The following is a 144,179-nucleotide window of genomic DNA, read 5'->3' on the forward strand; positions in this document are numbered from 1 at the left end:
TGCGCAGCATAATGATCTCGCACGACTGGGCTTTGGGATGTATTTAAGTGTAAGTGTAGATTTGACAAAATTACTGCACCTACCGGTGAGACATGGGTCAACCATCGATGATGATGCGTGATAGGACGCTGTTACCATGGCGACCGTTGAAGGCGACATAATAAATTATCAATTTATTTCAGTATACAATAATTTTACAAGCAATTCAAGACAACAACTAGAACAAATTAATGATTCAACAAACGTAAGAAATATAGGCAGAGTCACTGGTAAAAATATATTAAATACACTTTTTTATTTGTATTCAAATATAAGTACTTCGATAAACATAGTTTTATAAATATTACCTAATTATTGAGAGGGGTATAATCTACCATGTGGTAGACTTGTGGTGAAAAAATAAATAATGTACAGGAGTCATTTGGAACGTAATCGAACACAAACTTCACTGAGTATTTCCCGCCAAAGTCCATCCTCCTCAAGAGTCAAGACTGGATGAAAACAAGTTGTAGAGGAGGTCATTACAGCACGCGAAGTTTTAAGATATATTAATACGTGTTTCGTATATTTTGCTTATTGGCAATCCGGATAATCATATTGTCTCGTACTAAGTTGGGCCAATAAGGTGTTGTTTAATATGTATGTTAAAGTCCGTACAATGGATGGCAGCCAGTCTGCTGTTCTGACTATATCCAAATTAACGAATGTGGAAGCTTTTCGAGTTATGGTTGAAGAAAAATTTCAAGTAGAGCCAGATCGACAACGACTGTTCTATCGTGGGAAACAGGTATGACAAGTAGATATGTGACAATAATTGATTGTTATAATATATAGTATGCATTTAGAATTTGTATTTATTCGGGGTGGCACAAAAGTCACTGAGGGATTTTGATTATTAATATCTGACTAATTATTACAAGTACATGTATGGAATTTTAATACAGTACAGGAAGATTGTCTCAGTAACTGAATTGTGTCTCTCATGGTGTAAGAAGTTTTCCCATCTTGCTGGAACCATTCAACCACCTATCCAGACCCAATAATCATAATATAATTATTATATTATGATTATTGAATATTGGGTCTGGGACGAGGATTTATTGAAATTATCACATAACATATTACATACCCTTCAATGACTCGGGCCATCCTGTAGTAGCTCATTTTCCTCGCTCAGATGTACAGGTTAGTATGCCTCAGTTGAATATTTGAAGTTATGTCCATTATTTAATTTGTAATGAATGTTTATGAAACTTAAGCTATTGCACTATCATAGTGCAATTTTTGTGCGTTGCCGTATCTACATAGTGACTATGTAGATACGGCAACGCACAAAAACTAGTGCAGCGACACCGTCATGCTGGTACTGTTTACAACACCATATTTTGCAACCCGTTGGATTTTGTTTGGCTTAGTTCGAATACTTTGAGCATTCAGTGCATGCGCAGGATATTCAAATTATCTTGTGCAAGTGTATGCCCGATTCTTCAAAAGCAAATATTTACTGACAATTTATAGTTTCACCCAACCAACGATTTTGATATGTGGTTTGTGTGTTTCTGGTGATTAATGTTGTGATATGAACGATGGTGTACATAATTTCCGTCGCAAATGCGTACTTTTAAAGTAATTAATTATTAAATTATGCACTTATGCCTACATCTCCCCCCAATGATCTGGGGGGGGGGGGACTTGTGAGAAATCAGAGTTTTTGGGTGGGGAGCACTAATAAATCGAGTAATGCGCATTGCAAAACAGTTATAAAATGAACAAGAACACATAAAAAAAACAAGAATTTCACCTTTGAGGCTTTGGATTTTATTGATTATTTCTAAATTGACAACAGTTGACATGGCAACATGATAGGTGTTAGTAAGAATGGTATACATACTTGCAGTATACAGGCCTGGGGTTGCATCTAAGTCTATCTTAGCTTACCCAAGAAATGACTAAGCTTGTCTCTAGCCTAAAACCTGCTACAACCATGTGCTACACAGTTCTAAACTGTACTACATTACTTCATTCCAGACGGGAGTACTAGATCTGAATTAAAGGCTGAACTGATGGATATGGCTAGTTTCCAGGGGGCACTGGTCTCTTGTAATAGAAAAATGTGACAATAGATTGATTGCAGTGCTGATCCAGTATATAATCTCATTTTATATATTTACTTTTTGAAAGTTATTATTTATATATTTCCTTATTTTTCACTTTCAGATGGAGAATGGGCACAGCCTCTTTGACTATAACATAAATGTGAATGATGTTATACAGCTGATGATTAAAGCTCAGCCACAAGGATCAAATACAAAAGTAATACATCCAAAAAAATCAGTTAAAGAAACTAAAGTTAGAAGCAACAGTGACAAGGAAAATGTGCAATCAAATAGTCAAACAAAAGATGAAAGGACAAGTGCATTTTATCACATAGGTGACTTAGTTGATGCCAAAGACCTCTATGATGGCACATGGTGGGAAGCCAAAATTGTTGACATCACCTCTAACCCAGAAGTGAAGTTTGTGGATGCAGTTGAAGATGGAATGCTGTATCACGTTGTATATGAAAGGTAAGAGTAATACCATTTTTTTCTCTTATCTATGCGCATCATCTTGTCTTAAAAAATCTTACGTACATACATACATATACCAAGGCTTTTTCCCCCTTACAAGGGGGATAGCCAAAAAGAAAAAGGCATAAAATCATTCCCACCCATTCCATCCCTGAATACACTCCACACCCCTCCACCCTCCCTCTTATCTTAGCACCTCCTGAATGACGGGTCATCCCTGCACCTTGTCCACTGCCCTGGGTCAGAAGCAGTGTCGCAAGACACAGCACATCCACAGCAAGGCCACTTCATTAAATCGGCGACCCCCCCTCTCCGTCCCCCCATTGCATAAAATGAGAGGACGGGGAGAAATCCCTTCAGGCTGCGTCAAATTTTGCTCACACATACTACCTCACCCCCCATCCACCCGCCCATTCCACCTCATGCAATCACAACATCAACCATTCTCCATTCACCCGTCTTCTGTCCTCTCCCGTCCTTCCTCAACAGACATTCCCCTCTTCCCCAAAGCCCCCTTCACCCCATCCATCCACCTCATCCTAGGACGTCCCCTCATGTTCACTCCCTCCACATCTGCCTTCCATACCTCTTTTACTAGTCTTTCTTCACTCATTCTTTCCATGTGTCCAAACCATCCTAATATTCTTTCATTAACCCTATCTCCCAGCTCCTTTTCCACCCCTGTTCTCCTCCTCACCTCCTCATTTCTCACTCTATCTAGCCTAGTAACCCCCATCATACTTCTCAGACACCTCATCTCAAACACATTCAAACTCCTTCTCTCTTCTTCTCTTATGTTCCATGTTTTTGCCCCATACAGTGCTGTTGGCACAATCACTCCTTCATACAGTCTCCTCTTAGCATCCATTCCCAAATGTCTATTCCTCATTACACTTTTTAATCCACCAAGGCATTTACTCGCTTCTCTCAATCTACATTCTACCTCCACTTTCACTCCACCTTTCCCTGCCACATTTGCACCCAAGTATCTAAAACTATCCACTTCCTCCAGTCGCTCTCCCTTAACCCCTTCCATACGGTGCCGCACACGTAGGCATCATGAGGAGCAAGTGGATTCGCGACGCTGCCATAGCGTCTTGATTATATTTATTGTAGTCGCCCCTGTGTATTTACATTCTCCCTAATATGCTCTAAATCCCATTCTCTGTGGTTTTCAAAATTCACGGGTGAAAGAGAACGATCGATATAAGCCGTGACTATATTTTATGATGCGAGTATTATTACGACACGTCGTACGGCTGGCATTGGCTGCTGCCCGCGAGATTTAAGTCCCGTAGTGAAGTGGTTAATGCTCACTTCCAGTCTACTGCCACTTTCACCCCTTGTACATCTCATCACCTTACTTTTACCCACATTTATCTTTAGCTTTCTTCTATCACATACTCTCCCAAACTCTGCCTCCAACTTCCTCAATCCCTCCTCCGATCCTGCCACAAGCGCAGTGTCGTCTGCAAACAACAGCTGACTCGCCTCCCACTTTTCTCCATTTTCTTTAACCATCTCCAATCCCTTGCCCACTACCCTTGCATTTACCTCTCGCACCACCCCATCCATGTATAAGTTGAACAGCCAGGGCGACATAACGCATCCTTGACGAAGTCCCACCTTTACCTCGAACCACTCACTCTCTCCATTTCCAATCCTGACACAAGCTCTACTATTCTCATAAAAACTCTTGACAGCTCCCAGAAGCTTTCCTTGTATCCCGTATATCCTAAATATTACAGATGTTGGCAAGGGAAGTCAGGACTCAAAATCTTTTGGTCCCTGGTGACCTACTAGGGTCTGAACTTTGCATGGTTTTCAATCTTCCCATGACTACTGTGCATTGATAATTGCACAGTAGGCACCAAGCCTCTGGCACAAATTTTAGCCTTTACAGATTTCTATTTTGACCAGCTTGTAGATATCTCTTGAATAGTATGTATATGTAATAATTGTTCTCTATGTAGTAATTATTCTCCATATAGTAATTGTTCTATGTAGTAATTACATACGTAGTTAGACCTACACATTCCTGAGCACTTATGCTATAAAACCTTATGCCACTACCTCTACTTCATAGACACTACACCCATGTGTTGGTACCATATGTGTAGTAAGAAGTAATGTTTCTCAATGGGGTGAATTAAACGTAAATTTTCTTCTCCATTTCTTCTGAATAATATTACACTTCTACAACTTAGTACACCCGAGGACTCCCACCTGGGATCCCCAATTCACAAAGCCAAGTCTGCTCCAATGTCACTACATAATTCATCCAATAACTTTGACCACTACAAATAGATACCTCCCCTAAGGTCATGACTTTTCCTCCATGCACCAATAATTTCTCTCCACCCTTTTCTCCAATCAGAAAGACTGTTACACAGTCTCAATACTGCTTACACAAGCAATCTTGTCATGAAGCAGTCTGGCTTAGCATTTACATTTTGTCATATCAGCACCAATATCGATACCCTAGCTGGTTTTTACAAACTTTAGACGGTGAACAAGATTATGTAACTCTGTAACTCTGTCGAGGTTATTGTTTTCAAAACATCTAACTCGTAAAAATGAATTTCTCACCACCTACCCCTCTATCTACCTACTTGTCTACTAGTCTACCTTAATCTACCAGCCTCTTACAGTATTCCATAAGTATTTTGTGTATTTTGCATAGTGTCCCTTTGCAATTTTACATGCAGGTTCCTCAGGTACAAGTGTTTCCCATACATCACTTGTACCATTATTCCCATATATCCAATATTCTTATCTAAATTGTTACAACCACAATAAACCTGGCAATAAAAGGTGCCTCAGGTAGTCACTGCTAACCTCTTGTAGTGGCCAGTCATGGCTAGTTTGACAGAATAAAAATTCTACTACATACATGGTTTTTCACTTATCCATGCAAATTCCTTGCTACCACAGATATATACACATTCTAAGCAACTTCGATTTGCATGATACCAGCAATGCCATAAATATACTGTATCTAATGGATCTATACAGACGTTCAACCTCTACAATTTCTACACCTGGACACTCCTATGGTCTCCACATTGCTTACCCAGATATTCCTAGACATCCCATAGTATCATGTCTGAGAGTGACATCATGACTACCTCCACACATCAAGTCACCACGCCATCTTCACCACCAGCAGCAGCAGCAGTCTCCTTTTCCACCACACCGCTGCATTCAGCATTTACAGCACCCTTCCCTGTAGTAGCAGCTGTTACAGTACGTCCCCCACAACTTGACAAAGTGTCACCAACAAGGTGGTTTTTGTTGCAAAAGTTGCAATTCACTCTAGCCAACATCACTGTCCCTGCCACAAAGTTCCACCATGCACACACTCCCAACTATGATTAACCCAGGCACTGATTTCTGTCTTTACAAGGTTTCCACCAGAACTGTTTAACCTCCTCTCTCCGGGGCACACGCACGTCTGGCTCAGCCTTAGCTGCCCGACGTGCGATGTTGCGTCCTAATAATCGCATTATAAAAAATAGTCAGTGCTCAATCGTTCATTCTCTTTCACCCATGTATTTTGATAACCATAGAAAATTGATGAAGCCAGTTTAGAGAGAATGGAAATTACGTAGGTACGACTACAATAAATATAATCAAGATGCTGACGTCGGCATCATTGAGTACCCACTTGCTCCTCATGCCGCCTACGTAGGCGTCACCGTTTGGAAGTGGTTAATGCCCTGGTGCATCAAAACCACATCATGTATAGGCCGGCGACCTTCCTACATGAATTGAGTAGGATCAGTATGCAACTTGGAGTCGACAATGACTTCATGCATCTCAAATACCTTCACTTGGTGCAGAGTGACATTAGACCTCTTCTTGTGACATGGTGGTTACATAGATGAGTTGGCCTGTGTCACCGAGACACTGCTGGCTCAAGACATCTGCAACAGGAGTGTTAGTGTGTCAGTGGTGAAAAGTAGACCAGTGTTGAGTGCCCCCAAATGACAATAGTATGGTAGCATTTCATAGTGGTAACACACACACAATGGTTTTGCTTCTAACCTTCCCATAGGACTTGTACCATTTCTTGACAGTCGGCAGCAATAAATCTGCCAATACTATCTGTACTATTGTAGTCAAGCTAACTTAGATGGTGCTTGCTTTCTTCCACTTGGAGTGGTATTTTTCCTTATTCATGCCCCAGGTCCTCCATCTATGATGTTGGTAAACACAATGGGCAGTCTGTAGAAGTATCTTGTAACCACTGGACTGCCACTTCTTGTAAGTGCCTCTATAAGTTGCATACACATATATGTACCAAGGCTTTTTCCCCCTTACAAGGGAGGTAGCCAAAGAGAAAAAGGCATAATACCATTCCCACCCATTCCATCCCTAAATACACTCCTCCACCCTCCCTCTATCTTAGCACCTCCTGGATGACGGGTCATCCCTGCACCTTGTCCACTGCTCTGGGTCACAGGCAGTGTCGCAAGACACAGCAAGGCCACTTCATTAAATTGGCAACCCCCTCCCCCTGTCCCCCCATGCAAAAAAGGAGAAGACAGGCTACGTCAAATTTTTCTCACACATACTACCTCATCCCCCCCATCCCCCCACCCATTCCACCTCATGTATCACAGCATCATCCATATACAACCGTTCTCCATTCACCAGTCTTCTGTCCTCTCCCATCCTTTCTCAACAGACATTCCCCTCTTCCCCAAAGCCCCCTTAACCCCATCCATCCATCTCATCCTAGGACATCCCCTTATGTTCACTCCCTCCACACCTGCCTTCCATACCTCTTTTACTAGTCTTTCTTCACTCATTCTTTCCATGTGTCCAAACCATCCTAATACTCTTTCATCAACCCTATCTCCCAACTCCCTTACCACCCCTGTTCTCCTCCTTACCTCCTCATTTCTCACTCTATCCAGCCTAGTAACCCCCATCATACTTCTCAGACACCTCATCTCAAACACATTCAAGCTCCTTCTCTCTTCCTCTCTTATGTTCCATGTTTCTGCCCCATACAGTGCTGTTGGCACAATCACTCCTTCATACAGTCTCCTCTTAGCATCCATTCCCAAATGTCTATTCCTTATTACACTTTTTAATCCACCAAGTCATTTACTCGTTTCTCTCAATCTATATTCTACCTCCACTCCACCCTTTCCTGCCACATTCGCACCCAGGTATCTAAAACTATCCACTTCCTCCAGTCGCTCTCTTTAATGCTCACTTCCAGTCTGCTGCCGCTTTAACCCCTTGTACATCTCATCATGTTACTTTTACCCACATTTATCTTCAATTTTCTTCTTTCACACACACTCCCAAACTCTGTCACCAACTTCCTCAATCCCTCCTCTGATCCTGCTACAAGTGCAGTGTCATCCACAAACAACAGCTGGCTCACCTCCCACTTTTCTCCATTTTCTTTAACCATCTCCAATCCCTGACCCACTACCCTTGCATTTACCTCTCACACCACCCCATATATGTACAAGTTGAACAGCCAGGACATAACACATCCCTGACGAAGTCCCACCTTTACCTCAAACCACTCACTCTCTCCATTTCTAATCCTGACACATGCTCTACTACTATAAGTTGCAAGAACTACAAATTCCTTGTTGATACTGGTTCACAAGTATCCCAGTTACCTTATGACTCTGATCTCATCTTAGACTGATAGATGTATAGAAAAACAAAATTAATAAAACACCAGGGCCTGACAGTTGGCATCCAAGAATCTTGAAGGAAATGAAAAATCAAATTGTTGTTCCATTAGGTGGGGGGGGGGGGGTGTTGTATCCAGAGGTGTCCCAAGATAAAAAAAGGTGACAAAAAAAAACAGTGAACTACAGGCCTATAGGCTTAACTTCAATCATAGGAAAATTGATGGAAACTATCATCAGAGATGCTATCAAACCCCATTTACAAAATAACTTTAATAAATGATAGCCAGCATAGATTTAGAAGGAAACATTCTTGTGTGACTAACCTACTCAAATTCAACAACAGTCATATAAAATTATGACAAAAGAAATGGTATAGATTTAATATTTCTGGACTTAGAGAAAGATTTTGATACTGTCCTGCATGAAAGACTACTTGCTAAATTAATGGTAGCCTATTAAGCTGGACTGATAATTAGTTAAATAATTGTAAACATGTTTGTTCTAAATGACGAAACTTCTAGATGGAAAATTGTTATGAGTGGAGTTTCTCAAGGTTCTGTTCTTGGTCCACTTCTATTCATAGTATTTATAAATGATATAGATCACAGACTGAAATATATAGTTTTCAAATTTGGTGATGATACAAAAATGTGCAGATTGGCAAATGATCACTTAAACCAATTAGATATTCAAGAAGATTTAGGTAAACTAGAGCAGTGGTTTGAAAAGTGGCTAGTGAAATTTAACACAAGTAAATGTAAGGTTATGCACATGGGTAAAAATAACTACCGTATTTTACGGCTTACAAGACGCACTTTTTTGCCTAAAAAATAGCCTGAAAAATGCTAGTGTGTCTTCCAAGACGAATGTATTGTAAGGCAACACCCAGGCTCAAGTGAGCTTGGACACTTGACCGATAGCGACCTGGATTTGTATGTTGAGTCATTACACTATGATGTTAGCTTAAGTACTATTTAATTCAACCTTTTATATGATGTAAACTCAGTACTTAGCTGTTACAAGTATTTCCAATACCATAATCTTTCCTGGAGCCTACTCGGCGTGTGGAGAAAACAGGCCGTTCCCTCGTCTTATAGCAACACACATACACACGAACACACGCACTAGGCAGGTGCCTTTATCAGTTACCACCAGGCTATTACACATGTCACAAGATTTTTTGTCCTGGAAATTATCACCCATGGCTAGTTCATCAAAACGGTTTAGTTATACTATCGCATACAAGCTACAAGTTGCACGATATGCCAAAGAACACTGTAAAAGAGCAGCAGAAAGACACTTTGGACCACCGCCTACCGAAAAAATTATTCGGCAGTTGATTTTTATGTCTGCATGCATATTTAAAAATATATATATTTTTAAGAAAATAAAACCACCCTTGGACAATGAAAAATGTATAGTATATTTACTAATCACCAACTAGTATCATCGCCATACAAACAAAATCGGACAAGTGATTTCGCAATGTAAACAATACGTCCAATACGTGTTGTCATTGCTTCTCTTCTTATGTTTTTGTGTTCAGTGGTCGGGTATATGGTGAATGTGTTCTTGTATGAGAATGACCTTTTTTTTTTTTTTTTTTATTATATATATATATATATATATATATATATATATATATATATATATAGAAACAAGCCCATCGGCTACGCCGGGGGGCTTCGCCTTCGGCGCGGGCCTGGGCTGCGCCCCTTTTTAGGAAAATAGAATATCAAAATCATATTGCTTTTTATTTCTTGTCAACATCTAGCTGTTCTCGCAAGTCATCTATATAGGCAATTTGTGCTGGTGTTAAATTTCCGTTCAAAACACCCTTTATATATATATATATATATATATATATATATATATGTATTTCCTTTTTTTCCTTTAATAACTTTTTTTTTTACTTGCTTTTCTTGTTTCAAAACTTTGCGAATTGTTAAAGCTTTTGCTTTGGCCTCTCTCCGTTCCTTTCTAGCCTCCTTCTTCTTCATTCGTTCTTCTTCTTCTTCGAGTTCTTGTTCTTCGAGTTTTTCTTTGAGTTCTTCTTTTTCGAGTTCTTCTTCTTCGAGTTCTACTTCTTCTTCTTCGAGTTCTTCGAGTTCTTCTTCTTCGAGTTCTTCTTCTTCGAGTTCTTCTTCTTCACCGCAGTTGGCGGTGTAACCGATTTACCCCCAAACACCTCTCACCTCAGGAAAAAGAAATAATTGTAAAAAAAATTTATTTGTAATAATTTCTTTCAAATATTAGGGTGTGTCTTCCAAGATGCAGCGTCTTACAAGCCATAAAATACGGTAAGTTTGATTGCAAGTTATTTGGAAATTCATTAACAAAAGTGAATAGTGAAAAGGATCTTTTTGTAATTATCACTAATGATCTCAAAGCATCTAAGTAGTGTATTTCCACATCAGAGAAAGCAAATAAGATTCTAGGACTGAATGCATGATCTTTTGATTTAAAAGTCCATCTGACATTAACATACATATACCAAAAGCTTTTTCCCCCTACACGGGGGGTAGCCAAAAAGAAAAAGGCATAGAAATCACTCCCACCCATTCCATTTCCTATATATTCCATTCCCCTCCACCCTCCTCCCTCCCTCTTATCTTGGCACCTGGATGACGGGTCATCCCTGCATCCTGTCCACTGCCCTGGGTCAGAAGTAGTGTCGCAAGACACAGCACATCCACAGCAAAGCCGCTTCATAAATTCGGCGACCCCCCCCCATCTCCGTCCCCCCATGCAGAAAAGGAGAAGATGGGGAGAAATCCCTTCGGGCTGCATCAAATTTTTTCTCATACATACTTCCTCGCCCCCCATCCCCCACCCACTCCCCCTCATGCATCACAGCATCATCTATACACAACCCCTCTCCATTCACTCCTATCTTCTGTCCTCTCCTGTTTTTCCTCCACAGACATTCCTCTCTTTTGTAATGCCCCTTTCACCCCATCCATCCATCCATCTCATCCTAGGACACCCTATCAAATTCACTCCTTCCACCTCTGCCTTCCACACTTCTTTTACTAATCTTTCTTCTCTCATTCTTTCCATTTGTCCAAACCATCCTAATACTCTTTCATCAACCCTATCTCCCAGCTCCCTTTCCACCCCTGTTCTCCTCCTCACCTCATTTCTCACTCTATCCAGCCTAGTAACCCCTATTATACTTCTTAGACATTTCATCTCAAACACATTCAAACTCCTTTCTTCCTCTCTTATGTTCCATGTTTCTGCCCCGTACAGTGCTGTTGGTACACTCACTCCTTCATATAACCTCCTCTTAGCATCCATTCCCAGATGTCTATTTCTCATTACACTTTTTAATCCTCCAAGGCATTTACTCGCTTCTCTCAATCTACATTCTACCTCCACCCCATCCTCCCTTTCCTGCCACATTCGCACCCAAGTATCTAAAACTATCCTTTTCCTCCAGTCTTTCACCCTTAATGCTCACTTCCAGCCTGCTGTCACTGTCTCCCCTTGTACATCTCATCACCTTACTTTTGCCCACATTTATCTTCAGCTTCCTTCTTTCACACACCTCAAACTCTGTCATTAACTTCCTCAATCCCTCCTCTGATCCTGCTATAAGCGCAGTGTCGTCAGCAAACAATAACTGGCTCACCTCCCACTTTTCTCCATTTTCTCCTTTTCTTTAATCATCTCCAACCCGACCCACTACCCTTGCATTCACCTCTCGCACCACACCCATCCATGTAAAGATTGACATTAACAAGTTATATAAATCCTTAGTCGTCCACATTTGGAATAAGCTGTATCTGTATGGTCACAGAACCTCATTAAAGACATTGACAGATTGGAAATAGTACAATGGCAAGCCATAAAACTGATTCCAAAGGACTCCTTCAATAATTTGAAGCAAACCTTGCTGGACTACACCTCACTTATACCAACAGACTGTCAACTCGCAACTGATGGTTCAAACCTAGCCGTTAGTGCCACCCTGTATCAAGTCATAGACAGTGAGCCAATGCCCCTGGGTTTCTACTTGCTAAGAAAATCTTGGACACACAATGTACGTACTCTACCTGTGACCACGAACTGTTGGCTGCTTACCTCGCAGTTTTGCATTTTAAGTACCTCATTGATGGCCATACAGTTACCCTATTCATTGACCACAAACCTCTAGTTGCATCATTTCACTCCAATTTTCTTTCTAAATCTGACAGACAACAGCAACTCTGTCATCTTTGAATATGTTTCCTCGGCTGAGTACATCCATGGTGACAAAAATGTTGTTGCCGTTTGCTGATACCAATGTGCTGTTTCACTCGATGTCTGACATGAGTGGTATCACAGAAGGACAGGAAAATGACAATGAATTGGAAACTTTTGAGTCTAAACTATCCAAGTTCATCTTGCCCACTAACTCAACACTGGTGTGATACCTCTGCTAAGACTCCTCACCTTTCATTTCATTATCCTTACAGGATAATGTAATCTCTTCCCTGCATAACCTTTCCCATCCAGGTGTCCAGTCTACCTCTTAAGTTAGGGAAACAACATTTCTTTTGGACTTGTATTGACAAAGTTGTGAAGAAATTTGTCAAAGAATGTCTTTGATGTCAACAGGCTAATACTATGCACCACACCTCATCACCTGTTTCAATTATATCTTCTATTAACTGTTTCCAATTACACATTGATATCATTGGACCACAGCTACCTGCTTCTCTTCCTAACTATCCTTATCCACTTCCATACAAATACTTGTTGACTTGCATTGAGTAAGCAATCCCTCTCATTGACACCACTGTGATTTCAGTAGTAATTTCTTTCTTTAGTTGATGGATATGTCATTTCAGAGTCCTGCTTCACATCATCACAGATAGAAATTTCCAGTTCAAGAGCAAACTTTTATCAGCCTTTGCCTATCGTTGGTTTCCACCGTATGTAAACTACTAATTATCAATCCCAAGATAACGGAATGATTGAATATCACCACCATTCTCTGAAATCTGCTCTTCATGCTAGACAGGACAACTGGTTCTATTCCTTGGCCACCACTTGGTGCCTGATATTGTTGATTTTTCCCCATTTACCACGGTTACTGGCACTCATATGTGGTGCCCCTCAGTTGCCATCATTAAGGACCACACCGTCATGTCAGATGATGCGACCATCCTCCACCTTGTCAAAGAGATGCAGTCCATCAATTTCCATGACCTTGCATCAAGTGAATGTCGTACACTACCTTGACCATACCTGCTTCATGGCCTTCACTCATGCCCTAAAGTTTGGATGAGACTAGGGAGAATCCATAAGAGTAAAGGCTATGTACTCTGGTCCTTATGGCATCCTCCATCGCTAACCCAAGTACTTCATTCTTAGTCCCTCAGGACAACACCTCAGTTTCAATAGATTGAAATTGGCTTTTCTTCCTGTCACTAGATAAACTCTGTGTCACACAGCTGACATCCCTGAGACCAACACTCAACACATCACTGACTATGCCACTTAGCGCATGACTGCCATCACCCATTGAAGGGCTCTGCCACATGCAGCTGATGCCTCAGACATTGCCCTTGGTTCCTCTGTTACCTCTTCCCCTTCTTCCCTCTCCCCTCCTCTCCTCCAAATGCTTGAGTTTTGCAAAATTTAGGCAGTGACCTGATTAGTTGCAAGAAGTGGTGCAATCAGAATTGCGGAGTCATATTCGGAGGTTTTAGCTGGGAGTCGGAGTCGGATTTCTAACAGTACTAGGAGTCGGAGTCGGAGTCAGAATTTTTCATCCGACTCTGACCCCTTAAGTCCAAAATAAAATTATTTTTTTAACATGGTTTCCCAGTTTGGTTTTACCAGTTGCACAATTTAGCATTTTTTGTATGGTTTTGTTTTTATTTTTGGAGGCAATAGTGTGTGTGTGCAGTGTATATGTGGTCTCTCCAGATGGAAACAAAAAACAATCCATCAATAATAATAAAAAAAAAAATACACAATACTGACAAGCTATTGTTGTCAGTCTGGGTAAAAGCATCTGTGGTCATGTATTTGTAGTTGTTTCCTGTAAGGAGAGTGAAACTATTACTGTATATATATATATATCATATTTTGTACTATGCTGCAATGCTTCTACTTCAACATAAATAAACATCAATTCGTGCTGCCACCATGCGACAGCATTGTGTACTACTAGTACTAACTAATGTAAACAAACAACAGCTGCAGATTCTAGAACTCCATCATGTACACACATACATGACAGTGTAGACAATAGTAAATATCCACTACGTATGCACTATGCACGTACGTCTTCATGTATGTAAAAGTCAATGGAAGTGTTTTTGTGTGGTTTACTGTTTTGTAGGAGCTATGTCATGCTGGGATAATGCCCTGAGATAAACTTTGACCAGTCTCAAGAGGCCAGATAGGAATGACATTAGAGCATATGTCACAGCATTTGATAATGACTGAAAAGGGGAGGAACAACAGCAGCTATGAACAGTGTGCACAGGGGAAGGTTGTTTCTCTCTTTCCTGAACTGATTCCTGGTTTTTATTATAACATGGTGAAATTAATGCTGCAGTAAGTACTAGGTAGGGCATCCTCCATTAACCTTTCCTCATCATGATTTGTCACATTTTTTCCTGATATTGTGATAGAAGGTTTATGAGAATGGACAAATGAAATATCATAATTTTTGGGGGGGGGGAGGGGAGGGGCACAAAGGAAAAGGAAAATATATAGCTTGAAGTGGCAACTCTGCCATGACAGATTTGAAAGTGCTCATAAGCTGGTAGATGATCATGAGCATAAATAATACCATTATATGTTTGATATATGAATGTTTATACGAATATACGTGCTTGTGTGCATATATAGGTACTCCTCGTTTAACGACGACAATTGGGACCAGCGCGCCGTCGTTAACCGAATTGGTCGTTAAGCAAAAGTGTATACATATACGTACATGTACTGTATGTACAATGTCCAGCAATACATGTATCTTTATTTTCGTGTATTTTCCCTCTTTTATACAGTACATTAAAGGTTTATTTACGGTGGTTAGGTTCCTAAAATTACCGTATATGACCAAATCCGCGTATGCTGACATTCCATATTGAATATCGGGGTATTTTTTTAGTTTCGACCATGGGCGCAATATAACAATAGAAATTTAATTATTAATCTTGTAAATTAAAATGTATCAACATAATATGCAATTTTGTGGGTGGAAATGAAAGTAAAAAATACCATGCTACAAGAAAATATGCTAATGAACGAAGTCATCTGCCAACGTCTCTCACGACGACGACAACTAGGACGAGCCGGATGACATTTAATTTGCAGGTAATGATTTATCAAACACAGGTCAGGTTAGACGAATTTATCATCCTTTCATTTCTTCGACATCGGCATCTATCATAACAAACATGGTGTACCATTCGTCCGACATGACTTCGTTACTTACGAAATTTGTTTTAGCACCTTTTTTTTTCCGCTCACAAAATTGCATATTACGTTGATACATTATAATTTACAAAATTAATAATTAATTTTCTAATGCTATATTGCGCCCTTGGTCGAAACAAAAAATTTACCACTACCGGTATATACTGTACCCCAGGTAGTTTTTTCAGCTTGCAGGAAGGTAATGTAGACCTAAGCTTCAGAACACTTTACCTCACAGGTAATATCCACCGTACAAGTTCATTTATAACATCATACAAATTTGCCTCAGCCAACTTAATTATCGTACACAACGTCGTAACTTCGGGAGATTTACGTTAAACGAATGTCATAAAGCCCGTCGTTACTCCGAGTTGTCGTTAAACGAGGAGTACCTGTATATATATAAAGCTGGGTGAGTGTATATGTGAGTATATTTATCATACAAGTGAATGTTTCACGTAAAAAATAATATACAGATGCTTCTCTACTTACGTTCATTCATTTTACATTTTTTCGATTTTACGTTTGAACTGACTAGAATTTTTTTTTTTTTTTTTAAGTGAATCTTTGAGTTTGGCGCGTTCTCCGTAGTACGAGACATTCAAACGATACTTACACATGACGCTGGGTCCATTGTTTACATGGCACAAACGACAGACTGAAGTGCCTTGCCTCCTCCTCCTCCTTCTCCTCCACCATCTCACTTTATGTTGCTTGAATTTAATTTATTTGAAATTAATGTTATTATTTTTCAATATTATGTTTATAATTAATGATTTAGGGGTGTTTTATAAGATACGGTAATAGAACTTATGGATGTATAGTACAGTATGAACGGTCATACATTACTGGAACGTACAGTAACAACTTACGTTAATTTTCACGTTACGTTTGGCCCTTCGGAACGTAACTAAAACATAAGTTGAGGAGCGTCTGTACATGAAAAATATTTATAAAATGCTTGTTGAATAGGTGTGGGAGGCTGGTATATGGATCTGCAGAATAGATTTCCACATAGGGGTCAAGGAGTTAAGGAATCGGGAGTCGGAGAAATCAAAGGAGTCGGAGTTGGTATCCTAGGAATTCTAGGAGTTGGAGTCGAAGTCGGACCGTATACCATCCGACTCCTCAACCCTGGGTGCAACATTGAGATAAATAGCTAATATATCAGGAGAGACCAACTGATGAGAAGTTATTTTTCTAGAATCTAGCTGAGAAGTTGTTGATCAAAGGTAGACACATTTTTAAAATGGACATAATTTTGATAAGACACGTCAGAAAAATATAGAAACATAGGCATGAAATAGGGAAAAAAAAATAGAAAATTCAAACTTACACCCATTAAAAAAATGCTAATTACATAATCAAAAATATATATAGGATGTGATGTTGCACATTTTTAAGAAAGCAGAAGCTCATGATGTCAGTCATTGCTTATACCTGGTCACCTCCAGGCTATGAAACCTACACACCACAATGGAAATAAAGTTTCCTTTTCATGCATATTCTTATAACATGAAATTTGTATGGAATATGACACCACCACCCCTTAAAAACTGATGCATTGGGACAGATTATGTGCTGTATCATGGTCTTTTCTTCTGGCGTGATGTGTTTGTAAATTATAAGCTCGTAACATAAGACTCCATTGAGTCGGGTGTTGGTTAGATTTGCCAGCTGTAACCAGATGATGAACCACCAGTGGGTTGGTCTCTGTGGAGATATAATTCCATAGAAGGATGAATGTATGGTTCAAAATGTTTGATACCCTCTATTACTGCTAAACATTCCATCTTGATTACAGAGAAGTTTCATGGAGATTTACTTAACATCATGCTGAAATACACAACATATAATAGTCTATCAGTGATCTGCATCAGAGCAGTTCTTATGATACATTACTTGCATTGGTGAATAGTTGGAAGGGTTTGGAACAATCTAGAGCTTGCAGGACAGGATTATGCATCAACAAGAGTTTTAGGTTTTGAAATTCATTTTGACATATAGATGGCCATACAAATTTTTTATCTATTTGTAATACAGTGGCCACAAAAAGATTATGCACTAAGGATTCTTGGACAATAAAGCTCAAAAGTACAACTTGTATGTGTTTTATTTTCACTTTAGAGCTACACTTAGTATTTAGTCATGTTTCCATCGAAGGAGTGAGGTTGACAAAGTAGGTGCTGCCCATAGTGACCCAGAGCTTCTTCACTGCCTCCTCCAGGTCTGAGATATTGGTGGGTTACTATTTCTCTAGGTTCTTCATCACATTCCAGGTATTTTCCATTGGGTTGAGGACAGGGGAATTGCCTGGCCACCCTAAATACTACTTTTAGAATGTTTCTTGCCAATCCATTGTCCTCTTTATCTCTCAGGAACCATACATACATATACCAAGGCTTTTTCCCCCTTACAAGGGAGGTAGCCAAAAAGGAAAAAGCATAAAATCATTCCCACCCATTCCATCCCTGAATACACTCCACACCCCTCCACCCTCCCTCTTATCTTAGCACCTCCTGGATGACGGGTCATCCCTGCACCTTGTCCACTGCCCTGGGTCAGAAGCAGTGTTGCCAGACACAGCACATCCACAGCAAGACCGCTTCATTAAATCGGCGACCCCCTCTCTCCGTCCCCCCATGCATAAAAGGAGAAGACGGGGAGAAATCCCTTCGGGCTGCGTCAAATTTTGCTCTCACATACTACCTCACCCCCCCCATCCCCCCACACATTACACCTCATGCATCACAACATCATCCATATACAACCATTCTCCATTCACCCTGTCTTCTGTCCTCTCTCGTCCTTCCTCAACAGACATTCCCCTCTTCCCCAAAGCCCCCTTCGCCCCATCCATCCACCTCATCCTAGGAGGTCCCCTCATGTTCACTCCCTCCACATCTGCCTTCCATACCTCTTTTACTAGTCTTTCTTCACTCATTCTTTCCATGTGTCCAAACCATCCTAATACTCTTTCATCAACCCTATCTCCCAACTCCCTTTCCACCCCCGTTCTTCTCCTCACCTCCTCATTTCTCACTCTGTCTAGCCTAGTAACCTCCATCATACTTCTCAGACACCTCATCTCAAACACATTCAAACTCCTTCTCTCTTCCTCTCTTATGTTCCATGTTTCTGCCCCATATAGTGCTGTTGGCACAATCACTCCTTCATACAGTCTCCTCTTAGCATCCATTCCCAAATGTCTATTCCTCATTACACTCTTCAATCCACCAAGGCATTTACTCGCTTCTCTCAATCTACATTCTACCTCCACTTTCACTCCACCTTTTCCTGCCACATTTGCACCCAAGTATCTAAAACTATCCACTTCCTCCAGTCGCTCTCCATTAATGCTCACTTCCAGTCTACTGCCACTTTCACCCCTTGTACATCTCATCACCTTACTTTTACCCACATTTATCTTTAGCTTTCTTCTATCACATACTCTCCCAAACTCTGTCACCAACTTCCTCAATCCCTCCTCCAATCCTGCCACACGCGCAGTGTCGTCAGCAAACAACAGCTGGCTCACCTCCCACTTTTCTCCATTTTCTTTAACCATTTCCAATCCCTGACCCACTACCCTTGCATTTACCTCTCGCACTACCCCATCCATGTATAAGTTGAACAGCCCGGGCTACAGGAACCAGCTGGGTTATATTTTTCCGTTAGAGTATATATTACTACACACTTTTTGTCTACTGTATATCTTACTAAGTTCTTTTTCCTTAATTACCATAATGACAGCATCTTTGGCCTTCTGCATTTGCTGATGAACTATTTCTTTAAAAGTTATTTTGTTTTTCTTTTTCCTGCTTCAATGGCCATTGCTTGTATCTGTTCGTCCACCTCTTTCCTTATGGTCTCGTTGTGTTTTCATTATTTTTTAACCTCTCAGTTTCACTTTTTAACTCGGCCAGTTCTTTTTTTAGTGCACTTAACTCTTCTTTTATTTCCACATTTACTTTTTAAATCACTCTTTATTTAAGTCTTCATTTGTCTTCCATAGATCTTCAGTTTTCCACCTTGGCTATTGTGTGGGTGGGTACTAATTGGCTCTGTATCTGAGTGATAGCTTTGTCCTTGTCGAAGAATTTCCTGGAGTGTTTGCCTAGTGCGATACCTGGTGTGAAGGGAATTGTACTAGCATTTTGGAGAGTAATTGAAAGTATGCCATGAGTGAGAATATATGTTCCAATGAAATTTTGTCTGATGCCCAGTGAGTTGAAGCTATTTGACCGTGTTTTCTTTTGTATTTACAGTCATCCCTCGTTATTCACGGGTTTTTTACCTGTGGTTTTGACTATTCACGGATTTTAATTGAAAAAAAATGAAAAAAAATAGATTTTGACCCATTGTAAAGCCACTAATGCATCCTGCGGCCCATGCTGCCCGCATGGGCCGCGGGCAGCATGACCTGCCACTCAGTTCACACATGTTCTTTAAGGTGAATAATCGCAGAATAATTATTTTTTCCATAGCTGTTCATTCATCAGTTTCCTGTTGATCAGTACCAAATATTCCCCAATATCAGCAATAGCTTCTCCAAAAATAGCAAAAATCTAGACCTATGTTCAATTGTATCATTCAGAGCGCCAGTGCATCAACACAGTGGGCATAGCCTATCGACCAGTCATTGGCCGCGGTTGACTGTCAACTGTGCGCACCGAGAAGTCGAGAACAACAGCAGTGGTGAAGTAGTCAGCTGGAGTGATGCAATTATTTATTGGTTAATAAATGTGTTGTTGATATTTGTCTTTGAAGTATTTCCTTTTATGCCATGCATTAAAAGTTGGATTTTAGCAATGAAGGAGGGTAAGAAATACAAGATATGAAGTCAGTGAGTGAATGGCCCTATTATGGGCCATATTATATTATTCTTAGTTTATTGTTGTTAGATTATATTTGTTGACCGCTGATATATGAGAAGTGAATTTATTATAAGTGGAAGGCATTTAAAGCATGTTTCAACTGTTAGAGAAGTGTGGCTAGAATGAAGTACAAGAGTGCGAGTTTTGGCAGTGATATTCCGTAGATTTTCAATCATTTTATCAAAAAGTGTATTTGTGGTTTTAGCCATTCATGGGGGTTTTGAGAATGTATCCCCCGCGAATAACGAGGGATGACTGTACCTAGTAGTTGTATCTTACAGGAAGGGAACTACGCTCGTGATGTCTCACTTTGTGTGGGCCATGATTGTAAGTTTTTGCCAAAGAGTATAGTGGGAAAGTGCTCCAAGTTGCTTGAATGCAGCAAAGGACTTATTTAAGTGTTCTACAAATTCCTGATAGTTGTAGGTTTCCTCAAATCAGACTGAATTATATCACCAGCTAATGTATTATTCTTATCTATTCTGGATGTTAAGATGCTTATTTTGCCCTTGTCTGTAATGTTTCTTTGTGTTATCTCTGATTCAAGCTCAGAGAGGAAATTCTGTACAGGAATGTTCTTGCTGTTGAAGAGAGGTAGTGCTGTCTCATCCTTGACTAAGGTGATAATGTTTTGTGTTGTCATGGTGTTTTGAGTAGGAGGTAAATGTTCTAAAGAGTTGCTAGAAGGGACATGTTTGGTGTATTTGAATTGAGCGTAGAGCAGCTTCGAATGCAGGGTCAGTATGTCAAGTCAGAGGGCTTTGGACACATTTACTAACAGAGAAAAAAAAATCAAAAAGGCTCTTGCTCCTAGGTGATAATGAGAACTGAAAAATATCTACTTACTCAAAATTATATGGTGGGGGGGGGGCTCCACGTTTGGATTTAATTGTATTTACTTAGTATCTTACAGGAAGGGGAGCTATTCTCACGGTGTCCAGTCTTTGTATCTCAGTGTTTAGTTTGCTCTTAAATTCGTGTATAGTTTTTGCACACACTATTGTTTTATCCAGTTTGTTCTAGATATCCACCACTGTGTGGAAAACTGTTTTTTCTCTCACTCCAGGTCTCTTCTATAGATATTCTTCTTGAGTTTCTTTTCATGTTCCCTTGTATTTCTCTTATCCCAGTTTAGTAAGTGCTCTCTATCAAGGACTTCTGTGCCTTTCATGATTCTGTAAATGGTCAGTTGGTTGCCTCTTTCTGCTCTTTGTTCCAAAGTCGGTAATTTCAGTTAAGCCAGGCTCTCTTTATATGACAGGTTTGAAAGTGTTGAGGCCATTTTCATGGCTGCTCTCTGGATTCGTTCAATTTTCTTTATATATTTTTTTTGTACTGGGTGACCATAGTGTTGCAGCATACTCTAGTCTAGGCCTTATTAGTGTGACTAGAATTTTTTTTAACCCGTTGTCTAAATAGGTAAAAGCCAGCCTTATTGATCTTAGCAAGTTGTAAGACTCTACGACAATTTTTTTTTATCTTTTTATCAGGGGACATGTCATTTGAAATAATTTACTCCCAGATCTTTTTCAGATCCCACTTTCTTTACTTCCTTGTTTCAATTTTATATTGTCCTGATATATATATATATATATATATACAGACGCTCCTCAACTTACATTCCGAACGGCCGAACGTAAGTTGAAAATGAACGTAAGTTGTTACTGTACTATACATCCGTAAATTCTATTACCGTATCTTATAAAACACCCCTAAATCATTAATTATACACATAACATTGTAAAATGATAACATTAATTTCAAATAAATTAAATTCAAGCAACATTAATTGAGATGGAGGAGGAGGCAAGGCATGTTCAGTCTGTCGTTTGTGCCATGTAAACAACGGACGCAGTGTCATGTGTAAGTATCATTTGAACTACGGAGAGTGCACTAAACTAAAAGATTTTTTAGTCAGTTCAAACGTAAAAACGAATGAACGTAAGTAGAGGAGCGTCTGTATATATATATATATATATATATATATATATATATATATATATATTTTCCAAACTGTATTATGCTACATTTCTTAATGTTGAAGTCTACTTCCCACTTTTGGCTCCATTTCCAAACCTTGTTTAGGTCTCTAGTAGTGATTCACAATCTGTTTCAGTATTCACTTTCCCCAGCAATTTAGCATCATCTGCAAAGAAGCTCATGTAACAATCCACATCTTCATCCATATCATTCACATAAATAGCAAACATTATTGGAGCTAATATTGATCCCTGTGGAACTCCACTAATCACCTCATCCCAAGCTGAACTCTTCTCTGAGCACTACTCTCATTTTTCTACCATGCAAGAATTCCTCCATCCAGTTTAGTAAAATATCTTGTATCCCTCCTCTTTTTTTTCTCTCCTCTCTCTCTCCCTCCTTCCCTCCCTCCTTCCCTCCCTCCTTCCCTCCCTCCCTCCCTCCCTCTCTCCTTCCCTCCCTCCCTCCCTCCTTCCCTCTCTCTCTCTCCACAATATCTTGTGTTCAAGAAAGTTTTTTTTATGTTGATGCCATCACTGTTAAATTGTAAGATGTGGATGTTGCTTTACAGGTTGGGGTACAGGTGGGGAAGGTAGGAAGGTGGGAGTGAGATTATGGGTGGGCATGAGGAAGAGGTCCAGATGTTTGTGTGGTGTTTTATGTCAACAAGTGAGGTGGGCCCAGGTTTTGCATAGATTCCATTGAACTGAGCCCTTTGTTTGGCAGCTCAAGGTGATGGGTTTGGAACATATTGGACAGGTGTAGTTTGTGATGGGTGCAGGGTTGCTCTCTAAATCTTTGGCTAGTAGAAGAAGGATGATTGCCAGAGAATCACCCTTTGAAGTAGATTTTCTTCTTCTTCTTCTTCTTCCTAATTCTTCCTCTTCTTCTTATTCTTCCTCTTTTTCCTAATTCTTCCTCTTCTTCTTTGTAATTGAAGTTGCTCCCAAGGATCTGTGCCACCCACAGGGGTGACAAGGTCTTCTTGAAGTGGTTTGACCCTAACTCCTTCCATGCTGGGGGTTAACGGTGGTGCCAGGACATACACACCACCACACACCAGGACCTGCCCATGGAGTTGTAGCTCATGGTCTCCATCTATCATAATGTATTTTAATTTCACAAGTGATTTTAACTGTATATATTCTGTATTTCTCCCTGTCTCTATACTTTGCCTTTTTTCTTTTAAACAGGTATGAAGATGAAGCTCCATCAGCAATCAGGTTGAAGCATATTCGCCCAAGAGCTCACACAATTTTTAAATTAAATGAGCTCAGACCAGGAATGCTTGCTCTTGTCAATTACAACTTAGAAAACCCAGAGGAAAGAGGATTCTGGTATGATTGTGAGGTTTGTATTCATTATTATCAGTGTTAGATAAAAAAAATATTGGCATTTAAAAAAAAAAAATATAGGATTTTTATTATATATTATAATATATTATAATAGCTTCTTTACCCCTAGGTAAAAAAAGTACCCAATTCCAAAGAGAAAAAAAAGTTGGTTGTTACCATATTTGTTGGAGCTGAGGAAACACCCATGGAGGATTGCCATATAAAATTTGTAAATGAAATAATGAAAATTGAAAAGAATGTCAAATTGACAGAACGGGAAGACATTCACTTGGAAACACAAGGTTCACCAGTGAAAAGTATGATCTTTTTCTCTTTTCTTATTCTAATACATTGGTTTCCTATAGTACCATCAAATTGTTATATATTTACATTGGTTTCTGGTGTTTGGTAAGAAATGTTTAATGCTCTTGATTGGGACAGGGAAGAATGCCCCAAACTGCAGTCATTGCAAAGACCTCCCACAACGTAGATGCAAGGAATGTGGCTGCTATGAGTGTGGTAAGAAGGATTCTCCAGACAAACAAATCATGTGTGATGAGTGTGACATGGCCTTTCATATTTATTGCCTCTCTCCTCCATTAGAAAGCATCCCTGATGTAGAAGAATGGTAAGACATTTGTAGGATTCACTGTATGGCACAGAATATCAGGTATAGACAGCATATATTTCCAGTGTCATCGGTTTCTTTCCTTAGCTTGCCATTTTGAGGGCATTTCTTTTACTATGAGATGTAAATACTTAAGTTTATGTTAAGCACTTCTCTGCAGGTACTGTCCCCATTGTAAGAATGATGACTCAGAAATTGTGAAAGCTGGGGAGAAATTGAAAACAAGCAAGAAAAAGGCAAAAATGCCTTCTGCCAAGGGTACTTCAAGGGATTGGGGCAAAGGTTTTGCCTGTGCAGGTAGACAGAAAGTTTGCACCATTGTACCTAATGACCACTGTGGACCCATACCTGGTGTGGAAGTGGGAATGCTCTGGAAGTTTCGGATGCAGGTAAGACTATTGTGTACTTTTTTGTGCTGAGGTATTGACTACACAGTTATGTGCTGTCAGTATGAAAGATGCACTCATAAGCAAATTGGATAGTTCCTGATTAATCCACCATACCTAATTGGCTTATACCAATTAACTAACCAAATATATGGAGTCAGAAGTGGGAAGTGAACTTCAATATTAAGAAATGTATAATGGAATTTGGAAAAAGTAAAAAAGAATATCAGAACAATATAAAATATTTGCAAAGTAAAAAAAGTTGGTTCCAGAAAGGACCTAGGAGTAATCATCACCAAAGACATGTCCCCAGACAAGCATACATACATATACCAAGGCTTTTTCCCCCTTTCAAGGGAGGTAGCCAAAAAGGGAAAGGCACAAAAACACCCCCACCCATCTCATCTCCAAATACACTCCACACCCCTCCCACCCTCCCTCTCATCTGAGCACCTCCTGGATGCAGATAAACAAAATAGAGAAACCTACAATTTATTAAGATCAATAAAGGTGCCATTTAATTACTTGGATGAGATAGTAAAGAAAATACTAATCACACTGATAAGACCAAAATTGGAGTACAATAAACCCTCAATATAATGGATCTTGATATACCAGATAGCTGATATAACAGACAAAAAAAATCTGACCAGACAAACCCTCACTCCAACAGATTTTCATCCATTATAGCAAGGGACCCTCAGTTATAACGGATCTTCAGATATAACGACAGACCCGTCCCCATATCATCCGTTATATCAAGGGTTTGCTGTAATTTCCAATCCCACTAATTTCTAATACAGGACAGACTTTGGGATAAAAGATCTGTTCGGTATTTCCATTGGATATAACAACAGACCCCTGTCTCCATATCATCTGTTATATCAAGGGTTTACTGGACACTGCGACACAATGGACACCCAGTACAAAAAAGAATATAAGGAAAATAGAAAGAATCCAAAGAGCAATGACAAAGATGGCCTCAACACTTTCAAAATTGACATATGAGCAAGATTGTCTAAACTGGAACTGCCAACCCTGGAACAAAGAAGAGACAGAGGTGATCTATTGGCCATTTACAGAATCATAAAAGGTGCAAAGCCCTTGACAGAGAAGACTTATTAAAATGGGAGAAAAGAAAAACAAGGGAACATGAAAAAAAAATCAAAGGACAGTTATAGAAGAGATCTTAAAGTTTTCCACACAGAGCTGTGGAAGTCAGGAACAAATTGGATGAAACAATAGTTTGTGCAAACACCATACAAGAATTTAAGAAGAAACTAGATGTTGCAAGATACAAAGATGGGTCACCAGGAGCATTGCTCCCCTTCCTGTGTAATACAACTAGGTAAATACATATATACATGTGTGTATTTACCCTAGTTGTATTATATGAGAAGAGAGCTATGCTCATAGTGACCCATCTTTGTATCTTTCAGCATCTAGTTTGTTCTTAAATTCTTGTATAGTTTTTGCACACACTGTTGCCTCATCCAATTTGTTCCAGATATCTACCACTCTGTGTGGGAAACTATTCTTTTTCAGATCTCTTCTATAAATATCCTTTTTGAGTTTTTCATGTCCTCTTGTTTTTCTTTTATTCCACTTTAATAAATCATCTGTCAAGGACTCCCATCCCTTTCATAATTCTGTAAATGGTCAGTAGATCTCCTCTTTCTCTTCTTTGTTCCAGTGTTGGTAGTTCCAGTTTGGACAATCTTTGTTCATATGTCAATTTAGAGAGTGTTGGTGCCATCTTTGATGTTGCTCTTTGGATTCTTTCAAATTTCTTTATATTCTTTTTAGTACTGAGTGTCCATAGTGTTGCAGCATACTCCAATCTTGTTCGTATCAGTGTGACTAATATTTTCTTTATCATTTCCTCATCCAAGTAGTCAAAGGCCACTTTCATTGATCTTAGTAAATTGAAGGTTTCTCAGACAATTTTGTGTATATGCTTATCGGGTGACATGTATTTGCTGATAATTACTCCTAGGCCCCTTTCCAAGCTAACTTTTTTAACTTTGTAACAATTTTGTATTGTCTTGATATTCTATTTTTACCTTTTCCAAACTCATTATACTACATTTTTTTATGTTGAAGTTTACTTCCTACTTTTGACTCCATTCCCAGACTTTATCCAAGTCTTTCTGTAGTGATTCACAGTCTTCCTCTGTACTTACTTTCTTTAGTAGTTTTGCATCATCTGCAAAGAAGATATAACATTCCACATCTTCATCCATGTCATATATATGGCAAACATCAGAGCCAATATAGAACCTTGTGGGACTTCACTTGTCATTTCTTCCCAGGTTGAGTTTTTGTCTCTAAGTACCACCCTCATTTTTCTCCTTGTTAAGAAATCTTTATTTTGTGTGGTACTTTATCAAATGGTTTTTGTAGATCTAGGAAAGCACAATCCACCCATCCATCCCTTTCTTGCATTATTTCTATTAGCCATGAGTAAAAGGAAATCAAGTTAGTGACACTTAATCTTCCCTGTCTAAATCCAAATTGTTTTAGATTCAGTATATTATTTCCTTCCAGATGTTTAATCCATCTAATTTTAATAACTTTTTCATATATTTTTGCTATTGCGCTTGTAAGGGAGACTGGTCTATAGTTAGTTGGAATTTTCATTGTCCCCTCCTTTATATATTGCTACAATATTTGCATTTTTCCAATCTTGTGGAACCTTTCCTTCCTTGAGTGAGTAATCATTTATCTTTTATATTTTATCTGTTGGTTCATCTGTACATTCTTTTAATATCCAATTTGCAATTCCATCCAGACCGTGTGATTTTCTGACATCAAGGTTCTCTATTTGGTCCCTTATTTCTTTCTGTGTCAGCTATTTCTTTCATTGAGGGGGATCTTTCTGTTCTTCCTCCCAATTTTGTTTAATCAACACTTCCAAATCTTTCTCATATTTTGCCCTTGTAATGGGTTCACTTCTCAAGGAATAGCTTAAAGATGGCCTTTTGCCACTCTTGCCCATTTCCAGTACTTAGATTTTTATTATTATAATTATTATTATTGAACTTCATTTCCCATTCTTGAATCCAGGCAAAAATAGTGTCTAGATATTTTCGAAATAGTTTACCATCCTCCTCAATTTTCACTCCTCATGAGTTTTGTGTCATCTTCAAACATGATGGCATAGCTTCTTCTTTTCATCATGTCATTGACTTAGACAAGAAACATTATTGGTACAAGCACTGAACCTTGTGGAACTCAGCTCATTCCTGCTCTCCATATGGACTTCCTTTACTACTGTCTCATTTATATTTCCTTCAAAAAAATCTTTCATCCATTCTAGTAGTTTGTCACTCAGTCCTCCAATAGGGTTCAATTTCCACATAAGTTGACTGTGAAGTAATTTTTTTCTTCTGATATATAGCTCATAAATACCTGCCAAATTCTTGTGCACAGTATCGGATGCCTAATGTACAATCCATCAAATTACATACATACATACATATACCAAGGCTCTTTCCCCCTTCCAAGGGAGGTAGCCAAAAAGGGAAAGGCATAAAAACACTCCCACCCATTTCATCCCTAGATACACTCCACACCCCTCCCACCCTCCCTCTCATCTGAGCACCTCCTGGATGACGGGTCATCCCTGCACCCTGCCCACCGCCCTGGGTCAGAAGCAGTGTCGCAAGACACAGCACATCCACAGCAAGGCCGCTTCATTTAATCGGCGACCCCCCCTCTCCGTCCCCCCTTGCATATAAGGAGAGGACGGGGAGAAATCCCTTCGGGCTGCGTCAAAATTTACTCACACATACTACCTCACCCGCCCATTCCTCCTCATGCAATCACAACATCATCCATATACAACCATTCTCCACTCACCTCTGTCTTCCGTCCTCTCCCTTCCATCAAATTACTTGCATTATTAAATATAAAGTCACTGCTGTATTAGTTGTTCTATTTCACTCTGATTAATAATAAACACAGACGTGATCAAACCCATTCACAGAATTCGGGGGTCACTCAACTACAACTATAAAATATAATCAAAATGCCAACACTGGTATTCTTGTATACCTACTCATGCCTCATGACGTTTATGTAGGCACCATCATATTGGCTTAACCGAAAAAAGGGTATTATAAATGGATATTTATGGTAGTTTAGGTATTGCATTGTTGCTGTGGTGATAATTTGTTCAAGAATTGTATGATTTTGTGTGTGAATGCAGTGAAACAATGTACATAATGAATAGGAGTCATCATTCTTCACTTTTTAATATCTTTCTAAGGGTTATATTGTATGAAGTTCTACAGGTGAAACTTGTATGATTTTATAGCTGAGTAAAACTGTAATAGAAATTGTTAGTCGTGCATATAAGTAGAATTTGCCAGTAGATGGCAACTGCACAATGGTGATTATTGATTTAGAACAATAAAACTTCAAAGTGATTCCTTCAGGTTTCAGAAGCAGGGGTACATAGGCCACCAGTAGGAGGAATCCATGGTCGAGACAACTGTGGTGCTTACAGTATTGTACTATCAGGTGGTTATGAGGATGATGAAGACTTTGGTGACTCATTTACATATACAGGATCTGGAGGTCGTGACTTGTCTGGTAACAAGCGCACAGCAGAACAATCATGTGATCAATTGCTGACCCGTATGAACAGGTATGTATCTAAAAACAGGGTAATGCTTGTGGGCTCTGGCAATCTTTTACTCTCCAATTTATTATATCTGACTACATTTACATACAATTCCAATTATTCTCCAATATATGGCTATATTTGATTGGCTGGTGAGCTTGTGTGTGCCACAGGAATGGAATACTTGTATAGTTTCATTTCACCAAGGAAAATGGAACAACTAATGTACTTTTAGAAGAATCGGTTTGTTGAGTGTAGTTAGGAAGGCATGTCGGAGGGTGTTAAGGGAGCGCTGGAGGTGCTTATAGGCGAGCGTGTTATAAAAGTTGTTCAATTTCTCTGGTGAACTTATGTATATTTACCCTTTACAATAGAGAATTATTGCATACTAAATTGTTTTAGTAATATGGATATGTTACTTGTAATTAATAATAATATATATATATATATATATATATTTTTTTTTTTTTTTTTTTTTTTTTTATAGTATTTGTGATCATGGAAGTATCCATAGGCATAGGTAATCAGCCTACTATGTAGGAAATGAAAGATTAGAGTCTTGGGAACAACTTCCATAAAGCAAATTTCCTCTTTTTTTTTTAAGTACTCAAAACTTTAGTGAAAATCTGCTTGGATAAATGAAACAAAAAAGAGTAAGTTACAGTTTCCTTTATTTTTGCTATGGAAATTAAAGAATGACTTTCTCATAAATTTGAAAGAATGAATAAAATCGGACAAATAGAAACAGAGATATGTCTATCTAAATAACAAAAAAGTTGACTTTTCAGGAGAGACATTGAAAGTTTAAAGGGAATGCACTAACATTAAATTACAGTTTCCTTTATTTATTTATTTATTTTTGCCAAATTAAAGAATAACCATTTCTCTTCAGAAATTTGAAAGAATGAATAAAATGGGACAAAAAGAAACAGAGATAGGCTATCTAAATAACAAAAACATACTTGTTAGGAGAGGCATTTAAATGCCGCACGGACATTTAAAGGGATACACGGACATTAAGTTATATTTTCCTTTATTCTTTTATTATTGATGTGCAAGAGTGAAATACTTGCCAGATGTCGCCAGTAAGTTATCTATTTTATTTTATAAGAACAGAAACGGAATTGAGATGTAATTTTTGGTCGAAGTGTTACCACTATTGTAGAGAATCTTTTGAAATGCTTATCTGTTGGAAGAATAAAAAAAAAAAAATGATACGATCGCGTGCATGAATAGCATGAGAATATGACGTCACCCTGCTTTTACATTTCGACAGCTACTAAAGTCTCTCCTTTTAGCATCGTTCTGTGAGTTTAGTCAAACTGCCAGATACCTCCATATCAAGCTGCCAGATATCTCCATAGATATTAATTGCAGTAAAAAAAAAAAAAAAATGGCTATTGAAATTTTGATTTATTTCAAACGTTTCTTATGCAATGAGGTTGCCAGAGGTTGCCAAAAATTTATCTATTTTATTTTATATATAAGAAAAGAAACGGAACTGAGCTCTAGTATTTGGTTTGAGTGTTACCACCATCATAGAGAACCTATTGAAATGTTTACCAAAATTCGTTCATTTTCCAGAATTTTTCGTGTTTTCGCGTCCAGGGCTCCCTTAATTGAGAGGATCAGTTGACCAATCCATTGCCCCAGGTCTCTTGGAGAAGAGCCATGGCCTCCAGGAAACCAGTAACAAAGTCCAGTCAGGACCACAATTCAGAGAAAATATTGTATTGTCTGAGGATAATCAGTGTGGGGCATTGTAGGATAAAGTTTTCTCTACTGTGTGGTGGTTATATCTGAGGCAGTTCGAATCTGTGGCCAGGCTTATTTTGTGTTGGTACACTCCCATTAGATGGGTGTCACGCAGTGTCCAAAAAAGGAAGGTACAGTGATGGTGGACTGGCTGGTGAGGTTGTATAATGTTTGTCTGAAAGAGGGTAGAGTGCCACTGGAGGTGCCTGTATAATTTCACTTTACAAGGGAAAAGTGGACAAATGAGAGTAGTAGTTTCAGAGGGATCAGTTTGTTCGAGTGTAGTTGGGAAGGCTTACGGAAGGGTTTTGATTGAAAAGATTAGGAGAGGAACAGGGAGTACTTGGTGAGGAACATAGTGGGCTTGGGAAAGGTAGTGGTTGTGTGGCTCAGATTTTTGTGGTAAAACAGACATGTGATAAGGCTTTAGCAAAGGGTAAGGATGTTTTTGGGCCATTATGGATTTGAAAAAGGCTTATGACAGGGTAGACAGAAATGCCCTGTGGGAGGTATTGCAAATATATTGGATAGGAGGAAAACTTAAGAGTTTTTATGAGAGTAGTATAGCCTGTGTTTGAATTATAAATGGTAAGAGTAAATGGTTTGAGGTAAAGGTGGGACTTGGATTAGATGGTACAGGAGGTAAATGCAAGGGTAATGGGCTGGGGATTGGAGATGATTAAAGAAAATGGGAGATATGCCAGTTGTTGTTTACTATGCACTGAATGGCCTACTAGCTCCGGCACTTGGCCTTCAAGTCAAAAATTTCATAAATCAATCAAACAGTCAGTCAGTTGTTTACTGATAACACTGCTTGTAGCAGGATCAGAGAAGGGATTAACCTCTTCAATGTGAGTCAAATTCTCGCAGGCAGCATTAGCTGCCTGATGTACAGTGATGCATCACAATACTGGTACTATAAAATATAAAGTTACAGCTTATTACTCATTCTCTTTCACTGAATTTTAATAACCACAAAATATGAAGAGGCCAGTTCACAGAATATGGGGGTCAATCAGCTACAACTCCAAAATATAAGATGCTGATGTCAGCATCATCATATACCCATTTGCTCCCCATGACATCTACGTAGGCATTGTTGTATTGAAGAGGGTTAAGGATGTTAGTGATGGAGTTTGGGAATGTGTACAAAAATAGGAAGTTGGTAAATGTGGGTAAAAGTAAGGTGATGAGATGTACAAGGGGAGAGGATGGCAGCAAATTGAAAGTGAATATTAAGGAGAGAGACTGGAAGAAGTGGTAGCTTAAGATATTTGGGTGCGCATGTGATAGGAAAGGGAGGAGTGGAGGTGGAGGTAGAATGTAGATTGAGAGAAGATTTAAAAGTATGATGAGAAATAGTTGTGGGATAGAACACCATGGGATTTATGTAGTTATTTACATAGTTGTATCTTACAGGAAGGGGAGCAATGCTTATGGTGTCCCGTCTCTATACCCCCGCTGTGTCTAAATTGTTCCATACATCCACCACTCTGAGGAAAGCTGTTCTTTTTCAGGTCTCGTTTATAACTCCTTTTTGAGCTTCCTTCCATGTCCCCTTGTGTTTCTCATATTCCAATTTAGTAATTCTTCTCTCTCAAGGACTTCCATACCTCATGATTCTAAAGATGGTCAACAAGTCTCCTCTTTCTCTTCTTTGTTCTAGGGTCGGCAACTCTAGTTTTGACAATTTCTCTTCATATGACAGTTCTGAAAGTGTGGGGGCCTCTTCATAGTTACTCCTTGGATTCCTTCAATTTTCCTTGTATTCTTTTTAGTACTGAGTAACCATAATGTTGCTGTGTACTCCAGTCTTGGCCTCATCAGTATGACTAGTATTTTCTTCACCATCTCTTCATCCAAGTAAGTAAATGCCACTTTTATTGACCTCAGCAAGTTGTACATTTCTCTGACAGTTTTGTTTATCTGTTTATCAGGGGACATGTCCTTTGTGATTATTACTCCCAGGTTTTTTTCAAATCCCACTTTCTTTACTGCCTTTTCACCACTTTTACATTGTCCTGATATCCTGTTTTTACTTTTTCCAAATTCCACTATACTACATTTCTTAATGTTGAAGTCTACTTCCCACTTCTGACTCTATTCCCAAAGTTTGTTCAGATCTCTTTGCAGCGACTCAGTCTATTTCAGTGCTCACTTTTCTCAGCTTTGCATCATCAGCAAAGAAGCTCGTGTAATTCTCCACACCCTCATCCGTGTCATTCACATAAATAGCAAACATTATTGGAGCCAGTACTGATCCCTGTGGAACTCCACTAATCACCTCTTCCCAAGTAGAACTCATATATCTGAGCACTACTCTCATTTTTCTTCCATGCAAGAAATCCTCCACCCATTCCACCTTGTACCTCTCCCATGGTTTTCAGTTTTCTTAGTAGTTCTCTATGTGGCACTTTATGAAAAGCTTTTTGTATGTCTAGAAAAGCACAATCAGCCCATTCATTCCTTTCCTGTATTATATCTAATAGTTGTGATAAATACAGATCAGAGTTGTGGCACATGCTCTTCCATGTCTGAATCCAAACTGTCTCAAATTTAGTATGTTGTTCTCCTCCAGATGTTTTGTCCATCTATTTTGATAACTTTTTCACAATTTTTGTCTACAGTACTTGTAAGGAAAACTGATCTATAATTTGTTGGGTAGACATTGTTTCCTCCTATATACATTGGTACAATGTTGGCCTTTTTCCAGTCTTCTGGTATTTTTCCTTCCTTAGGTGAGATATAGGTTGTTTTCTTTGTGTTTAGACTGATTGTTTCAGTTATGGTGTCTGATTGTCAGGTATCTTGTTTTGTTGGAGAAGAGTATGATATGTATTTGTAATACAAGTCCACCTTTGAGTTATCTCCTCTTATTGTTGTGTAATTGTGAAGGAGGGTATTTTTTGTGGTGTCAGTTTTGTATTTTGCATACATGCTGCATGTTGTATTTGTATAGGAAGTGGAGCAGTTCTGAGTGAGTCCAGTGATGTTCATCTGTAGTATGTGGTGGTGTATTTTGAGAATGGTATGATGTTGTGTTCTTGTGTTATGAGTCCACCTTTGTGGTTTGTGTTATGGTCTCAAATTGTGTAATTTGTGAAGGAGGGTATATATATATATGAAGATAAATGTGGGTAAAAGTAAGGTGATGAGATGTACAAGGGGTGAAAGTAGCAGTAGTCTGGAAGTGAGCATTAAGGGAGGAAGTGGATAGTTTTAGATACTTGGGTGCAAATGTGGCAGGAAAAGGTGGAGTGAAGGTGGAGGTAGAATAGATTGAGAGAAGCGAGTAAATGCCTTGGTGGGTTAGAAAGTGTAATGAGGAATAGACATTTGGGAATGGATGCTAAGAGGAGACTATATGAAGGAGTGATTGTGCCAACAGCACTGTATGGGGCAGAAACATGGAACATAAGAGAGAAGGAATTTGAATGTATTTACCTAGTTGTAATATACGGGAGGGTAACTATGCTCATTGACCCGTCTTTGTATCTCTCCGCATCAAGTTTTATCTTAACCACTTCGGTACGGGACTTAAATCTCACGGGCAGCAGCCAATGCCAGCCGTATGACGTGTCGTAATAATACTCGCATCATAAAATATAGTCACCGCTTATATCGATCGTTCTCTCTTTCACCCGCGAATTTTGAAAACCACAGAGAATGGGATTCAGGGCGCATTTGGGAGAATGTAAAAACACAGGGGCGACTACAATAAATATAATCAAGACGCCGATATGGCAGCGTCGCGAATCCACTTGCTCCTCATGACGCCTACGTGTGCGGCACCGTATGGAAGGGGTTAAAATCATGTATAGTGCTTGCACATACCGTTTTATTGTCTAATTTGTTCCATGTGTTTATCGCTCTGTGTGGGAAACTGTTCCTTTTCAAGTTTTTTCTATAACTATCTTTTTTCATGTCCTCTCGTTTTACCGCTGTCCCACACTAACAGGTCGTTCCTGTCTAAAACTTCCATTCCTTTCATTATTCTGTAGATAGTCAGCAAATCTCCTCTTTCTCTTCTTTGTTCCAGAGTTGGTAGGTTCAATTTGGATAGTCTTTGCTCATATGTTAGTTCGGCAAGAGTTGGTGCTAGTTTGGTTGTCACTCTTTGTAATCTTTCTAGTTTCTTAATATTCTTTTTGGTACTGGGTGCTCAAGGTGATGCTGCGTACTCAAGTTTTGGTCTTATTAGTATAGTTAGTATTTTCTTTATCATTTCTTTATCCATATAAGCAAATACCACTTTGATTGAACTCAATAAGTTGTAGGCTTCTCCGAATATTTTATTTATATGCTTATCTGGTTTCATGTCCTTTCCAATCATCACTCCAAGATCTTTTTCAGAGTTTGCTTTTTTTATTTTTTCTTCCCCAATTCTGTAATCTTTTGATATTCTGTTTTTACTCTTTCCAAATTCCATTATACTGCATTTCTTTATATTAAATTTTACTTCCCTGTTTGAGATGAGGTGTCTGAGAAGTATGATGGGGGTTACTAGGCGGGATAGAGTGAGAAATGAGGAGGTGAGGAGGAGAACAGGGGTGGAAAGGGGGTTGGGAGATAGGGTTGATGAAAGAGTATTAGGATGGTTTGGACACATGGAAAGAATGAGTGAAGAAAGACTAGTAAAAGAGGTATGGAAGGCAGATGTGGAGGGAGTGAACATGAAGGGGCGTCCTAGGATGAGGTGGATGGATGGGGTGAAGGGGGCTTTGGGGAAGAGGGGAATGTCTGTTGAAGAAGGACGGGAGAAGACAGAAGATAGGGGTGAATGGAGAATGGTTGTATATGGATGATGTGATGCATGAGGTGAAATGGGTGGGGGGGATGGTGGGTGAGGTAGTATGTGTGAGCAAATTTTGACGCAGTCCGAAGGGATTTCTCCCCGTTTTCTCCTTTATGCATGGGGGGACGGAGAGGGGGGGTCGCCGATTTAATGAAACGGCCTTGCTGTGGATGTGCTGTGTCTTGCAACACTGCTTCTAACCCAGGGCAGTGGACAAGGTGCAGGGATGACCCGTCATCCAAGAGGTGCTAAGATAAGAGGGAGGGTGGAGGGGTGTGGAGTGTATTCAGGGATGGAATGGGTGAGATTGATTTTATGCCTTTTCCTTTTTGGCTACCTCCCTTGTAAGGGGGAAAAAGCCTTTGGTACATGTATGTATGTATATATTTAAGTATATTTTGGCAGTGAATTGTCTTGTAGGCATGTGTTGTTAAAGACCAGTGCTAAGTCAGTTTCTACAGTCTTCTTAGTTGTTTTCTCTTATATGTTTCTTGTATTCTGGGGGAAGATTAAACACGAGTCTACTGAGATCCATGGTATATTGACACTAATTATATAAATACATTGGTGAGCTTTCGGTTGTTACATACAACCATCATCAGGCAAGTAAATTGAGAGGAAAAGGTCCATGTCAAATATGCAAGAGGGGTTATGAGTTGGCAGGGCTTTTATGGTTAAAATTGGGGGAATTAGGAGAGGTTCGTGTCAGATCAGAAGGACTTGTTAGGGGAGGGGGGCTGGGCAAGGTTAGAGTCAGTTGATGTTGTGTCCTATTGTCCAGGTGTGATGGATTCTTTGTTTAGGAATAGTGTGTCTAATGTGTTTGTTTATATGTTAACCCCTTCAATACAGGCCAAAATCTCGCGGGCAGCATTAGCTGCCAGACATGCGATGTTGCGTCATAATACTCGCATTATAAAAAATAAAGTTACCGCTGTATTGCTTGTTCTCTTTCACCTGTGAATTTTGATAACCATAGAAAATATGTATGGGGGTCGCGCAGGTACAACTACAATATACATACTGTATTTTCCGGCGTATAGTGCGCGACTTTTTTCCGTTGGAAGGGCCTAAAAATGGGGGGTGCGCGTTATCCGGTGGTGCGCATTATCTACGGCCTACGATAAAAATTCTGTGGCTGTGTGTGTAATTTTTTTCACAACAACGTGACGATGTTGGCCGTCACAAAGTCGGGACGGCACACTTCTCCATGACGTTCCGTGAGAACAAGAAGAACAGCCATGGTGACATGAAAGAATACGCCAGCATGGGCTATATAAATATTTGGTATAGGTAGGTATCTATCGAATCTTATTTTTCATGTTTAAATAGGCCTAAACACCATGAAACATGATCAATATTCATGATATTTGCCCATGTTCACAGCATCCTAGTTTGAATTTTTATGTTGGTTTTGTTGCTTCACTTTAGGTACGGTACAAATTCCGTTGCGGCCATTCATAAACTCGTGTCAAACACTTGACTACAACACCCTCTTTCGGGAGTCATATTAACTAAACGTCACCTCGATGAGAGACTGTCCTATTTCACCACTGTCATTGTAGGTTCAAAGCTAAAACGAAACAGTCTGTAGTTTGTTTCAGTATTAAATAAAAAATGGTAAAGACGAATTATTTCCTCAAGATATAAAATGAAAATTTTCTGTAAAAAATCCCGAAATTTTTCTGTATATTTTACTTTCAATAAACTTTTTTTAGATCATATTTTCAACAAACTATTTAAGCTACAAAGTAATAAGGGACCAACGCACAACATGAGTCATATACCGGTACATGTAGTTCCGACTTTTTCTTAGTTGTGTATTGATTGATGCCTAAACTGACACTTAATTTAGTGACAAATCAACAGTTTTCCCAGCGGTGGCTCTAGCCAATGAAAAATACTTCTCCATGTAACCTCGTTCACTTGATACTAAGTAATTAATTGCCGTTATTTCATTTGTTTATTTTTACTAACATTAATTATCGTAGTCTATGCAAATATTTGGGATCCGTAAAACAGCACTGGTACCAACATCATGAACGTTGGCCGTTTTAGCTCACCCGGAATACGCGAGATCAGGGCCAAGATTGACAGTTCTATTGCCAATCTAGCCTACACTAAACACCCTCTTGCGAGAGTTTGTTAAACTAAACGTCACTTCAGTAAAGACACTTATGAACCGAAACATAGTTGCTGCATGGCGATAAAAACTTGTACACGGTGATAAAAACTTGTAAGATGAATTATTCCCTCAGGATAGTAAATTACAATTTTTCTGTAAAAATCCGAAATTTTTCATATACATTTTGTATTCAATAAACTTTTCATGGCTCATATTTCCCACAAAACAATGGACCAACGCAAGCAGGAGTCGCATACATGCAGTTCACGAGCTTTAGCCACCAGTGACTTTTCCTGGCATGCGCGTTATACGTCGGTGCGCGCTATCTGTGTACTGAGATAACGAAGTGCATGGGTGCGCATTATAACCCGATGCGCATTTTAAGCCGGAAAATACGGTAATCAAGATGCCGACATCGGCATCCTCGCATACCCACTTGCTCCTCATGACACCTACGTAGGCGTCATCTTATCGAAGGGGTTAATGATTGATGCGTGTTGTGAAATGTAAACTTTCTCAAGAATGTGTAACTTTTTGTGATTGTTACAGCATTTGAGTATTTTGCTATTAACTAAGTCTTGTCTTGTGGGATTTCTGTTGTGATATTGATTCATGTGTTTTTGTGTGCATTGTGAGCCTCCTGCTAAGTGAAGTAGTGGTGACACCAATGTAATTCAGGTTGGGTAGAAGTTTATAACTTTCTTCAGGACAGGAGTATTGTCATACCATATTCGCTTACTTTCAGGGTGTTGCTATCATTACACCTGGACAAAAACCCCTGGACAATAGGACACATAACGTCAACTGACGCTAACCTTGCCCAGCCCCCTTCCCCCAAAAAGTCCTTCTGATCTGACACAAACCTCTCCTAATTTCCCTCAGTTTCAACCATACAAGCCCTGTCAACTCATAACCCTTCTAGCATATTAAAATGGAACAGAAGAGAAACAAGAGGACATGAAAAGAAACTAAAGAAAGACAGTTACAGAAGAGACCTGAAAAAAAATAGCTTCCCACATAGTGATCAATGTCTGGAACAAACTGAATGGAGAAACAGTGAATGCCAGAACTATACACGATTTTAAGAACAAACTGGATGTGGAGAGATATGAAAAAGGGGCACTACGAGTATAGCTCTCGTCCTGTAAAATGCATACATACATACATATACCAAGGCTTTTTCCCCCTTACAAGGGAGGTAGCCAAAAAGGGAAAGGCATAAAATTATTTCCACCCATTCCCGAAAACACCCAGACCCTCTTATGCCTTCTCTTTTTTTTGTAGGAATGTCCCCTGTGGGGCTACAAGGAGAAAGATGCCTAGTCCCAATCCGTAAAATGCAACTAGGTAAATATTTGACATGGAGCTTTTCCTGTCAATTTATCTGACTTAGGAGGAGAACAGGTGTGGTAAGGGAGTTGGGAGATAGGGTGGATGAAAGAGTATTGAGATGGTTTGGACACCTGGAAAGAATGAGTGAAGAAAGACTAGTAAAAGAGGTATGGAAGGCAGATGTGGAGGGAGTGAACATGAGGGGGCAACCTAGGATGAGATGGATGGGGTGAAAGGAGCTTTGGGGAAGAGGGGAATGTCTGTTGAGGAAGGATGAGAGAGGACAGAAGACGGGTGAATGGAGAATGGTTGTATATGGATGATGTGATGCATGAGGTGGAATGGGTGGGGAAATGGGGGTGAGGTAGTATGTGTGAGAAAAATTTGATGCAGCCCAAAAGGATTTCTCCCCATCTCCTTTTCTGCATAAGGGGACGGAGAGAGGGGGTCACCGATTTAATGAAGCGGCCTTGCTGTGGATGTGCTGTGTCTTGCGACACTGCCTCTGACCCAGGGCAGTGGACAAGGTGCAGGGATGGCCAGTCATCCAGGAGGTGCCAAGATAAGAGGGAGGGTGGAGGGGAGTGGAGTGTATTAGGGATGGAATGGGTGGGAATGGTTTTTATGCATTTTCTTTTTGGCTACCTCCCTTGTAAGGGGGGAAAAAGCCTTTGGTATATGTATGTATGTTTAGGATGTGCTTACGTGTTTGTGGGTGGAGTGTTGTCATGTATTGGTCATAGGTCAATTTTGTTGTGTATTCATTTGTGTTGGCAAATGTTTTATATGTTAAGTGGCACCAATAGTAGCATGTGGTGGTGCATTTGATGAATGTTTGTGCATAGTTTATAGGTTTAGAGCACGTGGACTAAGTGTAAGGGTGGTTTCAATGTAGCTGGCTATTAGAAGAAGTGGGAGGACAGGTTGTAGTGTACCGACATCTTTATGTGAAAAATGGGAATGTAGGAAATAGAGATAGTTGGGAGTTGTGTGGGAGAGTAAACAAGTGACTCAGGCCTGGTCAGGAGGCCAGGTGTGGCCTTCGGAGCTGTACCTCCTTGAGGTCATGGTGGAGTGTTGTGTCCATTTGGTATTGGCTGCAGTACTTGGATGTCTACATTCCATCTTCTTAGGGTGGTGTCATCCTCTTTTTGCCTTCTTGATGCATGGTGTAAATGCTTGAAAGATGGACACTTCAGCACCACACAAAATCTTCACACAAAAACACACACATACACAGAATTTGAGTCTAGATATGTTAGAAAATTAAAGAATAGGAGACAGGACCCAATGAGCATTGCTCCTTTCCAATATACTACAATTAGGTAAATACACACACTTGGATCACTAAACTCAATGAAGCGGCCTTCCTGTGGATGTGCTGTGTCTTGCGACACTGCTTCTGACCCAGGGCAGTGGACAAAGTGCAGGGGTGACCTGTCATCCAGGAGGTGCTCAGATAAGGGGGAGGGTGGAGGGGTGTGGAGTGTGTTCAGGGATGGAATGGATGGAAATGATTTTATGCCTTTCCCTTTTTGGCTACCTCCCTTGTAAGGGGGAAAAAGCCTTGGTATATGTATGTATGTATGTATGTATGTACTAAACTCAATACTACACCAAAATCCTCACACATCTAGGAAGAACCACACTGGCACACGTGTTCAGGATACCATCTAGCACACAGAGGATACAGAACATCTTGTACTACAATGCACCACATTACTATTCCCCAGAGAACAATACACTTTGTCTTCCCTGAGATACTTCTAAACCTGCCCAAAAGTCAATATTGTTACTTGAAGGCCGCAGATCTTTGGCAAGAGAGACCAGGGATAACAGATTGTTTGATTGATCTTAAAGGGCTTGCTTAGTGATCCGAGTGTGAATATATTGTGTGGTACAAGTCATAGGTTGTTGTAAATGTTTGAGTAGTATGCTGCTGGTGCATTTTCAAGCTGCATTCTGTTCTCGGTGCTTGAGAGATGTAGTGTGATGGGTGTATGGTGTTGACAGTTCTGTCTTGGAACTGTTCCTGTTATTTTCATGTGGTGTTTTATGGGGGAAGATTTTAGTTTCTGTATGCAGGTGCCTAATCAGGGTAGATTTAGTGCTCCATTATGTAATATTTTTATAAGTTGCATTCATTGTCCCATTTGTTATTTTTGAGCAATTTTTCTAGTTTATGAAGATTTGGGTGCTCATTGTTACAATATTTTATTTACTCTATATCTATTAAAGCATGTTTTCCCATTTTGCAGAGCTCTTGCACTCAACTGCAATGTTCCATTGAATGAGGAAGGAGGTGAAGCAAGTGAATGGAAAAATGGCAAACCTGTACGTGTAGTAAGGAACTTCAAGGGACACAAACATTCTAAATATGCACCAGAAGATGGCAATAGGTGAGGAAGGTTTTTTCTTCAATTTCATTATTCATGTAGGAAAGTGTTACCAACAAGGTGCCAACAGATATGACAACAGTGGTAGGAATTATATATAGATAAAACATTTGACAGTCTCGAGTGTTGTTTCATCAAAAATTATGATAGAGACAGACATTCACATCAAGGAATTGCTGACTGTATCCTTTTACAGCAACCATATATTGGGACCAAAAATTGTACAATGGAGTCCCAAACCCTACCCTGAAAAAACACACACATGTATAGATATATATACATATACCAAAGGCTTTTTCCCCCTTACATGGGTGGTAGCCAAAAAGAAAAAGGTATAGAAACCACTCCCACCCATTCCATTTCCTATATATTCCACTCCCCTCCATCCTCCTCCCTCCCTCTTATCTTGGCACCTCCTGGATGACAGGTCATCCCTGCACCCTGTCCACTGCCCTGGGTCAGAAGCAGTGTCGCAAGACACAGCACATCCACAGCAAGGCCGCTTCATAAATTCGGCAACCCCACCCCCCTCTGTCCCCTCATACATAAAAGGAGAAGATGGGGGAGAAATCCCTTCGGGCTGCACCAAATTTTTCTCGTACATACTTCCTCACCCCCCATCCCCCACCCACTCCCCCTCATGCATCACAGCATCATCCATTCACAATGGGAAGCACTAAGAAAATGAGAGTGAGGAGTGAGAAAAATGGAGGAGAAATAGGGAAAGATGAAGTGAAAGCAGCTACTAAGATGATGAGAGCAGGTAAGGCACCTGGGTTGGATGGATGCCATGTAAAAAAAATAAAAAAAAAAAGGTACAATGATGGTGAACTGGTTGGTGAGGTTATTTAATGTTTGCTGGAGAGAGGGGAGAGTGCCAGAGGACTGGAGGAGTGCCTGTATCATTCTGCTTTACAAGGGAAAGGGGGACAAGTGTGAGTACAGTAATTTCAGAGGGATCAGCTTGTTCAGTGTAGTTGGGAAGGCTTATGGGAGGGACTTGATTGAGAGGATTAGGAGAGGAACAGAGGGAGTAATTTGTGAGGAACAGTGTGGGTTTAGGAGAGGTAGGGGTTTTGTAGATCAGATTTTTGTGGTAAGACATGTGAGAAAGCTATAGGAAAAGATAAGGTAGTTTTTTGCTTTTATGGATTTGGAAAAGGCTTATGACAGGGTAGACAGAAAGGCACTGGGAAGTATTGCAGATATATGGGATAGGAGGAAAGCTGTTAAGAGCAGTCAAGAGTTTTTACGAGAGTAGTAGAGCTTGTTTTAGGATTAGAAATGGAGAGTTAATGGTTTGAGGTAAAGGTGGGACTTCGTCAGGGATGTGTTATGTCACCCTGGCTGTTCAATCTGTACATGGATGGGGTGGTGCGAGAGGTGAATGCAAGGGTGGTGGGTCAGGGGATGGAGATGGTTAAAGAAAATAGAAAAAAGTGGGAAATAAGCCAGTTGTTGTTTGCTGATAACACTGTGCTTGTAGTAGGATCAGAGGAGGGATTGAGAAAGTTAGTGCCAGAGTTTGAGGTGTGTGAAAGAAGGAAGCTGAAGATAAATGTGGGTAAAAGTAAGGTGATGAGATGTACAAGGGGAGAGAGTGGTAGCAGGCTGGAAGTGGGCATTAAGGGAGAGAGACTGGAGGAAGTGGATAGTTTCAGATACTTGGGTGCGAATGTGGCAGGAAAGGGAGAAGTGGGGGTGGAGGTAGAATGTAGATTGAGAGAAGCGAGTAAATGCCTTGGTGGATTAAAAAGTGTAATGAGAAATAGACATCTGGGAATGGATGCTAAAAGGAGGTTATATGAAGGAGTGATTGTGCCAACAGCACTGTATGGGGCAGAAACATGGAACATAAGAGAGAAGGAGTTTGAATGTGTTTGAGATGAAATGTCTGAGAAAGTATGATAGGGGTTACTAGGCTAGATAGAGAGAGGAGGTGAGGAGGATAACAAGGGTGGAAAGGGAGCTGGGAGATAGGGTTGATGAAAGAATATTAGGATGGTTTGGACACAAGGAAAGAATGAGTGAAGAAAGATTAGTAAAAGAGGTGTGGAAGGAGTGAATATGAGGGGGGTGTCCTAGGGTGAGATGGATGGATGGGGTAAAAGGGGCCTTACGAAAGAGAGGAATGTCTGTTGATGAAGGACGGGAGAGGACAGAAGATAGGGGTGAATAGAGAAGGGTTGTGTATGGATGATGCTTTGATGCATGAGGGGAGTGGGTGGGGGGTGAGGAAGTATGTATGAGAGGTAGTTTGACGAAGCCCAAATGGATTTCTACCCATCTCCTTTTCTGCATGGGGGACGGAGAGGGGGGGGTCACTGAATTTATGAAGCGGCCTTGCTGTGGATGTCCTGTGTCTTGCGACACTGCTTCTGACCCAGGGCAGTGGACAGGATGCAGGGATGACCCATCATCCAGGAGGTGCCAAGATAGGAGGGTGGAGGGAAGTGGAATGTATGGGAAATGGAATGGATGGGAGTGGTTTCTATGCCTTTCTCTTTTTGGCTACCCCCCATGTAAGGGGGAAAAAGCCTTAGGTATATATATGTAGATATTTCCAAGTATTTGAAGGAAGGGATATTCAGTTGCCATTTCCTGCTGTTAAGTTAAATTTTGGAATTACAGATATGATGGTATATACAAGGTGGTGAAATACTGGAAAGAAAAAGGAAAAAGTGGCTTCAGTGTGTGGCGTTACTTACTTCGACGGGATGATCCAACACCTGCCCCCTGGACAAAGAAAGGCAAAGAAAGAATTGCAGAACTTGGTCTTTGCATGCAGGTATTTATGAATTGTATCTAATCAGTACTTACAATAAGGTGGCAAATATTTCATTGCGATTTGAATTTTAAGAAGGATCTAATATTTGTCTATAACCATATAAGACATCTGGGAATGGATGCTAAGAGGAGGTTATATGAAGGAGTGATTGTGCCAACAGCAATGTACGGGGCAGAAACATGGAACATGAGAGAGGAAGAGAGAAGGAGTTTGAATGTGTTTGAGATGAAATGTCTGAGAAGTATAGGGGTTACTAGGATAGATAGAGTGAGAAATGAGGAGGTGAGGAGGAGAACAGGGGTGGAAAGGGAGCTGGGAGATAGGGTTGATGAAAAAGTATTAGGATAGTTTGGACACATGGAAAGAATGATTGAAGAAAGATTAGTAAAAGAAGTGTGGAAGGCGGAGATGGAAGGAGTGAATATGAGGGGCCGTCCTAGGATGAGATGGATGGATAGGGTGAAAGGGGCTTTACAAAAGAGAGGAATGTCTGTAGAGGAAGGACAGGAGAGGACAGAAGATAGGGGTGAATGGAGAAGGGTTGTGTATAGATGAGGCTGTGATGTATGAGGGGGAGTGGGTGGGGGATGGGGAGTGAGGAAGTATGTATGAAAAAAAAATTGACGCAGCCCGAAAGGATTTCTCCCCATCTTCTCCTTTTCTGCATGAGGGGATGGAGAGGGGGGTCGCCGAATTTAAGAAGTGGCCTTGCTGTGTCTTGCGACACTGCTTCTGACCCATGGCAGTGGACAGGATGCAGGGATGACCCATCATCCAGGAGGTGCCAAGATAGGAGGGAGGGTGGAGGGGAGTGGAATATATGGGAAATGAAATGGGTGGGAGTGATATCTATGCCTTTCTTTTGGGCTACCCCCCGTGTAAGGGGGAAAATCTTTTGGTATATGTATGTAGGTACCTACTAGGACTAGGTATAATGAAATGACTAGACTGGTTAAAAAGAACATGGGCAGAGCAAAATATAACTGAAATTAAGGTTGCCAGTCAATCAAAGGCATCTTTCATCTATACAGAACTAAAAGTAAGGTAAAGGTAGGCCCACTTAAATCTGATAAGGAGATTTTGATAGATAAAAAGTAAAATGAGTGAGGCATAAATATTTTCTCTCAGTATTTACAAGAGAGGTTAGATATGGCACATGATTACAAAATGATCTTTAGTAGAGAAGAGATACAATAACTTGCATAAGCATTTGCAAGGAATATAGTCAAACAGATAAATAGACTTAAAGGTCAACTGAGAAGATTTTCAAAGAGGTGCTGAATATTTGCTAGATTTATGGCTTAGTCACTTTTTGATAAAATATGCAAAAATAAATCCTAATTATTACATACATATACCAAGGCTTTTTTCCCCCTTACAAGGGAGGTAGCCAAAAAGGAAAAGTCATAAAATCATTTCCACCCATTCCATCCCTGAATACACTCCACACCCCTCCACCCTCACTCCCATCTTAGCACCTCCTGGATGACAGGTCATCCCTGCACCTTGTCCACTGCCCTGGGTCAGAAGCAGTGTCACAAGACACACCACATCCACAGCAAGGCCGCTTCATTAAATCGGCGACCCCCCCTCTCCATCCCCCCATTGCATAGAAGGAGAAGACGGGGAGAAATCCCTTCAGGCTGCGTCAAATTTTGCTCACACATACTACCTCACCCCCCATTCCACCACCCATTCCACCACATGCAATCACAACATCATCCATACACAACCATTCTCCATTCACCCCTATCTTCTGTCCTCTCCCGTCCTTCCTCAACAGACATTCCCCTCTTCCCCAAAGCCCCCTTCACCCCATCCATCCACCTCATCCTAGGACGTCCCCTCATGTTCACTCCCTCTACATCTGCCTTCCATACCTCTTTTACTAGTCTTTCTTCACTCATTCTTTCCATGTGTCCAAACCATCCTAATACTCTTTCATCAACCCTATCTCCCAGCTCCCTTTCCACCCCTGATCTCCTCCTCACCTCCTCATTTCTCACTCTATCTAGCCTAGTAACCCCCATCATACTTCTCAGACACCTCATCTCAAACACCTTCAAACTCCTTCTCTCTTCTTCTCTTATGTTCCATGTTTCTGCCCCATACAGTGCTGTTGGCACAATCACTTCTTCATACAGTCTCCTCTTAGCATCCATTCCCAAATGTCTATTCCTCATTACACTCTTTAATCCACCAAGGCATTTACTCGCTTCTCTCAATCTACATTCTACCTCCACCCCCACTCCACCTTTTCCTGCCACATTTGCACCCAAGTATCTAAAACTATCCACTTCCTCCAGTCGCTCTCCCTTAATGCTCACTTCCAGTCTACTGCCACTTTCACCCCTTGTACATCTCATCACCTTACTTTTACCCACATTTATCTTTAGCTTTCTTCTATCAGAACCTTCCCAAACTCTGCCACCAACTTCCTCCATCCCTCCTCCAATCCTGCAACAAGCGCAGTGTCGTCCGCAAACAACAGCTGGCTCACCTCTCACTTTTCTCCATTTTCTTTAACCATCTCCAATCCCTGACCCACTACCCTTGCATTTACCTCTCGCACCACCCCATCCATGTATAAGTTGAACAGCCAGGGTGACATAACGCATCCTTGATGAAGTCCCACCTTTACCTCGAACCACTCACTCTCTCCATTTCTAATCCTGACACAAGCTCTACTACTCTCATAAAAACTCTTGACAGCTCCCAGAAGCTTTCCTCCTATCCTGTATATCTGCATAACCTCCCACAGTGCCTTTCTGTCTACCCTATCATAAGCCTTTTCCAGATCCATAAAAGCCCAAAAAACATCCTTCCCCTTTCCTATAGCTTTCTCACATATCTGTCTTACCACAAAGATCTGATCTACACAACCTCTACCTGTCCTAAAACCACACTGTTCCTCACCAATAACTCCTTCTGTTCCTCTCCTAATCCTCTCAATCAAGATCCTCCCATAAGCCTTCCCAACTACACTTAACAAGCTAATCCCTCTGAAACTACTACATACACACTTGTCCCCTTTTCCCTTGTAAAGAGGAACTATACAGGCACTCCTCCAGTCCTCTGGCACTCTACCCTCTCTCCAGCAAACATTAAATAACCTCACCAGCCAGTCCACCATCACTGTACCTCCTTTTTTCAGACATTCTGCATGGCATCCATCCAGACCAGGTGCCTTACCTGCTTTCATCATCTTAACAACTGCCTTCACCTCATCCTTTTTTATTTCTCCTCCATTCTCCTCACTCATCACTCTCATTTTCTTAGCATTTCCCACTGCAGCTATCTTTCCCTCCCTATGCTCCTTCACATTTAGCAACTCCCTAAAATATTCTGCCCATTATTACACAATGTCATAAAAAGGCCTATCAAAATATCAGTAGTAGAGAAACTTTTCCTTCACCAATCTTCAGCAGTTCTCGTAAGGCTCGATTGGCTGTGGCGTCACTCATGCTGTTTACATTCTGATGCATGTACTATAAAATCCCATGCTGTGCTGTCAGCTTAACCACTTCACTCCGGGCCAAAATCTCGCAGGCAGCATTAGCTGCCAGACATATGATGTTGCATCATAATAGATAGATAGACTTTATTTGGCAGTGAATCAATGTACATGAAGTGCAAATAATGACAAGAACACATAGTTCGGAATAATAAATGCAAAATTGCCAAGTATAGCACAAAAAGCATGTACGCTTATTTCCATTGTGGTCCTCATCAGATTGTTATTCTACACTAAGTCACACAGACAACATATGTAGGGGGTTAAGGGGACCAGAGACAATCATGGGTAATACCAGATAGTACACATATGAGATATAAACATTGTTATAGTTTTGCTAATACTACTAAAATGTTTGTACACAGGAATATTGAGACCAATAATTTGAGCACCATCACAAAAAGGAACATTGCATTAAGCAAAGGAACAACAAAATAATGTTAAATTGTAACAAAACAGTATGAGTGAGTACTATATCGGAGTAGTACCATTAATGATATACTGCATTATTCTACAGCTGTATCAACATGTATGAGTGAGTACTATATCAGAGTAGTACCATTAATGATATACTACAAAGAGAAGTAAAGCAAAAGGTAAAGGTTGCAAAGAGGAGAGCAGATGTGAAATGGGGTAAGAGTTTGACAGAAAATTTTGAAAGTAATAAAAAGATGTTTTGGAAAGAAATTAAGAGAGGAAGAGGAGGCGAATCAAGTAGAGAAGAAAAGGTAAAAGGTGCAGATGGAGAGATGATAATGGAAGAGAAGGCAGTAAGGGGAAGATGGGCAGAATATTTTAGGGAGTTGCTTAATGTGAAGGAGGATAGGGAAGGAAAGATTGCTGCAGTGGGAAGTGCGAAGAAAATGAGAGTGATGAATGAGGAGAATGGAGGAGAAATAAGGAAGGATGAGGTGAAGGCAGTTGTTAAGATGATGAAAGCAGGTAAGGCACCTGGTCTGGATGGATGCCATGCGGAATGTCTGAAAAAGGGAGGTACAGTGATGGACCGGTTGGTGAGGTTATTTAATGTTTGTTGAAGAGAGGGTAGAGTGCCAGAGGACTGGATGAGTGCCTGTATAGTTCCTCTTTACAAGGGAAAAGGGGACAAGTGTGAATGTAGTAGTTTCAGAGGGATTAGCTTGTTGAGTGTAGTTGGGAAGGCTTATGGGAGGATCTTGATTGAGAGGATTAGGAGAGGAACAGAAGGAGTAATTGGTGAGGAACAGTGTGGATTTAGGACAGGTAGAGGTTGTGTAGATCAGATCTTTGTGGTAAGACAGATATGTGAGAAAGCTATAGGAAAGGGGAAGGATGTTTTTTTGGCTTTTATGGATCTAGAAAAGGCTTATGATAGGGTAGACAGAAAGGCACTGTGGGAGGTTATGAAGATATACGGGATAGGAGGAAAGCTTCTGGGAGCTGTCAAGAGTTTTTATGAGAATAGTAGAGCTTGTGTCAGGATTGGAAATGGAGAGAGTGAATGGTTCGAGGTATAGGTGGGACTTCGTCAAGTATGCGTTATGTCACCCTGGCTGTTCAACTTATACATGGATGGGGTGGTGCGAGAGGTAAATGCAAGGGTAGTGGGCAAGGGATTGGAGATGGTTAAAGAAAATGGAGAAAAGTGAGAGGTGAGCCAGTTGTTGTTTGTGGACGACACTGCGCTTGTGGCAGGATCGGAGGAGGGATTGAGGAAGTTGGTGGCAGAGTTTGGGAAGGTTCTGATAGAAGAAAGCTAAAGATAAATGTGGGTAAAAGTAAGGTGATGAGATGTACAAGGGGTGAAAGTGGCAGTAGACTGGAAGTGAGCATTAAGGGAGAGCGACTGGAGGAAGTGGATAGTTTTATATACTTGGGTGCAAATGTGGCAGGGAAAGGTGGAGTGAAAGTGGAGGTAGAATGTAGATTGAGAGAAGCGAGTAAATGCCTTGGTGGATTAAAGAGTGTAATGAGGAATAGACATTTGGGAATGGATGCTAAGAGGAGACTGTATGAAGGAGTGATTGTGCCAACAGCACTGTATGGGGCAGAAACATGGAACATAAGAGAAGAAGAGAGAAGGAGTTTGAATGTGTTTGAGATGAGGTGTCTGAGAAGTATGATGGGGGTTACTAGGCTAGATAGAGTGAGAAATGAGGAGGTGAGGAGGAGAACGGGGGTGGAAAGGGAGCTGGGATATAGGGTTGATGAAAGAGTATTAGGATGGTTTGGACACATGGAAAGAATGAGTGAAGAAAGACTAGTAGAGGACGGGTGAATGGAGAATGGTTGTATATGGATGATGTTGTGATAGCATGAGGTGGAATGGGCGGTTGGATGGGGGGTGAGGTAGTATGTGTGAGCAAAATTTGACGCAGCTCGAAGGGATTTCTCCCCGTCCTCTCATTTTATGCAATGGGGGGACGGAGAGGGGGGGTCGCCGATTTAATGAAGTGGCCTTGCTGTGGATGTGCTGTGTCTTGCGACACTGCTTCTGACCCAGGGCAGTGGACAAGGTGCAGGGATGACCCGTCATTCAGGAGGTGCTAAGATAAGAGGGAGGGTGGAGGGGTGTGGAGTGTATTCAGGGATGGAATGGGTGGAAATGATTTTATGCCTTTTTCTTTTTGGCTACCCCCCTTGTACATACATATACCAAGGATTTTTCCCCCTTCCAAGGGAGGTAGCCAAAAAGGGAAAGGCATAAAAACACTCCCACCCATTTCATCCCTAAATACACTCCACACCCCTCCCACCCTCCCTCTCATCTGAGCACCTCCTGGATGACGGGTCATCCCTGCACCCTGCCCACCGACCTGGGTCAGAGGCAGTGTCGCAAGACACAGCACATCCACAGCAAGGCCGCTTCATTAAATCGGCGACCCCCCCTTTCCGTCCCCCCTTGCATATAAGGAGAGGATGGGGAGAAATCCCTTCGGGCTGCGTCAAAATATACTCACACATCCTCCCCCACCCCCCACCCCCCTGCCCATTCCTCCTCATGCAATCACAACATCATCCATATACAACCATTCTCCACTCACCTCTGTCTTCCGTCCTCTCCCTTCCTTCCTCAACAGACATTCCCCTCTTCCCCAAAGCCCCCTTCACCCCATCCATCCACCTCATCCTAGGATGTCCCCTCATGTTCACTCCCTCCACATCTGCCTTCCATACCTCTTTTACCAATCTTTCTTCACTCATTCTTTCCATGTGTCCAAACCATCCTAATATTCTTTCATCAACCCTATCTCCCAAATCCTTTTTCACCCCTGTTCTCCTCCTCACCTCCTCATTTCTCACTCTATCCAGCCTAGTAACCCCCACCATACTTCTCAGACACCTCATCTCAAACACATTCAAACTCCTTCTCTCTTCTTCTCTTATGTTCCACGTTTCTGCCCCATACAGTGCTGTTGGCACAATCACTCCTTCATACAGTCTCCTCTTCGCATCCATTCCCAAATGTCTATTCCTCATTACACTCTTTAATCCACCAAGGCATTTACTCACTTCTCTCAATCTACATTCTACCTCCACCTTCACTCCACCTTTTCCTGCTACACTTGCACCCAAGTATCTAAAACTATCCATTTCCTCCAGTCGCTCTCCCTTAATGCTCACTTCCAGTCTACTGCCACTTTCACCCCTTGTACATCTCATCACCTTACTTTTACCCACATTTATCTTTAGCTTTCTTCTATCACATACTCTCCCAAACTCTGCCACCAGCTTCCTCAATCCCTCCTCTGACCCTGCCACAAGCGCAGTGTCGTCCGCAAACAACAGCTGGCTCACCTCCCACTTTTCTCCATTTTCTTTAACCATCTCCAATCCCTGACCCACTACCCTAGCATTCACCTCTCGCACCACCCCATCCATGTATAAGTTGAACAGCCAGGGCGACATAACGCATCCTTGACGAAGTCCCACCTTTACTTCAAACCACTCTAATCCTGACACCCCCCTTGTAAGGGGGAAAAAGCCTTGGTATATGTATGTATGTATGTACAATATTCTACATCTGTAACAGCATGTAGTTATAGTGAATGCTACACTGCAGCTAGGGTCAGCTATTAATTAAATCTAACATTTAACCTGGATCTCAGGACGGAGTGGGCAGTTAGTATGAGCACTAGGGAGTAGTACATTATAACCTGAAGCACCAGAGGTAGGGTACAGGGGACCAGTACTCGAATGAGTAAAACAACAAGGAGAACGAGGAAAAAGGTCAGATCATAACTGTTCTCGGACCCTACCTGAGACATATACCATATTATGACTGGCAAAACAAAGGTGGAAACCAATTTGTAACCATCAATCATTGTTATACTAAACTAAACTTCTGAAGAACAAAAAAGGGGGGGAGGTCAGAACAGTTATGAGTGAACGCAGATTTGGATGGTATTACTCATGGAATCAGGTATCCCTCACTAAGCTAGTAGTACACAAAATCAAGGCTCTCTGTCCATAGCCGAGACATATAGTAACCCTTGACTTTTTTCTTGAAGGTAACCTTGCTATTTGACTTCTTAATGGACACAGGTAGTGAGTTCCATAATTGAGCACCTGTGAAGTGAAAACTGTTTTTGGTTAAGGGACCTGCATGAGGTACAATAAGAGACTTTTGACTGTTCCGGGTTCGGTTCTCAGCCGATAATGTGAAATTACAGCTTGCATATGAGGGAGCAGAATTATGAACGGCATTGTAAACCTGGTTTAGTTTCAGCTGCTGGACATGATATTTTACAGGTAACATTCCTACCTTGCTAAATTCTTTAATACCAATATGACTATGTTGAGGTAAATTTAGTATGAATCTAATTATCTTATTTTGTGTAACCTGTAGCCGGGACTGGTTTTCCTGCTCAGACTACTGTACCAAGAGCTACAAGCGTAATCAAAGTGATGTAACAAGGCTGAGACCAGAACACTTGGATATAATCTTATCCGTTATGGCATTCCCTGAGAGGGACTAATCTAAAGGTATTCCAAGATAGGTTACCTCTTGTTTAGACTCAGAGACATTAACCCCACATCTGACCTGTACATCGCTATGCTTCCTGAGGTTGGGTTTTGATGCGAAGACAATACTTTCCGTTTTACCAAGGTGTAAAGACAGCCTACTATGAGCCAGTCCTGGACCGATGACAGTTCGACACTGTTTCTCCTCTACTTCAACAATTAGAGCGAAGTCGTCTGCAAATAGCAGTAACTTACAGTTCACCGCACCTGACATGTCGTTAACCACTTCTCTCCGGGCCAAAATCTCGCGGGCAGCATTAGCTACCAGACGTACGATGTTGCGTCATAATACTCGCATTATAAAAAATAGTCACCGCTTATATCGATCGTTCTCTTTTTCACCCGTGAATTTTGATAACCATAGAAAATGTGATGAAGCCAGTTTAGAGAGTATGTCAGTTACGCAGGGACAACTACAATATAATCAAGACGCCGATATGGCAGCCTCGCGTATCCACTTGCTCCCCATGCCGCCTACGTAGGCGGCACCGTATGGAAGGGGTTAATATAGACCAGGAACAGTAGCGGTCCTAGAATTTAACCTTGTGGTACACCACAAGTTATCTCTCTGTCATCTGAGCAGGCTTCATTTACCTGTACTAGTTGTTTGCGACCTGTAAGGTAGGACTTGAACCAGCCAATATTTGCCACTCCTAATGTCTGAAGTTTTTTTAATAAAATATCATGGTCCACTGTATCAAATGCCTTTTGTAGATCCAACAAGACTAAACCCGTGTAATTACCTCTATCGCATTCCTGTTTTATCAGATCGTAAAGGTATATTAACCCCTTCCATACGGTGCCGCACACGTAGGCGTCATGAGGAGCAAGTGGATATGCGAGGCTGCCATATCGGCGTCGTGATTATATTTATTGTAGTCGCCCCTGCGTTTTGACATTCTCTATAAACTGCCCTTAATCACATTCTCTATGGTTTTCAAAATTCACGGGTGAAAGAGAGAACGATCGATAGAAGCGGTGACTATATTTTATGATGCGAGTATTATTACGACACGTCGTACGGCTGGCATTGGCTGCTGCCTGCGAGATTTAAGGCCCGTACTGAAGAGGTTAAGCTGGTGTCTGTTGAGTAAGTCGTTCTAAAACCAGATTGCATACCGTATAGTAGATTACATTCCCTGAGGTAGGTATCTAACTGATTGTATACGATACGTTCCAAAACCTTGCATTATAAAAGATAAAGTCACAGCTGTATCGATCGTTCTCTCTTTCACCCATGAATTTTGATAACCATAGAAAATATGATGAAGCCAGTTTACAGAGTATGGGGGTCACGCAGGTACGACTACAATAAACATAATCAAGACGCCGACATCGGCATCCTCGTGTACCCACTTGCTCCTCATGACGCCTACGTAGGCGTCACCATATGGAAGGGGTTAATCAGTAATTTGTTGTATTTCGTGTGTTAGCAAGGTTTTATCAAATATTCAGATCGAAAATGGTTTATTGTGTTGCCGCAAATTGCAACAGTGATTCGACAAAACTTTCTGCTGAGGATGGACTTCATTTTCATTCTTTTCCCAAAGATCCTGTTTGCAAAAATGACTGGATCATTTAGTGCAGATGGCATGAGTCATGGAAGCCTGAATTGAAAGTGAAACTCTGAAATATATATATATATATCAATAATATAATTTTTAAACCTTGACCCGTTTTTGATTCGTTTCCCGTTTCGGTCGCGCACACTACGAAAAGCGGGACACCCCGCTATAGGTGTTTTTCGTATATGTTTTTCTCTAATCACCCGTCAAGAAGAACACGGAATTGGCGAAGCTCCTACAACAGACCGAGCTGATCGTCTGGGACGAAGTCGTAATGGCGAACAAGAACATGCTGACTGCTGTGGATATCACTCTTAGAGACATCATGGACAACGACGAATTCATGGGGGGCAAAGTGTTTGTGTGCGCAGGAGACTTTCGTCAGATCTTGCCGGTGATAAGAAACGGAGGGAAGGAGCAGGAACTAGCCCACTGCATCAAATCGAGCTACATGTGGGAAGGGCTCGCGAAGATGCAGCTTACGGAGAACGTCCGTCTCAAAAAGGACGACGTCAAGAACAGCAAGTTCGCGAAGCAGCTGTTGACGATCGGGTCTCGCGAAAGCGGCGAGATCTACTTCGGAAGGGGTTTCGGTGTGCGAGCGACTTCGAGAGAGGAGTTGGGCTACAAAGTTTACGACGACTTCGGAGCGAACCACTTGAACCTTTCCTACTTCGAAAAGCGGTCGATAGTCTCGCCGACCAACGACGACGTCGACTCTGTGAACAAGATGATCTACGATCTCAACCAGGAAAAGGAGGTCGTGTACTACAGCGCGGACACGCCGTTGGATCAGGAAACGGATATCCAGGTTTCAGTGTTCAACTCCATGACCAGCCCGTCTGTGCCGTTGCACGATCTGAGGCTGAAGATCGGCTGTATCGTGATGGTGATGAGGAACATCTGTCCTCCTATGATATGCAACGGAACACGTGTGATGGTCACTAACCTCAAGAAACACATTGTGGTGGGGAAAATCTTAGGGGGTGCTTATCGGGGTGAACAGGTATTGATCCCGCGAATTGCTCTGGAGTCGCAGGACACTCCCGTGCCCTTCAGGCGAAAGCAGTTCCCGATAAAGTTGAGTTACGCTATGACGATCAACAAGAGCCAGGGACAGACTTTTGATCGCTGTGGGTTACTGCTGGATTCTGTACATTGCTTCGCGCACGGTCAACTGTATGTAGCCTGTTCTAGAGTAACGAACTGGGACTCTTTGGTGTACTATACGGGCTGGCGAAGGGCTGGAAAAAGTGTTGCCCCCCGGCCTGCTGTTAACGTGGTGTACAGAGAGTTGTTCGAGGATTATTTAGAGGGAGAAGAGGAGGAAAAGGGGCCCACAAAAGCGTCTTTAGTTGCGGCTACCCGCATTCCCGAGGAAGTGGACGAGTCCGACAGGACAAACAACATCCCGGAAGACATACACAAAATCTCAGAGGAGGAATGGCGGAATATGTTAGCGCCCGACTGTTCTCGAAAATAGAAAAGCTGGAGGAAAAGCTGAAGAAGGAGATCGAGGCTGTGATGGTGGCTTTAAAACCGCTCTAGCGATGACGAAAGTAGCTCCGATGGCTTCCCGAAGAGAAGCCGTGAATCCGAAGAAGACAAAGAAGAGGGGCACTCTTCAGGGGGTTATGTTACTTCTCCGCCTTTTCCTAAGAAGGTTAAAACAGGGGCGAAGCCCTAGGGCGCGAAGCGCCCGCGAGCGAAGCGAGCTTGCGCGAAGCGCAAAAGCCCCCTGCGGAGCAGGGCCGGCGAAGCCGGTGGGCTTGTACATATATATATAAAACAGAACACTCGGGACCCTGGCCTTGTCAACAAGCATGAAGGCCAGGGTGAAATATATCCAACATGTCTGCACAAGCCCATTGACAATAAGGAATGGCTGAAAGAAAGTAATAAACCCAATTTGCACAGTCAAAAATTTTATGAAATTTTCATCCTCCTGTACAATGTAATAAAATTTAAGTCTTTGACAGTGTGAACCTGGCATTTCTTGTAAATTATGATATAAAATGTAGTTAAGTGTTTGACAAGGAACTGGTTGACGTAAAATAGTAGCTACTACCGACACAGCACCATGTTTTTAACTTTGCACTTGCCTCATAGATGTACATATGCTTAGCAATCGTGCATCATGCAACAGCCTGCTTATCATCTTGCTTTCAGGTGCAAAAGCACACAAAGAGTTTGAGCTCATAGTAACACAGAATGCTCTCAAGGATATTGGTCAGCTCTCACCTTGTCAACAAACATCATTGCTGGAATCATAAGGTTGTGTGCTTCGTTGCTCCCAAGTCCCAGTATTACTATTATTATTATTATTTTTTTTTTTTTTTTTTTTTTTTTTTTTTTTTTTTTTTCTCTCAATGAAAGGAAGGCAAGTGCATATGTGACATCAAACATCTCTTGATGTGATTTCACTACAGTAATTCAGGCACAATGGGGCTGAATTCATATTGAGGATAAAATGCATGCATGGTGATTGAAAATTATCATTAAAAAGTAGAAAATTGAAAAAATGGAGAGGTGCAACAAGTTATATTTTATCCCAAAGCCAAAGCAGGTGTTCAAATGGCGAAGGAGAAGGTTGATCTAATATATGGTGAATGTATGAAGTATTGTGGTACATATTGCATCCAAACTGTGAAACTGCAAAGAACTTCCTACTGGAGCAATGTGATAAATCCAAAATTAATAATTGCCTAAGAAATTCTGTTCTGATATGACAAACTAAACAATAAAATGTACATACATATACCAAAGGCTTTTCCCCCTTATAAGGGAGGGAGGGAAGAGGGTGGAGTGGAGGGGAGTATGATAGGGATAGAATGGATGGGAGTGGTTTTTATGCCTTTGTTTTTTGGCTACCTCCCTTATAAGGGGGGAAAAAAGCCTCTGGTACATGTATATATAAGGGAGGTAGCTAAAAAATAAAGGCATAAAAGCCACCCCAACCCATTCCATCCCTAACATCACTCCCCTCTACCCTCTTCCCTCCCTCATATCTTGGCACCTGGATGACAGGTCATCCCAACATCTTGCCCACTGCCCTGGGTCAGAAGCAATGTTGCAAGACACAACACATCCACAGCAAGGCTTCATTAAATTGGCCAAAAAAAAAAAAAAAAAAAAAAAAAAAATTTATTTACCCACAAGCAGAAAAAAAAAAAAAAGGGAGAAATCCCTTCGGGCTGTATCAATTTATTTCTCATATTCCCTCACCCCCCATCCCCCACTCATTCCACCTCATGCATCACAGCATCATCCATACACAACCAGTTTCCATTCACCCCTATCTTCTGCCCTCTCCCATCCTTCCTCAACTGACATTCCCCTTTTTCTCAATGCTCCTTTTACCCCATCCATTCATCTCATCCTGTTCGCACAATCACTCCTTCATACAATCTTCTCTTAGCATCCATTCCCAAATGTCTATTTCTCATTACACTTTTTAATCCCACAAGGCATTTATTCGCTTCTCTCAATCTACATTCTACCTCCACCCCCACTCCTCCCTTTCCTGCCACATTCACACCCAAGTATCTAAAACTCCACTTTCTCCAGTCTCTCCCATAATACTTTCTCCCCTTGTACATATCATCACCTTACGTTTACAGACATATACCAAAGGCTTTTTCCCCCTTATAAGGGAGGTAGCAAAAAAAAAGCAAGGCATAAAAAATCACTCCCACCCATTCTATCCCTATCACACACTCCACTCCCCTCCACCCTCTTCCCTTCATGCCCCTCCACCCTCCTTCCCAACCTGTCACTAGCTTCCTCAATCCTTCCTCTAATCCTGTCACAAGCAGTGTTGTCAGCAAACAACAACTGGCTTATCTCCCACTTTTCTCCATTTTCTTTAACCATCTCTAATCCCTGACCCACTACCCTTGCGTTCACCTTTCACACCACTCCATCCATGTATAAATTGTACAGCCAGGACAACATAACACATCCCTGACAAAGTCCCACCTTACCTCAAACCACTCACTCTCTCCATTTGTAATCCTAACACAAGTTCTACTACTCTCATAAAAACTATTGACAGCTCTTAACAGCTTTCCTCCTATCCCATATATCTGCAAAACCTCCCACATTGCCTTCCTATCTACCATGTCATAAGCCTTTTCCAAATCCATAAAAGCCCAAAAAACATCCTTACCTTTTCCTATAGCTTTCTCACATATGTCTTACCACAAAAATCTGATCTCCATAACCTCTACCTGTCCTAAACCCACACTGTTCCTCACCATTTTCTCCCTCTGTTCCTCTTCTAATCCTCTCAATCAAGACACTCCCATAAGCCTTCCCAACTACACTGAAGCTGATCCCTCTGAAACTACTACACTCGCACTTGTCCCCTTTTCCCTTGTAAAGTGGAACTATACAGGCACTCCTCCAGTCCAGTGGCACTCTACCCTCTCTCCAACAAACATTAGATATCCTTACCAGCCAGTCCACCATAACTGTACTGTTTTTTTTTTTTTTTTTTTTTTTCCGGCCATTCTGCATGGCATCCATCCAACCCAGTTGTCTTGCCTGCTCTCATCATCTTAACAATTGCTTTCACTTCATCTTTCCTTATTTCTCCATTTTCCTCTCTCATCACAGTCATTTTCTTAGCACTTTTCACTGCAACTACCTTTCCCTCCCTATCCTCCTTCACATTTAGCAACTCCCTAAAATACTCTGCCCACCTTCCTCCCACTGCCTTCTCTTCCATTATCATTTCTCCATCTGTACCTTTTACCTTTTCCTCTCTACTTGATTCACCTCCTCTTCCTCTTTTAATTTCTTTCCAAATAATTTTTTATTACTTTCAAAATTTTCTGTCATACTCTTACCCCATTTCACATCTGCTCTCCTCTTTACCTCCTTTATCTCGTGCTTTACTTCTCTTTTCTTTACTTTGTACCTCTCATATGATTCCCTCATCCTAATTTGTAACCAATCTTTGAAAGCCTGCTTCTTCTCTTCTATAACCTTCTTTGCTTCCTTGTCCCACCGCTCACTACCCCTCCTTCCATTTTCTCCCGTCCTATATTTTTCCACACACCATCTCTGCACACCTTATGACTCCCTCCTTGAACCATCCCCATTCCTCCTCCACTCCTAGTTATACTCTATCCCTCACTCCCTACCACTCCTCTCTCAGCTTCTTCTTATACTCCTCCTTTTCTTTCTCATTTAAGTTCACTCGAAGTACCCCCCCTACCTTCTGCCCTTTTCCTCTTTCTCCACCTATTCTCCACTCTCAGCTTACCTTCCACCAAAAAATGAGCCACTCTCTCCCCTTAGAACAGTACAGAAAAAGACTGAATCACCTTAGACCTGGACAAAGTCTGGGAATGGAGCCAAAAGTGGAAAGTGAACTTCAACATCAAGAAAGGGAGTTTAGAAAAAGTAAAAATAGAATAACAGAGTAATTATTAACAAAGACATGTCACCAGACAAACATATTAACAAAACAGTCGGGGAAACCTACAATTTACTAAGGTCAATGACAAAGATGGCACCAACACTTTCAAAATTGACATATGAACAAAGATTGTCCAAACTGGATCTACCAACCCTGGAACAAAGAAGAGAAAGAGGAGATCTACTGGCCATTTACAGAATCATGAAAGGCAAGGAAATCCTTGACAGAAAATTTATTAAAGTGGAATAAAAGAAAAACGAGGACATGAAAAGAAACTCGAAAAGGATAGTTATAGAAGAGATCGGGGGGGGGGGGGGGGAGGGATAGATTTCCACACAGAGTGGTGGATGTCTGGAACAAACTGGATGAAACCATAGTATGTGCAAAAGCCATACAAGAATTGAAGAACAAGCTAGATGCTGAAAGATACAAAGACAGCATTATGAGCATAGCTCCATTCCTATATAATACAACTAGGTAAAACTAGTTAAATACTCGCACAGAAAAACCTGGAGACTAGACACTGAAGCAACAGACTTTAACTATGGACAAATTCTAGCGGAAATGTGGCAATACTGGACGGTTCTGGTACTTCAGTTTAGTCTGGTTCACATGCTCATAAATGCACTTAGGGCTACATTGCTCAACATTCTTTTAGATAATACCAATATTATATTAATAATGTACCAAGGTTGGCATGGTTGTATAATGTGTTTACTTGTGGGCATACTAATTACAGACAACTCCGATAATATATATATATATATATATATATATATTTTTTTTTTTTGACATAAATTGTGACAGTTTATAATTTCTGTAATTAAAAAAAAAAAATGGCCGCATCCTTATTGAGATAATCAAGGTGTGATATATTACTACCAACAACTCAACACAATATTTTAGATGCCATGAGCTGCCTCGTAACTTGTGTTGTTGGTCAAGTCAGCATATCAGAAATCTTAATATCTCAATATTGACGTGGCATCATGCTTTCAAAGTGGCAGGTATGATATGGTACAATTATTAACTTGGGAAAAAAAAAAAAAGACAAGATGGGAGTTGACCATAGTAACAGAACTGTCTCCTAGCACTAAGATTAAGATGTATTAGCCCTAGTCCTGCTACTCAACATTCAGGATAGGTGTGCCCTCAGACTTCCATTAGTTTGTCTTCCACAACAGGGAATGCTTATTACCGTCCGGTACCATCAGGACACAGTGTTACCGTTTAAATAGGTCATAGTAAAGACTGACAAATAACTCAAAATAACCTACAAGCAGCATATGAATTAACATAATGCTTGTTTTGTGGTGAAATTTATAACTGCTACATCTTGTATGTAGACACCATAGTGGAGATGGGTTGAACGCAAATTTTTGTGTACGTGTATTACTCCAGTCAAAATACAAAAAAAAAAAAAAAAAAAACTTTACTCTGAACAAATTCCAAGAAAGCGTTTTTTAGTATTACATGTAGGGAAAAACATACTAAAAATTTACCAAAATAGTATTACCACAAAGGGTCCAAATGTGACGTCAAAGAATATGGCCGCCAAAGCTATAAAATGTTAAAGGCGACTCGCATTTCAGTGTCTGTCATATTTTTGTTTATAAGGCGACTCGCCTTTCAGCGTCCATCATATTTTGCCATTCCCACCGACCAGCTTGACTAACACTGTAACATCTATCCCCAATTTGATAATAATAATAAGTTCGATAATAATATCTTATATAAATATTGTAGCGGATGTAAGGGAATACCATTTCGCAAAACACTCGCCGAAACATAAAATTCAAGCCCTTGCCATTTCTCGACGCCATTGACCATCGGGTTGATGTATTGTGGGAGATGTCTTTACGCTTCAGACAGCCTGCACCGAGCTGGAATGGAATGATGCACATGCTACATAAAGACTGATCATCCGGGGTCGTCTTCGGTAATCTTCCTGCCCATTATTGACATGTATTCCGGAGACAAGTCATGCATCTTCTCCACTCTTGAGTATCTGTGTAACCTTGCTGATAAACACCGGTCCGCTGCAGTTATTACATTCGATCAGCCACTCTACTGGAAAGCGTCAAAAATCAAACACGAGGTGCCTGAAAACAGCCCGGTTCAAGATGTTGTCCTGATGCTCGGGAGCTTCCACACATTGATGAATCTCATGGGTGCCATAGGAACGTTGATGGATGGGAGTGGAATCAAAGAGTTCTTCTTGGGAACAATTTACGGTGACAATGCTGTGTAACACATCATGACTGGAAAGGCAGTTCAGCGTGCAGTTCATGGCCATCTCCTCCTTGATCAGTGTCTTACACAACAAGTTGCAGACAAAGTACTTTGCGACCATCCCAGATTTGCAGACCTGTTGCAAGAACTTGAGCAGTTGTATGCTCGGACACTGACGGGACAGTGACTTGAATTCGGTCATCACTTCTACCTGCCTTAGTGAAATTGTCCACCAAAAGAAATGAATTATCCGCTCACTCTTGCACCAGTAAACTATGGCTGAATTACCAACAGATGGTAGGAATTGCAAGGGAGCTTATGGAGGCCGATCATACAGGATCCTGGCTGATGCACCTTCATGCTGTAGCCAAATGTTTGCCCATTTTTGCAGCTGCTGGGCATGGGAACTATGTGAAGTCCGCCTACCTTTACCTCCAGTCAATGACCACTCTGGAACATGATATGCTGTCAGTGTTCCATAGACTTATGAATGGTTTGCATGTTGTGAGGCATACTGATCAGTACTGGGCAGGCCTGGGTTGCGACCTAGTCACCGAGCAAGCTCTGATGCGCTCCTTAAAAACTGCAGGAGGACTCACCAGAGGAAGTGGAATGTCCGAACATCAGAGGGCCTTGTGGACTCTGTGCCAGTGTCCTCTTCCTACAGTGATGCAATACAGGGTTTCACTCGCCAGAGCTTTGTCACCAGTGAACAACACAAGGAGGCAAGAGCGTCAAGGACGAGAAGAGATCGTGAAGACCTGGAGAAAATTGCAGATAAACTCAAGACCTTTTCACCTTTCTCTGATGAAGGTCTCTTCACAACATTATCACCGGTGTCAATGCAAATAAGGATGTGAATGTCCATGACCTGTTTACCATTGGCAGAGAAAGAGTGGCAATAATGGAGGGTTAATCACTGTTTTCCGTTTCGTACAAGCGGTCTATGAAAGCCAAGACCCTGGCATCTAGTGTGGCAGTTGACGTTGCTAAGGACAAAACAATAGACCTCGCTCTTTTGTTCCAAAGATTTTTTGTGGTGTCTCAAACTGCTGATCTTTCCCTTGATGAGGTGATGGCCTATGAACTTTCACCATACCCACCATCCCTCTTTGAGGCAAAACATGTTACGCAAACCAAACAAAGCATAACTGATGGCTGCTATAAAAGAACAGAGTTCAGATGACGCAGTACTTAAGGATGTACCATAAGTGGAATATAACGTTCTTGACGGAGGTTCTCTTCTCCATCGACTGAAGTGGTCAGAAGGAAAGACATATTGTTCAATCACTGACGACTATGCATCTTTCACAGTAAAGCACTATGGTAAGGCTACGATAGTATTTGATGATTACATTGGAGGACCAAACACTAAGGACATTACCCATCAGAGACGCCGCCAAAATCGAACAAGTAACAAAGTGAACATTGCTGAAGGAACAAAATTTTTCGGAAAAAAGGATGATTTCCTTTCGAATGTGGAAAACAAATAGTCTTATCAATCTCATTTCACAACACATGAAGGACAGAGGTTGCCACGTAATACAATCAAAGGGGGATGCAGATGTGGAGATTGTTAAGGCAGCAGTGTCAATCTCATCCAACAAAAGTACTAGTGTCATTGGCAAAGATACAGATCTATTGGTGTTGTTACTTCATCACGCGTCAACCAGCGATGATGACAAGCTTTATTTCTACTCGGATAAAGGGAGTCCTGCAACAGTATACGACATTAAGGTCATGAAGAAGTTGCTTGGATACGATGTCTGCAGCAGTCTTCTGTTCCTGCATGCATTCACAGGATGCGATACCACTTCTGCGGTTTTTGGAATGGAAAAAAAATCCGCTCTACACAAGGTTTTGAAGGGATTGAAGACGCTGGGTGTAAAGCAATGGTGGCATTGTTCGGGGACAAACCTGGAGACAATATGTCTGCAATGAGGTATTCTAGTCTCTGCTAAAAAGTTGGTTCAGCCAAAAGCTTTGTTACACCTGAACGACTGCCACCGACCTCCTCTGCAACGAAGTATCATGCCCTTCGGAGTTACCTCCAAGTGATGCTTTGGATGGACAATGGTGAGGCCATGGACACTACTGAATGGGGATGGGAATTGCAGAACAACAGTCTAGTTCCAGTGATGATGGATACTTCACCTGCACTAGAAACACTTCTGAAAATAATTCACTGCAACTGTTCTGGTGGTTGTAGTACACTTCGGTGCACTTGCAAAAGACACGGACTTATCTGTTCACAGGTATGCGGACCATGTCAAGAAGGGCATTGTGACAATATGAGTGAGGAAGCAGTGTCTGATGATGAAAATAGTGACTATTGAACTGACACTGTTATTCAGTGATGAGGTATGTCTTAAAATGCAGTGTATTCAATAATCTTTAGAAATGTACATGTATGTCATGACCTCGCCTGTCCATGTAGTTAGTATAAAACTTTGTATAAAAATTATATCAAAATATATAGTATAAAAAATGCAAAATACAAATTATATCAAAATATATAGTATAAAAAATGCAAACTCTTCTGTAAGCAACAGCTACAGCTTTGAAATATGGAAATATTGGTTATTTTTAGTGCGATGGCTGTCATCGTTTTATGACGTCATAGTTAGGACCTTTGTGGAGATCAATTTTTGGTAAACTTTTAGTATGTTGTTCTCCACATATAATAGTAATAAATAAAATCATAAAACGCTTTCTTGGAATTTCTTCAGGGTCAAACCGTATTTTGACTAGACTATATGTAACTCGAGCATACAAATATATAAGAAAAGTTGCACTGAACTTATACTCTTGATGGAGCAATCGGTAAAGTCATCGCTTGTCACGCGCTAGCACAGGTTTGAGTCCTTGGCTGTACCACATTTCAGTTTCTGCATGTTGGCCTCCTCAAGTCTCTCGATGTTGATGGCTTAGAATTAAAGTGAATTGTGGTTGATAAAAATTTATCTGTTCACTGGGACCCATTCAATGTTGTAAAAATACTTTCCTGCATTCAAATATTTACCAGTTGTACTATCATAGTGGAGATGGGTTGAACTAAATTTTGTGTACACGTAACTTGAGCACACAAATGTACAAAAAGAGTTGTGCTCAACTGGTATTTCTCTTGATGGAGCAATCAGTTAGTCACTATCACTTGTCATGTGCTAGCACAGGTTTGAGTTATTGGCTGTACCACATTTCAATTTCTGCATGTTGGCCTCCTTGAGTCTCGATGTTGATGGCTTAGAATTAAAGTGAATTGTGGTTGATTATATATATATATTACCATATCTTTAAGCTTGAAAGTATGTGGCCATGTCAATATCGAGATAGATTTCAGATACGCCTTGGATATGATGATCCGACAGATAATGTGAGCTACAAGGCAGTTCATGGCATCTCAAAGCTCTCACTGAGTTGTCAGTAGTATATCTTATCTTTGATTATAGACCCCAAGTTCATATAGAAGCGTGTGGGACAAACTAAACTTAAGCTCCGAAAATGTCCCATTGTTGCCACATTTCCGCAGGTATTTTCATAGTTTGGTCAAAATCTGTTCTCCAGAATTTGTCTGTGTATAATAATAATGATGATAATTTTTTGTCAAATTATTTGAATCTCCATCATGTTTTATTTTCCATATAACCCCTACCATGCTTCTCGTACATTTTATCTCGCATTTAAACTTTTCCTCTCTGCTTCTCTTGAAATTCGAAGTCTACACTCAGCTTTGTTTCTGTTTAGCTGCCTATTTCTCATTAAGCATGAACTTTTACCTTCCACTCTTTTTGCTAGTCTTACTTCACTAAGGTCTTTCATAATGCCTAGATCACTCTGTATTCTTTGATCAACTTGATCTGGTAGCTTCCTTTACATCCCTGCTCACCCATGTAAATGCCACCATTCTTCAGAGACCCATTGAAATTTCTCCTTATATTCCAAGTTTGCCCTGTACAGTGTCATAGGCACAACCACCCTTTCACTAATTTTCTATTTGCATTCATCCCCAGATACCTTTTTTCTCATGAACCTTTCACACACATACACCCATTCCTCTATTACCTGCTGCATGGTACCTTAATTACCCAAGACTGTCCACTTACTCTAGTTTTTTTCCCCTTAAACTTGCCTTGAAGTCATTGCCACCCTCACCCTTTACATTTACTTTTCAACCTCAGTCATCAACTAACAACTGGCTTACCTCCACTTTCACTGACCAAGTGTGATCATATACTACTTCCTTGGAAATGCTGAACAACCCTGGTGCAGCCCAGTCACCACTCCCAACCCCAGTACAAGCTCCAAGACTCATGGCAAAGCTTCAGGCTGTCTTTGCAAATTTCCCCTCATCTATCTGTAACACCTACAATATATATATCTTTTCTAGAACCATAATGTTACTTCTCATGCCTTGATTCCAAATGTTTGATATACACCCTTTAAATTTCCCAAACCAGCACAGAATAGGCCACTAAATCAAACTTCGTATATACACAACCACCAGATGACACCAAGCATTTCATTCTACACTATTCCTAAACAACCAATGGGCTAATCCAGCTGTTGCTCAATATCTAGTAATTGTAGGTCTACAAGTGACCTGGGGCAACAGATTCTATCCTTTCTTGTTTATCTTTCTCAAGCACTTGAAAATATGTTCACCTCACTTAAGAAATGTTGCATACATCACAGTAGGATCCTTTTCTGTCATTCCAAAGTATGTGTACACTTCATTCTGTTTTTAATTACTTCCAATAATTCACCTCATCACTTCCACTTGCCTTCAGCAACTTACCAAAACTATTCCTACTATGGCAAGACTTGTTTTGATTAGTAACTTTTATTATTTAGTATCCAGATGGCTACCTGGAGGCAATGCAAGAGAAGCAGGGAAGTGGGTCCGACAATGAGGATTCCAAGAAAAGGAAGAAAAATGCCTATTCCAAGGAAAAGGAAGAAAATCAGGTAATTATGTTTATATCTGAATGTTATAGATGCACAGTTAATTTGAGCACTTGTCCAGGCAAGAATAAGTAGTTTAGTAATGCAGGATATTTTCTCCTCAAGATTGCGGGAGGTCCTCCAAAGAAGAAAAAGAAGGGTTCATACACAATTGAAGACGACATAATGGCAGCCATTGAGAAGGATAACCAGAATGCCAAAATGTGGAACGAGTGCTTGGAGTTTGTTGACCTGGGAAAATCGGTAGGTTTGGAAACACTTAAGGACCTATGTTTTGTTTTATTTCAAAAGTAAGTCTGCAAATTTTGCTTCATGTATGATCATGAATGAATCAGGTGTACAAAAGCCAATCATATGTAAGTATACAACAAAATAAAAACTGACAAGCTTGATAAATAAGTGAGATTTGTCTAGTCTTGGTGTGAACAGTAAATACAAATGAAAATTACTACTTTGGAAGCTTGGTATACATAGTTCTTCAATACAAACTGAAAAGTAAAGATTGCATCCTCAGAACAGGATAGAAAGGAATTGGTCAATTCCAGTGATTTGGAATGCAACCAAACTTTAATTTTAATGCACCTTTAATTCAGGTAAATTTTAGTAATAATAATAAACATTTCATTTACAGCAGTTCCTCAGCCAAGTGGAAGACAGATTTTTATGTATATGTTGTCAGGAAGTGGTATGCAAGCCAGTGACCACATCTTGCCTACACAACGTTTGCTACGCATGTCTTCTCAGATCTTTCAAGGCTGAAGTCTACTTTTGCCCTGCATGCCGTCATGAATTGGGGAATTCTTACGAGATGAAGGTCAATACAAGTCTTTCTAAAGCACTGCTGCTTTTGTTTCCTGGCTATGATGCAGGCCGGTAATTGTGTGGTAATTCATTTTTCACTTTATCAGTTTTACGGCTTTATTTTAGGAAGTTAATTAAATCACAATTTGCTTCACTTTCTCTTTTATGTAAATTGTCTTTGATTAACCTGCATCGTACATGTGCCCACACTCCCATAAGTAGCTTCCCTATACTTAAATTTTATTTAAGTTTGCCAGATTCACAAGTGTTCATCGAAAGCACTTTTTACACACCGAAGATGCCTCAATATACCCCTAGATTTGTACAATGTGTTGATTAGACAGACCAAACTGTACATCATTTGTAAATTGGACAATAAAATTACAAAAGTCCAGTTGGTTTTTCTCTATTGTGTTGAGTACAAAAAAGTGGCAAGCCTTTGTCAGAATAGGCCATGACAAGCATGAGAACAAGTATCACACCTAGCAGACAAAACCGGTTGACATATGTACACAGTAACATTGCCATGTCTACTCTGCCAACCACATTAAACAATTTCAAACAGATATTTACAAACAGAAGTTGCTTTGGGTAACACAAGAAAAATTACGTGTTATCAAGTTCATAAACTGAAAACAAGTACTAGCAGAGCTTTGACAGATAGCAACAGAGAGAGAGAAGGGGGGGGGGTTTCTTGTCTATGTCCTAGTGTCAAATGGTGTTATTTCAAAGATCTAGCCACTAGGTCGAGATACTAGATCCATCACTGCCTTTGCACAAGAAACATAGGCTCTGTATTTTGCAACGTTTAGAGGAAATGTATGCAAGATTGGAACAACGGAGAACTCTTAGGCATAGGGGAACCCAACCGCATCACAGCCGGGCTGGGATCCTGTTCTGAATATGCTGCTGCCTTCACCAGACTGGTCTCTTGTGGCAAGCAGCAGATCGAGCAAAACTCGTTTTTACCCAAGGCTTGGGAAATCACGCTCATCATCCATCTTAGGAGCTTCCTGCCTGCCGCCACCACCCTGCCTACCTCGCCCGGCAGGACGACCTTCGCCACGCTCTCCACCACGCTCACCACGCTCCCCACGGCCTTCCCCACGGCCTTCACCCCGACCAACAGGTCTGCCCTCGCCCCGCTCACCTCTTTCCCCACCACCAGGCCCACCTCTTCCACCACGGCCTCGTCCTCCTGGTCCACCACGACCTCGACCTCGACCCCTTCCCCGGGCAGGAGAATCTGTAAACTGGAAGTCTATATCAAGTAACACCTTCCGCCTTCCATGTTGCACTTCTTCTTCCTCTTCGTCATCCTCATCATCTTCCTCCTCTATTTTCTTCTTGAGTACGTAGGTTTTTTTCCATTGGGTCTGGTTCTCTCCTTCACCTGGTTTACGCAAGTTGAAAGTGGGTTTTGACCTCTGTCCCTGCAGCGCTTTCCACTCATCGAGGGTCATTTCCTTTGGGCCTTCCTCTTCCTTTGGGGCAGCTTCTTCTTCCCCATGGCTCTCTTCAGTCTGTGGAGGAGAGACCTACACAATAATTTTTATTGAAATACAAGTCCCTTACAACAAATGATAATGTAATTTTAGATTATGTCCCTCATTCAGGTTTCACTACATGAAAAACCTGCAATCCCCACAAGCAGCTGGCAATGGTACTTGGGACCTCCAAGGATCTTTCTGGTGAGGTAATTTGGACCATTATCAGTGTTCGATTGGTGTGGGAGTTTCTATACATCAGGAGAGGGATAGGGCTGTTGCTCCCCTACAGAGTGAAGAGCTGTAATAATGAAAGTTTGGGGGATCAAGTTTTGAAAATTGCCTGCTGGGCACAAACTTCATCCTGTCATTAGTCCCCAGTACATACATACCTTCATACTTTTCACCCACCCCACCCCTTAAGCTCTATTCCCTTCAAGCACAAGAATTGTTTAACAATCTTCCATCTCAAATATTTCATGTAACAAGGCATAACTGAAAATCAAAGCTATTAACCATGAAATTACCAACACTGGCTTCAAATACTTAACCACTTCCATACGGTGATGCCTACATAGGCAGCATGAGGAGCAAGTGCCGACGTTGGCATCTTGATTATATTTATTGGAGTCGTACCAGGCTTCATCAATTTTCTATGGTTACCAAAATATACGGGTGAAAGAGAACGAACGATTGAGCACTGACTATTTTTTATAATGCGATTATTATGATGCAACATCACACGTCGGGCAGCTAATGCTGCCAGACGTGCGATGTGAAGAGGTTAACAATATCTTAACCACTTCAGTACGGGACTTAAATCTCGCGGGCAGCAGCCAATGCCAGCCGTATGACGTGTCGTAATAATACTCGCATCATAAAATATAGTCACCGCTTATATCGATCGTTCTCTCTTTCACCCGCAAATTTTGAAAACCACAGAGAATGGGATTCAGGGCGCATTTGGGAGAATGTAAAAACACAGGGGCAACTACAATAAATATAATCAAGACGCCGATATGGCAGCGTTGCGAATCCACTTGCTCCTCATGACGCCTACGTGTGCGGCAAGTGGATTCGCGACGCTGCCATATCAGCGTCTTGATTATATTTATTGTAGTCGCCCCTGTGTTTTTACATTCTTCCAAATGTGCCCTGAATCCCATTCTCTGTGGTTTTCAAAATTCGCAGGTGAAAGAGAGAACGATCGATATAAGCGGTGACTATATTCTATGATGCGAGTATTATTACGACACGTCGTACGGCTGGCATTGGCTGCTGCCCGCGAGATTTAAGTCCGGAGTGAAGTGGTTAAAGTATAATGGGAAGTAGTTTCTCAAGGTGGAGACAACTTCTTATGTTCCTTGACAGGTGACAGAACATTTCTTAAAACCCAGCTTCCTGGATACTGCAGTTTCCAATGTACCATTTGCCTCTCTTGTGGGATAACCACAACTCCCAGTTAACCAGTAACTAGGTTGACCCACAAGTAACTAAGTAAATGTTGCCTGGGTACTGAGAAGCAAGCAGTGTAAGATGACATGTAGTGATTGCATGCAATGCATTATCTATGGCCATTCCAGGTTTGTACTATTTCAATGTTAGGGGAAGACCTGAACAATCAGATGTGGGTCTTGAATTCCAAGTAGGAACTAAAACAACTCCAGATCTTGCTGATAAATTTATATTTCTATGCTTGCTAGATGAGTGGGCTAGAGTATCACTACTTGCAAGATTGGAACAACGGAGAACTCTTAGGCATAGGGGTACCCAACCGCATCACAGCCGGGCTGGGAGGTGACAGCAGAGCTGAACCAAAGGCCTCTATCATTAAATTCTACAGTACAAAGTCAAAAGATAAGGGGGAGTGATGAATGGTTGTGTATAGATCAGTGGTTCTTAACCTGTGGGGAATGGCAGAGTTGCCAAGTGGGGAATGACCGGTTGGACAGAAGAACCCCTCTTTTTTTTTTAATCGATGTGTGTTTGTTTCTGGTGTCTTCTTCTTGTCACATTTCGTGAATTTGTTTCCACCCACAAAATTTAATACATTACATCCAAATGTTGTCTTACTTTACAAATCACAACCATTTACAGACTGTTTTAATAACAAAAACAACCAATATATGAGGTTTTGTAAGTCATGTTTGGGTAAAAGTGACAACACTGTATACTTACGTACTAAACACTGCATGGGTTAAAATCGAATTTGTCAAAGACCGATGCTGTGGTGGGAAATGGAGAGTTGGCTCGCTAAAAAGTGGGGAATTGGAGAAAAAAGGTTAAGAACCCCTGGTATAGATGATGCTGCAATGCATGAGGGTTAATGTGTGAATGATGTCTTGACAGCCTACAGGGATTTCTCCCCATCATCTCGCTGCATGAGGGGATGGAGAGTTTATGCTCAAGATGAAATGTCTGAAGCATTGTAGGGATTACTAGACTGGATAGTGAGAGCAGTAGTGGAAAAGGAGTTGGAATATAGAGTTTATGAAAGAGTATTGGGATGGTTTGGACACTGAAAGAATAAAAATTGTGGAAGGCAGAGGTGGATGAAGTTGAACAGGTGGGGGTGACCAAGGATGAGATGGATAGTTGAGGTAAAAGGGTATATCCTGTAATTGATTTCAGTGCATTAATTCCAGGTGGATGTATTGTATGCAATGCAAGAATCTTTAGTGTGTGTGTGTGTATTTACCTAGTATTATACAGGAAGGGTAGCTATGCTCGTGGTGACCCGTTTTTGTATCTCGCAAGATCAAGTTTGTTCTTAAATTCTTGTATTGTGTTTGCACACACTATTTCTTCATCCAATTTATTCCATATATCTATCACTGTGTGGGAAGATGTTCTTTTTCTGGTCTCTTCTGTAGTTATCCTTTTTGAGTTTCATTGCATGTCCTCTTGTTTTTCCTCCGTCCCACTATTAGTGCTGTTGATATAGAGGCATGGTATGTATTTGTGAACAGATGCCCAGTTGGTCAAAAGTGTGGCTGTAGATTGGTTGGGGCTATTTATAAGTCTATTTGTAGTAAACCAGGCGTTGAGTGTGTTTAGGTATGGTTGTAGTATTTCTACACCTATGTATTTCAGTTGTTAGTTGTGGGTATATTGTGCAAGTATTATCTCTTCCATACAATGATGCCAACGTGGGTGTCATGAGGCACAAGTGGGTATATGTAGATGCTAGCGTCAGCGTCTTGATTACATTTATTTTGTCATAGTTGAGTGACCCCTGAATTGTGTGAACTGCTTTGATTATGTTTTCAGTGTTATTATATACTCGGTGAAAGAACAAGTAATACAGCAGTGACTATTTTTAACATAGTACTGTGTTGTACATCAATCATTGTACCTAAGGCAACCAATACTGCACACGAGGGGTTAAAGAATGGGGGACAGCACTGAGCTCTGTGGTACTAAGTTCTTAAAATTTCTGGTGTGCGATGATTGGCAATTACACAATACACAGGTATTTCTGCCTGGAAAATAACTGGCCACCCATATTTTGATATTAATGTACACATGTTAAATATTTTTTTGTGAGATTGTGCCTAAAGTGATGCTGACAAACTTTTAATGCTGTCAAGGAGTGATGAAAGATTAGTAAGAGGTATGGAAGGAGCAAACATGAGGGGGCGACCTAGGTTGAAATGGATGGATGGGGTAAAAGCTTTGGGGAAGAGGGAATGTCTGTTGAGGAAGGAGAGAAGACAGGTGAATGGAGGATGTTATGATGCATGAGGTGGAATGGGTGGAGGAGAGGTTGTGTGAGAAAAAATTGATGCAACCCGAAAGGATCTCTTCCTTTTCTACATGGGGGGACAGAGAGGGGGAGTCGTTGATTTAACCCCTTCCATACGGTGCCGCACACGTAGGCGTCATGGACTTAGATCTCGGTGGCAGCAGCCAATGCCAGCCGTACGACGTGTCGTAATAATACTCGCATCATAAAATATAGTCACCGCTTATATCGATCGTTCTCTCTTCACCCGTGAATTTTGATAACCATAGAAAATGCGATTACAAAAGAATTAGAAAGAATGTCATTATGGAGGGGCGACTACAATAAATATAATCAAGACGCCGATATGGCAGCCTCGCGAATACACTCGCTCCCCATGACGCCTACGTGTGCAGCACCGTATGGAAGGGGTTAATGAAGTGGCCTTGCTCTGGATGTGCTGTGTCTTGCGACACTGCTTCTGACCCAGGGCAGTGGACAAGATGCAGGGATGACCCGTCATCCAGGAGGTGCCAAGATAAGAGGGAGGGTAGAGGTGGAGGGGAGTGGAGTGTATTGGGGATGGAATGGATGGGATTGTTTTTTGGCTACCTCCCTGACCTAGATATGGAACAAAACGTCTCCTGTCGGGATGTTCTGCCTTTGTAAAAGATTATACGACTTACCCACGGACATCCTATGTTGTGAGTCTCAAATCAAATTAGGTCCCTCAATGTGATCTCCCATTGTATTAGCTAGTATAGATTCATATGTTTTACCTATAACTGATGTCAAACCGATTTGTCTGTAGTTGTTGTTGTCGTTCCCTAGACTGTCTGTCCAAGCAGTCCCGTCTCCCCAAGGAATGCCACAGCCGAAACTGGGTTTTCCCACAAATCCTTTATAGAGTGTATGTTGTGTTGTTTGCATGCATGATTGTGTATAATGTAGTCTTCCATTATGTGTTGTATGGTATGGGGTGAAGTGTTACATCCTGGGCAGCTGTTCACTATGCGGTCATCCAGCCTCTTCTGGTAGCTTAGAAGTGCTGGGTGGTGGCCGCACATCAGTCTGGTCAGGTGGACTCACAATGCGGTCATCCAGCCTCTTCTAGTAGCTTAGAAGTGCTGGGTGGTGGCCACACATCAGTCTGGTCAGGTGGACTCTGTCCTTTCGTGGGAGAGAGGATTCAGAAGGGTGGATATCAGGGGGTCTGGCATGCTGCAGTGTGTTGTCTTTCAGTGTGTTAACCTCTCCAGTACGGGCCTTAAATCTCGCGGGCAGCAGCCGCTGCCAGCCATACGACGTGTCGTAATAATACTCGCATCATAAAATATAGTCACCGCTTATATCGATCGTTCTCTCTTTCACCCGTGAATTTTGATAACCATAGAAAATGTGATTAGACAGTTTAGAGCTAGTATGTAAAAACACAGGGGCAACTACAATAAATATAATCAAGACGCCAATATGGCAGCCTCGCGTATCCACTTGCTCCTCATGCCGCCTACGTATGCGGCACCGTATGGAAGGGGTTAATGGAGCAGTGAGTGATATGATTATGAATATGTTTCTGGAGGTGGTATTTGGTGGTTGTGAAGGAAGAGAAGAGAGTATCTGTGTGTGATACAGGTCTTTGGGTGTTGTTTTATTGTTTCTTGGTGTGTGTGGGTGTTCTGCTATGTAGTGTAGCGGGTGTGATGTGTTTGTGGTGGCTGCGGCAAGTGTTTGTGTGCCTCTCATGTCGAGGTGGTCCTCGACTTTGAGGACTTTTGTTTCATGGTGTAAATGGTCTGTAGGTGTTGTATTTGTGCAGCCTGTAATTGTTTTTAGGGCTTTGTTTTGTATGATTTGAAGGGTGTGGTGTGTCTCACTGAGATTAGGAGCCTGTAGTTGAATATGATGGTTTAACATCACACACACACCCCTATCGGCTAGGATGGTACCCCTCACAGAGGGCTTAGTAGCATGGAATTTAATAAACCATGCCCTTGGTTCAACTTCACCGGTGGCAGGATTCAAACCCCCCTCACCTCGACCTTTGCCAAAAGTAACAACACCCTAACCCATTTCTGAGAACATTTGCTTATCCCTGGCAACAGGCACAAAACCAATACCTACAGACTAAATTCTGTTAACTACTTGCTGTTATCTTAACCCCTTCACTCCGAGCCAAAATCTCACGGGCAGCATTAGCTGCCAGATGTGTGATGTTGCATCATAATACTCGCATTATAAAAAAATAAAGTTACCACAGTATTGCTCGTTCTCTTTCACCCGTAAATTTTGATAACCATAGAAAATATGATGAAGCCAGTTTACAGAGTATGGGGGTCATGCAGGTACAACTACAATACTGGAGTCCCTCAAATAACGCAGGGGTTAGGTTCCTGAAATTACAGCGTATGACCAAATCCGCATATGCTGACTTTCCATATTAAATACCGAGAACCGTACGTGTGTGTGCGTGCGCGTGTATGTGTGTGTTTGTGCGTATATACGTGTATGTGGCGTATATGCATGTGTATGTGGTGTATATACATATGTGTGTGTATGTGGCGTATGTATGTGTGTGTGGCATGTGTGTATGTGTGTGTTCACATGTACAAGTAAACATGTATGTGCGTGTCTGCATTCATATTTGTGTGTACACGCACACGCATTCACAACATACACTGGTTGTCTAACACGTGTCTACGTGTATATGTCTGTTTTTGATCAACCAAACCACCACCGCCAGTAACAACAAGAACCTCATAAGAGAAATTAAGACACGACAAGCCCAGTCATTATCAGACTTATTAGTTGTGTTCCAAACGAAAGCAACATTACACTTCAACAGATTAGGGCGGTACAATTTCATGACAGCACGGCGCAGGTGGTGGAAGCGACAAGCTAAACTTTGTTGGCTACCCCCCTACTCCCCCTCTCTTCCTTCCTGCATCAGTACCCGGAGGTTGACACGTAACCGCAGGCAGCCACCCACGGCTATTCCCTCGCCCCACACCCTTGTTTGAGCAGTTCCCAGTGTACATAATGACCGCGTTATATGAGGACCGACTGTATATGGTAAAATAGAAAGCAGTCACCACAAATGTTTGCGATGTTGCTGCGTGTGTGCGTATGCGTGCCCGACTCGGCGCAAATTTTAAAATGGTTCTCTACATTTGAGATGGTTTTGAAATAAAATCGGCGTATGATTGAGTCCGCGTTATTCAAATCCTTGTTATTTGAGGGACTCCAGTATATTTAATCAAGACGCCGACATCGGCATCCTCGCGTACCCACTTGCTCCTCACGACGCCTACGTAGGCGTCATCGTATCGAAGGGTTAAGTAGAAAAAGATGAATACCATCATGCTTTTTTTGCCTATCCTCCTAAGTAGTTGTCCTACCTCCCCTGTAAAAGTAACAGCTCTACCCTTTCACGATACCCTTAAAGCCAGGATCTTTTCAGCTCCCCCCTCATAATCCATAACCTCAAGCACTTGTATGCTTGTGGTCCGGGACAATATTGTAATGTCTACTCAAGATAACTGAACAGTTAACAGAATTCATTAAGTCTGTAGATACTGGTTTTGTGCCCGTTGCCAGGGATAAGCAAATGTTATTCTGGTTCTCAAAAACGGGTTAGGGCGTCGTTACTTGTGGTGAAGGTCGAGATGAGCGCGGTTCGAATCCTGCCATCAGCAAAGTTGAACCAAGGGCATGGTTCATTAATTTCCACACTACAAAGCCCTCAGTGAGGGACACCATCCTAGCCTCCCAATAGGGTGTGTGTGTGTGATGTTGAACCATATCATATTCAACTACAGGCAAATCGGTTTGACATCAGTTATAGGTAAAATATATGAATCTATACGAGCTAATACAATGGGAGATCACATTGAGGGACTTAATTTGACTTGAGACTCACAAAATGGGTTGTCCATGGGTATGTCTTTTAATCTCTTTTTACAAAGGATTACAAAGGCAGAGCATCCCGACAGGAGACGTTTTGGGCTGTTGTAATAAGTGTGAATCTGAGAGGGGAATGTTGAATAAAATCATAATTAACTGATCTTCCTGTATTTTCTTTTACCCAAAAGCCAGGAACTTTTCAGCACCCCCTCGTACTTCATCTGGCTGTCCATGAAGTGTGCATAGTCCAAGTCTATGGAAAGTCTTACGTTGGATAATGTCAGGGATTGTCTATGCAAAATTATTTACAAGTGCTAACTTATTTATTTGAGGGTAAGGTGACTTGTAGTGATTTTAATGTTTGTGTTGACAAATGTTTGCCAATTCAGTGTTTGTGTTCATGTATTGTTGATCTCAGTGTTAAAGGTCATTTGGTCTTATGTTAGAGATTGGAGTGAGGATGGTGCGTTTGAGTGTGTTGCGGTGTTTGTAGGCCCTGAATTTCTGGTGTGAAGTTTGTGTTGTGTGATTCTGTTGCCTCTGGGGATGTATTTCTTGTCTGCATTTTGTATGGTTGTACTGCAGGTGTGCACAGCAGTGTACGTCTGTGATTGGTGTGCCAAGTGTCTTGAAGTAATAGTGTTTTGGTGGTGTAGAATGGAAGATGACCAGACCCAAGAGCTCCACCTAAAATAAGGTTACTTGTTAAACAACATGTGGAAATAAAGGCGATGTCAGGAGAGGAGGGGGTGGAGAGGATTGATGGGGACAAGTGTGCGTATTTATGGATGTTGTTCATGTCTGTGACTGGGATTGTGGATATACCAGGCTGACAACTTGGTTTTAAAGTTGCCATCCAGAATAAGGTTGGGGATGAGGGCAAGTTGCTTGATAGTCTTGAAGTTGTCGGGAAGGGCAATTACTGGGGGTGGGAGTGTACAGGCTGACTATTGTGATTGTGGATTTGTTACCCATTAGGACTTTGATCGATTGCATTTTGTCAGTGGGAGGGAGGAAAGTTTTGGTAGTGGAGCTTGAGCCCACTTCCTCCAGTCTCTCTCCCTTAATGCTCACTTCCAGCCTGCTGTCACTCTCTCCCCTTATACATCTCATCACCTTACCTTTGCCTACATTTATCTTCAGCTTCCTTCTTTCACACACCTCAAAGTGTCACTAACTTCCTCAATCCTGCCTCTGATTCTGCTACAAGCACAGTGTCATCAGCAAACAACAACTGGCTTATTACCCCACTTTTCTCCATTTTCTCTAACCATCTCCAACCGCCTACCCTTCCATTCACCTCTTGCATCACCCCATCCATGCAGTACCTCCCACAGTGCCTTCCTGTCTACCCTGTCATAAGCCTTTTTCAAATCCATAAAAGCCCAAAAAAACATCCTTACCTTTTCCTCTAGCTTTCTCACATACGTCTTACCACAAAAATCTGATCTACACAACCCCACCTGTCCTAAAACCACACTGTTCCTCTACTAATCCTCTCAAGATCCTCCCATAAGCCTTCCCAACTACACTCAAGAAGCTGATCCTTCTGAAACTACTACACTCAGTATGAACATAGTAGTTTTTAAAGAAGTCTTCATGAAATAAGGAAGGTGTATGGTTGTTAGGATAATAAGGGGGAGTAATTGAGGTGGAATAGTGTAGGTTTTGGAATGTACAAATTTGAAGTTTCGTTCAATTAAAGCAATTGGGAGACTAATCAAGTAACTATGTAGAAATACACATTACCAAAAGACTAATGCAAGGTGTAAAATACTATATACTTTAGTTACCTTCTCAACATTTTCTGCTGACGTGTCCAATTCAGTCGACTGTTCAGCATTCAACTGCTGCTCAATTTGATCCTTGTCTGATCCCCAGTTGTATGATCCTGATCCTTCTCGCTTGTCCACAGGCTTCACTCCACTGGTCACCATTCCACTTTGCCTATCGTATTCTCTTTTCCCTCTACCGTCAGGTCCTCCAATACCACCACTGCCACCACGTCCTCTTCCACCGCGACCTCTACCACGACCCATGCCACGTCCTCGGCCTCTGCCACCTTCACCTTCAAATCTGCAAGATTAATGTGCTATTAAGTATCCAATAAATTCTACAAAGTACATAAAAAATCTGGACATAATTTTTCATTACACACACAATTTAAGGGGGCCGTCGCGCTCGAAAACAAACTTCGTCAATTATGATCGGAATTTCGCGAATTTTTAATGTTATATATACATATACCGAGATGTTCACCACCAATTTTCATATCATTTGGTTAAAAAACAATGAAGTTATTAAAAAAATATATAGTTTTTTGACCAATTACAAATTTTCTATCTCATTTATCCATTGACTGAGCATGCTGAAAAAATACCACAAATGCTCTATAGCAATACCTAAAAAATCATCGTAAGGTTTTTAGAATTTCCTCTTAGTTTAGGAGAAAGAATTTTTTTAAAGTGTCGTGTTTTTTTAATGCAATATATCGACTTCTATAAAAAAAAAAATAATAATAAATAAATAAAATAAAAAGTTTGCAAATTTATTCAGATTTCAAATTATCCAACCCCCATTAAAATCGGACCAGTAGTTACAAAGGAGATAGAAAAAATGTAGAGAAAAGGGTAGTTTTGAGATATTGAGCTTTGAAGTTCAAAATACCTTTCCCTGCATTTTTTTATATATTTCATTTAGATTTTTTTCTCTGCGACAATCTTCATGCATTCTATATCATTCACATGTTATTATAAAGTATAGCTGGTACCTGGTCCCCCTTTTTACGAGGTATTAGGAGTTGAGAAGCTGAGAGTTTCAGGAGGAGGCGCCACCTCCCTCATTGTCGCCAGGTTCGCTTACTAGAAAGCTCTCGGCTGGAAATCGGAGCTGAACGAAAGTTCTCTCTTCCTCTTTCTGGTCTTTGGTTCCCTTTCCGTTCTGTGTCTTTGTCTTGTTCCTCAAGTGCTTTTGTAATGATGGGATTGACTCCAACCAAGTGAGAAAGAAGATGATGGGATTGACTCCAAGTGAGAAAGAAGATTATGTGGCCTTCCAAAGTTATGATCAATGACGAAATGCACTTTGAGCGTTTTATTTGAGGAGGCACGTGATGGTACGTCACGCATGCTCAATGTTTGCCGGGACGTCATTTGAGAAACGAGGATAGGAAGGGTACAGGAGTGGGATAAACGCGCAATCAGCTTTAGCGAGCACATGTGCGCCCAGCCACACTGCTATGAGTCATCTCCAGTAATAACCGAGGCAGAAATACACTCTTTCTCCATAATTTGATTCAGTTTCTTAGCTTTCATGAAACACACGTTTCTTCTTCGATTGTTTAGGCATTCTTGAAATGATTATAGCTTCAAATAAAATTAAATAAAAGTTCTCCAAGGAGCGACAATTCGCTTTCTCCCCCTACTCACAATAATTCGCTCATTTCACTAACGAGCGAACTGATCCCTGTGTAGGACATGTTTCCAGCTAGTCTATACTAGTGAATAACAAAATACATAGCATTTGTGCCATTTTTATTGCGATGAAACTTAGTCGAACATATGTGCAGCGGTGTACTGGGAAGGGGGGGGGGTCAGAAAAATAGCCATAACTCCTTTATTTTTTTGTATTTTGCTGAAATATTTCAGAACTGGCTTGCCAAAGGCCACTAGATGACGGAATTTTCTTTCTCGAATATTTGGATTTTTTTCGGAAATTTATTGCGACGGCCCCCTTAACCACTTCACTCCGGACTTAAATCTCGCGGGCAGCAGCCAATGCCAGCCGTACGACGTGTCGTAATAATACTCGCATCATAAAATATAGTCACCGCTTATATCGATCGTTCTCTTTCACCTGCGAATTTTGAAAACCACAGAGAATGGGATTCAGGGCACATTTGGAAGAATGTAAAAACACAGGGGCGACTACAATAAATATAATCAAGACGCCGATATGGCAGCGTCGCGAATCCACTTGCTCCTCATGACGCCTACGGGTGCGGCACCGTATGGAAGGGGTTAAAAGGAGACTGAACACCTAGAATCATGAAATTTTAATCCAAAAATCGACTTTTACATATGGGCATAAAATCATCCTTAAAGCAAAATATGAACTTTTTCTTCCCCAGTGTAATGGGAGTTTGAGTTTACAGGGCCCGGGAGGAGTGTCACTTTAAATGGCTCACGCAAGAATAGGCCCTAAATAAGGAAGTGATAAGAAAATGACCTTGGTGAGTGAGGAAAATGGAGGAGAAATAAGGAAGGATGAAGTGAAGGCAGTTGTTAAGATGATGAGAGCAGGTATGGCACCTGATCTGGATTGATGCCATGCAGAATGTCTAAAAAATGGAGGTACAGTGATGGTGGACTGGCTGGTGAGGTTATCTAATGTTTGCTGGAGAGTGTGTAGAGTGCCGGAGGACTGAAGGAGTGCCTGTATAGTTCCACTCTACAAGGGAAAAGGGGACAAGTGAGTGTAGTAGTTTCAGAGGGATTATCTTATTTCAGAGAATTAGGAGAGGAACAAAGGGAGTAATTGGTGAGGAACAGTGTGGATTTAGGACAGGTAGAGATTGCGAGGATCACATTTTTGTGGTAAGATATGCAAGAAAGCTATAGGAAAGGGTAAGGATGTTTTTTAGGCTTTTATGGATCTGGAAAAGGCTTATGACGAGGTAGACAGGTAGGCACTGTGGGAGGTTTTGCAGATATATGGGATAGGAGGAAATCTTTTAGGAGCTGTCAAGAGTTTTTATGCGAGTTGTAGAGCGTGTATCAGAATTAGAAATGGAGAGAGCGAGTGGTTCGAGGTAAAGGTGGGACTTCATCTGGGATGTGTTATGTCACCCTGGCTGTTCAACTTATATATGGATGGGGTGGTGCAAGAGGTAAATGTAAGGATTGTGGGTCAGGGATTGGAGATGTTTAAAGAAAATGGAGAAAAGTGGTAACCTTAATAACAGCATGCTGTAGTGTTATTTCCCTAGAGACACTCCTGAAAAGTGGGCACCATCAGTGTGGCTCTCATTACTGATCTAGCTACTGCCTGGTCTTTTCATTGGAGTAAGATTATTCCAGGCATACACTAATCCCTCCAGAGGCTTACCTTAGGCTTGGCTAGATGTGCTTGTGTTCCATTTGCAACCCAACCCCCAGCATAGTGGTCTTGCTGAATTCTCACCCCACAAAACGCGCCACTTATGATTGCAATACACTCGTGCATAATTTGCTCTTCCATGCCCCTGCCCACCATGAAGCCCAGGGAGGGTATACATTTGTGGATACACATTAACCCTATAGCCCCAGGGGTCATGGGAGTATACAAGTACCCACCACCTTCACACCTGGGGTAATACAGTTGCAGACTGCATGGCATCCATGCAGTAGTTGCTCGACTCAGGGTGGCCTAATCCATAGATTCATGTCGTGCAGCCCAGGCAATTTGCCTCCGAGCCAAGAGGGGCCACCTCGTCTGGCCTGAATAATAGGACCAAACAGGCATGTTGCTTGTCCAAGGGTGACTCCTCATTGCAATCACCACACTGGGACATTGTTCAACTTCCAGGACTCCAGGACTCCCATTTCCAGTCCCTGCAAGGATGCTACCCATGGCAAATATGTGGGTTTCTGATCCATAATGGAGTTGGATGGGCATTGGTTCAAGAGTTCCTCTGCCTTTCCGATCTATTTTCTATTCAATCTATTTATTATTATTATTCCCCCACCATCTGAACAACCAACATGCATTTCTATCTCATGGGTGACCAGTGGGGGAACCAATTTAATTGCCAACAATCCTACCATGTTGATGGTGACACTGGGTTACATTGTACTAATAGGACAGTTGCCTAACCTGACACACAATTAATATACTAAAACAGCTTCTTTCCCTTCAAATGGGAGGTTACCAGTCAATGCAAACACCCACCCTCCATCTATTTGTTTCTTTTAAAAAATCTCTTAGCTTCTTGTGGATGAAGGGCCACTGTACCCCATGTATTGCCTGGGTCAGAAGCAATCCAGCAAGATATTCCTATACCTTACCAGTAGAGCATGAAAACAAACAGGATGTGACTTGCACTGCAAAGGATTGATTTATGGGGGCCTGCTATGGTTAAAACGTGGGTCTGCACTCCTCAGTGAGTGAAGAAGTATCAGAGGTTTTGTGTGACTGTAACAGTTCAAACGGTCTTACCGCGCTGGCGGACCACCATCCTTGGGACCCTCTCCTTCTGGCCGGTTACGTCTGTTGTTTCGTTCTTCACGGTCTGAGAAACGAGTCCTTCCTTCAGTGCTGCGAGGAGTACGTGTCTGGACACCTAGATTAGAAAAAAATTTAAATGTAGTATTAGTACACATTTCCTATAGCCTCTTTGCCCCCTTTTCTGAGGCTTCCAAAGTCAATGCACACATAATATCAGCTTTGCAACTTGAGGATAAAGGGTCATTCCTATCCCCATGGTACACTTGGGCTGAGGTAATACAGACAAGCAGTGCTGCCACAGCATGACCCCAAGCAAATTTATTTACTCTGCCATTACATCCCCCCCCCACATCAAAGAGTCCTTCATATATTCACAATCTACAGTTTAGAGAACATCCAGCAAGTAGTTCTGTATGGTCAATACATCTCTTCATAAATTTGAGGTCATTCCAATCATCAATCAACCCATTGCCCCAGTCCTCTAGCAGAACAAGTTTTCCAGGTAATTGGCAATAGAAACTGGGAAGGCCACAAGTCATTAACCACTAGAGTATGAGTCAAATTCCCATACTGCCTATCTCTTCCCTTTTACTCTCATCTGTACCACATCCATGCAAGACCCAAAGCAAATTGATTTACTCTACCATGACATCCGCCCCCCTCCCCCATCAAAAGAGTCCTTCATATATTCACAATCTATAGTTTAGAGAACATCCAGCGAGTAGTCCTGTATGGTCAATACATCTCTTCATAAATCTGAGGTCATTCCAATCATCAATCAACCCATTGCCCCAGTCCTCTAGCAGAACAAGTTTTCCAGGTAATTGGCAATAGAAACTGGGAAGGCCACAAGTCATTATCCATTGACTGAGCATTCAGAAAAAAATACCACAAATGCTCTATGGCAATACCTAAATAATTATCGTACAGTTTTTGGAATTCCCTCTTAGTTTAGGAATTTTTTTACATAAAATACAATATATAGACTTCTATCACTAAAAATGAAAAAACATGATAAAAAAATTACAAATCTATTCAGCTTTCAAATGATCCAAACCCCATTAAAATTGGCCAAGTTGTTATGGAGAAGATAGAAAAAATGTAGAGAAAAGTGTAGTTTTGAGATATTGAGCTTTGAAGTTCAAAATACATTTCCCTGAATTTTTTATATATTTCATTTAGATTTTTTTTCTCTGCGCCATCTTCATGCATTCTAATGTTATAAAGTGTAGCTGGTACCTGGTCCCCCCTTTTAGGAGGTATTAGCAGCTCAGAAGGCGAGGGTTTCAGGAGGCACCACCTCCCTCATTGTCGCCAGGTTCGCTTACTAGAAAGCTCCTGGGTGGAAATCGGAGCTGAACGATAGTTTTCTCTTCTTCTTTCTGGTCTTTGGTGTCCCTTTCCGTTCTGTGTCTTTGTCTTGTTCCTCAAGTGCACTTGTAATGATGGGATTGACTCCAACCAAGTGAGAAAGATTATGTGTCCTTCCAAAGTTATGATCAATGACAGTCGCTCGTGACAAAAAGCACTCCGAGCGTTTCAGTTAAAGAGGCACGTGATGGTACGTCACACATGCTCAATGTGTCAAGAGGTGCCAAGATAAGAGGGTAGTTAGAGGGTGGAGGGGAGTGGAGTGTATTTAGGGATGGTATGGGTGGGAATGGTTTTTATGCCTTTTTCTTTTTGGCTACCTCCCTTACAAGGGGGAAAAAGCCTTTGGTATGGTATATTTAAAATCAACTGAAATGGACATATTTTGAAAACTGCCCTGAATCATACAAACACCCATAACAGCATTTTCTTGGTGTTTTAGGTAACAACTCAGGTATTTTGAACGTTTCAACAGATCCACTCAAAATACAGGCAATTCCTGCTCAGCCTGGGATATTTTAATTGTGCAAACCTATGCAATATACCATTAAAATATTAAATATTAATTTTGTAAATTATAATATATTAACATAGTTATTTTCTTGGCAGGGGAGGAAAAAAAAAATTGCTACAAGCATATCTACTAATGAATGAAGCCACTAGGATACAGTTTGGATCCCATGCTCATCTGTCCAGTCCAGTCAATGTCAGACGATGGCTTCACGTTGTGGACCAGGTATTCGCCAACTACAGGAGACTTTAAAAATAAGCTGTTACAAAGACAATGGGGCTTCCTTGGTGTTTATGAGAGAACACTGGGTTCTGCCATCATCTGCTAATTGCTCGAGGTATAATAATAATCAGGCTGTCAGCATCCATGATGATGACTTGGATGATCTTTAGAATTTGAGGTACTGAATTACTAAATATAGGTTACATACATACATATACCAAGGCTTTTTCCCCCTTACAAGGGAGGTAGCCAAAAAGGAAAAGGCATAAAATCACTCTCACCCATTCCATCCCTGAAAACACTCCCCACCCCTCCACCTCCCTCTTATCTTAGCACCTCCTGGATGACGGGCCATCCCTGCACCTTGTCCACTGCCCTGGGTCAGAAGCAGTGTCGCAAGACACAGCACATCCACAGCAACGCCGCTTCATTAAATCGGCGACCCCCCCTCTCCGTTCCCCCCCATGCATAAAAGGAGAAGACGGGGAGAAATCCCTTCTGGCTGCGTCAAATTTTGCTCACACATACTACCTCACCGCCCATTCCACCTCATGCATCACATCATCATCCATATACAACCATTCTCCATTCACCCTCAACAGACATTCCCCTCTTCCCCAAAGCCCCCTTCACCCCATCCATCCACCTCATCCTAGGACGTCCCCTCATGTTCACTCCCTCCTCATCTGCCTTCCATACCTTTTACTAGTCTTTCTTCACTCAGTCTTTCCATGTGTCCAAACCATCCTAATACTCTTTCATCAACCCTATCTCCCAACTCCCTTTCCACCCCTATTCTCCTCCTCACCTCCTCATTTCTCACTCTATCCAGCCTAGCAACCCCCATCATACCCCTCAAACTCCTTCTCTCTTATGTTCCATGTTTCTGCCCCATACAGTGCTGCACAATCACTCCTTCATACAGTCTCCTCTTAGCATCCATTCCCAAATGTCTATTCCTCATTACTCTTCAATCCACCAAGGCATTTACTCGCTTCTCTCAATCTACATTCTACCTCCACCTTCACTCCACCTTTTCCTCCCACATTTGCACCTAAGTATCTTAAACTATCCACTTCTTCCAGTCGCTCTCCCTTCATGCTCACTTCCAGTCTACTGCCACTTTCACCCCTTGTACATCTCATCACCTTACTTTTACCCACATTTATCTATAGCTTTCTATCACATACTCTCCCAAACTCTGTCACCAACTTCCTCCATCCCTCCTCCAATCCTGCCACAAGCACAGTGTCGTCCGCAACCAACAGCTGGCTCACCTCCCACTTTCTCCATTTTCTTTAACCATCTCCAATCCCTTGCCCACTACCCTTGCATTTACCTCTCGCACTACCCCATCCATGTATAAGTTGAACAGCCAGGGGGACAAAAACGCATCCTTGACGAAGTCCCACCTTTACCTCGAACCACTCATTCTCTCCATTTCTAATCCTGACACAAGCTCTACTACTCTTATAAAAACTCTTGACGGCTCCTAGAAGCTTTCCTCCTATCCCATATATCTGCAAAACCTCCCACAGTGCCTTTCTGTCTACCCTATTGTAAGCCTTTTCCAGATCCATAAAAGCCCAAAAAACATCCTTCCCTTTTCCTATGGCTCTCACATATTTGTCTTACCACAAAGATCTGATCTACACAACCTCTACCCGTCCTAAATCCACACTGTTCCTCACCAATTACTCCCACTGTTCCTCTCCTAATCCTCCCATAAGCCTTCCCAACTACACTTAAGCTAATCCCTCTGAAACTACTACATTCACACTTGTCCCCTTTTCCCTTGTAAAGTGGAACTATACAGGCACTCCTCCAGCACTCTACCCTCTCCCCAGCAAACATTAAATAACCTCACCAACCAGTCCACCATCACTGTACCTCCTTTTTTTAAACATTCTGCATGGCATCCATCCAGACCAGGTGCCTTACCTGCTTTCATCATCTTAACAACTACCTTCACTTCATCCTTCCTTATTTCTCCTCCATTTTCCTCACTCTCATTTTCTTAGCATTTCCCACTGCAACTATCTTTCCCTCCCTATCCTCATTCACATTTGGCAACTCCCTAAAATATTCTGCCCATCTTCCCCTTACTGCCTTCTCTTCCATCATCTCTCCATCTGCACCTTTAACCTTTTCTTCTCCACTTGATTCACCTCCTCTTCCTCTCTTAACTTCTTTCCAAAACGTCTTTTTATTACTTTCAAAATTTTCTGTCATACGCTTACCCCAATTCACATCTGCTCTCCTCTTTGGCTCCTTTACCTTTTGCTTTACTTCTCTTTTCTTTGTACCTCTCATATGACTACCTCGTCCTATTATGTAACCAATCTGTGAAAGCTCACTTCTTCTCTTCTACAACCTTCTTTGTTTCCTCATTCCACCATTCACTACCCTTCCTTCTATTTCCTCCAGTCCTTGTTCCACACACCATCCTTGCACACTTTGTGACTCCCTCCTTGAACCATCCCCATTCCTCCTCCACACCTAGATCTAATCTATCCTTCACTCCCTCCCACTCCTCCTTCAGCTTCTTCTTGTACTCCTTCTCCTTTTCCTCTTCATTTAACGAGTTCACTCTAAGCACCTCCCTACCTCTTGTCATTTTCCTCTTTCTCCATCTATCCTCCACTCTCAACTTACCTTCCACCAAAAAATTATCTGATATTCCCCCACCCTCTCCCTTTAGCAAATATACATCCTTAACTCTTCCTATCATAATCCTATTTACCACTACATAATCCTGTCATTTTCCTCTTTCTCCATCTATCCTCCACTCTCAACTTACCTTCCACCAAAAAATTATCTGATATTCCCCCACCCTCTCCCTTTAGCAAATATACATCCTTAACTCTTCCTATCATAATCCTATTTACCACTACATAATCCATCAACGCTCTATCTACCACCCTTCCATCCACCACCCTCTCCCATGTGTACTTATGCTTGACTTTCTTCCGAAACACTGTATTTGCTATTATCAACTCTCTAGACACATATCCACCATCAACTCTCCACTACGATACTTTCCTGGAACTCCACATTTCCCAACCACACCATCAATTGGACCATTTCCTACCCTAACATAAGGTCTACCAGTACTATTACATTGACATTTCTCCATAAATCCTCTATGCACTCATTTAAATCTATCCAAAAGGCCTCCCTTTCTTCTACACTCCTCTCACTGCCCAGCCCATATGCACTTACAAAGACCCACATCTCCTTTCCCAGTTTCACCTTCATCCACATTATCCTTGAGGAAACCTCCTTCCACTCCACTACACGTTTACCTATCTCTTCACTTACTAGAATAGCCACCCCTTCCCTACCTCGCCCTCTTTTCACTCCTGATAACCTCCCACTGACACTCACCCTTCCCTTTCAACTTAGATTCACTCAAAGCCAACACATCCATCTTTCTTCTCACAAACATACTACCTATCTCTTCCCTTTTACTCTCATCTGTACCACATCCACGCACATTAAGACCCAAACCTTAGGGTGCTGGTCAGAAAACTCCCAGACCCTCTTATGCCTTTACTTTTTCGTTTAGGAATGTCCCCTGTGGGGCTACAAGGAGAAGGATGCCTAGTCCCAATCCCCCATACATATACCACGGCTTTTTCCCCCTTACAAGGGAGGTAGCCAAAGAGGAAAGGCATAAAATCATTCCCACCCATTCCATTCCTGAATACACTCCACATCCCTCTTATCTTAGCACCTCCCAGATGATGGATCATCCCTGCACCCTGTCCACTGCCCTGGGTCAGAAGCAGTGTCGCAAGACACAGCACATCCACAACAAGGCCACTTCATTAAATCGGCGACACCCTCTCTCCGTCCCCCCATACATGAAAGGAGAAATCCCTTCCAGCTGCATCAAATTTTGCTCACACGTACTACCTCACCCACCATCCCCGCCCATTCCACCTCGTGCATCACAGCATTCATATACAACCATTCTCCAATCACCCGTCTTCTGTCCTCTCCCTTCCTTCCTCAACACATTCCCCTCTTCCCCAAAGCCCCCTTCACCCCATCCATCCACCTCATCCTAGGGCGTCCCCTCATGTTCACTCCCTCCACATCTGCCTTCCATACCTATTTTACTAATATTTCTTCACTCATCCTTTCCATGTGTCCAAACCATCCTAATACTCTTTCATCAACCCTATCTCCCAACTCCCTTTCCACCCCCGTATATGTTAGGTTAGACTAAGTTATCATGCTTTCATTTCTTCAACCTCTGCATCAAAAACACTGCCAAGAAAATTGCACATTACATTTATGTATAATTTACTATTGTTATATTGCATAGGTACAACTAAAAATTTACCCAGCCTGACAATTATAAATTCCAACTCAAATTCTTTTATCTATATTTTAGGTTTTCATAACTATAACTTACAAAAGAGAGGAATGTCTGTGGAGGAAGGACAGGAGAGGACAGAAGATAGGGGTGAATGGAGAAGGGTTGTGTATAGATGAGGCTGTGATGCATGAGGGGGAGTGGATGGGGATGGGGGGTGAGGAAGTATGTATGAAAAGTTTTTTTTATGCAGCCCGAAGGGATTTCTCCCGGTCTTTTCCTTTTCTGCATGTGGGGACGGAGGGGGGGTCGCCGAATTTATGAAGCGGCCTTGCTTGTCTTGCGACACTGCTGACCCAGGGCAGTGATGACCCGACATCCAGGAGGTGCCAAGATAGGAGGGAGGGTGGAGGGGAGTGGAATATATGGGAAATGAAATGGGTGGGAGTGATTTCTATGCCTTTTTCTTTTTGGCTACCCATGTAAGGGGGAAAAAGCCTTTGGTATATGTATGTATAACTATGGCCTGTTTATGGGACATTATAAAAGCTGGAACATCCCAGAAACATGTCTTGAGGCTATGTGTAGGTATAAATAGGGTAGAGATTTACTCTATTTCCAAGTTGTCATTTTCCTTCCAGAATCAGTCTCTGACAGTGAACAAGATGTGCCCCATCAAGCAATTTGTTTACATCTCACATTTTATAATTTAAATATGATTCCAGTGCTCAAATGCTAAAAATCGCTAGCAACCCCTTGTATATCTGGTAAATAAAAGGTTTTTGGTTATTACACCAACTTTTTCTAAGAAACTATTTCAGAATGATATAATTAAAAACCAATAAAGATGTTACCAAATTTTTATAATTTTAAATTACCTGGCTTATTTTATGTGACATGTTGCCGATGTTTATCTTACTTCCTGCAATTTTTTTTTTCTTTATGAGGACCACAATGGTAACAAGTTTAGCATGCTTTACTTTATCCTTTCAATTTTATGCAGTGTATCTTTATATAATTCACTCCCAATAAATCCAAACCAATGCCAATGTGAAAACAGAAACTGCTAGAATTCTTTTTTCTATTCACCTAGCATACCATCTAGGTCTATGTAATACGCCAACTGAAAGCACCTACCAGCGTCTCTTATCAAAGTGAAGATTCAGTAAGTCTGTTCTTGATCCAAGGTGATCGAGTGAACATTAAGGATATCAGCACCTGTCTGTCTGTTATTTGAAGCAAGGGAAATTTTAAGCAACTGACACCTCATTCATCCCACTTCATTATTGATACTATAAATATTTTATTCTTGGAGGTAGAGTAAGCAGATCATGTGACCATCTTTTGGCAAAGGCAGAATGTCTCATTTTTTTTTTAAATCTAATCAAATCAAATCAGCAAATCATTAATTCCAATACCAGTACACTAGTAGGTACTAAGAGTGCACACCTACATGATATATCTAAACAAAATATTCATTTTGTAAAATAAACTCCATCAATCCAATCCAAGTCTTGCATAATTTCTATGATGTCCAAATATTACTTTTTTACACAAGTTGAAAATCTTGTGCTTTTCTCAGCATGCATTGTACGAGTTTTTTTTAAACAATTTGAAATAAATTCCCTCAGCAAGTCAACAAGAATGACAATGAAAAGAATCAGAAATCCTGCTTTACCAGTTTTTGGCAACAATTTGGTATCGACAACAGCTGACCACTTCACCGATTTCATATGTAATATGCTCCCAGACTCAAAAGCCACTTAAGCCTTTGCCTGCAAAGTACTGTTTTTCATGTGTTCACACTGTGCCATGTATTTACATTGAGTTTCCATTCCCCATGTTTTGAAATATTGAAAAAACTCTTGCTTTACTTCCATTTTACACACAAACTTATGGTCTCTAATACATAGTCTTACAGCAAGACAACAGTAGCTTGACAGGTATGCACTTTTCCCATCAGGTATACCTAAAAACCTTGCCAAAAATTACACACCACTGAACAGAGCAAAGACACAGGCTTCAAGACACTATGTTTGTCATCTGTCTAGTCCTGTACAATAATAATAATCCCTGCCTATGACAACCCTGATGACCTCAGCTGTGAAGTCAAAATGCAATAACCAAAATCCCTGGGTAAAATTTTTATTGTGCACACTTACATGATATAATAAAAATTATTTATTAATTTTCTAAATTATAATAGGTCAATGTAATGTGCGATTTTCTTGGTGGAAATCAATAACAAAAAAGCTGCTGAAACCTATTTTACAATTAATAAAATCCTGGCAGCTGAATGATACACCATGTTTGTTTTGATAGATATTGAAGTCAAAGAAATGAAAGAACAGTAAACTACTAAGTATTTCAGCGGCTTTGACCCATCGTCTTTCGCTCATATTTCCGAAATAACCATTCACATCATCAGTATGATATATTAGCACAACCTAATTCACACCCAGCCATAATTTTTGACGTTAGAGTGCATTTACAAGTGTATTTAATTACGGCGTTTACTCTTGATATTAAGTGTGTCGTAGCCGACACCCGTGAAGTAAATCGAACAAGTCGTGACATCATCACAAACTACCTCGTGTATCCCAACTTCACTTGTTCGATTTACTTCACGGGTGTCGGCTACGACACACACAATATCAAGAGTAAACACCGTAATTAAATACACTTGTGAATACACTACGTCAAAAATTATGGCCGGGTGTGAATTAGGCTGTGCTAATATACCATGCTGATGTGAATGATTATTTCGGAAATATGAGCGAAAAACGATGGGTCAAAGCCGCTGAAATACTTAGTAGTCTTCTAACCTAACCAATGTTTAATAACTCCGTACCTCAAATTCTAAAGATAAGCCAGGTCGTCTTCATCACAAATGCCAACAGCCTGATTATTACTGTACCTCGGGCAATTAACAGATGACAGCAGAACCCCATGTACTCTCAAAATCCAAGCCATACTGTCTTTGTAACAATGTTTATTATGTCGCCTAGAGTTGGAGAACACCTGATAGCTACTGGACTGGCATGGCGTCCAGACCATATCCTAGCGGCTTCATTCGTTAATGAATTTGCTTGTAGCAAGATTTTTTTATTTATTTCCACCAAGAAATCGCATATTATGTCAACGTATTATAATTTACAACATTAACATTTAGTTTTCTAATGCTATATCGCATAGGTGTGCACAACTAAAATAATATCAATCCTTGTCTTGAGAAAATTTATGGTAAAAGTTTGATGGCTCATTACTTTTTTGCTACTTGTATCATCTTGTTGTATGGCAACCCTGGGGATTTGCTTGAGAACCTGTTGATGTATGGTGTCTGATTCCCCATAAAATATTAAAGTGAATGCATTATGCCTATAGCAAAAGTTGCATTCTGATTTAATGTGTTCTGTCTATTTATGGCAATGTCCTCTAGGGAAATGCATAGTAGAGATTGGACTAGACCAACTTACTTCAATTAATTTGTCTTCCAAAACAAGGTTTCTCAAAGCTTGCCAATGTCCAAGTTTTCACTTTAAGAATATTTTAGGGTATTTTATTAGTTTCGACCATGGGCGTAATATAGCAATAGAAAACTAATTATTAATTATGTAAATTAAAATGTATCAATGTAATATGCAATTTTGTGGGCGGAAATGAAAATAAAAAATACCTTGCTACAAGCAAATATGCTAATGAACAAAGTCAGTAGCATAGGATTGGGACGCCATCTTGTCATCTGTCAACTGACGGCCTCGATACTTCCAACAGTACCTCGCCAGGTACATTTTCTTGAAGGAATGTTATGGAACGGAGATACATGCATTCCTTCAGGCTGCAAGAACTTTGTATACCCCGCAAGCTGAGAGAGTGGTTGAAAAGCCCGCCAATGTCTCTCACGACGACGATGAGGACGAGCCGGATGACATTTAATTTGCAGGTAATGATTTCTTAAACACAGGTTAGGTTAGTTTAGTTTATATTAGACGAATTTATCATCCTTTCATTTCTTCAACGTAGGCATCTATCAAACATGGCGTACCATTCATCCAACACAACTTCGTTACTTACGAAATCCGTTTTAGCACCTTTTTTTTATATTTCCGCTCACAAAATTGCATATTACATTGATACACTTACAAAATTAATTAATTTTCTATTGCGCCCATGGTCGAAACTAATAATTTACCTATTCTAGTTCCCGCCAATAAGAATTTTTTTTGGTGCATCTTGATTTACAAATAAAGGTAAAATTTTAGTTGTGCACACCTACACGCTATAGCAATGGAAAATCATTGATTTTATCAAGTATAATAGATCAACAATGCAAATTTTCTTGGCGGAAACCAATAACATTAAAGTTGCTAAAATATAGCTTCTAACAAATGAAGCCGGAGCAGTTGAATATGCCATGTTTGTTTAGATAGGTGCTGAGGTCGAAGAAATGAAAGGATGATAAATTAGTATATTCTAACCTAACCTAACCAATGTAATTTGGTGCCTAAAATTCTAAAGACCATCTGGGTCATCATCATGGATGCCGACAGCCTGATTATATTATATCTAGATGATGGCAGAACCCCCATGTTCTTTCATATAGTCCAAGCAAGCCCTATTGTCTTTGTAACAGCACTTAACATCACCTGGAGTTGGAGAACACCCGGTCTACAACTTGAAAGCAATTGTCTGATAGTCACTGAACTGGCATGGTGTCTGTACCATATCCTTGCGGCTTCGTTCATTAGTTTTGTTTGTAGAAAGTTTCGTTTATTTCCGCAAAGAAAATTGCATATGTTCACGTATTGTTATTTACAATATTAACATTTAACTTTCTAATGCTAAATCATGTAGGTATGCACAACTAAATTTCCAAATAAATATCTAATTTTCTATTGATATCATTTAGGTGAGCACTTAATTTTTTACCCACTAACCTAACTAAAAATATCTGAACAGAACCATTTATATCCCTTAGGATGGAAAAAAAAATCCATTTAATCTGATTATTGTATATTTGCCTTACTGTCATCACTTTTTATAGTCAACCAATAAATTTGCACATTCCAGTGGGAGTTGGGGATCGTCAGCCCAGACTTGCTAAGTATATAATAAAAATCAAATAAAAATAGAAACTAACAATATCCGTTTCAACAGATATTGGCACCACAATTGACTTTAGTAACTTTGTATGGGAGGTTGAGACTAAAGTATATTGGATGAGCAAATTTGGTTATGTGGGGCATGCACCTGTATTACTACTGCCCAACATACCATTCAACAAAAAATATTTTTCAAATGCAAAAAAAGAAAATTGAAAACTAAGCTTGCATGGCACTGAAATAGAACATGAGCAACCCTTTCCTAAATGGTATCAGACCCAGGTAGTGTACAATGAAGTCCAGGTCATCACACATGTGAAGGGTCATACCTATTTATAAATTCATGGAAGGTTGAATGTTTGCAAGTTCATTCAAGTTGGTCTTATATTCACGAAAGTCACTAGCTATTTTAACAATACGTCAACAATTACTCCCAATGTTGCCCCCTGGAATGCTCTTCAAGATCACAGCAATAAGACAAAGTCTTAAAGCTTTGGAAGCTTATGTCATATGTGTAGGGATGGGGGACAAGAAAACCTCTCATTCCCTCAATAGTTTTGCTAATTCCATCAGTAAAGTGATCTTAATTTCTATTGCATAATACGACAAATTACACCTTGCTATTGGACAACCAAAAAGTACATCACTGAACTGGAATGATATAAACAATCGAAGGTAACCTGAAAAGGTTAACGGGTACAACTTTTTCACCTTGATTCCTTTCCGCCCTATAAAACTATTGCCCGATTCTATCAATTTCGGCTAATAAGTATGCTAACATTAAATAACTACTAAAACCTTATACCGTACTACTCGCACCGGCATGACACCTAAATATAGCTCTTCATACCTCCCTCTCCCCAAATCACACTTTCGTAAACCCAAACTGTACAGCCATCACGTCTTGAACTATCATGTACAATTGCGCTGTGACAATGAATTTCGTTTGCTAATAGTTTGTACATAGTTTAGAAAGGAGATTTACAGCAAGACCAGGTACAACTACGTATCGGCGCGCGCTCAGACAAAGCGCGGGTTGTTGCGCACGTGCGATGGCGGCCAATTGTTTATCACACTATTCAATACATTTCAGTTGAAGTGCAAGGGCACACATTTCATATAAGAATTTAGATAATATTACTTACCAGAGGAGTTCGTCTTATCGGTGATCTTAGCAGTCGTTTCAGTTTTCGTTGTTTTCTTCAGAACTGTTCCCTTGGATTTTGTGCCCTTCCCCTTGTTTTCCTTCTCAGCAGTCTTATCCTTTTTCTGTTCTTGGTGTTGGTTAAGTATGTCCATTGGGTCTACATCATCATCGTAGAAAAGTTCGTAGCGGTTACGAACCCCTATGCCGTAAGAGTTCTCCATGTTCCTTTTGATCCCCTGATGGCGAGGATATTATAAGATTTTTTGGCTGTTCTTCAGCCTTCCCTTCTACCTCTCATTCAATATGGCGTGAAGCAACTGACGATCCACGAGGAGTAAACATCAAGTACAGGCGTCTCATGTTGTCTGAATTTTCTGGACTAAAGTACAGAGTAGCTCTTTTAATTTAACCTTATTAAAAAAATCAATGTACTTTATATGTCATTGTTGAGAACTACATATTTCAAATAGATATATCATAGCCTATGCACCTGTAGTTGTTGAACAATACTACAGCTCACCAGGAGAAAACCAATTGATACTTTGGTATAGAATATATCTAGTCTTATAAATGAGGACACTTCTCAGTAATGGATGTGCAATAGTTTATACTTATGATTTCTTGTGATGCGCGGTGTTTGTAAATGTTATGTATGCTAAATATGCGAAAATTAAACGATATAAGTGCGCACTATTTGGCATCTTTTCCACCAATGAACGCTCAAAGAAAAACCCGCGAACAATTTGATTTGTTTTGGCGCTTATTCGCTGAGAAATGCGCGGTAAACCTGTGGACTAGGAGTAAGCAGACATGTCTGAAAAGTGCAGTGAAAATATTCAACATTCTACGCCGAAACGACATCCAAGTGGTGTTTATTCGGGGATAGGATTCCCTGGTAGCCCTCCTATGAAGGATAATACATTGTATCCATGGAACTGGGGTGAGAACGCTGGAAAAGTAGAATTAAGAAGTCCTTGCAGTGTTGCTGGTGCTTGCGATAGCCCTGATGCTCGGGCTCTCGAAGCCAAGAGAGGAAGACCCCGTGCTGATGCTATTACCAACCTCATTATTGAAGGATCACAGTCTCCGAGTAGTATTAAGTGCCACATCTGCAATAGAGTTTTCCCCCGTGAAAAGTCTCTACAAGCTCACCTCAGAACACACACAGGTAAGCATCAAAGTGTGGGTCATTTAAAAGTCCTTACGCCATTTTTAAACAGCGGATAAGTGAATGTTTCACATATATTTAAGATGTCCATGTATTTTATCCGCAAATAGCGGAGTAAAGAATGTGTAATTTTATGCAAGTTAGTATTAACTATTTAACTACCTTAAAGTAGGTCAGGTTATAGACAAGGAACATTTCGCGCCAGTGTGACGTCAGTTATTAGGCTCAACGAATTTAACGACAATAGATCAGAGTCGTTTGAAAATCACTTTTAGAACATCTTGGAATATATTTGATCATCCAATAAGAGGCGAGTTGTTATTAATTAATTATGGCTGTATTAAATCTGAATTGCAACGAGAAATCTGTAATGTAACAGTGGTGTGGTTTGTTTCAGACCTCGGTCGCTTCTTTTGGGTGGTGTTAATGTAAAACATGAACACCACAAAGCATTGAAGAAGCTGTAGTATCACACATGAACTTCAAATTTACTACAGCAGAACTTAAATTCGTAGAAAGCTCGAGTGTAGTTAAAATTGTATTGGCTTGTTACTTTTGACAATGTCTGGGTGCGGTCTTTGTTTCACTAACATTCTTCCGTGAATTTGGGGAGAATTTAAATAACCACCATGGTTGTTCTGTCATTAAATGGATGTGGGTTTCTTAACAAAAAGCGCGCGCTTTTCTCCCGCCAAAACTATGACGTCACTACCACGTGATCCGCGTTTTACATTCCAATCCATTGTAAATATAGGTATTGTCCTTGTCATTTATTTGAGTTAAGTTAGGTTGAAGTCATTTTTACCCCTGGTGAGGTCCGTGCATTGGGTTTGTTCAAGGAACCTGGGAGTATTGTCGAGACCCCAAAATCAGAGCCTTCATTAGACCATTTAACACAAATTTTCTTGTATGTCTTATGACTTATTGTTGGGTATTTTCGTCGTTCATAATGTGTATGCATTGTAGTCTTAACATTTCTAAAGTTATAAAATATTGTGAAGATCATCTCTTATGTTTGTTCGTTCTCCACAGATCATAAAAGGCACGCTAGTGGTAAAATAAACAAGCTTTGATTATTCCAGTATTTTTCGCTTCTTTCGTTTTTGTATTTGAAATGTATTTTTCTATGGATTTGACAGTTAGGTTGGGGGTTATTGGACAACGTAAGGTTCATGTTGAATATCGTGTTTGCGTGATTATGAAGTTTTGGCACACCTTGTATTCGTTTGAACATCCATTGTCAAAACCAACTTGGGAATTAGATTTCTTTTTTGTGATGAGGTATTTTGAGGTAACTCCACTGTGCTGGTAGATTATTGGTGGTAGCTGTCTGTGGTTCAGATGCATGCAAAATAGGTTCATCTGGAAGCTCCCAATTAGGAACTAGTTTAAAGCTCTCTTGAAGAATTTAGTACTACACCTGGTCAAGTCCCAGATTCTTCTTGGTAGTTTGGATCCCTCATGTGTAAAACTTAGTGTGAGGAGGGACCTAAATCATTGTGTGACACTTTAGGTATTCCTCACCTGCAGGTTCTCTTATGTCTTTGATGATACTGTTCCCTGATGCTCATGAGGTTGGGCACTTGCCTCCAATGTTTTCCACATATAAATGATGGCATACCACTTTACACTGCATTGAGTAAAGTTCCAATTTTTTCAGTCTTGTCCAGTAATTTTTTGTGTTGGTATATAGTTTTTGAGTGAACACACTTTAATTTGTTCAAGTTGTTCATTATCACAGGTTTTGTTTGGTAACCATACTTGACAGACACTAAGGTTTTAAGAGCACAAGTAACTTCCATATAGATATGTGTTTAGGCAATAGAGTTTTGAAAGTACATAAAATCCTGCCTACTGCTGGTTTGCAGTCATTATAATATTTTCTATGTGCTTTTCTAAGGTTAGTTCATTATTGAGTTGAATGCCAAGGTCCATTATGTTATCCTCATGATTTTCCTGTGCATTGGCATAATATGGCATAACTTTAAATTTTCAATAATTCCATATTGAATCTGCTAAAAAAAAAAAAAAAATCCTGTTAAATTTCATATTGATTTCTCATGCCCAGTCGGTTATGGAATTAAGGTATTTGAAGTTTTGCTGTATGTGCAGGAGACTACAGTAGATATGGGTGTCATCAGCAAAGACACTCCTGAATACCTGATATCTTTGTCTCCAAACATTATAACTTCTTCAGTACAAGTCAAATTCTTGTGGGCAGCATCAGCTGCCTGATGTACAGTGATGCATCACAATACTTGCATTACAAAATATGAAGTTACAGCTGTATATCTTGTGCTCTTTGAATGTTAATAGCCACAAAATATGATGAGGCCCATTCCCAGACTATGGGGGCTCACTCAGCTACAACTACAAAATAAATATAACCAAGACACCAACACTGGTCCTCATGTACCCATTTGCTCATGACCCCTACATAGGCGTCATCGTATGGAAGGGGTTAATAATAGTAAGGGTCCAAACACAAATACCTGAGGGGGGCGGTATCAAACATGGGAACTATCAGACATAGCATCATTGAAGTGGACCACCTGGACCTGCTTGCTTTTGTGTAAGAAACTACAACCAAATACTTATTTAAATTTCTAATTCTTAACATGTCTTGGATGGATGTGGTCTACAATATCAAACATTGGCAGAATTGAGGTAACCTACATTGATGCCCTTTTTGATAGACAAGTAGTTTGACAATACTGGAGCTGTTGTGAAACATGACTGACCACCACAAAAACAGTGTTGTCCTTTGTTTAATTTGTTATTGCACTCCGGATATTGGACAATCTTTCCTTTTCCTCAGTACTTTACATTGTCTTTGTAAAATGAGATTAAGACCACTGGTTTGGTTTTTTGGTTTATTGCTTGAACCCCCCCTTGTACATTGGAGCAAATATAACTTTCAGTAGGTCACTGATTACCCAGTTTAATTACTTTATAACTTGTGGAAGGGCCCTACAACAAAATTGCAGGTATATTGTATCCCCATCTGGGGTATTGGCTGCATGTTGTTATGGCAAAGTAGCATGCAGTTGATACTTTAGGGTCTATATGGGGTGCCCCTACAGACCAGAGCCACACATCATTTTGTCTGTGATAGAGGAAAACTCTGCTCACAGAGAAATTATGAAACTTCTATTACTGCTGTCCTGGACCATTTCTCTGAATTTCGTTTCCTTGTTTCGCCTACCCTGGAGGAGGAGTGCCTGTATAGTTCCACTTTACAAGAGAATAGAGGACAAGTGTAAGTGTAGTAGTTTCAGAGGGATTAGCTTGTTAAGTGTAGTTGGGAAGGCTTATGGGAGATCTTGATTGAGAGGAACAGAGGGAGTAATTGGCAAGGAACAGTGTGGATTTAGGACAGGTAGAGGTTGTGTAGATCAGATTTTTGTGGTAAGACAGATGTGTGAGAAAGCTATAGGAAAAGGTAAGGATGTTTTTTGGGCTTTCATGGGTCTGGAAAATGCTTATGATAGGGTAGAGAGGAAGGCATTGTGGGAGGTTTTGCAGATATACGGGATATGAAGAAAGCTTCTAGGACCTGTCAGGAGTTTTTACGAGAGTAGTAGAGCATGTGTCAGGATTAGAAATGGAGAGAGTGAATGGTTCGAGCTAAATGTGGGACTTCGTCAGGGATGTGTTATGTCGCCCTGGCTGTTCAACATGTACATGGATGGGGTGGTGCGAGAGGTAAATGCAAGTGTTGGGACAGGGATTGGAGATGTTTAAAGAAAATTGAGAAAGTGGGAGGTGAGCCAGCTGTTGTTTTCTGGTGGCACTGCGCCTGTAGCAGGATTGGAGGAGGGATTGAGGAAGTTGGTGACAGTTTGAGAAGGTGTATGAAAGTTGAAGATAAATGTGGGTAAAAGTAAGGTGATGAGATGTACAAGGGGTGGAAGTGAGCATTAATGGAAAGCGACTGGAGGAAGTTGATAGGTTTAGATGCTTGGGTGCAAATGTGGCAGGAAAGGGTGGAGTGGAGGTAGAATGTAGATTGAGAGAAGCAAGTAAATGCCTTGGTGGATTAAAAAAATGTAATGAGGAATAGACATTTGGGAATGGATGCTAAGAGGAGGCTGTATGAAGGAGTGATAGTGCCAACAGCACTGCATGGGGCAGAAATATGGAACATAAGAGAGGAAGAGAGAAGAAGTTTGAATGTGTTTGAGATGAGGTGTCTGAGAAGTATGATGGGGGTTACAGGGGTGGTAAGGGAGTTGGGAGATAGGGTTGATGAAAGAGTATTAGGATGGTTTGGACACGAAAAGAATGGGTGAAGAAAGACTAGTAAAAGAGGTGTGGAGGGAGTGAACATGAGGGGTCATCCTAGGATGAGATGGATGGATGGGGTGAAGGGGGCTTTGGGGAAGAGGAAGACGCAGCCCAAAGAGATTTCTCCCTGTCTTCTCCTTTTCTGCATGGGGGGACGGAGAGGGGGTGTCACCGATTTCATGAAGCGGCCTTGCTGTGTCTTGCAACACTGTCTCTGACCCAGGGCAGTGGACAAGGTGCAGGGATTACCTGTCATCCAGGAGGTGCCATGATAAGAGGGAGGGTGGAGTGGACTGTATTTAGGGATGGAATGGGTGGGAATGGTTTTTATGCCTTTTTCTTTTTGGCTACCTCCCTTGTAAGGGGGAAAAGGCTTGGTATATGTATGTATATTGTATGGTCCAGCAGCAAAGTTTGGATTAAATTCTTTCATACCAGCCTCATCTTTTACTGTTAAAGTAGTCTTTGTTGATATTGTTGGTAAGTTTTCTAAAAAAAGCTAGTGGTTAGGGCATCAATGATGTTCTCTGGTGGTGTGCTGAACACTCTTGTACTGTAGTCACTGTCTTGGCAATGTGTGTCAGCCTTTACAAGCTGCCCATTGTGTATTATGAGGGTACCTATGCCTGCTATTGTTTTTATTTTCTGTTTTGCCAAAACTTATGGCACATTAAATCAGATTCTTCATTGAGTTCTTTAACCTATTGTATACAATGACACCTTTGTATGTCATGAACTGAGTGGGGTATACAGGGATGGCTTTGGATTCCTGAGTATATTTTTGTAGCTGTAGCTGAGTGACCCTCCATATTCTGTGAACAGGCTTGATTACATTTTCTGTGACATTTATTCAGGGTGAAAGAGAACTAGTATAATGGCGGTAACTTTATTTTGTAATGCACATATTGTGATTGTACATCATGCAACCTTACATGCACATGATTTTTTGACTTGTATTGAAGAGCTTAAGTGTTTTACAAAGCAAGTTATGTACTGATTGCATCAGAATTTGGGGGTCTGTACATAACACCCACTGTACAGGTTCAGTCTGCATAACTAAGTTCATTTGCTACATTAGTGTGTGATGCTACTACTTGTATTTCTGAAGTTAGGTCATTCCTTGTATATAAAGCCACTCTTTCACGGTTTCTGCCTTGTTAGTTTGAAAATGTACATATCTGACTATGTTCAATTCTCCACCTACTATGTTACTATTGTGATGGGTTTCAGTGAGTGTTATAAATGTGGTTCTTATCCCTTGATATATCTAAGGTGGAAGACGTTGGTTTATTTGATAGTCCTTGCATGATGCAAAGCAATAACAATTCTAACATCCTCCCCTGCTGTCCATGTATAGAGGTTTGGGAAAACCAATACTCTATACATGGTCCTTTGGGGGGGAGGGGTCAAAGATAGAACTCATGTGTACATTGCATTGGTGTGGGACTTTCTATGTTATAAAACATAGAAGACATCACTCATTGATAAATCTTGAGATCAGCCCAGTTTTTGTAGATTGGCAGTGGGGACAGTACTTCCTGATGTCCATTTTAATAGGATCACCTTGTGCAGGTCTTATGCCCCTTAGAATTTCAGCCAAATTTTAAATCTTAAGAGATAGTAGTTGTAAAGTACTGAAAGTCAATATAGGTACACCACCTTTAGTGTAATACTAAGGTCTTCTGCAAAATTCCTGAAAGAAATGACGTAACAAATGGTAAAATTCCAAATTATACAAACGCATATTTAATATGAAACTTGCATTGGTCATGAGTACCATTCCATTAGGCCGGCCATACACTATCATGTACACCTGACAGGTACGTCTGAACAGTCACGCCTGTCAGGTATACCTGATAGTGTATGGCGGGAAAAAAAAGCCAAAAAGGCGACCAGACAACTTAATAAAAATCGATCAGTGGTCAGGTCGCCTTACATAATACGGAGACAAAGTACAACTCATCTTCTCGATAATCCATGGCATACCCGACAGGCGTAACTTTTCAGGCATACCTGTCTGGTGTACATTATAGTGTATGGCCGGCATTAGGAGGGGTGGTTATTTTTCAGATGGGGGAGGGGGGAAGAAGTGAGTAATGTGTTTGCACAATGCTGGAATAGGACCCAACAGAGACCCTGGAGTGACAATAAATACAGATACCATCTATAAGGAATGTGTAAATATAATCATAGCTACAGCTAAAAGTTGATGGATCTTCCATACAATTACAATTACGTAAGCATCATGGGGTGCAAGTAGGTATGTGAAGATGCCGTCGTTTGTATATTGATTATATTTATTTTGTAGTTTTAGCTGAGTGACCCCCATATTCTGTGAACTGGCTTGATCATATTTTCTGTGGTTATTAATATTCAGAGTGAAAGATAATGAGTAATGCGGATATAACTATTTTATAATGCGAGTATTGTGATGCATCATTGTGCATCAAGCAGCTGATTCTGCCTGTGAGAATTTGACTCACATTGAAGAGGTTAAGATGAAGCCTGCTTGACCACAATCTGAAAGAGCCTTGTACTACCCAGACTCGAATACTGCTGCCAGCTGAGGAGCCCCAAAAGCACAGGAGAAATTGAAGAAGTAGAAGGGATGCAAAAAAAAAATAAGTTACACCTGCTAGATAACCTCAAAATATTGGGAGACTAGATATTTGAGTTTTATTCAATTTCACTGTTAGGTGTCTCATTGAGGCATGGTTGTCTAGAGTGAGTAGTATCACTGATACTTTCATGGGACATCCATTCCAGTGTTATTGAGCCATTGTTCTATTTTGTCCATATAAGTTGGAGTCTGCTAGAGACCTGGGGCAAAATGTGTTGATTGATTAGGAGCTATTTCATATTATATCGGGTAATTATAGTTAGGTAAGGACTTGGCATAGTTCTGGATCTGGTGGTTGGAGACCAATTTATTATGTTTTGTAAATATCATTAGGTGAGAACTTTGGTGTAGTTTTGGATCAGGTGGTGGAAGACCAATTTTGAAGATATTGAATAATATAGATGATAGTATTGCTCTTTAGGGGCCTCCATTGTATAACATTTTAGTTCCAGAAATTTGTTTATTTAGTTTTTTTCTATGCTACCTGCCAGACAGGAATTTTAACCATTGTGGATGTTTGTCTGTAGATCTTTATTGTGTCTTGGAACTTCAAAATGTCTTTGTCCATTGATACCATGACTGTACTTTCTGGTAGTGCTTTCTTGTTAAATCCTTCCAGTAATTTTGAGAATAAATCACGTATACAACAAGCAAGAATAATCACCATTTTGAAAGAAAAAGACAAGGTGTATTGTGTATGATCATGAGGTGGAAAACCTAAACCACTTTCTACTCTTTCCAGTGTGACAATATTTTTTAAAAGGGGAAACAAAAAGGTAGAGGATGGGTACATGCCTTGGCTACATACCTCCCACATAAAGAAGCCTTTTGGTATATGGTCCAGCATATGAAAAAAATGTATCTTCCAAGAGTAAATAAAGGAGAAGTGAAAACTAGGGAATACTCTTTGAATAGAAAAATAATATATATAAAATGAGACTATTGAAGATGGAGAAAAAGAGAATTATGGGGTAGCAAGAATAAACAAAAGTGATGGGGAAGTACTTTTAGAAAGGCATACACTTTTGAGCATACACATCTGCATCTGAACCATCAGGGCCTCTTGCTTGTGCAACAAAGTAGCCCCACTTAAACTGAAGATAGACTTAATATATCCTGTTATTCCCTGCTGTATTTCATAGCTTTTAAGGTTTTCATGATTGATCCCTGTTTAAAGTTGCTCTCTTTTTTTCTCTCTGTCTCTCCTAAATGTAGTATACAGGAAAGGAGTAATGATCATTGGGTACCGTCTCCTATTCTTTATTTATTTATTATTATTATTTTTATCATAATTGTGTGTCTATGTATATTGGTAATGTTTTTCTCAAAACCTTTTCCTTTGACCTTAGGTGAGAGACCCTATCAGTGTGATTACCCAGGCTGCACCAAAGCTTTCACCCAGAGTGGTCAGTTAAAGACACATCAGCGACTTCACACGGGGGAGAAACCTTTCGTTTGTTCAGCATCAGGTAAGGTTTAATTTCATGTTAGGATGTTGGAGGGTTGGAATATTTGATCAATTGTAATGCTTAGACCATGGAATTACCCATTTGCTTGTAAGGTTTAAACTAAACGTTGATTTGAACAATACTGTGCAGCAATGCCTTAAGAGTCATAATGGAGTGTAGTAGTGGTAGTGTGTGTATATACATCTGGAAGCACATGTGATTTGTTCATACATACACCAAAAAGCCTTTTCCCCTTTGAAGGAAGAGGTAGTCACTTGATTAGAGTAGACCCATCCAGAGACCTGTTCATTGTTTCTTGTGGATGAAAGGTCATCTGTGTTACACACACACACAGGCTTCTCCTCTACAAGGAAAGTCACCAGTCAAGGCATGCATTCACTTACATCCATCTCTTTGCTCCTTATGGATGGAATGTCATCCCTGTCTCCTCCCCACTGCCCAGGTCATTCATAAGCAGTTCAAGACTACATCCATAGCAATGACACTTCACTTACAAAAACAAAACAAAAAAAAAGTGTATGTGTACATATCAATATAACATTTCCTTGTAAGACAATAATTTAAAATTTGAAAATTGCAGGGTGTACGTCACGGTTCACACATGCCAACAGACATTGTGCTGAGCATCCTTATGCTACCCTCAAGAGAACAGCAGACAGTACAATCAGCCCCCAAATTACATCAGCAGAATGTACAGATGAGGTAAGGAACATACCAAGAACTGCTATCATACATGTGTGTTGGCTAGATGTCTGCATGTAAGTTGTTGCCTGCTTAACATCACTCTTTCTTAGCCATGCAGTAGATGTTTCAGTCAGATTTCTTGCAGGATACTCATAGTTCCCAGGTAACTGGCATTGACCACTGTACAGACCCATAGGTCACTCAGGGAAGAAATAGTGTGGGTTATTGTAGGATGAGGGTGCTCAGTGTCCTGTCTGATGGCATCTAGGGCAGTTTGTAGCAAGCCATCTTCTTTGTTTGTATTGTGATAGTATTGGATGTTGTCCAGATAGGAATCACGGTGTGGTTCTTGCCTCTCTTAAGATGGATTTTTATGTTGGGCTGATTGTGGTTGGATTGAGTCTTGTAATATCTGAAGATGAGAGAGGGGGGGGGTGAAAGGGTGATGGGTGGGAGTAGGTACATGCATTTGACTTTGCTACCTCCTTTATAAAGGGGGAAAAGCTCTTGGTACATAGAGATAGGTGTTAGGTTATAATGTTAGAGTATTATGGTGCTGGTGTGGCTTGTTATGCTCATTTGGTTGTACTTGGGTGATGTGATGACATTGAAATGCAGGTATTGGGGTGGGTTTTTTGTGTACCTTGTAAATTTTCTTTATTTTGTATTATTATTTATTTTATATATATATATATATATGTGAGTGTTTTTTTTTTTAAGTTTGTAGTTTCCCCCTTATGAGGAGCAGAAAGCTCTTGGTAAATAGATAGTTTGTAAGATGTCCGTTTTGCTTATTGGGAACAGCTGTGGAAACATAGTTAAGGGTGGTTCTCGTTAATTGTTTGTAGACACTATTTTTGTTGTACAATCATGATTTCAATTTATTGTAGGTTTGTTAATTTTCACTGTTAGGTCTTTGACATACAAACTGAAGATCATATGAGTAAAACCTGGAAGTTCCTTTTTCAATGGAATGGTTTGGTTAATTAATTTCACCTTTCATTTTCTTGGACTGACATGCTCAAAATGAGTATTTAGAGATTTGTGGTTGCCTGGATTTAAAAGAAAAATGCCAAACCCTTCCATTGGAAAATAATTTTTAATTTGTACAGAAAAAAAAAATATTAACAGGATACACCGAAGTTAATTTAGTGAATCATGATAGCTGTACTAGCAAGAATGAATAAAGGATTGCCTGATTCATTTCAGATGTTCTTTATCTTCACAGGTTTTGCTGTGGTTGGAAAAATACCGTCAAGAAAGGACTGAGCGAACCCCAGCAAAAGCACGAAAAGCTAAACGGGAACTGGAAGGAACTCCTGAGACACCCAGTACTCCATCTGATAATGATCTCATGTCCCCACCCCCTGTGAAACGGACAAAGTCACGACGTGGTCTAGGACCTTTAATGGAACAACATCATAACACCAGTCATGGTGTTCTTAGTAGTTTGAGAACAAATGATGAAGGCTTTGTTACTCACAAGGAAGGGGATGAGAATGCATACCTGTCACATCCCATAAATTCTACAAGTAATTTGGACAGTGGGACTACTTTTGCTTATCCAGGTGATGAGAATGTGTATGGGGAATTCCATCAGAGATCTTCTCAATCCCATCGCACAGCCCTTTCATCTCCTGCAAGAGCTCGTGTTTTAAGGAACACTGAAAATTTGCAGCCCATCCCAAGAGAGTACAACGTTAATTACAGAGGGAGCTATGACAGTATGGATGGTATTAAGCCTCTTGCAGAAGTTGAAGATGAGCTTTACAGTGTATGCCAGCTGGAACGGTCAAATCAGTATGTCAGTCATGAGCCCTTGCCCCAAACTCTGTTTGAACCTGAAGTGTGTCTCTTGTCTAGTATGGAGCAGTCAAGTGCAATTACTGCAAGACCTTACATTGTTACAGAAGAAAATGTTCAAGAAGTCCATGGTTATGTGTCCTGTGACAGCTCACAATCACAGAATATAATTTGTACTGAAGATTCTTTGCCACATGAAATTCTTGCTGTCCCACTATCAGAGGATCCAGTTAAGCTAGAGAACTTTTCATTGGATACTTCTATTGATTCCACCCATGAAGATGCCTTAGGCCCCTCCCAAAGTACAGACACACCTACACAAGCAGAAGAAACCTGGAGAATGCGTCAACCAAAGAAGAGATGGCTTCATGAAGCAAGACTGGAACAGGGAGAACTGCAGCCACATGATGAGTCAAGAGAGCTGAACAGCACTCGAACTTCAGTTCTTGTCACTCCATCAGTTGTTACTGGACATGTTTCATCAGATACTGTCATTACCCAAGTTGGTGAAACAAAGGACAAGTGGATGGGTGCCATGGCTTTGATTCAGTTGGCAGAGGCGTCAGAAGATACAAGCCAGCCACTTAATCTCTCCACCCCCAAGTATACAGCTCGTTAAATTTCTGATGTTATGCTATGCCATGGCCTGTGGAAAGATTTTGCTTCTTTGTGTTACAGATTGGTCTTCATAGGCACTTCTGCAAATATGATAGCATATATTATACAAATTTTATATATATATAATATAATACAGAGCCTCCACCCCTACAGTTGATTACATTGTATATGTATGCTTTATTGCTTCTGTATATTGGTGCTTATAGTTCATACATATGTTAATGTAATATCCAGTTCAATATAGACCATGTCTCCCAAATAACAATAGCTTTCAATTTCGTTGTTCAGCTCTGCCCAAATGTCACTAGTCTTTTTTTGCAATCCAAAAGTCACAGCAACTTCTTGCAAATTGTGACAGTTTTGTCCTGCCCTCCCCACATGCTAAATGAATTATTGCTTTTGTAGAACAGTTGTCAGTATAGAGCTTAACATAGTGCTGTATGTAGCGTTACCATATATTTTAGGTCACAATTAGTTGATAGGGTTCTTTTGAAATCCTAGTTTGCTGCAACTTTATTTTAAGGACCAAATGTACCTGGACTGACAGACCCTCGCCTGCTTTGTTTACAAATTGAGTTTATTAGAGATTCATTTAAATTGGTTATATCAAAGGGTCTATACTGATTTATTTATGCTAAAGGTTACTCTGTAAATACTAATGCATAAGGTAGTCTTAATTTGATAACTAGATTTTTATGAACCAGTCAAAAATTATGTATGGAATTATAAATTGTTAAAATTATATTATTTGAAAGTATTTTGCTTTATTTTTATTTTTCAACCTTATAAAAATTACATTTATATTAAAAGAGGTAGAATCCTTACCTACTGTGAATACCATTTAGGTCTTGAAGCCCTCTCCATAACACTTACCCAAGAAGAGGAAAGCAAGCTGAATAAAAAAAAAAAAAATAATAAAAACATAAAAAAAAATCTCCGCCTCATAATGGTGCCCCTTTGGTTGATTCCCATCCAGATGTGAGGCAACAATTAAAATAGACAATGTTTTTGGTCTCTGTTGATCTTCTCCCATTCAAAATGGGAAGTGATATCTGGAAGCCCATAACCCACAGCTGGTGGTGAAGTATGGTCATCATGTGAGGGTAAGCAACACAACTTGGAAGCAGCTTACAGAACTGAGAAGCCTGCTGCTCACTTCATACAGGGAAGGGTCTAGAAAGGATGCCCTAAACATTTCTCACCAGATGCAAGGTAGGCTATACCTGTCATTGTCCGGCCTCTACGAATCTTCTTGAAAGGTCTCTGTCCCAGGAGTCCTCAACTCTAATTATTTCTTTCAATTTCCTTCCTCTTTCTTCAGCAGCTTCTTCCACTCCCTGAGTCCATCATTTCCTAGGGCATCCGACCAGGAGGAACCCACTCCCAAGAATTTCTTTGCGTGTCTTGTGTGTTCTGTTCTTTTAACATGCCCACACCATCTCGATTTGTTCTTTTCAATTATCTTCACAGATGCTATTCTTAATCTCTCCCTAATTTCTTCATTTCTAATTCTATCATGTCTAGTCACTCCTTGGATCATTCTCAGGACTCATTTCTGTTGTTTGTATTTGCAAAGATGTTCTTGTCAGTGTCCAAGTTTCTAACCCATAAAGAAGTACTGTTTTGAATATAATGGTTTTGGCCTTTGTTGGGATATTTCTATCCTTAAGTATAAGATATAATGCATTGACATTTGTATTTATTTCTTCATTCTTTTTGATATTTCTGTTTTGCCTGTTTTCTTCAAAAAGCACTCCAAGATAACTAAATTTCTGTCTGCTTCAGTTTGATGTTTTCAATATAAATATTACATTTCTCCTTTATTCTACCTACTTTCATTATTTCTGTTTTGTTTATTCATTTTCATCCCAGCCTGTTTAAGATGTCATTCCACCTTGTTATGGCTTCTTGGAGAACTTGTTGGTTTCCTGTCACAACAGTTACATCAAGCCAGTGTAATTTCCTTTTCCTTCAGTATACACACTTCCTACAGGCATCTGTCCATGTCTATTATGAAAAGCAAAAGAGAGAGCACTCCCCCTTGCCTCAATTCTGTCTTTATGCTAAACCACTCACCAGCTCTATTCTTCACTGCTCTCTGCATTCTTGTATATACTCTTAATTATTCTTATTTTAGGGTTTGTCATAGTCTTGATGTTGTAAGACTTCACAGGCTGTTTCTATTAATTCTATCGAAGGGTACATAAAAGCCACAAATTTGTCAATGTCCCACTCTCAGCTCTTTTTCCAGTATCATCTTCATTGTGAACATTAGGTCTGTTGTGCTATTGGGTATGAAACCATGTTGCCATGTTCCTAGTTTTTCCTCGACACAGAATCTTAATTTTTTTTCTCTTTTATTTTTTCATATACTTTTCCAACATGAGATAATAAGGATATACCCCTGTAATTTGCACAATTTAATTTGCCACCTTTCTTATAGATTGGACACAATTGCTTTGTGCCAATCATGTGTCACTCTTTCCTCTTTCCTCATATTATTCAAGATGTTTCTCAACTACTCTACACATCCCTCTCCAGAAGCTTTAGATAGTTCTACAGGTAGCTCGTCATCACCTGAGGTTTTGCCGCTTCTCATCTTCAGTGCCTCCACTTCCTGTATACTAATCTCAGGTCCTCTCCATATTGCTCCTGCTGTATTTCCACATTCAGGAGTTCTTTGAAATACTCCCATCTTTTTTCTTTCTCCTTTGGTTCTGTCAGTAGTTCTGTTCCTATTTTATCCTTTACTACATGTTATTTCATTATTTCCTTTTCTATAGTTCCTAGCCATACTGAACAATTATTTTCTTGTTCCTTCTACGTCTCTAGGTCCTGCCCAGTCCTGATTCACATCTCTTCCTTAGTTGTTCTTTTGATTCTCATTGTTTTGTTTATCTTCATAAACTTGCCTATCTCCAATGTCTCATTTTAATTTATTTTTTTAATTGCTATCTTCACTTCATCAGTCCACCATGCCGTGGTTTTCTGTTTGGTACCATATTTAATTCTAATACCACCTGCCTCTTCAGCTGCCCCATTGCTCCTCTATACTCATTTCTTCCATTTCAAGTTCTGTCGGTTTTCGCAATTTTATCAGTTGTTGAATACCAGACAATAATCAGGAGGTATTGGTAGCTTTCCCAAAACCAAGATCCTCTTGTGCCTTCTGCCCCATCTTGCAACACTCCCATGAATGAAATGAAGCCACTCCCCCTCCCCAACCTGAGATCAGTCTACATGGTTCTTAGATGCAAGCAATTGGCCACCCTCCCAACATGATATAATACAAAAATGTATTGCATTCATAAGCAAGGGTTACCATCAATCAATCCATTGCCTCTGGTCTAATGCAGAGGACCCATGACCTCCAGGAAATTGGTAACACTCCAGCTAGGACCATATCATTTAGGTAGTATTGTCTGGGCATAGCATGGGGCATTGAGGTGTTCTGTCATGAAGGTTACATCTGGAGCAATTTGAATCTGGCCAGGCCTATTCTGTTGTTGTCTCTGATCCTGAATACAAGTGTGCATTTGTGGTTCTTGATTAGTGTGTTAGGGATTTCATCCTGGGACTTCATCTGGGGTTTGATGGAGTATTCAGTTTGGTGGTCTTTTTTGACAGGCTTGTTTAGTTATCAGTGTGTGAATGTGTTTGTGTGGTTTGGTTGGTAGGTTGTGATAGATGTTTGAGTAGTATGCTCCTGGTGTAGTTTTATTGTTTTCTGTTGGTGCTGGATGTGAGATGTAATGTAAGTGTATTGTGAAGGGTTGTGACATAGAACTGTTCCTGTCACTTTCATGTGATGTTCTATTGAGAGAGTTTTAGCTTCTGTGTGTAGGAAGGGTAGTGAGTGGTGGGATGAGGAAGCAAAGAATGTTGTAGAAGAGAAGAAGTTAGAATTCATAGATTGGTTACAAAATAGGACAAGAGAATCATAAGAGGTACAAAGAAAAGAGAAGAGAAGTAAAGCATAAGATAAATGAGGCAGAGAGGAGAGCAGATGTGAAATGGGGTAAAAATATGACAGTATTCTTTTTTATAAAAAAGGTTTTGGAAGGAAAAATAAGAGAGGAAGAGGAGGTGAATCAAGTAGGGAAGAAGGTGTGAAAGAAGGAAGTTGAAGGTAAGTGTGGGTAAAGTAAGGTGATGAAATGTATAAGGGGAGAGGAAGACAGCAAATTGGAAGTGAGTATCAATGGAGAGAGACTTGAGAAATTGGATGACTTTAGATACTCGGGTGCGAATGTGGTGGGGAAGGAAGGAGTGGAGGTGGAGGTAGAATGTAGATTGAGAGAATCTAGTAAATGCCTTGGGAGATTAAAAAGTGTATATAATGAGAAATAGACATATGGGAATGGGTGCTTAAAGGAGATTGTATGAAAGTGATTGTGCCAACACCACTGTATGGGGAAGAAAGATGGAATATAAGAGAGTAGTAGTTTAAATGTGTTTAAGATGAAATGCCTGAGAAGTATGATAGGAGTTACTAGGGTGGATAGAGTAAAAAATAAGGAGAGCCAGGGTAGAAAGGGAGTTGGGAGATAGGGTTGATAAAAGAGCATTGGGATGATTTGGACACATGGAAAGAATAAGTGAAGAAAAACTAGTAAAAATAGGTGTGCAAGCAGTGAACATGATGAGGTGACCAAGGATGAGATGGATGGATGGGATAGAAGGGTCATTGGGAAAGAGTGTAATGTCTGTTGAAGAAGGGAGAGGACAGAAGATAGGTGTGAATGGAGAATGGTTGTGTATGGATGATGCTGTGATGCATGGAAGGGAGTTGGGGATGGGGTGAGGGAGTATATGTGAATAATATTTTGATGCAGCCTGAAGGGATTTCTCCCTGTCTTCTCTTTTTCTGCATGAGAGGACAGAGAGGAAGGGTTGCCAGTTAAATGAAGCGACCTTGCTGTGGGTGTCCTGTGTCTTGCTACATTGCTTGTGACCTGGGACAGTGGGCGAGATGCATGGATGACCTGTCATCTAGGAGGAGCCAAGAGAAGAGGGAGGGAGGGGTGGTGGATAGGAGTGTAGTGTGTGGGGATAAAGTAGGTGAGAGTGAATTTGTGCCTTTGACTTTGGCTACTTCCCTTGTAAGTGGGAAAAAGCCACTGGTATATGTACAGTATGTATTTATATAGGTATGGAGGTGAAGAGGAGAGTGGGGGTAGAAAAGGTGAAGAGGAGAGTGGGGGTAGAAAAGGTGAGAGATAGGGTTGATGAAAGTGTATTGGGATGAGGGAAGAAAGATTAGTAAAAGAAGTATGGAGGGCAGAGATGGATGATGGATGGAGTGAACATGAGGGGATGATCAAGGCTGAGATGGATGGGGGTAAAAGGAGCGTAGAGCTAAAGGCGATGTCTATTGAGGAAAGAAGAGAGAAGACAAAAGATTGGGGTGAGTGGAGAATTGTTGTGTATGGATGATGCTGTAATGCATGGAAGGGGATAGGGAGTGGTTATGTGTGAATGTTATTTTGCTGCAGCCTAACTGGATTTCTCCCTGTCTTCTACTTTTCTGCATGTGTGTGGGGGGGGGGGGCAGTCTCTGATGAAGTGAAGTGGCTTTGCTGTGGATGTAATATATGCCTTGCTACTTCTGACCCAGGGCAATGGGTGAGATGCAGGGATGACCTGACATCCAGTAGGAGCCAAGATGAGAGGGAGTGAGGGGTGGTGAATGGGAGTGGAATTATGCCTTTTGACTTTAGTTACCTCCCTTGTAAGGAGGAAAAAAATCCTTGGTATATGTAGGTGTACTATGAGGGTGGTTTTGGCGCATCCTGTAATTACTCGTAGTGCTCCATTCAGCAGTGTTTGTAAATTGTTTGTGTTTGATTTACTGATTTTTTGTAACCATACTGTGGAGGCATATTCTAAAGAGGTTCTTATGAGTTGTTTGTCAATTGTTATTACTGTCTTTTTGTTTTCCAAAGTCTGTGCTAGAGATAATTTGCAGAATTTTTTTGTTGATTTTTGTTTTTAGGTCCTTGACATGTGGGCTGAATGTCATGAAGCCTGTACTACTATGACTAAAACAAAATCCAAGCAACTGTGATGCAGGCCTTAAGGTTGATTTATGATCTAACACAATGAGAGCAAATCTGGAATGAAATCATACAAAGAGGTTTGGAAGTAGAGGATATTAATACCATCAGCACCAGAAATCAGCTCCATTGATATGGACATCTAAAGCAAATTGAGCAGCACAGATGGCCTGCCAGAGCCTTTGAGTGGATTCCACACACGAGGAGACCAGTTGGCAAGCCCAGGAAAAGGTGGATACAGAACATTCAAGAAAATTTACAGATTCTGGGAACCACACTGGAGGAGGTCAATGAGAGGAAGACTTACACAGACAGAAATGAGTGGAGGAGGCTTATTAATATGAACAGACCTTAAGCCTAACCAAAGGGTGGTGAGCAGGTGATGTGAAGTAGGGAGTGTAGATGTAGGCCATGAGGAATGCCCCCCACTTCTCTCCCTATCTACCTATGTGACTTTCCTCACCTTTGCAACAAGACCACATTTTCCACCCCTCCTTCACCTTCCATGTTATAGCGAGAAAGGAGAGCATGCCCCAAGCTAGGCTATCAGTTTATTTTAAGTTCGTGAGGACAGAGCTTTGAACTGGTTTATTGACAAAAATTCCATATTTCAAAGAGAAAAAATGGGAAAGTGAGGTAGTCCCATAACACCAGAAATATAGGTCACTAGAAACACACAATTTGAGTAACTCAGTAAGGATCAATAGTTTTATATATACAGTATATGGGTTAGATGGGCGGACCCGTTACCAGGGTTAAGGAATGGGAGACTGATTGGAAAGACGATAATGTCAGCAAGGGGAGCCAAAGCATCACTTCTGATGAGAACTCCGTTCATGAACGTTGGTTTCTATATTTCTTTCCTCCCTCCACCCACCCCCACCATGTGCGAAATTGTTATATGAAATATTTTAGAGTAATATAATATAAATAAATATATACTATATATATATATATATATATATATATACACACACACACTGTATTTACCTAGTTGTATTTTATGGGAAGGGGAGCTATGCTCGTGGGGTCCCGTCTTCATTTCTCATTTTATCTAAACAATTTTTAAATTCATGTATTGTTTTTGCACACACCACTTTCTCATCTAACTTGTTCCAACTGTCTATTACTCTGTGAGGAAAGCTGTTCTTTTTCAAATCTCTTCTATAGCTGTCTTTTTTTTATTTTCTTTCCGTGTCCTCTTGTATTTCTGTCATCCCATTTTATCAGATTCTCTCTATCAGTAATTTCTATGCCTTTCATGATTCTGTAAATAGCTATCAAATCTCCTCTCTCTTCTTTGCTCTAGTGTCTGTAGTTCAAGTTTTTGTAGTCTCTCTTCATATGATAGTTTTGAGAGTGTTGGTGCCAGTTTTGTAATTGCTCTTTGTATTCTTTCAAGTTTTTTTATACATTTTTTTGTACTTGGTGACCATATCGTTGCTGCATATTCTAATCTTGGTCTTATCAGGGTGATTAGGATTTTCCTCACCATTTCTTCATCCAGGTATGTAAATGCCACTTTGATTGTTCTTATTAAATTATAAGTTTCTCCAAAAATCTTATTTATATGTTTCTCAGGTGACATATTATTCATAACAATGACTCCCAGGTCCTTCTCATTTTCTACTTTTTTTATTCCTTCTTCTCCCAAATTATATGATCCTGTTATTCTGTTTTTGCTTTTTCCAAATTCCATTATACTACACTTTTTTGTATTGAACTCCACTTCCTACTCCATTCCTGTACTTTATTTAGATCTCTCTGTAGTGATTCACAATCTTCTTCAGTTTTCACTCTTTTCAGTAGTTTTGCATCGTCTGCAAAGAAGCTCATATAGCTTTCAATTCCTTCATCCATATCATTAATATATATAGCAAACATTATTGGGGCCAGAACTGTTCCCTGCGGGACACCGCTTATTACTTCATTCCATTTTGAGTGCTGGTTTCTTATCACTACTCTCATTTTTCTTTCTTGCAAAAAGTCTTCCATCCAATTTAGTAATTTACCTTGTATTCCTCCTTCAGATTCTAGTTTCTTAAGCAACTTCTTATGTGGTACTTTGTCAAAAGCTTTTTTTAGGTCTAGAAATGCACAATCAGCCCATCCATCTCTTTCTTGTATTATATCTATTAGCCCTGAATAGAAACATATTAAATTGGTGACACATGATCATCCTTGTCTGAATCCAAATTGCCTTGGATTTAGTATGTTGTTTTTTTCCAAGTATTTTACCCATCTATTTTTGATCATTCTTTCACAAATTTTTGCTATTGTACTTGTTAGAGAGAATGGTCTATAGTTGGTATGTTCTTCTTTATTTCCTCCTTTATATATAGGTACTATATTTGCTTTTTTCCAATCTTCTGGAACTTTTCCTTCTTTCAAGGAACTGCTTATTATGCTATGTATTTTGTCTGCCAGTTCATTCCTGCATTCTTTCAGAATCCAGTTTGCTATTTCATCTGGTCCATGCGATTTTCTGACATCAAGATTACTCAAGTGTATCAATATTTCATTCTTTGATACTTCTATTTCTTCTATAGGGGGGACTTTCTCTTTCCATTCAATCTCTTCAGGTTGTATGTTCTCCCTTGTAAACACTGATTTAAAATGTTTCTTCATAATTTCCGCCATTTCCATTTCCTCAGTGTATTCAACTCCCCCTTGTCTTAATTTCTCCAAGTCCTGTTTGTTTTTCAGTTTATTGTTTACAAATCTGTAGAATAGTTTTGGTTGATCTTTACATTTTTCTATGACGTCTTTTTCATATTTTCTCTTTTCCTCTCTGCACGTTTGTACATATTCATTTCTATAACAAGTATATATTTTCCATTTTTCAGGTCTTCTGTCTTTTTTCCATCTGGTCCAGGCTTTGTCTCTTTTGTCTTTTAACTCCCTACAACTTTTGTTGTACCAGCATTTTACATATTCTTTTTCTTGTTTTTGTCTTGGGACATACTTTTCCACTCCTTTTTTGTAAATTTTTGTCAAAATATTCCATTTCATTTCCACTGATGTTTCTTCTTTGTATATTTCTTCCCAGTTTTCTTGTTGAAAGAATTCTCTTATTTTATCAAAGTTTGTTTTTTCATACATCATTCTTCCTTTTCTATATTGTTCATTTCTTTTCATATATTTTTCTTCATTAAGTTCCAGTTCAATCAATATGTGGTCACTTTTACCTATTGGTGTTTTATATTCAATCTTGTCCACTATTCTAGGTTCAGATGTAATTAATAAGTCTAGTCTCGATGGTTCTTCTTCATTTCTATACCTAGTGTTCTCCTGTATCCATTGTGTGGTCAATAATCATCTCAAGTAGAGCGTTTCCCCATGAGTCGTCTCCACCCTTTACTGTCATTTCTTCCCAGCAGATTTCTTTGCAATTAAAGTCGCCCATCATAACTATTCTTCCTCCATCTTCCATTATTTTATTTAATGTTATCTTTGTGTCCTCTAACATACTTTTATGTTCACTCTCCTCCCATGAGGCTGTTTTTGGAGGCACATAATTTATCACAAATTTTCTGCTCTTCTTATCTCTGTCTTCCACTTCTATCATAATCATCTCTACTGTATTCTTTCCATATATGACACCTTTCACGTTTATATCCTTCTTAGTCAGGAACATAACTCCACCCCCTTGCTTTTTCTCTCTGTTTCTAATCCAATAATTGTATGCATCATGTCCTACACTGTTGGGTGGTAGTGGGCCTTTTAATTTTGTTTCTACAATTCCCATTATGTCCGGTTCTTTTTCCTTCAAATAATCATTCAGCTCATTCAATCCTGTTATTAATCCATCTATATTTGTGTAAGACACTCTTAGTTTTCTGCCACTTCCATTGTGTTCTCTGTTTCCCTTGTGTTTTTCTTTTGTATGTCGAACTTCCTTAGTTTCATGTTCACTACTCTCCAATAGAATCTCTCTTTCTCTGACTCCGTTCTGTTCTCGTTTTTTGCCTTAGCTTCCAGTCTTTTCTGCTTTTCTTCCTCTCTTTCCTCTTTATTCATTTCCCTTTTTATCCATATCTTTTTATATTGTTCATTTGTTGCTAGTTTCCCTGTTTTGGATAAGATATTCTCTGCCGTTGTTTGTGACTTGAATTTAATCTTAATTGGTCTGGTCTTGTCTGTGCTATACTTTCCGAGTCTAAATTTCTCTTCGATTTGTTTCATAATTTCTGGTTCATCTTCCTGAACTGATTTTAGTAATTGGCTTACTTTTTCATTTTCCTCTTTGATTCTTGTGGTTCTATCTGTGTTGTGTTTCTCTTCCATTCCTAATATAATTATACATTTCTTCTTGTCTGCTAAATCTCTTACTATATTCTCCTTTTGTCTCATCACTTTAATAACTGAGTCTTCAGTATGTTCTTTCAATTGCTGTTTGACTATGTCAGTGAATGAAACCTTATTTCCTTCTTGGGTTGTTTTCCAATTCTTAGTTTCTTTAGCTATTGTCTCTCTGTTTTCTTTACTATTCTTCTTCAATTCCTCATTCTCCACCTTTACTTCTCTTAACTGTCTTTTTAGGTCTTCTATTTCATCAGTTAAGTTTTTATTCGCCTTTTCTAGTTCTTCCAATCTTTCAACCCTTTGTAAAATGGTGTTCATATGACCTAACCTACTCTCCAAGTCCTCGATCACCTTATCAACCTTCTCCTCTAGTCTTGTCAGTCGGGGGGGTTTGTGTCCCCCCACCCTCTTTAAATCCCTTGAAAATATTCTCATCACTTTCTACTGTATTACTCTTATCTATACTTCTAATCTTTACATTTTTATTAGACATTTCGTCGTCGTCGGGAGGCCTTTTGTTTACCTTTCGCCTGTCTGCCTGGGCCAAGTCTACTCCTTCCTCATTTCCTTCCATTTCCCTCAGTAATCCCTCCCCCTTTCCTCTTTCCCTACTTTCCTACTACTCCACGAGCAATTTCCCCCCCACCCTGTAAAAACAATAGGCACTTCTCTTTGCGTTGGGATCCACAAACTTCAATTTTCTTCAGAACGTCTTCTAAGCCGTCCATTCGTTGAAGTGTGTGTGTGTGTGTGTGTGTAAAGTAGTCACATGTTAGTTCATTACATTGTGCGAAAAATATTTCTGACAAGGAGTAAGGACTCCGTTCATGCAAACTGACAATGCTTGGCATACCTAACACAACATACATGATACATATAGGTAGATGTAGTAATAATACAGTATGGCCTCCATCGCTCACTATATGATAGGGATTTAAGATACGAAGGGTTAGTTATTACATCCTCGCAGTAGCCCTCTTGTTCACTAGCTTGTCCCTCGCAGTAGTCCTCTCGTTCACTAGCTCGTCCCTCGCAGTCAGCGTGCACTACGTGGTTGTGTGCATTACGTGGTCCTATAGTTGCTTGTAATTCGTTCGATATACCAGTCTCTTCACACACTCGTAGCCGTATTTTGCGCTAATTCTATGTATCACCGGTCTCTTCTTCAGTAGCATTGAGTTTCGTCTCTAGCTCCCGCCACACTCATCCGCAGTTCCGTAAGTCTTTCACTTTCAAATTTCACCACTGTCTTTTTTTCACTGTTATATGTGATTAGTCTTCAATCGAGTTTAAATTAAATATAAATATTTTCCGTCTGTATCTTTCTTGAGTTACTTCTTATAAAACGTGCTACTCTGAGGTACACTCTATGAATATCCCAAGAACACGTGTTTTAGGTCCTAGGTAAGTTTTACATAAGAACATAAGAATCAAGGAGACTGCAAGAGACCATAAGGTCTACACTAGGCAGCTCCATATCCATCACCACCTGTCATCCCCATCCATAAAGTTGTCTAATCGTTTCTTAAAACAACTGTTAGTTTCAGCGCTTACTACATGGTTACTAAGTCTATTCCATTCGTTGACCACCCTATTAGTAAACCAATTCCTGCCTATTTCCTTCTTAAATCTAAATTTGTCCAGTTTAAATCCATTACTGCGATGACCTTGTTTGCATCACCCTTGTCAAGGCCTTTGATCCGCTTGAACACCTCTATTAGATCACCCCGCACTCTGCATCTTTCCAGAGAGTGTAAGTTAAGGTGCCTAAGCCTCTCTTCGTAAAGCAAATTTCTGAGTCCATGTATAATTTTGATCATTCTTCTCTGTATTGATTCTAGTGAAATGATGTCCATTCTGTAGGACGGAGACCAAAACTGTACCGCATACTCAAGGATTGGTCTAACTATCGCTAGATAGAGTTTGGTAATTAGCCTACGTCTGCACTTCTATTCGTTACCGTCCTAGCAATAAAACCTAATGCTCTGTTAGCTTTATTCCTGGCGCTAATGCATTGTTTCCTGGTTTTAAGGTCTGGACTCACTAGAACTCCCAAGTCTCGCACTCAGTTTTCTCTGAAATCGTGTTATCTAAGCTGTATTTATTTTCGGGGTTGCGTAGCCCTACATTCACCACGCTATACATAGAGATATTGAAATTCATTTGCCATTTCACCGACCATGTGAACAATTTGTTAAGATCATCCTGCAGAATCTCTTCGTCGTCTCCTGACCTAATCAGGCGTCCTATTTTAGTGTTGTCCACAAACTTACTAACATCACTACTTATCCCATCGTCCAAGTTATTTATGTACATAATGAACAACAAGGGACCCAAAACCGAGCCCTGGGGGACCCCACTAGTAACATTGCCCCCACCTAGATTTTATTCTATTTATGGTGACCTGCTGGTTTCTGTTACTAATCCAAGCTCTGGTACTTGGACGTAATTAGCACTTTTTAATTCTTCCCAAATAATATTAAATCTTATTTCTTGATCGATAGAGCCTAGACTATCTCCCACTTTTACGTTACTCATTAGGTATTCATTATTAGTTAAAAGTAAGTACAGAGTATTATCTCCCCTCGTAGGGTCGGTAATCATTTGTTTTAGGAAATTATCCTGCACCACATCTAGGAATTTCGTTTCCTGATCTATTAAATTTTCCCAATCAATGCTTCTATGATTAAAATCTCCCATGATCACAACGTTTTTAAACTGGGACGCTCTGCGAATTCCATGAATCAGAGGATCAGTCTACTCAATGCTGAGGTTAGGAGGTCTATACAAGATGCCAATAATAACTTTCTTATTCTTGCCTATAATCTCTACCCAAATAGATTCCGTACAGTCCTCTTCCTTAATCGAACTGTTGATAATACAATCCTACCTTTGTGAAAAAAAATTATATCCTTCTATTTCGATTTCCAGAAGGAAATGTTTATCAGCCATGTTGATCCAGGATTCAGTAATAGCTATAATATAAAAATTCTCTTCGCATGCTTTACCTCGTAGCAAATCAATTTTGTTAATTATGCTTCTGCTATTTGTATAGTAAACTTTAAGATTATTTTCCCTCCACCTGCTTTGGTGATTCTTTTCACAGTTCCACTCTAAGTTGTTTCTATTGCCTAAACTATATTCCGATACTCCCCCCCCCTCTACTCCCACGTAATATACCCGAAAAAAACTATAGGATACCTACTTCTTGCTCAAGGGCTTCAGCAAGGAGCCGAAATCCTCTGGGCAACAAATGCACCCCGTCCCTAGTATGTAGATTATTCTTGCCGTAAAAGCTATCCCAGTTGTCGACAAATGCCCATCCATTTGCTTTACAATGTTTTGCCAGCCTGCAATTCATTGCAATAGTCCTGGAATATCACATGCCTCCAACTGTACGCCTCGGAAGAATTCCACATACAACAGGAACCCCTCCCTTATTCCTAATCTTGTCTAGCGCATCCCGGAACAGCGCAAACAATTCTTCACTCCCTAACTTACCTATATCATTGCCCCCAGCACTTTAGCAAATGACAGGGGCCTTACCTTCCCCTACTAAACACTCTTCAATCCTATCTCTGATATCTCCTATTCTCGCGCCAGGGAAACACACATGCGTCCTATGTTTCCTATCTTTATCACAGAAACCCTTGTCTAAGTACCTCACTTGACTGTCTCCTACAACCAAAATCTTAACTGTGGGCAGGGATCTAGCGTCTGTCCTTCCCTTCTTCCCTTGAATTTCCTTTGTTTCTTCCTGGAGACCCGCTAGTGCTTGAAACGAGTTGTTGCATTCGAGCGGGGCTGGTGAGGACTTTTTTTTTCCAACTTTCCGCATCTCATTTGTCACCGTTTACATCTAAGTTCCAAATTAGTTTTGTCTTCCGTATTTTGGGCCTTCGAGCTGAGAACTCGATCCTTCTCTTTAAGGCACTTTACATCCTCCTCCAAGGCTTCAATTCTACTAAGTAGAGACTGTACCTCATCGGCGCTGAACACGGTAACACAACCACTCGCCATATCACTATTTTCCGGAAGTGACAGTGATTTCTTTAGTCCAATGATCTTTAATTTTATATCTAAGACCCTCCCCAAAGGGCATGATCTTACAATCGTGAACCAATTGAATTTTCTCCACCCTTTCTACAATAAGATTCGTTACAAGTCTATATGCAATATTATTTACTTAACCAATCTCAAATCTTTGCATAACCCACTTAGGTTACAAGTCAACAAAAATTGTATATATCAGCATATGTAGCGAGACTACGCAAATTGCGCCAAATGAGGGGAACGTCCACGATTGTAGATCTAAGGGCGGCTTATCTGCAAATTCACGTGGCGAAGAACCAATGGGAATACCAACTAATATATAAAGGCAAAGTATATTGCTTGACCAGACTGGGATTCGGGTTATGCTCAGCTCCGAGGATAATTACGAGGATCCTGGAGAGTGTTGATGAAAAATCAAGTGATGAAGAAGGGCACGGATTCCTACCTGTTGTACCGGCTTCGGACGTAGTGGAGCATTTAGCTCGGTTTGGGTTGGTCTCGAAGGAACCGGAACCGATGGAAGGAGTAACGGTGTTGGGATTGAGACTAAAGAAGGACGGGAGTGGAGACCTGATGTTCAGGAGAGAGGCAACAAGATCCTGGATGTAATGGACGAGATGAGCAGACGAGAGCTCTTCTCGCTGTGTGGCAAATTACATAAGAACATAAGAATAAAGGAGACTACAAGAGACCATAAGGCCTACACTAGGCAGCTCCGTATCCTTTCACCACCTGTCATCCCCAAATTGGTTGGTCACTACCCGATCGCTGGTTGGCTCCGTGTGGCGTGCAGTTAAGAACACAAGAGTGTAGGAGACTGCAAGAGACTACAAGGACTACACTAGGCAGTTCCATGTCCATTGCCACCTGTCATCCCCATCCATAAAGTTGTCTAACCGTTTCTTAAAACAACCGATAGCTTCAGCGTTCAGCGCTCACTACATGGTTACTAAGTCTATTCCATTCGTTGACCTTGTTTGCGTCGCCCTGGTTAAAGCTTTTGATCCACTTAAACACCTCTATTAAATCACCCCGCATTCTGCGTCTTTCCAGAGTGTAAGTTAAGGTGCCTAAGCCTCTCTTCGCAAGATAAATTTCTGAACCCATATACTATTTTGGTCATTCTCCTCTATACTGATTCTAGTGAATCTATGTCCATTCTATAAGACGGAGACCAAAACTGTACCGCTTAGTCAAGGATCGGTCTAATTAACGCTAGATAGAATTTGCACTTCTATTCGTAACCGTCCTAGCAATGAAATCTAATGCTCTGTTAGCTCTATTCCTGGCGCTAATGCACTGTTTCCTGGATTTAAGGTCAGGACTCACTAGAACTCCCAAGTCTCTCTTGCACTCAGTTTTCTCTAAAAACGTGTTATCTAAGCTATATCTATTTTCGGGGTTGTGTAGCCCTACGTTTAACACGCTGCACTTTGAGATATTGAAGTTCATTTGCCATTTCACCGACCATGTGAACAATTTAAGATCATCCTGCAGAATCTCGGCGTCGTCTCCTGACCTAATTAGGCGTCCTATTTTAGTGTCGTCCGCAAACTTACTAACATCACTATTAATCCCATTGTCCAAGTCGTTTATGTACATAATGAACAATAAGGGACCCAAAACCAAGCCCTGGGGGACCCCACTAGAAACACTTCCCCACCTGGATTTTACACCATTTATGGTGACCCGCTGTTTTCTATCACTGATCCAAGCTCTAATCCATTCTAACACTTTTCCTCCTATGCCATGGGCTTTGATTTTATTTAGTAGTCTCTGGTGGGGCACCTTGTCGAACGCTTTGCTAAAGTCAAGATAAATAACATCGTAACTATCATTGTTATCTGACGCCTTATATACTTTAGTGTAAAAGGATAGAAGATTAGTCACACATGACTTACCCTTGGAGAAACCATCTTGTGTGTCACAAATCAAAATATGTCTGTCGCTGTGTTCTCTGAGTGTATTGACTATAGTTAATATACTCAGAGCATTTTGCCTATAACCGATGTCAAATTGATTGGCCTGTATTTGCATATATACGATTTTTCTCACTTTTTGAAAACAGGAACAAAGTTTGCCTACCCCCAATCAATAGGCACACCACCAGTGTCTACCGACTTGTTAAAAAAATCTATTAACTGGTCGTAGATTTCAAATTTACACTCTTTTAGCGCTCTCGGAAATTTTTCGTCTGGATCCGGGGATTTTGTAGCTTTAAATCTTTCATTCTGCTTTACTACTTCTATCTTACTAATGCTGATATTAGTCTACTTTCTTCATCCCCATTGAAAATAGGATCAATCAGGTACCTCTGAGTGTATTGACTATAGTTAATATACTCAGAGCATTTTGCCTATAACCGATGTCAAATTGATTGGCCTGTAGTTGCATATGGACGATTTGTCTCCCTTTTTGAAAACAGGAACAACGTTTGCCTGCCCCCAATCAATAGGCACAACATCAGTGTCTACTGACTTGTTAAAAAAATTATATTAACTGGTCGCAGGTTTCAAATTTACACTCTTTAAGCACTCGGAATTTTTTCGTTTGGACCCGGGGATTTTGTAACTTTAAATCTTTCAATCTGTTTGACTACTTCTATCTTACTAATGCTGATATTAATCTACTTTCTTCATCCCCATTGAAAATAGGATCACAGTCCTTATCTAACCTCTCTAGTAAACACAGAGAAAAAATATTTGTTAAACGCCTCACTCATTTTTCCTCCGATTCTATCATGTCAATTTCGTCATTTTGAATTAGGCCTATCCATTCCTTATTATTTATTCTGTAGAGATGCAAGAATTCTTTTGGGTTAGATCTCGCTTGTCTGGGAACTTTAATTTCATAGTTACGTTTCGCTGTGCGCGTATTCTTTTTAACCAGTTTTGCCATATCCTTATATTTGGATCTAAGGTGTGTTTCCCCGTTTTTTATTCATATGTAAAGTTCTCTTTCCATTTCGATCTCGTGTTTCAGCCTGTCCGTTATTTATTTGGGATTATTACTATTCTTCCGTATTGACTTGAGGTGAATAAATTTATTTTGTGCATTTATAACTAAATATGTTGGGTTACTATACATTTCATCCAAATCGCTGACCGGGCTGTTGATCCCGCGCCAGGAAGTGACCTGACCCAAGGTACGCATACCCTCCATGACCCGACCTCTGACCGCATTAATGACGCTCGGACTGACCGTGTATTTGACCACGTCACAGCCCCTTGGGTCGGTTCCGTAAGTGATCAAATGTCTCATATAGTTTCTCATCTTGTCAAAATTGGCTCTCCTGAAGTCCGGTACTTGAACGTTATTCGTACTTTTTAATTCTTCCCAAATAATATTAAATCTTATTTCTTGATGATCGCTAGAGCCTAGACTATCTCCCAATTTTACGTTACTTATTAGGTCCTTATTATTAGTTAAGAGTAAGTCCAGAGTATTCTCTCCCCTCGTAGGATCGGTAATAATTTATTTTAGGAAATGATTCTGCACCACATCTAAATAAAAACTCGCTTCCTGATCTCCTACTAAAATTTCCCAGTCAATGTTTCTATAATTAAGATCTCCCGTGATCACAACGTTTTTACACTGTGACGTCCTGCGAATTTCATAAATCAGGAAATCAGTCTGCTCAATGCTGAGGTTAGGAGGTCCATATTGGACGCCAATAATAACTTTCTTATTCCTGTCTATAATCTCCACCCAAATAAGTGCCGTACTTTACTCATCCTTAATCGAATTGTTGATAACACAATTTGTTGTATTTTTTACAAAAAGTGCTACTCCTCCCCACCTCCTGCCTACCCTATCCTTGTATATATATATATATATATATATATATATATATATATATATATATATATATATATATATATATATATATATATATATATATACATATATATCCTTTATCTCGATTTCCGGAAGGAAATGTCTATCAGCCTATTGATCCAGGATTCAGTAATAGCTATATTATCAAAATTTTCTACGCATGCTTTACCTCGCAGTAAATACATTTGATTTATTACGCTTCTGCTGTTTGTATAGTAAACTTTTAATTTGTCCTCCATTCACCTGATTAAGTGATTCTTTTCACAGTCCATCTCTGAGCTGTTTCTATTACCTAAACTATATTCCGATACTTCCCTCCCCTCAGTCCACCGACTCCCATGTAATCTAACCCCCCTCCCAAAAAAAAAATACAGGATGCCTATTTTTTGCTCAAGTGTTCTAGCAAGGAGCCGAAATTCTTTGGGTAACAAGTGCACCCCGTCTTTTGTGTGTAGATAATTCTACCGCCAAAGATATCCCAGTTGTCGACAAATCCTCATCCATTAGCCTTGCAATGTTTTGCCAACCTGCAATTCATTGCAATAGCCCTGGAATGCCCCATACCTCTAACTCTACTCCTCGGAAGGATTCCACGTACAACAGGAACCCCTCCCTTAATCCTAATCTTATCTAGCGCATCCCGGAACCGCGCAAACAATTCCTCACTCTCTAACTTACCTATGTCATTCCCCCAAGCACTCAAGCAAACGATGGGTTTCACACTTTCCCCGACTATACACTCTTGTATTCTTTCTCTAACATCACCTATCCTCACCCCCGGGTCCTATGCCTCCATTTTTGTCACAGAAGACCCTGTCTAAATACATCACCTGGCTATCTCCTACAACCAAAATTTTACCTGCGGGAAGGAATCTAGCGACTTCCCAACCCTTCTTCTCCTACATTTTCTTCTTCGTTTCTTCTTGTAAACCCGCGAGAGCTTGAAATGAGTTTCTGCATTCAAGCGGGTCTGGTGAGGGCTTTTTACCAACTCTCCGTGTTTTGTTTGTTACCTTTTTCCATCCAGGTTCCAAACATGGTTTATCGTCCGTGTTTTGGGTCTTCGAGCGAAGAACTCGATTCTCCTCTTTAAGACCCTCAACAGTCTTCTCTATGGCAACAATTCTGTTACGTAGAGATTGTACCTCTTCGGCGCTGATCACTTAAACACAACCACTCGCCATCTCAGTTATATTAAGAGGTGGTCAGAGTCGAAGGGTTGGGGAGACAATGTTGATGAGGGCACGCTTACGATGATACATGACGTCGTACGACGTGTGAGATGCAATGATCCAGTGAGAGGACAGTGGAGTGCACCGCAACATGGGAGTAATATGGTGTGATGTTAGTAGCATTGCAACTGGCATAGTCTTGGGAATAGGAGGTGTGTTGGTCAAATATGGGGCGTGGCAGCGAATAAAGGATGATTACCATCACATTAAAGTGTCGGAGTTGGATGCGGTTGTAAAAGGGGTCAATTTGGCGCTGAAGTGGAGACAACATAAGATTGAAATCAGGACAGACTCAGCCACGGTGGCGGGATGGATGAACTCAATGCTGACTGCTGAGAAGAGAATACGCACGAAAGGGGCAGCAGAGGTCATTGTGAAACGGCGCCTTGGGATCCTGAGGGAGTTAATAGACGAGTTCAGCGTGAAGGTGAGCGTAATCCAAGTGCCGTCGGGAGTGAACAAAGCGGACGTGCTAACCAGAGTAAAGAAAAGCTGGTTGAGGTGTGCACCGCAGGATCCTTATGCGCGGAGGAGTTGCATGGAACACATCACCTAGGTGTTGATAGGTCATTGTTCTTAGCAACTTAGCAAGGAAAGTTGACCCAAATGTAACGGGGAGAAGTCCGGCGGTCTGTGAGGGTATGTGTCCGATGTCAATCAATTTATCCCGCCCCAAGACCGCACGCAACGGGCGAACTCAGCGTAGAAGAGAATTGGAGGTTGGCTGTCGACGTAACCCACTATCGACGGGGCATGTATTTATCGATGGTTGACTGTGGCCCAGGACGATTCGCCGTCTGGCGGGAGCTGAGGACGGAGACGGGGGAAGAAATTGCACGGATGATGAATGGGATATTCCTGGAACGGGGTCCAGTGGATGAATTCCTGATGGATAATAGCACCGCGCTTCGGTCGGGAGCGCTGAAAGAAAAGCTGGACAAATGGAGCACGAGACGTTTCTTTAGGGCTGCTTATCGTCCGAGCGGGAATGGAGTAGTAGAACGATGCCATCGCAGTATTAAGTCCTATTAAGTCCACCCCTGAAAGGGCATTAATACCGCCCATGGAGACAGTCTTCTGGCATAATATGTCTCCTAGGTCAAGCCAAGACGAAGACTCGGTTCCACAAAGAGCATTATTTAACTATGACTGGTGACATCCCAGGGTAGCGCCGGTGCTACCGGCCAATGCTGAGGGAGGAGGTATGGGTGAAGCCAAAAGATAGTAAGTGCACCTCACAGTGGACGAAGGGTATCGTAACGGAGGTAAATTTGAGGAACAACATCTCTGTTGAGGGAGTGCCACGATATATCCCGGATCTTCTTCGTGTGGTGGATGGCGGAGAAAACGATGAAGATAATCACGACGCGGTAGTGGATGGGGGAACAGCGCCTCGGCGACCGCAGGGCAATAGACGTCCTCCGGGATGGCTGCAGGGCTACGAAGTAGAAAGTGGAGGAGGCGAAGAATAGGTTGATCTCGAGATCAATGGGGTGTGTGGTATGAATGTGGTGCGGATATGGGTGTGCAGTTTACACCCCCGGCACAGAGTTCAAGGGTTACAGAAGAGTCTTCGTCATCGAAGAAAAAGAAGCAGGAAATAACGTGCCCACGCCCACATTTTTTGCATCTATATTATGGCAAGTACAACGACTTTTCTATGCAACGTTTCTTGCGGAAATCAATATTAAGGGAAGGAGAAAAATGATAAATAAAAATCCCGCAACTTCCCGCCAGTTGTAACCAACGCGGAATTGTGTGAAGTTTCGTCGCGCCCGCTCACACAGCATTTTGTATATTTTTTGCACCTGTACTATGACTAAACAAAATTTCTTTGCAATGTTTCTTGCGGAAATTAATATTTAGGGAAGGAAAAAAACGTAGGCTAACCTTCCTGACACCCGTAACCAATGCGTAATTTCGACTGTTGCGAATATCGTCCACTTTTTTGTGAAGCATATGTTTTCCTCTTTATTTCAACCTAATCTAACTTAAAGCTACCTAATCCAAGTGACCAGGTATACAAGTAAAAAATATACAAATTGATGTTCGACAGATAAAACTGGACAGCCATGACACCGTTTCGGTTGCGGGTAAATTACGGGATTTTTTCCTCTCAATCCCTTATTAATTTCCGCAAGAAAGTTGCTGTACTTTTTGTGCTATAAATGCAAAAATATACTAAATGCTGTGCGAGCGGGTGAGACGAAACTTCACAAATACCAAAAATAATGTAATAACTATAAGGTATTTTATTTTTATTTCTCTAAGTGATGCAACCGATAACCTCTTACATCAGAACTATAAGCAAAATACTTATGGATTTGAAAGAGAGAAATAGAGGTGGGAGAGGTTATGAGTATTATTTACTGTTTGATAGTTTTTACTTTATCTATGAGAACTACTAACGTTCAATTGTTTACATGAAACTAAAAGGTGGTCTCGGACAGCTATCGTCATAGAAATACATGCGTCTTGTTGTTAGAACTCATCCTTATTTTCAAAATGACGAGTTGTCCAATATTTAAAACTGTTGTAGCATCTCTTCTCAATAACTGGGACGCCATCCAAGTAAGATTTAACAGTGTTCTTTGATCAACGTGTTCTATTTTTAACCCATTTCATTTGAAACAGTTTATCCTCTGGCTCAAGTTCTCAACTTAAAATGGAATTCCTGATATTTGAGCTGAAGTAGTTCTCATGCGATGCAGAAAGACGCTATGAGTACAATGCAATTTGAATTATCCATCATTTTGAAGGGTACAAAATCAGGCCTATTTTGTCTCAGAAAATCAGGCCAAAACGTGCGGTCTCACTATTCGCTGACCAAAGCCGACCAAACCCAAACAATGACGGTTTTAGCTCAAATACACAATTTTTTTTTTAGAAAAAATTAGCATATGGTTGCATTATTCGGCCTATTTTCTTTAAAATGTGTGATTTCCATGTAATTTGATCAAAGAGAAGTTACGTTTTTATCCTCTGCAAAATTACCGACCACAGCTACGAATACGGTAAAATTTTACTTTTGACCATTGGAGGAATATAGCAATACAAAATTAAATAGTAATTTTGTAAATTAAAATGTATCAACGTAATATGCAATTTTGTGTGCAGAAATGAAAATAAAAAAAGTTGCTAAAACAGATTTCTTAAGTAACGAAGTCGTGTACGACGAATGGTACGCCATGTTTGTTATGGTACATGCCGACGTCAGAGAAATGAAAGGACGATAAATTTGTCTAAACTAAACCAAACTAAACCAACCTAAACTAACCTAACCTAACCTGTGTTTAATAAATCATTACCTGCAAATTAGATGTCATCCGGCTCGTCATCGTGAGAGACGTTGGCGGGCTTTTTAACCATTCTCTTAGCTTGCAAATGATTTGTTATCTTTAGGTTAGGTTAGGTTACGTTAGGTTAGTTTAGACAAATTTATCGTCCTTTCATTTCTCCGACGTCGTCATCTACCATAACAAACATGGTTGTACCATCCGTCGTACACGACTTCGTTACTTAAGAAATCTGTTTTAGCAACTTTTTTTTATTTTCATTTCCGCACACAAAATTGCATATTACGTTCATACATTTTAATTTACAAAATTACTATTTAATTTTGTATTGCTATATTCCTACAATGGTCGAAAGTAAAAATTTACCCAAATACCGTCCGAGTCACTAATAGCCGACCAACGCCGACCAAACCCGAACAAGGACGGTTTTTGCTGAAATGCACAATTTTATACCAAAAACTAGCATATGGTTGCATTATTCAACCTATTTTCTTTAAAATAGGTGATTTTCATGTAATTTAACCAATGAAGTTATATTTTCATACTCTGCAAAATTACGGACCATAGCTATGATTTGTCCAGCCCTCATCCATGATCACTGGTGGAATGGATCAAACTTCACTATTAAGTTTCTTACTATTGTTTTATTAGTGTAATAGATTGCATATAGTTGAATTATTTGAAGTATTTCTTTGAAATGTGTGATTTTCATGTAATTTGATCAAAGACGTTATGTTTTAGCCTCTGCTAAATGCCCAACCACAGCTACGAATACCAAAACAAATTAGCACATGGTTGTGTTATTTGAACCATTTTCTTTAAAATGTGAAGTTTTCATTTAATATAACCAAAGCTATTTTTCTAACCTCTGCAAAATTACCGACCAGAGCTATGAATACAGTCAAATTACATGAAAATCTCACATTTAAAGAAAATACTTCAAATAATTCAACTACATGCAATCTATTACACTAATAACATTTAGAAACTTAATAGTGTAGTTTGATCCATCCCACTAGTGATCATAGATGGCGGGCTGGTCAAATCGTAGCTGTGGTCAGTAATATACAGAGGATCAGGATAAAAACTTTCAAATTACATGAAAATCACACATTTTAAAGAAAGTGGTTCAAATAATTCAACTATATACGGTCTATTACACTAACAACATAATAGTAACCTTAACAGAGTGAAGTTTGATCCATACCACCAGTGATCATAGATGGAGAGCTTGACGTTATTTGTAACTATGGTCGGTAATTTTGCCGAGGATAAAAACTTTAGTCAAATTACATGGAAATTACACCTTTTAAAGAAAATAGGTCAAATAATGCAACCACTAAATTTTTATACAAAATTGTGCATTTGGGCAAAAACAATCATTGGGTTTGGTCAGCGATTAGTGTTACCTGATAACCCAATCCGATAGGAAAAACTAATTTGCAATTACGATTTCTCAGCTCTCCCATAATACCCTGCCCTAGTTTTGGTATTAGTATAATCTGCGAGACTTGTAGTTTGTTTATTTGGGTCTGTTGCCCATTTAATGGAGTTTTTTTTTAGCTTATTTTTCACATTGAAACATGAAAATTTTTTTGATTTACTGCTGAATGCAGGCCGCCATGTTTATCTTACGTTTTTATGTACCAACATGGAACTGATGATGTGATTGGTTGAAATTTACTACAATCGTAGTTAATACACAAGTGACATTTTTATGAATTAAATTTCCCACGAAATGTAAATTTAGCCGTTTGAATGGCTTGTGTATAAAATGATGCGCTATTGGCGGATGTCATAGATGGTGGAGCCTCTAGCGGTGTTTGACCTAGCTAGAATAGCTCACCTTAGTAACAGACAATAATCACCCTTAAAAAGTATTGAGTCTGTGTGAGGATTTTGTAGGTTGTGGTCATTGCATTTCCAGTTATATATAAAAAGGAATAAAGTCGAGTAATATATCGCACACAAATCCAAATGGTTTCACTTTGAGGGAAATACCATCATCACCACAGACACACACTCACAGTCCACAGACCACACCCAACAATTCCTCCCCTGGAATCTGGATGTAAATCAATGTCCAGGGAATTAAAAAGACTACAACCGAAGGTAGATGCGATGGTATTTATGTTTAGAAGTACACACACATGTGATACAGCATTAGGAAGTTAAATATTAATTTTGTAAATTATAATTTAGATATGGGCGCATCCGCTTGTGGTGCCACCATCGCGCATGCACTGGTTACAACACAATCTTTTGCGGCCCATTGAAATAAGTATGTTTCAGTTTGAATGCTTGCAGTGTTCAGCGCATGTGCAGGGTATTCAAATTATCTTGTTGTGCAAGTGTACGCCCAATTCTTCAAAAACATATTTTCACCGACTTAAATGCAAATTTGGTTATTAACCTCAGCAAAATAGTTTTCCGAGTAAAAATCTAAAGGGAAGGCACCTAGAACAAAATACTTAATGTAAGAATCATGTTTTTTAGCCTATTTTCTCTCAGAAATGAGGAGCTTAAGATCATTGGCTATTCTACAGTTGAGCGTCATTTCATTACATGTAGGCATACGTGATGGGTCCAGGTCGTGTTTGTTTTTGTTTACACATGACATGTCAGAGATACTACTAATAATAGTTGTAGAGGGTGTTGTTCACAAATAATACTTACATTGTTATGGTATGAATTTTAAGATGTTGGACAGGCTATGCTATGCCTATTACATAGCCGGCTATGGCTATGATAGCAAATATATGAAATAACTATTAATAATATAGTCAGTATTCCATGTCCATGATCATGGGAAGTCTAGACTAGTAGAGGTCTAGAGACAAGACTTAATTTTCTTCTGGGTTTCATGGTAATAGACATGAGCTGTTGAAATAAGGCTGCTTATTCAGATTATCATGATTATAGATAACATGATTAAACAAAATAACTCCTTTGAAAGTAAACATACTTTATTCTTTTTTCTATTTCAGTAAATTGGTGTAAAAAATAATGCACCAATATCAATGTAAATTTAAGTTAGGTTCTTAGGATAGCTGCAGTACTGACTGGTTAGTGTATCGAGAGGAAAGCTGTTAAGAACAGTCAATAGTTTTTTTTTTCGAGAATAGTAGAGCCTGTGTTAGAATCAGAAATGGAGAGAATGAGTGGTTTGAGGTAAAGGTGGGACTTCGTCATGGATGTGTTATGTCACCTTGGCTGTTCAATTTATACATGGATGGGGTGGTGCGAGAGGTAAACGCAAGGGTAATGGGTCAGGGATTGGAGATGGTTAAAGAAAATGGAGGAAAATGGGAGATAAGCCAGTTGTTTGCTGATGACACTGTGCTTGTAGCAGGACGGGAGGAGGGTTAAGGAAGTTAGTGACCGAGTTTGGGAAGGTGTGCGAAAGAAAGAAGTTAAAGACAAATCTAGGTAAAAGTAAAGTGTTGAGATGTACAAGGGAGGAAAGTGGCAGCAGACTAGAAGTAAGTATTAACCACTTCTATATGACTCAAATTCTTGCACACAGCATCAGCTCCCATGTGTAATTTGCATCACACCACTTGCATTATAAAATATAAAGTCACTGCTATATTACTCATTCTCTTTTACTCTGAGTAATACTAAACACAGAGAACATTATCAATCCAGTGCACAGAATCTGGGGGTAACTCATGTGCAACTACAAAAAAATGTAATCAAGACACCGACGCCAGTGTGAATGTGGTGGGAAAGGGAAGAGTAGAGGTGGAGGTAGAATGTAGATTGAGAGAAGTAAATGCCTTGGTGGATTAAAAAGTGTAATGAGAAATAGACATTTGGGAATGGATGCTAAGAGGAGATTGGATGAAGGAGTGATTGTGCTGACAGCACCATATGGGGCAGAAACATGGAACATAAGAGAGAAAGAGAGGAGTTTGAAGAGGAGAATGGGAGTGGAAAGGGAGTTGGGAGATATGGTTGATGAAAGAGTATTGGGATGGTTTGGACACATGGAAAGAATGAGTGAAGAAAAATTAGTAAAAGAGGTGTAGAAGGCAGAGGTGGAAGGAGTGAACATGAGGGGGCGACCAAGGATAAGATGGATAAAGGGGCATTGAGAAAGAAGGGAATGTCTGTTGAGGAAGGATGAGAGAAGACAGAAGATAGGGGTGGATGGAGAATGGTTCTGTATGGATGATACTGTGATGCATGAAAGGGAGTGGGTGGGGATAAGAGGGTGGGAGGGAGAATGGGAATGGAGTATGTGGGGATGGAATGGATGGAAGTGGATGTTATGCCTTTTTTTTCTGGCTACTTCCCTTATAAAGGGGAAAAAGCCTTTGGTATATATGTATTTACATAAATTTCTGATTTCCATTCCTAACTGCCTTAGACATTTGACCCAGCCATAAATGCAGTGTCATCAGCAAACAACAACTGCCTCAGCTCCCATTTCCTTGCACTCGCACTAACCATCTCCAGCCCCTTGGATTTACCTCCCTATCCCCATCCATGTTCCTATTGAACAACCATGGTGACATAACACTACCCTGACACAGCCCCACCTTTAACTCGAAACATTCCTTCTCACCATTCCCAACCCTAACACAAGTTCTACTATTCATGTGAAAAGGTTTTGACTGCCCTTAAGGCCTTAACAAATTTCCTCCATCCCATATCACATCTGCAATACTTTTCACAACGCCTTTCTGTTGACTCTGTCATAAGCCTTCTATATATACATAAAAATGCCAAAAGATATACCTTTTGCCAAAAACTTCTTACCTGTCATGCATCTTCCCTTTCCTAAACCATATTTGTTCTCCCCAGTTATTCCTTCTGTTTCTCTTTTAATCCACTCAACATCCCCCCATATGTTTCTGAAACAGTTATATTCCTATTTTCCCCTTTTCCTTTGTAAGGTAGAACTATGCAAGTACTCTAAGTTCTTTGGCACAATTTCTTCCTTAGGCACACATTAAACAACCACATTAGCCAATTCATTATAACAGTTTCTCCCTTTTCCAGACAGTGCATGACACCTATCCAATCCAGGTACCAGCTTTCATAGTTTCCAATGCTTTTGTACCTTATCTTTTTCTATAGGGCTGACCTTTTCCTCTAACATCAATCATTTTCCTAGCACCTCCCACTACCACAACCCCTCACTACCCTCCTCCACAAACAAGACAACATACACCCTGTAAGGGTTTTGTGGGAAAACCCTGTTCACCATCCCATGGTGTTCCTCAGGTAGATGGAACTGTTTGGCCCGACAATCTAAGGGATGACAACAACATCAACAATCTCCACATTCAGCAGTTCTCTGAAATACCTTACCCATCTTCCTCTTACCTCCTTCACTTTCATTAACATCTTTGGATTTTTGTTGAAGTATTGAGTTAGGTGGTCTTTCTTGAAGTGTTTGTTTAGTTATCTGGGTGTGAAACACATTCACACCCAAATATCACAAGCCCTTCAAGGAACACTGCCTAACTAAATACTTCAACAACCCCTGGATATAAGTCCCACAGAGAAAACCATCATTCACCAGACAAGAAATACAATATTATGCCTAAGCTTAGGCTACCATACATCATTGAGGCAATACTATCTCAGAATAGGCCTGGCAATGTATTCAAGCTGCCCCAGAGGCAACCACCACACAGAATGCCTCATACAACAAATCCTCATACTGATTAAGTGAGTTGTGGTCTTGCCAGGAGGCTGTTGCTGGTTTCTTGGAGGCCATGGGCTTTCTGCAGGAGACCATGGGAACAGATTGAGTGATGTTTCCATCTGCACCATTTACTTTTTTTTCTCTACCTCATGCTTCTCTTCACTTCCATTTTTTTTTTTTTTTTTCAATCTCTTACCCTGCTTTACATCTGCTCTCTTGTGCTTTGTTTCTCTATTCTTGTACCTCTTGCACACTTCCCTAGTTCTACCCTCCAACCAATTCTTCTACCACTATCTTCATCTCTTCATCCCATGATTCACTACCTTTCCTGTTGTTCTCCCCATCCTTCTTTGCATAGTGGCAGAATTATTTTCCCCATTACCACAGAGGGGCCCAGAAGAGATAGAATAATAGAAATTGTAAATTATAGGTTTAAAGGAACAAGATAAAAGAGGGACAGCTTTAGAACAAAGTGGAGCTTTTAACTTTTAACATAAATGAATGATGTGTGACTGGTCTTTAAGGGTGGCCCAAAACTGTCCCTATAATATTGGCTTCATGTTCCATGTAATCAGTATACCAGTTTGGGTAGGAGGGGAGCAATTGCAAGTTGGCAGCACCTCATCTGTGAAAAGGTGTTAGAAATGTAGTTCAAGTTGTTAGAGGTCTTAGGCCCAGTCTGGAGACCAGGTGTCAGTCCTTCAGGGGTACACTTCCTGATGGAGGTGAGGTGGGTGATGAATTTTGAAAATGGATAGTTTTGCTGACTATCTTGCAGGAGCACCACATGCAACCCATTTATTATAGTGTAAACCATAAAAGTATTACTTAACCTGCACTTCAATGCAAAATAGATTATAAGGCTGTTGACAAAAAAAAAATCAGCAGTTTTTAGGAATTCTTCACATTTTAAAACTTTTTTACTACATGAGACTAGTATATTAATATGAATTTCCTAATAAATTTTGCTTATGTTACAAATAAATGGTATCCTATATTAGTCTCTGTTAACTGTTTCTAATTGCAGTTTGCTGTGCAGCACAGGACAGGAGGACCACAGAGTAAAGAGATTGCTGAGTGGTTGATTGATGTGACAGAGAACTATTTCTATGATAATGGTATGTACTTCATTTTATTCAGCTATAGATCATCTTCAGTTATAAGTAGTATTGGCTCTCTGGCAGTAATCCAGAGCTCAAATGAGTGAAATAGTCTGTGATTAGTAGAAGCTAATAGTGTGTCACATTTCTGAAAAGACTAAAGATATAAAATGTTTTATCCACATCCCCTTTTTCTTCTATTTCTTATATATTATTTTCTCTGCCCTTTCTAGAGGAATTAGAGGCTGATGAAGTTGCTGGGTTTTTGTCAACTATAATGGATCAAGAATTGAATACTTTGGTAGAGGATGGATCTGACTTAAGTGTAAGTATGATAGGATACCAATTTAAGATGTCATAGACTAAGGAAATTTCGAAATCATCATTCTCATTCTATGTTTATGATAGTGTATTTACCTAGTTGTATTATATGGGAAGAGAGCTATGCTCATGGTGACCCGTCTTTGTATCCTCTCAGCATCAAGTTTTTTTCTTAAAATCTTGAATAATGTTTACACACACTGTTTCCGTGTCTAATTTGTTCCAAGTATCTGTCACTCTGTGTGGGAAATCTGTTCCTTTTCATGTCCTCTTGTTCCATTTATCCCATATTAACAAGTCATTCTTATCTAAGACTTCCATTCCTTTCATTATTCTATAGATAGTCAGTAAGTCTCCTCTTTCCCTTCTTTGTTCCAAAGTTGGTAATTCTAGTTTGGACAGTCTTTGCTCATATGTCAGTTCGGAAAGAGTTGGTGCTAGTTTTGTTGTTGCTCTTTGTATTCTTTCTAATTTTTTTATATTCTTTTTGGTACTGGGTGTCCATAGTGTTGCTGCGTACTCAAGTTTTGGTCTTATTAGTGTAGTTAGAATTTTTTTTATAATTTCCTCGTCCAAATAAGCAAATGCCACTTTAATTGACCTCAATAAATTGTAGGTTTCTCCGAATATTTTATCAATATGCTTATCCGGTGTCATGTCCTTGCTGATCATCACTCCAAGATCTTTCTCCGAGTTTACTTTTTTCACCTCTTCTTCACCAATTTTGTAATCTTTCGATATTCTGTTTTTACTCTTTCCAAATTCCATTATACTACATTTCTTTATATTGAATTTTACTTCCCACTTTTGAGTCCAATTCCAGACCTTGTCCAAATCTTGTTGCAATGAGTTGCAGTCTTCCTCCATTTTTATCTTTAGTATCTTTGCATCATCTGCAAAGAAATTCATATAACACCTTCATCCATGTCATTAATGTATATGGCAAACATTATCAGTGCCAGTACTGATCCAAGCGGGACACCGCTTATCCACTTCTTCCCAGTTTTGAGAATTTATCTCTAATTACTTCTCTCATTTTCCACCCAATCAGGAAGTCTTTCATTCATTCCAATAATTTTCCTCTGATGCCACCTATTGACTCAATCTTCTTTATTAGTTTTTTATGTGGTACCTTATCAAATGCCTTTTGTAGGTCCAGAAAGGCACAATCTGCCCACCCCATCTCTATCTTGTATTATGTCTATTAGTCTTGAGTAGAAGCAAATCAAGTTTGTTGTACATGATCTTCCTTGTCTGAATCTAAATTTGTTTGGATTCAGTTTAGTTTTTTCTTCCAAATGCTTAACCCATCTATTTGTGACAACTTTTTCACAAATTGTTGCTACTGTGCTTGTTAGTGAGACTGGTCTGTAGTTAGATGGGTCTTCTTTGTTTCCTCCCATATACAGTGGCCGCAAAGAAAAAGTACACATTTTCACCGCAATAAAAATGTACACACGCGAAACCGCGTACATTTTTATTGCGTTCCCACCATAGGAATAGTGGGAGGAGCTAGGGAGTGACGTAGCACCCACGTGAAGGCAGCCGCCAGCGTCCCACCCGGCACCATTCCACCACAAAAGAAGGGCTCTGGAACACCAAGAAAGACCAGCCCATGAACAGACAAGGTCTTGAAGCGTGAGGTGTTAGCTGAACCATCCATTACTGCCGTGGAACTAAAGGAGAAGCACCCTGACCTCCTGAAGAAGGTGTCTGTTCTGCTCCAGAGCCCTTCTTTCGTGGTGGAATGGTGCCGGGTGGGACGCTGGCGACTGCCTTCTTCAGGTTGTAGACGACCCTTCTTGTCACCTTCAGGTCTATGGCCACGCGTATCACAGACCACCCCTGCTCCAGTAGGGTGATGGCATGAAGTCTTCTCCTCCATTTAAGTTTATTTCGTCCCATTGTGGCAAGTGGTTGTGGAGTTATAGGCCGTCAAAATTGGTGAGCGAGTGCAAAAGCGGGCACTGAGGAGCGCGTAAATTTAATCCCCACTCACCAAGCATTTGAAGCTCACTGATGCTTGCTGTGGCGGGGAAGCATGACGTCAGCCTATCACGTGGATGCTACGTCACTCCCTAGCTCCTCCCACTATTCCTATGGTGGGAACTCAATAAAAATGTACACGCGGTTTCGCGTGCGTACATTTTTATTTCGGTGAAAATGTGTATTTTTTTTTTTGCGGCCACTGTATATTGGTACAATGTTTGCCTTCTTCCAGTCCTGTGGAATTTTTCCTTCTTTAAGTCATAAGATGCAAATGACACGAGGATGCTGGCATCAGAATCTTGATCATATATTTTTTTTTTGTAGTTGTACACAACTTACCCCCAGATTCTGTGAACTGGTTTGATCATGTTTTTTGTTTATTATTACATACAGTAAAAGAGAACTAGTAATACAGCAGTGACTTTATATTTTATAATGCGAGTAGTGTGATGCATTGTTCATATGGCAGCTGATGCTGTGCATGAGAATTTGACTCATACTGAAGTGGTTAAGGATTCTCTGTTATGGACACACTCAAAATTTGGAAGATGGACTTCCCTTTTTGGTGTTTGCCACCAGGACAACAGTTCAAGAGAACCTTGGATCCAGCCCTTCAGAATTGGTCTTTGGCCATGAAGCTTGGGGTCCCCTAAAGATGATTAATGAAAAATGGAAGGAAGAACCACCTGATGACCTCACCAGCAACCTATTAAAATGACTGGCCTTACCCAAGTCTCCTACTTAATTAGGATTCACAGTTGGAAATTCTCAAGCATTTCCAATAGAGGCCAAGATAAAAGCCATCAATGATGTACCAACACCTACCAATCTTAAAGAGGTACATTTTCCTGGGAATGAGTGGCTATTATTATCTTTGTCCAAATTTTTCAGATGTAGCTGAACCCTTGACTGAGCTGTTGAGGGAAGACCATAACTTTGTGTGGATTCTTTCCTGTGAGATAGCCTTCAGAAACCTGAAGTCGCTTCTTACTAGTGCTCCAGTTCTAAGGGCCTCCAACTTCCAACAACCATTTCATCTATAAGTTCATGCCAGCAACTCTGGTATTGGAGCCACCCTCTTACAAGAAAACAATGGAGTTCTTCGCGTGATTGCCTATTACAACAAGAAGCTGTCCCCTGCACAAAAGGACTTCTCTACAGTGGAGAAAGAAACGCTCGCCTTAGTCCAGGCCCTTATTCCTTATGAAGTCTACTTGGGCTCATACGAAACCACCATACAAGTATATTTCGACCACAATACCTTGAACTTTTTGAAAACCATGAAAAACAAGACCCCAAGACCATGTCTTTGCTAATGTACTTTCTAGAACATAGCTTTTCAACAGAAAGTAAAAAGCTTTTCCAAATGGTGAATATGTAATGCTATAGTTATTGTGTCATTATTTTGTTTGTATATATATATACATTATATATATATATTTATATATATTTTTTTTTTTTTTTTTTTTTTTTTTTTTTTTTTGTATGTAAGTGCAAGCTGCACTGCACCAATGAATTGTAATGTAAAATACTTTATTTGCATAACACTGTGATTCACTGCAGAGATCTGAACAGAGTTTGGGAATGGAGTCAGAAGTGGGAAGTGGACTTCCAACATTAAGAAATGTAGCATAATGGAATTTGAAAAAAATATATATATATATCAGGATGATATTAAATTGGTGAAAAGGAAGTAAAGAAAGTGGGATCTGAAAAAGACCTGGGAGTGATCATAACAAGGGATATATCCCTTGACAAACTGATGAACAAAATTGTCGGTGAAACCTATAACATGCTAAGATCAACAAAAATGGCTTTTACTTACTTGGATGAAGAAATAGTAAAGAAAATACTAGTTACACTGATAAAGTAAAAATTGGATTACGCAGCAACATTCTGGTCACCCAGTACTATAAAGAATAAAAGGAAAATGGAGAGAAATCCAGGGAGCAACTACGAAGATGGCCTCAGCACTATCAAAACTCTCATATGAAGCAAACTGTCAAAACTAGAATTACCCCAACTCAGAAACAAAGAAGTGAAAGAGGTGACTTGTTGACCATCTACAGAATTATGAGAGGAATGGAAGTCCTTGATAGAAGAGAAATACAAGAGGGTATGGAAGGAATATCAAAAAGGACACTAATAGAAGAGACTTAAAAAAGAACAGCTTTCCCCACAGAGTGGTGGGTGTATGGAACATACTAGATGAAACAGTAGTGTGTGCAAAAACAGTACATGAATTTAAGAACAAATTAGACATGGCAAGATACAGAGATGGAACACCACGAGTGTAGCTCCCCTTCTCATAAGATAACAAATATCTAAATATACATACATACATACATATACCAAGGCTTTTTCCCTCTTTCAAGGGAGGTAGCCAAAAAAAAAAGGCATAAAATCATTCCCACCCATTCCATCCCTAAATACACTCCACTCCCCTCCACCCTCCCTCTTATCTTAGCACCTCCTGGATGACGGGTCATCCCTTCACCTTGTCCACTGCCCTGAATCAGAGGCAGTGTCGCAAATTGCATAAGATACAACTGTCTAAACTATACATAGGTAAATATATGGAGCTTGGATGAGCAGATATAAACTGAGCAACATACAGGCCAATTAGAAATATTGCTACCACCTGGATATCTGAAACAATGCAGTTAGGAGATGGTTTGCCACCTCCTGTCTCATGGGGCACTCACCTCAAACAAGGCAGTTCAAGCACTCAACCAGTGTAAACTAGGCAAATTGCTGGCAACTGTCTGAAAGTGCATAGCTTGAAAGAGGTAGTTTCAGGCTCTTCTTCCTCCCATTGTGTAGATTCTGATGTATGTCAGGTCCTGGTCAGTGGCTATGAATAGTCCACACTCACCATTATTATTTGTATTTTCCCTATTCTGTCTCTCATAGACACGTCTTTGATTGTCTTAGTCTCATGAGAAGACTTTGAAATTACTATTTACCCCTGTCATTGGTAACATATATCTTTGAGAATACCCTTAGAAATTACCAATTGTCCATTTCCCTCCCTTTCATGTCTTATTTGTCTTACATTCTTATTGTGTGATTGCCTTATTTCTCTTGTATTCATAGTGAGTGACACACGTTGGTCAAATTGATCCAGACTCTCATTCTACAAGTGTTATTGTATTATACCTGTTTGTTTTGTTCTCTTGGTATACTTATTGATAGTTACTTCAAATTTAATGTTCCTTTCTGGAATCTTCTGTCTTTGTTACCTTTTTACTTAGTCATACAGTTTTTATCTGGATACAGACCAGAAAAGGAAACATGGGCTGGGAGTGAAGCATTTCTTCCTGACATTTTGTCTACTGACTTCTTCAAAGGAATGAGCATACTGGATTGTGCAGTTTATATACACACTTGGTAGCTCATAGAGGTATGCAAGCATGGCATGTTGTACTCTGATTGGCCCACTGAGATGCCCGAGATAGCCCATTGTGAAGCGCTATGCCCACTGAGGTTTTTGCCCAGGTGATGCT

The 144,179-nt window shown here is 40.4% G+C and overlaps 4 protein-coding genes across 5 annotated transcripts; 3 read left to right on the plus strand and 1 right to left on the minus strand.

Moving 5' to 3' along the window:
- The first annotated feature begins 450 nt into the window (after positions 1 to 450).
- LOC143033806 (E3 ubiquitin-protein ligase UHRF1-like) lies at positions 451 to 68,975 on the plus strand. Its single transcript, XM_076199301.1, has 12 exons — positions 451 to 787; positions 2,218 to 2,567; positions 23,709 to 23,865; positions 23,980 to 24,166; positions 24,291 to 24,477; positions 24,638 to 24,866; positions 29,303 to 29,514; positions 41,756 to 41,896; positions 44,525 to 44,681; positions 67,273 to 67,386; positions 67,489 to 67,626; positions 68,015 to 68,975. The coding sequence occupies exons 1-12, from the start codon at positions 638 to 640 to the stop codon at positions 68,258 to 68,260; spliced, it is 2,268 nt and encodes a 755-aa protein (XP_076055416.1). The 5' UTR covers positions 451 to 637; the 3' UTR covers positions 68,261 to 68,975.
- On the minus strand, positions 67,648 to 96,503 carry LOC143033808 (intracellular hyaluronan-binding protein 4.S-like). Of its 2 annotated transcripts, none has more exons than XM_076199304.1 (4): positions 96,175 to 96,503; positions 83,491 to 83,614; positions 79,089 to 79,371; positions 67,648 to 69,707 (listed from the first exon to the last, which is right to left on the minus strand). In XM_076199304.1, exons 1-4 carry the CDS (start codon positions 96,395 to 96,397, stop codon positions 69,150 to 69,152), a joined length of 1,188 nt encoding a protein of 395 aa, XP_076055419.1. In that variant the 5' UTR covers positions 96,398 to 96,503; the 3' UTR covers positions 67,648 to 69,149. The 2 variants fall into 2 exon arrangements, with proteins under 2 accessions (XP_076055419.1, XP_076055418.1); XM_076199303.1 differs by having other exon boundaries at positions 67,648 to 69,722; positions 96,175 to 96,500.
- A 149-nt stretch (positions 96,504 to 96,652) lies between these two features.
- Positions 96,653 to 109,582, plus strand: LOC143033807 (uncharacterized). The gene is made up of 4 exons (XM_076199302.1): positions 96,653 to 97,344; positions 105,601 to 105,720; positions 106,301 to 106,422; positions 107,633 to 109,582. The coding sequence occupies exons 1-4, from the start codon at positions 96,987 to 96,989 to the stop codon at positions 108,824 to 108,826; spliced, it is 1,794 nt and encodes a 597-aa protein (XP_076055417.1). The 5' UTR covers positions 96,653 to 96,986; the 3' UTR covers positions 108,827 to 109,582.
- Positions 109,583 to 130,675: 21,093 nt separating this feature from the next.
- On the plus strand, positions 130,676 to 138,731 carry LOC143033721 (pre-rRNA-processing protein TSR2 homolog). Its single transcript, XM_076199205.1, has 3 exons — positions 130,676 to 130,879; positions 138,291 to 138,381; positions 138,597 to 138,731. Exons 1-3 carry the CDS (start codon positions 130,814 to 130,816, stop codon positions 138,722 to 138,724), a joined length of 285 nt encoding a protein of 94 aa, XP_076055320.1. The 5' UTR covers positions 130,676 to 130,813; the 3' UTR covers positions 138,725 to 138,731.
- Positions 138,732 to 144,179: the final 5,448 nt, after the last annotated feature.

This window comes from Oratosquilla oratoria, chromosome 16 (assembly GCF_046742065.1).
Source record: "Oratosquilla oratoria isolate Oo_2021 chromosome 16, ASM4674206v1, whole genome shotgun sequence".
NCBI classification, from domain to species: Eukaryota; Metazoa; Arthropoda; class Malacostraca; order Stomatopoda; family Squillidae; genus Oratosquilla; species Oratosquilla oratoria.

Coding starts and splice junctions, on each gene's coding strand:
- LOC143033721 (XM_076199205.1), top strand. CDS start 130,814: ATGACGAGTTGTCCAATATTTAAAACTGTTGTAGCATCTCTTCTCAAT. Junction 130,880..138,290: donor ATAACTGGGACGCCATCCAA/GTAAGATTTAAC, acceptor TTCTAATTGCAG/TTTGCTGTGCAGCACAGGAC. Junction 138,382..138,596: donor GAACTATTTCTATGATAATG/GTATGTACTTCA, acceptor TGCCCTTTCTAG/AGGAATTAGAGGCTGATGAA.
- LOC143033808 (XM_076199303.1), bottom strand. CDS start 96,397: ATGGAGAACTCTTACGGCATAGGGGTTCGTAACCGCTACGAACTTTTC. Junction 83,615..96,174: donor CGATAAGACGAACTCCTCTG/GTAAGTAATATT, acceptor TTTCTAATCTAG/GTGTCCAGACACGTACTCCT. Junction 69,723..79,088: donor CAGCAGAAAATGTTGAGAAG/GTAACTAAAGTA, acceptor ATTATTGTGTAG/GTCTCTCCTCCACAGACTGA.
- LOC143033806 (XM_076199301.1), top strand. CDS start 638: ATGTATGTTAAAGTCCGTACAATGGATGGCAGCCAGTCTGCTGTTCTG. Junction 24,867..29,302: donor TCTGGAAGTTTCGGATGCAG/GTAAGACTATTG, acceptor TGATTCCTTCAG/GTTTCAGAAGCAGGGGTACA. Junction 41,897..44,524: donor GCACCAGAAGATGGCAATAG/GTGAGGAAGGTT, acceptor TTGGAATTACAG/ATATGATGGTATATACAAGG.
- LOC143033807 (XM_076199302.1), top strand. CDS start 96,987: ATGTCTGAAAAGTGCAGTGAAAATATTCAACATTCTACGCCGAAACGA. Junction 105,721..106,300: donor TTTCGTTTGTTCAGCATCAG/GTAAGGTTTAAT, acceptor TGAAAATTGCAG/GGTGTACGTCACGGTTCACA. Junction 106,423..107,632: donor CAGCAGAATGTACAGATGAG/GTAAGGAACATA, acceptor TTATCTTCACAG/GTTTTGCTGTGGTTGGAAAA.